This window comes from Ahaetulla prasina, chromosome 1 (assembly GCF_028640845.1).
Source record: "Ahaetulla prasina isolate Xishuangbanna chromosome 1, ASM2864084v1, whole genome shotgun sequence".
Classification (NCBI taxonomy): Eukaryota; Metazoa; Chordata; class Lepidosauria; order Squamata; family Colubridae; genus Ahaetulla; species Ahaetulla prasina.
In genome coordinates this window covers 374,749,810-374,871,705 of record NC_080539.1, presented here as the reverse complement: position 1 = coordinate 374,871,705, position 121,896 = coordinate 374,749,810, and the positions used below count along the sequence as shown (strand labels likewise).

At 42.4% G+C, this 121,896-nt stretch overlaps 2 protein-coding genes and 1 pseudogene across 2 annotated transcripts; 2 read left to right on the top strand and 1 right to left on the bottom strand.

The window, feature by feature from the left end:
• Window positions 1–1,897: 1,897 nt before the first annotated feature.
• LOC131188308 (vomeronasal type-2 receptor 26-like) lies at window positions 1,898–19,950 on the bottom strand. Its single transcript, XM_058163507.1, has 8 exons — window positions 19,892–19,950; window positions 14,583–14,874; window positions 11,061–11,350; window positions 10,517–10,862; window positions 8,613–8,831; window positions 6,496–6,625; window positions 3,530–4,399; window positions 1,898–2,055 (listed from the first exon to the last, which is right to left on the bottom strand). Exons 1-8 carry the CDS (start codon window positions 19,948–19,950, stop codon window positions 1,898–1,900), a joined length of 2,364 nt encoding a protein of 787 aa, XP_058019490.1.
• A 3,561-nt stretch (window positions 19,951–23,511) lies between these two features.
• LOC131188302 (vomeronasal type-2 receptor 26-like) lies at window positions 23,512–52,710 on the top strand. The gene is made up of 7 exons (XM_058163494.1): window positions 23,512–23,543; window positions 30,184–30,401; window positions 32,860–32,890; window positions 41,907–42,188; window positions 49,378–49,435; window positions 49,961–50,090; window positions 51,806–52,710. Exons 1-7 carry the CDS (start codon window positions 23,512–23,514, stop codon window positions 52,708–52,710), a joined length of 1,656 nt encoding a protein of 551 aa, XP_058019477.1.
• Window positions 52,711–60,404: 7,694 nt separating this feature from the next.
• LOC131188297 (vomeronasal type-2 receptor 116-like) lies at window positions 60,405–86,419 on the top strand (annotated as a pseudogene).
• Window positions 86,420–121,896: the final 35,477 nt, after the last annotated feature.

Genomic DNA, 121,896 nt, shown 5'->3' with positions numbered 1-121,896 from the left:
TATCTTTTAACCAAGCTTAACCTAAACTCAAGTCAGAAGAAGAATTGGAAGGAGAATGTGTTTGTTACAGACTCACAGATTTACAATCAGAGGTGGGTTTTCACATCACTTTACCACTGGTTCGCCGCACACCGAAAATGTGAACATGCACAACCTTCCATACATGCACTTAACTTTCTGCACTTGCACTTTGAGCGTGCACGTGGCTTGCACACCTGCACATAGCTTAGGAAATGTGGCTAAATAGGACGGCATAGTGCCGGGATGCAGGTCGCCACTACCAGTTTGCCCAAACCGGTCCAAACCAGCTGAATACCACCAATGTAAGAAAAGATTTCATTCAGGCAAGAAAAGGTAATAGATTTGAATCCATAAAAAATGAATTTGAAACTGCTAACGATGAACGTGTTGTTGCCATGCGTTTGATGTCAATTGTTCTTCTAGTTAACTGCAGACTGCTTTGAATCACAAATGAACAAAGGAAGCAAAGCAAAAATGAGTTTCCACCAGCCCCACTCAGTTTAGCTCTCGATACCTTTCCATCTTTTAGACACTATTACTGCCATCAAATCCATGCAACTCCAATTAATTATCTTTCTTCTTTCAGGTTCTGTGGGGGGGAAAAGTCATCAACTCCCTCCAAGCATACCACAAGCTTATTGGAGGTCTGGGTCTAGAGCCTCCTTGTAGTGGTAGACAAGGAGGCACTTTGGCCAGTCCCTCAGCTTCCTGACCAGTCTGTTGTGCCTCGTCCGCCCCCCTCTCTGCAGCTGGGCCCCTCTCATTTCCTGTTATCTCAGCCAGGGACTGATAGTGCAGACGAATGGCCTGGCATGCCTCCAGCCCTCAGTCCTGGCGCCATGCCCGGACAGACCGAGCAAGACGAATGGTCTGGCATGCCTCCAGCCCCCAGTCCTGCCACCCTGCCTGGACAGACCGAGCAAATAAACCCCTCCCCCACAGCATGTGAGCCTGAGGAGCATGAAGCCAGTCACGAGTTGGAATTGCCAGCAGCTGGAGGGTGGACAGATCCCTGCTTCCGGAGAATGGAGAGGCGACGTCAGCAAAAGGAAGGGAGGGGCAGGCCTGGAAAAGTGCTGAGTCATGGAGCCACACCCCATGGCCTATATAAAGGATCTGCTTTTTGGCATTCCTTGAGTCAGGCAAAGTATAATCTGGTTGCTGAAGTCACACCTTGGATTCCTGCCAGCCCTGAGAACTCTGACAGGACTTTGGCAAAGCTGCAGAGGCTTTGTGGCCACGCTTGATACAGACTTCCCTGACCCGGCCGTCAGAGGAGGAGTGGGACACGACACAGTCTTTGAAATTCCCACACTAACTCTTTGGAAGGTCAGCCTGCTTGCTTCAATGCTTTGATCTGGGCTTCAGCTTCTACTCTGTGGGCCATATCCTCAAAACAGCCTCGGAGAAGTTGAACAAATTTGTCCGCATCATCTAGCTCGGGGGCTTCTTCATCATGTAGCTCAGCTATCTATTCTGCCGCCTCTCCTTCATGCCATCTGCAATCATTGAGATCAAGTCTCGATCCATTGTGTATTGGTCCCCATAGCTATCAATGTGGGCCCAGACTCAATTGAGAAAGTAGGATAGCTTTCCTGGGGTCCCATGAAAAGCTGCTCTGAGTTGTGGAGGGGGAGCAGCTGGACGGGCCAGTTGCAGGGCCAGTGCGGGCTGCTGGGCTGTTACTGGCAGTGGAATCATGGCTGGTGGCTGGAGCTGCACTGGTTGCTGGACCAGTACCACTGACAGGGCCATCGCTGGTGGTTGGAATTGCACTGGCTGCTGTGCCAGCGCAGGCTATAGCGCTGGAGCAGGCATCCATTGGTATTGCATCCACCCCTGGCTGGGGTAGAAAGCCCTGCCAGGGAGGATCTGGTCAGCCAGAGGCAGTCTGAGGACCGGTTTCTGGGGTGGAGTATTGGGCCTGAACTGTCCCAGTTGTGGTCCTTGTAACACTGGACTGGGCTGGTATAACGGGCTCTGATGCTGTGCTCTTTTGGTTCCAGTAAGGGCTGTCCTTGTGGTAGATCGGGCCTGATGCAGAGAGGCTGTGGAACATGTGCTTCAGGCCAAGTAGAAGGAAGTAGATATTCCACTCAGAGCTGTGGTGGCATGAATGAATTTCATTGTCTCTTTACCTGCAGAGGTATGTCTTCTACTATTCTATTAGAAATGACTTGTTTCAAATTTAGTAATTAACACAATAAGAGGGACGCGGTGGCTCAGGGGCTAGGACGTTGAGCTTGTTGATCGAAAGGTCGGCAGCTCAGTGGTTCGAATCCCTAGTGCTGCCGTGTAACGGAGTGAGCTCCCGTTACTTGTCCCAGCTTCTGCCAACCTAGCAGTTTCGAAAGCACATAAAAATGCAAGTAGAAAAAATAGGGACCACCTTTGGTGGGAAGGTAACAGCGTTCCGTGCGCCTTTGGCGTTGAGTCATGCCAGCTACATGACCACGGAGATGTCTTCGGACAGTGCTGGCTCTTCGGCTTTGAAACAGAGATGAGCACTGCCCCCTAGATTCGACAACGACTAGCACGTATGTGTGAGGGGAACCTTTACCTTTACCTTTTTTATGTCCAGGATGCGAGACCCCTCACATCCAGGACATAAACTGTTTCAACTCCTACCCTCAAAACAACGCTATAGAGCACTGCACACCAGAACAACTAGACACAAGAACAGTTTTTTCCCAAATGCCATCACTCTGCTAAACAAATAATTCCATCAACACTGTCAGACTATTTACTGAATCTGCACTACTATTTATTTATTTATTTATTTATTTATTTCGATTTTTATACCGCCCTTCTCCCAGAGGACTCAGGGCGGTGTACAGCTAAGTAAAAATTCAATATATAAACATTAAAAAGAAGTTAAAAAGAAATATTATAATGTGGCCGAAATTTTAAAACCATTTAAAATCTTAAAACATAAATACCCCAATAAAATATTATTGTTATAATTAATAATAATTAATTATAATTATAATAATAATAATAATATTATAATATTATAATAATTAATCGTCTCATAGTTCCCATCACCAATCTCTTTCCACTTATGACTGTATGACTGTAACTTGTTGCTGGCAATCCTTATGATTTATATTGATATATTGATCATCAATGGTGTTGTAAATGTTGTACCTTGATGAACGTATCTTTTCTTTTATGTACACTGAGAGCATATGCACCAAGACAAATTCCTTGTGTGTCCAATCACACTTGGCCAATAAAATTCTATTCTATTCTATTCTTTAATTAACACAATAGGAACATCCATCCATCCATCCATCTATTCAATTTCTCTATATACTGACTCAACAAAGAGAGGCTTACTGTAACCAGTTATAGGACTTGATAAGGCATTATTTAATGAACATGTTCCTCCTCTGTTTTTATGTTTTAAAAATGTCATCAGATAATAAACATGTCAACAAGATAAGTATGAATGTTTCCCATGTCTGTATTAATTAAAGATTTTTGTTTCTTATCATATTCTCTCTACAATTCAAATGGGGCCTAAATAAGATAATGTAGCATTTGGGGAAAAAGATACAAGCCAAGAGAGCAGCTCCAGAGGCCAAGATGGAAAAGATCTCCACAGCCACCATGGACTTCCCTTTGGTGCTCAAGTAGGTGGGGAGGAAAGTGATCCAAACACTGCAAAAGACCAGCATGCTGAAAGTAATGAACTTGGCTTCATTAAAACTATCAGGCAATTTCCTAGCTAGAAATGCCATTGTGAAACAGACAAGGGCCAAAAAACCTAGATAGGCGAGTACAATGTAAAACATTGAAGCTGAGCCTTCATTACATTCCAAGATGGTCTCTCCAAACAAGGAGTGGAAATCCATGTTGGGAAATGGAGGAGAAGTTGCCAGCCAGATGATACAAAGAAGTGCTTGGATCAGGGGACAGGCTATGACAATGGAGTTGGTCAGTGGTTTTCCTAAGAGTTTCCTTGACCTGTTCCCTGGCTTGGTGGCCATGAAGGCCAGAACCACCATGACAGTTTTTGCCAATACAGAAGAAACTGCAAGGGAAAAGAGAACGGCAAAGGAAGTTTGTCGGAAGAGACAGGTGAGCTTCCCGGGTTGACCAATGAAGAGGAAGGAGCAGAGGAAGCAGAGCAGGAGGGATATCAGGAGGAGGTAGGTGAGATCTCGGTTGTTGGCCTTGACGATCGGTGTGTCACGATGCTTATGGAAAATTGCTAGGACTGCCAATGTGATCAAAGAGAGAGAAAGAGTAAGAGATGCTAAAATGTATCCCAGGTTGCCTTGATAGGAAAGGAAGTGGATCTTCTTGGCAATGCAGTGGTCCTTATCCTTGTTGGGATATCGGTCTTCTGGGCAGGGGTCACAGCGAGCTACATCTGAAATCAAGAATCTTAGTCTAAATATTTCAGGGACAATCACAGTAAGTATTATATCTCAAATATTGGTCAATTCAATAAAAAAGAGATAGAAGGACCCTCTGGGTAGCTTATGGTGCCCTGTAGGAATCAAAATATCTTTGGTTCAAAATGAGCCTAGAGCCGTGAGGGCGAACCTATAGCATGTGTGTCACAGGTGGCCGTTAGAGCCCTCTCTGCAGACACGTGAGTCATTGCCCCAGCCAGCTCCACCCCACATGTGTGCATACCTCCCACCAACCAGCTGAATTTCGGGTCTCTGCCTGTGCATGTGCAAGAGCGGGGCGCATGTGGGAGATGCGTGTACATGCGTGGGGGAACACGGGGGTTGCACAGACATTGACATAAGGGTTATAAGTGCAGGGAGGCCTACTAGGCCCAAAACGGGGTACGGGGGAAGCATGGGGAGGTCATGTGACCATGCGCGGGGTGCGGAGTGCATGTGGGAGGGTTGCATGTGCATTGCATTATGGCTAAGGGCATGAGCACATGCTTTCGGCCTGTGACAACAAAAACATTAGTCATCATTGGCCTAGAGGATCAGTTGCTCAGAAATTGAAATCTCTGCCTCTGTAATCACCAGGCACCTGTATAATATTTTGCATTTTTTTTCCGAGAGGGAGAGAAGTGTTGGCATCTGGTTTTTTTTTTTAACTTTCTAATGGAAGTCTAAGAAGATTGACTGCTCTCTCAGTCGGGAATCCTTCTTTTTGCTGCTAACTTCCATCATCATTTGGAATGTTATAAAATCACAAGGTGACACACAAATGCACACAAACTCACATGTGTAATGGGAGGTGGGAGAGTGAATTTCTTTGTTTCAAATCTCCCATTTTTCAGCCAGACTTTTTTGTAGGGAGAGACTAACAGACCACGAAAAATTGATTTATTTCTCTGACAGCCTATAAATTTCAAGGGAGATTGATAATCTTGACAGAAGCAGGACACTAAGAGTAATACAAAGTTTAAACAGCCAACCCTGTTGTATCATTCATTCAGGGAAATGACCATCGTTAGTTTTCTTATTGGTGTGTGATCAGAGGAATGGAAAAAGAACAGCAAGAAATCTGCAAATGTTTGTCTTGAATGCACCTTGTGGTAAATTTGGTGAGGAGAGCAATCTTGCCAATTCTAGTTCCTCAGAAATGGGAAATTAGACTGGTGGGGGCACAACAATTTGCATCTCTATTGTGAAGCATGTCAAACCTACACAAATCACCCCAAATTTGTTTTTAACAATAACAACAACAGAGTTGGAAGAGACCTTGGAGGCCTTATGGTTCAACCCCCTGCCCAGGCAGGAAACCCTACACCATCTCAGACATTATCCAACATTTTCTTAAAAATTTCCAGTGTTGGAGCATTCACAACTTCTGCAAGCAAGTTGTTCCACTTATTAATTGTTCTAATTGTCAGGAAATTTCTCCTTAGTTCTAAGTTGCTTCTCTCCTTGATTAGTTTCTACCCATTGCTTCTTGTTCTGCCCTCAGGTGCTTTGGAGAATAGTGACTCCCTCTTCTTTGTGGCAACCCCTGAGATATTGCAAGACTGCTATCCTGTTTCCCCTAGTCCTTCTTTTCATTAAACTAGACATACCCAGTTCCTGCAAGCGTTCTTCATATGTTTTAGCCTCCAGTCCCCTAATCATCTTTGTTGCTCTCCTCTGCACTCTTTCTAGAGTCTCAGCATCTTTTTTACATCGTGGCGACCAAAACTGAATGCAGTATTCCAAGTGTGGCCTTACCAAGGCATTATAAAGTGGCACTAACACCACGTGATATTTTAATATTAATATTTTAATTTTAATATTTGAATATTTGAATATTTTGGTTGACTCAGCCTTCCATCTTTTATAAGGTAGGTAAAATGAGGACCCAGATTGTTGGGGGCATTAAGTTGACTTTGTATATAATATACAAATGGATGAAGACTATTGCTTGACATAGTGTAAGCCGCCCTGAGTCTTCGGAGAAGGGCGGGATATAAATGCAAATAAAAAAAAAAATTTTGAATGGCTTCCCTGGTAGTGGAAGATCTCCATTTGAAGGTTGCTCTACCTGTCTGATTAGAAATGGTGCCTTCTGGACAAGGGTCACATTTGTAGCAGCAAACCTGCTCACCCTCTGGGACAGTTTTCTTCTCACCTGCCTGGCACCTCTTCCTACCACACCTGGCAAAGGGCACTTTCTAAGAGAAGAAAGAGAAAAGTTTGAGATGGTCTAATCGATGATCATGCATCATTTAATTTCCACATTGAGTTCCCCATCTTCAGCAAGTCTTTAGAAGAACTGGTTCACCGTCCACATCAACCAGGAAGAGCTCCTGAGGAAATGAGACCAGTGGCATTACCAGATAACCAATTGATGTTTAGAATTGGCAGTCCTCTCATGTTAGGTAGTTAAAGATGAGCCGTGATGGCACAGTGGTTAGAACGCAATATTGGAGGCTAATTCTACCAACTGGAAACAGTTCAATTCTCCCCAACTCAAGGTTGACTGAACTTTCCATCCTTCCAGGGTTGGTGAAATGAGGACCCAGATTGTTGGGTAATAATAATAATAATAATAATAATAATAATAATAATAATAATAATAATAATAATAATAATAATAATAATATTATTTTAATTTGTATACCACCCTTCTCCCGAAGGACTCAGGGCGGTGAACAGCCAAATAAAACAACAATCAAATACACACAATACAAATAAAACAGTAGCTAAAAAACTTATTCAAATTTGGCCCAAATTTAAAATACATTTAAAATCCCAAAAAACTAATTAAGAATTAAAAACCCATAAAAACATCAAAAAATTCTATGCCAGTCCCGTGCGGAAAAATAGGCACATCTTAAGCTCGCGGCGAAAGGTCCGAAGGTCAGGAAGTTGTCGAAGTCCAGGGGGAAGTTCATTCCATTGGGTAGGAGCCCCCACAGAGAAGGCCCTTCCCCTGGGGGCTGCCAGCCGACATTGCTTGGCTGACTGCACCCTAAGGAGTCCCTCTCTGTGAGAGCCCACGGGTCGGTGGAGGCAAACGGTGGCAATAGGCGGTCCCGTAAGTAACCCGGTCCTAAGCCAATAAACTGACTCTGTTATCCATTTATTTATTTTATTTATTTATTTTGTTGAATACATATTAAATAATATATATAAGTATAAGCATGAATTGAATACATAAAATCAATACAATTAAAGGGAACATTAGGACAGGGATGGTAGGCACGCTGGTGCTCTTATGCACGCCCCTTACAGACCTCTTAGAAATGGGGTGAGGTCAATAGTAGATAGTCTTTGGTTAAAGTTTTGGGGATTTCGGGATGAGACCATGGAGTCTGGTCGTGCATTCCAGGCATTAACAAGTCTGTTACTGAAGTCATATTTTCTGCAATCGAGACTGGAGCGGTTCACTTTAAGTTTGAATCTATTGTGTGCTCGTGTATTGTTGTGGTTGAAGCTGAAGTAGTCATTGACAGGTAGGACATTGTAGCAGATGATTTTATGAGCTATGCTTAGGTCACACCGAAGGCGGCGTAGTTCTAAATTTTCTAAACCCAGGATTTCAAGTCTGGTGGCATAAGTTATTTTGTTGTGAGCAGAGGAGTGGAGGACTCTTGTAAAATATTTCTGGACACGCACAATTGTATTAATGTTCGATATGCGGTGTGGGTTTCAGACAGATGAGCTGTATTTGAGATGGCTGTAAAGTACTATAAAGTGATATATAAGTCTTAAGTGGTATTGCTGGTACTAATGTTAAAGGTAGTCCCCACTTATTGAACCTAATTGAAACACTAACCCTTGAGCCACAGTATAACAGAAAACCTTAGCTTTCAAAGCACGGTAGTATAGCATGAAGCCCCTGCTGCTCCAGCATATCCTCAAAGCATAAGTCCCCAGTCATTCTGGTCAAATGTTGGTGCAAAGACCCAATTGCAGCCACCATCATCACCCTGCAGTCTAAGTGCTTGCAATTCTGTGTTCCCTCAGATGACCTGCACCATATTTTTCCTCCCCATGAAGCCAGCCCAGCCAGGCTGTTTGGGAGAAAACTGTTGTCTACATGAGGCTTTTTCTCAAGGAGTAAACTACCATGAGTGACTTTGGGAAGAAAGCTTTATTCATGTCCAAGAGAATATGAACCTTTTTCTGAATTAAGGACATTTCCTTCCAGCCCACCTTTTTGGCCCAAGTGATTGCACTGGAGTTGATGGTAAAATCCTGGCCTTGGAGAACCCTGGGATACATCTGCCCAACTTTCATGTAGACAAAAGATTGATTGGGGAGGAAAATCCAGCTGAGAAGATCGTAACGAGCAGACATGGCTCCATTGTCTAAGAATGAGACTTCATTTCCAGCACTGTTGTTGAACCAGACATTCTCCAAATAGGCAAGAAGCTGAAAGAAAAGAGACCCTTGGAAAGTGGAGGAATTAAAACCAAAATATCATCGATTCTACCGTACTCTGCTGACCATCATTTTAGGAAATCATTACAAACCTTTAAATCTGTGTTACCTTGTGGATAACTGAATGATCGGGAGCTACATGAAATCAAAGGAATCTCGTACTGGAGAATTAGAGATAGATGCCAACACTTCATGTGTTTTTTCTGGCTTACTCAACTTCACTTTTAATAGATTAATTATCACGTATAAAGATTTTAATGCTGCACTCCAGACATTATTCTATAACTGCTGAAATTCTTATGCTTCCCTTTTTAATCAAACCATTAACTTATTTTATCATATTTTAATAATTGCTATTTAATAATTCGCAGATGACACAACAGTGATTGGTCTCATTCGAGACAATGACGAATCCGCATATAGACGAGAGGTCGAACGACTAGCCTTGTGGTGCAACCAAAACAATCTGGAACTGAACACACTCAAAACCGTAGAAATGGTGGTAGACTTTAGGAAAAACCCTTCCATACTTCCACCTCTCACAATACTTGACAACACAGTATCAACAGTAGAAACCTTCAAATTTCTGGGTTCTATCATATCGCAAGATCTCAAATGGACAGCTAACATCAAAAACATCATTAAAAAAGGACAACAAAGAATGTTCTTTCTGCGCCAACTCAGTAAGCTCAAACTGCCCAAGGAGCTGCTGATCCAATTCTACAGAGGAATTATTGAGTCTGTCATTTGCACCTCTATAACTGTCTGGTTCAGTTCTGCAACCCAACAAGAAAAACACAGACTTCAGAGGATAATTAGAACTGCAGAAAAAATAATTGCTACCAACTTGCCTTCCATTGAGGACCTGTATACTGCATGAATCAAGAACAGGGCCGTGAAAATATTTGCAGATCCCTCGCATCCTGGACATAAACTGTTTCAACTCCTACCCTCAAAACGACGCTATAGAGCACTGCACACCAGAACAACTAGACACAAGAACAGTTTTTTCCCAAAGGCCATCACTCTGCTAAACAAATAATTCCCTCAACACTGTCAGACTATTTACTGAATCTGCATTACTATTAATCGTTTCATAGTTCCCATCACCAATCTCTTTCCACTTATGACTGTATGACTATAACTTGTTGCTGGCAATCCTTATGATTTATATATATTGATCATCAATTGTGTTGTAAATGTTGTACCTTGATGAACGTATCTTTTCTTTTATGTACACTGAGAGCGTATGCACCAAGACAAATTCCTTGTGTGTCCAATCACACTTGGCCAATAAAATTCTATTCTATTCTATTCTATTCTATTTGTTTCCTGCTTGCTATTTAATAATGTCCTTTGTTTTCAGATATAGATATAGATATAGAATAGAATAGAATAGAATTGAATTGAATTGAATTGAATTGAATTTTTATTGGCTAAGTGTTATTGGACACACAAGGAATTTGTCTTGGTGCATATGCTCTCAGTGTACATAAAAGAAAAGATACATTCATCAAGGTACAACATTTACAACACAATTGATGATCAATATATCAATATAAATCATAAGGATTGCCTTATATAAGGGTGATATGGATATATTTAATAAATTAACCAAGAAATTTCCATGGGAAGTTCTAAGGATCAGTGGACTGGGTAAAATTCTGAGAAATTACCTGCCATGACTGGACATTTGTGATCCTTTTTCCAAGCCTCATCATGGCTGGTTGTGCTCCTGATCCATGCATGGCATGCAATGCGTGTGTCACAGCATAAACGGCATTGTAGATGTTGTAACTTTCACCTGACATGCTCGTTTCAAACATGTAAGATGGCACATCCTTTAAATTCTCCTGTCCCGTACATGGCTTTTCCCCCTTTGGAAGTCTCACTCCTGGCTTGTGGATCTTGCAGCCGAAAATCCTTGCCCACCATAGAGGGAGAAAGACATCTCCTTGAGGGTTCAAGGGGTCTAAAGACATAAGAACATGCCTGAATTCTGGGATATCGTGGCTATGATCCCTAAAATGCAAAGCACCATGGAAGGGCTTTAGAAATTTCAACATTTTGTGAGATGCGCTTATCTCCCAGTGGGAAGTCAGGATCCAAACAACTCTAACTGCTAAATTATTTTTGGTTTCCAAATAAGAAAGAGACATATATATAGTTTTAATACATTTGGATTCTCCAAATACAATAATCACCTCAGTTTTATCCCACGTTGGGATTAAAGAAAGACATTTGTTCGCTGAAAGGAGAGCAGATACAGATTCCAACAGGTGAGTGAAGGCCAGGCAGATCTCCTTCTCCTGGAGCATCGGTATCAGAGTAGAGACAAAAAGTTCTCCATTGTCACTTTCAGGGGCCACCAGCCCAACCCAATTCCACTGGAAATACAGGAGCAGCCGGACTAAACCCACATACTGTGGAAATTCATTGGGGCTGATCCGGAAGAAGGAAGGAAAAACAATTCTGTCTCCTTGAGTGAACTTGAGGAAGTGAAAACCGAGCTGCAGAAATAACATAACATAACATATGGAAGAGTCTTGTCATATTTTTTTTAATGGCAATATTTTACACTTATCAGTATCAGTAGCTTTTTGCCCTGCTAGTTCGATAGACTAGAATTCCAGTTAGAATTACAAATTCAGATTTCAACAGGGAGTGTGAAGATCATGCAGCTGAATTCTATTTCTTTCCCATGTATACACAAGATTGGTTTATTTTACAAGTACACAAGTATATATTTTTCTTTTTATCTATCACTTCTCTCTAACTGAGCTCAGTTCGCTGTGACCAGATGGCTGTAGCTGGTCTGCATCTTTAGATGTCACGTCTTCGGCCTGGCGCCTCACTAGCAGCCTGCCATCAAAGATTGTCGGGTAGAGCGGTAGGCATGGGGAAACAAATGGGCAATAAACTCGTGTGAGTAATTGATGAGAAATAGGGAGGGGGGAGTGACAGCTTGATGATAATAATAATAATAATAATAATAATAATAATAATAACAACAACAACAACAATAACAACAACAACAACAACAACAACAATAATAATAATAATAATAATAATAATAATAATAATAATAATAATAATATCAGAGTTGGAAGGGACCTTGGAGGTCTTCTAGTCCAACCCCCTGCCCAGGCAGGAAACCCTACACCATCTCAGACAGATGGTTATCCAACATTTTCTTAAAAATTTCCAGTGTTGGAGCATTCACAACTTCTGCAGGCAAGTCGTTCCAGTCATTGATTGTTCTAACTGTCAGGAAATTTCTCCTTAGTTCTCAGTTGTTTCTCTCCTTGGTTAGTTTCCACCCGTTGCTTCTTGTTCTACCCTCAGGTGCTTTGGAGAATAGTTTGACTCCCTCTTCTTTGTGGCAACCCCTGAGATTTGCTAGACAAATTCACATTTCCTTATTATTATTATATTAAAATTAAAATATTATTATTATTATTATTATTCCTAGACCAATTCTAGAATACAGCTCGCCTGTCTGGAACCCTCACCACATTTCTGACATCAATACAATTGAACATCAATACAATACAATACAATTGAATACAATACAATACAATACAATTGAACATCAATACAATTGAATGTCCAGAAATATTTTACAAGAAGAGTTCTCCACTCCTCTGAAAACAACAAAATACCTTATCCCACCAGACTTGAAATTCTAGGCTTAGAAAACTTGGAACTCTGTCGCCTTCAACAAGACCTAAGCTTAACTCATAGAATCATCTATTGTAATGTCCTTCCTGTTAAAGACTACTTCAGCTTTAATTGCAATAATACAAGAGCAACCAATAGATTTAAACTTAATGTTAAGCGCTTTAATCTAGATTGCAGAAAATATGACTTCTGTAACAGAATCATCAGTGCTTGGAATACTTTACCTGACTTTGTGGTCTCTTCCCATAATCTCAAAAGCTTTAACCAAAAACTTTCTAATATTGACCTCACCCCATTCCTAAGAGGACCATAAGGGGCGTGCATAAGAGCACAAACGTGCCTACTGTTCCTGTCCTATTGTTTTCTTCTTCTATATATATATATATGCTTATACCTCCTAATATTTACTCATATATATGTTTATATACTATATAATCTTCTTTTATATGATACTTATATATATTGTTGTGACAAAAATAAATAAATAAATAAATAAATAAATAAATAAATAAGATATTGGAACACTGCTATCATGCCTCCCGTGGTCCTTGTTTTCATTAAACTAGGCATACCGAGTTCCTGCAACCGTTCTTCATATGTTTTAGCCTCCAATCCCCTAATCATCTTTGTTGCTCTTCTCTGCACTCTTTCTAGAGTCTCAGCATCTTTTTTACATCGTGGTGACCAAAACTGAATGCAATATTCCAAGTGTGGCCTTACCAAGGCATTATAAAGTGGTATTAACACTTCACGTGATCTTGATTCTATCCCTCTGTTTGATGTTTGTTTGATCCCTCTGTTCTGATGAAGAACAGAGAAGCGCAGAACCAGTTTGTGCCAGTCCTCAAGGCCATTCACCCTGAGAAAGAATGTGGATTATCCCAACCAACTCAGTGCTCTCAAATCACCTAGGGGAATCTTCACTGGCTGAAGATGAACTGGTCATGGAGGGACAGCAGGGATGAGGGAAAAGATTTTGTATTTTTTTTGTGTGAGGAAACTTAGTTCTAGCCTGACTTTACTGCATCCAGTAACCTTTAATAGGAGAACCTATCACTTCAACTCAATGGAGTTGAGGGTCTTTCTTTCCTAAGGGAGCTACCTTGGGCAGTTCTGACACTGGAAATCTTGTGGGTCTGTAAGACTCTCCTACACTCTGAACTGTGGTAGCTACAGAGTCCCCTTGCTCCTTCCATCAAACTGTGCTTGAATCACGTCTAGTTTGTTCAGTTTGCCATCACAGTCTCCTTTCTCTCTTCCACCCATCCCCCTTGCTTTTCTTCCTGCAATACAGGTGTGATCCTTTGCTGTCTTAAAATGTCAAGAAACCCAATCAATAACGAAGGAAAACAAACAACAGCAGTGTTTGGTCTTTCCTAAGACAAAAATAAACCTTACAAAGAGTGTAACTAAATTACTTTGCCTGGTGTTGCCTTATGAGAAGCCAAGGGAATAAACCATCAATGTGCTTCACACAATAAACCAGATTGAAGCATTGATTTCTGTGTGTGTGTTTATGTGTCAGGCTGCCTCTGATTATATTTAGGAAAGAATACACCTTGACTTCATTTTTAAATAAAGAAAAGTACTTTTACTAAATACATCTGGACAACAGCAGTGTAAAGTTGGATCTGAGACAGAATATGGCTAACATCCCATATCCCCTCGTTAGTCCCACCTTCCCACAAAAGGTCAGGCAGGTCTGGTCCAATGCCGGCTCCTTCTCGCCCCCCGTGGTAATCTTCTTTGAAGGTCTCCGGCAGCTTCTTGTCTCAGGAATGGAGGGTACGTTGGAAAGCCGTTTATGCTGATTCAAACATTTGCTGCCCCCTCCCCTCCTTTTATGTCAGACGACACTCTTAAAGGGCCCTCTACTATTAATCTGAATAGGATAGTATACATTTTAGGTTCATGGCTATTTTACATTAACATACTGAAATGAACTCTAGCTACTGAAAACAAATTGCACACATATAAGACAGATAGAGTGAAGCTTGGAGTGGAGGCTGACATTATGTTTTGTGCATGCTCTATACTGGTACCCTACATTAAACCCTTTACCTGTGGAACCTTGAAGATGCTGAAGATGGAGGCCATCTGCCTTGAGTATTGGGAGTTGACATCTCCAACAACAGAGAGCAGAGGGTCCTGCTTGTCGCATTTGTAACCTGGAACCATTTGACCCCGTGTAGACAGAAGAGAGAGGCTGTTCCAGGAAACCCTCCTCACAGTCTCCTTATTGTCATAAATATGGAAGCCGAGGGTGATGTTGGGAAGCAGAAACAAATCCTTGTTGATTTTTGTGACTGCATGTACCAAGGCCTGAATTAGTGGATAATTCTTGAATTCAACGCTATAATGAGAGAACATTGGGAAATATTAGAGAGAAAATGTTGTGTGCTAAGGGAGGTTGTCTTTCCATAAGTGTGTTTGTATGTGTGTCTCCCGGACTTTGAGGTGATGAATATATTTGTGGACAAGAAAATGTGATTAAAAATATTATTTGGATGGACCATCCATGTGAAACCATGGTCCATGTAGAGAGGGGCTGAGACATTTACACATGTACAACCAGTGGTGGGATTCAGCCAGTTCGCACCACTTCGGGAGAACCGGTTGTTAACTTTCTGAGCAGTTTGATGAACTGGTTGTTGGAAGAAATCATTAGGGCAGAGAACCGGTTGTTAAATTTCTTGAATCCCACCACTGAGTACAACCCAAAACAGCCATGACTCGTCCATATGAGAAATATTTTTAATAGATTTGGCAGTTTGATTATCCCTTTGAAGGATATCTCAGCTCTGGGAAGCACTCTGTTCACAATACCCCGCTGAAGGCTACAAGATAGATTAGCTACCCATTGTAACTAGATTTGCCTTTCTTTGAGTTTTCCAGCATGACTTTTTTGTCCAAATAAAAAATGGAAATGACCTTTTTCACTTAGCCAGAGCTGTTTCTGACACATAAACCCTTTCTCACTTATTGTGCCATTTATCATCTTCCTGAAGAAACTGGAACATTCTAGCCTATTTTAGAAGAACGGTTCTTTATCCAGGAAAGCACCAAGGATTATGAATTACATCAGAAACCTGCAAGCATCAGTAGAATAGTAATTTATGAAAGGAGTTCCATGAATCCTCCCAAAGGCAGAAACTCTTCTAATCCATTCCCTTCCAAGTAAAACATACCTTCTTGTAATTCTTGTCCTTGATGGCTCATGGTCAAACTCTATCATTTCAAAGAGAGCAAACTTTTCCAGGAGCAAATTCCCCCCAATAATGAGATCTCCAGGCCTGTAGTAGTCCTTCGCAATTCGCAGAGGGTTCCTCGCAACACATACAGTTTGCATTATGTTATGAGTTGTTAAAGGCAGGAGGCAAAAGAGAAGCAGCAGGAGAGGCAGCCCATCCATAATTCTCACCTTCCTTCCTAGACCATAGATCAAAGTTCATTGAGAAGCTGAATTGCAGGTGGATCCCACAAAATCCAGCCAAGGCTTCAGCAGAGAAGGAGCAGGCTGTGCCACATGGGTGGCCTTGAGGCTAATTAATATCAAGTGTGCTTTCTCTTACCTAGTTGGAGTTGTCACTGAAGACAAAATTGAGCCCAGTTTAGTTTCATGGATCAGAAGAAACTGGAAATTTTTAAGAAAATGTTGGCTAACCATTTGTCTGAAATGGTGTAGGGTTTCCTGCCTGGGCAGGGGGTTGGACTAGAAGACCTCCAAGGTCCCTTCTAACTCTGTTGTTGTTGTTGTTGTTGTTGTTGTTGTTGTTGTTGTTATTATTATATTTACACAAAATGTAACGCAAACGAGATAACTATGCTGGATTTCGTATCGCAGATCACTAGTCGAACACTTCCCAAGCGTTTAGGACTGCGTGATATATCGGCGAATTATGCGAGCCGATCCCAGTAAGGTGGCCTTCTGCAGCTGACCAATGGTGATCTTGTCAGCGCCAATTGCTTTGAAGTGCTTGCCTAGGTCTTTAGGCACAGCTCCCAGTGTGCCGAGTACCACTGGAACCACCTGCACTGGTTTATGCCAGAGTCTCTGCAATTCGATTCTCAAATCTTGATATCTGGTGACTTTTTCAAGTTGTTTCTCTTCGATTCTGCTGTCACCAGGTATAGCAATGTCGACTATCCACACTTTTCTCTTTTCCACAATCGTTATATCCAGGGTATTGTGTTCCAAAACTTTATCAGTCTGTATTCGGAAATCCCACAGTAGTTTTGCATGCTCATTTTCAGTCACTTTTTCAGGCTTATGATCCCACCAGTTATTATTATTATTATTAGAAATTACTTGTTTGCAAATCAATCTATGGAGACATGTCCAGCTCCCCTTGGAAGAGCTGAGACCTAACTTCATTCAAGCAAGTTTTATCTTGGAAGACTTTTGAGGGTAAAAATCTATGTGGGATAGATACATTGAGAATTACTGTACTTCTGATAATTGCAAGGAAGAGTAACATCCTATCCACTTAGCAATAGCTTTCCTACATGCACCAGAAGAGGAAAAACATGTTTGTGTCTCTTGTTCTTCATCCAAAGGGCAGATGGAATTGAGGGTCCAGGTCCGGGTGGAATCTGGCCTACCTGAAACCCCTGAGCACCTGGATCCAAGATGGAGTCTGGCCTATGCCAGAATTTATTTTTTTCATATAGGGCTAAGCATGGTGATGAATTGTAGCCTTGTAAAAGTGATCAATAATGCAGTGTTTGTAGAAGAAGTGTTTTATTTATTCCTACATGGTTAGGAATGATATAGAAGCTCATTTCTCTTATACCTATTACACTTCAAATAGCGAGTGAGGTACTCAAGATGTAAGCCTAACTTAAACTCTGCATTGGGAGTGTCTATGGAGATTCTCAGTCATCCACGTGATGGTTGTCCCAAAGGCGCTTTCTCAGGAGGCAATCGTTCTTTCTTGTTTTTTCTTTGAAGACGTTTTGCTTCTCACCCAAGAAGCTTCTTCCAATCTGACTGGATGGTGGGTAATGGAAGGATTTATATTCCTTGCAGACAGCTGTTCATTTGCATCCTTTTAGAGAGTCATTGAGGCCACTTGGTGGTTTATCTGTGTCATCAGGATCACCTGAGTAATACAAATGGGTGTGAAGCCTTCTTGGCTGCAGGATGTTTTCTGCTCTGTGTCCCTTCCCTGCTGAAGAAAGGGGTTGGAGATGAGTCTGTGTTGACTGAAGAGCAAATGGTTCCTGTAGTCTGCTATTTTTCTGGAAACCTATTCATGCTCCCACACCACTCAAAGAACGTTCATCCCAAAGTGCATAGCTAAATATCTATGCAAATTCTCAGTCAACCAGGTCATGGTTGCCCCAAAGGTCTTTTTTCAAGAGGCAAATAGACTTTCTTGTTTTTCTTTGAAGATGTTTCGCTTCATTGGAGGAGCTTCAAGACCAGGCTGGGGATAGATGCTACGGTAGAAAATCTATCTTTGTGGCCACTAAGAATTGACACTGACTTGATAGTTTAGAATAGAATAGAACAGAATAGAATAGAATAGAACAGAATAGAAAATATGGAATAGAATGGAATGGAATGGAATGGAATGGAATAGAATAGAATAGAATAGAATAGAATAGAATAGAATAGAATAGAATAGAATAGAATAGAAAATATGGAATAGAATAGAATAGAATAGAACAGAATAGAATAAAATAGAACAGAATAGAAAATATGGAATAGAATGGAATGGAATGGAATGGAATAGAATAGAATAGAATAGAATAGAATAGAATAGAATAGAATAGAATAGAATAGAATAGAATAGAAAATATGGAATAGAATAGAATAGAACAGAATAGAATAGAATAGAACAGAATAGAACAGAACAGAATAGAAAATATGGAATAGAATGGAATGGAATGGAATGGAATGGAATAGAATAGAATAGAATAGAATAGAATAGAATAGAATAGAATAGAATAGAAAATATGGAATGGAATAGAATAGAATAGAATAGAATAGAATAGAATAGAATAGAATAGAATAGAATAGAATTCTTTATTGGCCAGGTGTATTTGGACACACAAGGAATTTGTTTTGGTGCATATGCTCTCAGTGTACATAAAAGAAAAGAAAAAGAAAAAGAAAGAAAAAAAATACCTTCATCAAAGGTATAACATTTACAACACAAATGATGGTCATACGTTGCAATTTAACCCTTAGTGATAGCAACAAAAAGTTACAGTCATACAGTCATAAGTGGAAAGAGATTGGTGATGAAAACAATGAGAAGATTAATAGTAGTGTAGACTTAGTAAATAGTTTGACATTGTTGAGGGAATTATTTGTTTAGCAGAGTGATGGCCTTCGGGAAAAAACTGTTCTTGTGTCTAGTTGTTCTGGTGTGCAGTGCTCTATAGTGTCGTTTTGAGGGTAGGAGTTGAAACAGTTTGTGTCCAGGATGCGAGGGGTCTGCAAAAATTTTCACGGCCCTCTTCTTGATTCGTGCAGTATACAGGTCCTCAATGGAAGGCAGGTTGGTAGCAATTATTTTTTCTGCAGTTCTAATTATCCTCTGAAGTCTGTGTCTTTCTTGTTGGGTAATAAACAAATAAATATACAATAAATACTGTCAGGAGATTCTTACTTATTTCCAGGTTGAATCTCCCTCTGATATGCTCCGATACAATGCTTCTTGTCCTTCCCTCAGGTACTATGGAGAATAAATTGATGCTCTCTTCCCTGTAACAGTCCTTCAAGTATTGCAGGTCTCAAGTATTGCAGCTCTCATATCACCGCTAATCCTTCTCTTCATTAGAATAGGCATACCTAATTTCTTCAATTGTTCATCATATGGTTTAGCCTTCAGCCCTTGATCTGGAAAAAAAAATCCATCTTGTGAAGAAGGATTACATAGGCACTATGAAAATAGATAGGAGGAACAATGTGTACAATTGGGCAACTTTGAAATGCCTGGACCTCAATATTATATGACAACATCACTGATATGCTTGTTTCTATTAAAATAATCATTCTTTCTTGAAGACAGTAACTATGGCATGGTCCAGGCAGGGGTGAAATGCTCCCAGTTCGGACCGGATCATGCGATCCGGTGGCAATTGTGGCTGGTGGTTCGGCAATCCGGAGCAAAGCTCCACTCACTCACCAGGATGTCATTACTTCCTGGTTTTAAGCCGCCCTGAGTCTTCGGAGAAGGGTGGGATATAAATGCAAATAAAAATAAAAAAATAAATAAAAGTAATGTGTTTTTTACCTTCTGTGGATGCGCAGAAGGTTTTGCACATGGCGCATGCACTTCCGAACCAGTAAGGAAGATAACTAGATTTCACCCCTGGTCCAGGGACCATCTCACCCCACTGGGAATGGCCTGTCTCACCTGTGCTGGTAGAGGAGGCATACCGTGGGTCCTGTCAGCCCAACTATTCCAGCTGGCATGGTTCAGGAGGAGGGCCTTCTCTGCTGTGGCTCCTGCCCTCTGGAATATCTTGCCCCCTCATGTGAGATTGGCCCCAATGCCCTTATCCTTTCATAAAGGCCTATACACCTGGCTTTGCCAGTTGGCCTGTGGCCCCAGTGGGAGAACAGCACTGTGGAGGTGGTTCATTGAGTAACACAAGACTTCACTTCCCCTCATTCCACCCCTCCATCTGCACATGTCCTTGATTTTAATCTTTGGTTTTATATTTATTCAGTTTTTAATGTATATAGCAATAGCAATAGCACTTAGATTAACATACCACTTTATAGTGCTTTTACAGCCCTCTCTAAATGGTTTACAGAGTCAACATATTGCCCCCAACAATTTGGGTCCTCATCAGTAGTGGATTGCTACCGGTTCTCCCCAGTTCGCAAGAACTGGTAGTAAACATTTTGAGTAGTTCAGAGAACCGGTAGTAAAAATTCTGCCTGGCCCCGCCCCCAATCTATTGCTACCTCCCGACTCCCAGCTGATCAGCTAGAAGGAAAAAATCAAGACTCACTTGTCGAAGAAGAGGAAAAAAACAAGACACCGTCCCTTTAAATTGAGAAGCCAAGAAGCCTCCCAACTGATTGGTTTGCTTCTCAGCCAGGAGATCGCTTGGCAAAGAAGGAGGTGGGGGGAAACGCTGTCTTTTTAAATTGACAGAGTGGCTAGAAGCTCCTCTCTGGGTCAGCTGAACAACAAATTGGATAAGAGGAGGAATTCTTATATGGTTTAATGTCTTTGAAGTTTTGGGATTTGTGCAAAATGGGCTTTGTGTTTCTAAAAAGGTTTGGGTGATTTCCATTGTGAAGTATCCTGTCTTGAATGAGTTTTTTGCCTGCTTGTAAATGGAGCTGAACTTCTGGCTTCCACTTTATATTATCTGTAAGCACCGGTAGCTGTTTTCTGCTTACAAAGTTTCCTTTATGCAGTTGGCAGGAATGTGGAATTCCAGGCAGGTACCTAGCTAGCAGCTTGATTATTCCTAAATTATCTGGGATATTTTATTTGGGAAATGAAGAGGGGGGAGTTTGATTCCTTCCCAGAACGGATTAGTGGGGTGGGGAGGAAATGGGGATTTTGAAGTAACCTTCCCCTGGAGTGGGGAGGGAATGGGGATTTTAGGCTTGCTGTCAAACATCAGCCATAATACTAATGATTGTTTTGAACAATATGCAGGTTGTATTACATGAATGGCTATTTTATATGTGAAATTATGACTGAAACCTATATAGGTTCACACCGTCAGGAAGTTTGTCCTTAGTTTTAGGTTGCTTCTCTCTTTGTTGAGTTTCCATCCGTTGCTTCTTGTTTTGCCTTCTGGTGCTTTGGAAAATACTTTCCACCCCCCCCCCGCTTCTTTCTAGCTGCCCCTTAAAAGTGTTAAAAAATAGGGCAGCGTGTGATAGGCAACACTCTTGGGCAAAGCATGTGAGCCATTTCCTCCTTTCAGTGGTCCATGAAAGTGCATCTATAGAAGAGGTCTCTAACCTTGGCCACTTTAAGACTTTTAAGACAGCAAAGCTGGCTGAGGAATTCTGGGAGTTGAAGTGGCCAAATTTGGGGACCCCTGATCTATAGTATGTAGATAATAAAGTTGAAAAAAGGTGAACAACATTTTTGCAGAACTATAGATACGTTGAGGCTGGGTGTGACAAGGAATGGCTGGGAGGGGAGGGGCCAGGCAAGGTACCCCTTGACATGAGAGACATTGGACGGGGTTTGATGGTCATGTGACAGTGGGTGTGGCTTGATGGTCATGTGACTGGGTAGGCTTGGCCAACTCAATGTAATATAGAATAGAATAGAATAGAATTATTTTTTTTTATTGGCCAAGTGTGATTGGACACACAAGGAATTTGTCTTGGTGCATATGCTCTCAAAGTACATAAAAGAAAAGATACGTTCATCAAGGTACAACATTTACCTTGACCATCTAACCGCTTGGTCTAAAAATTGGCAGCTCCAAATTTCAACCAGCAAATGCTCAGTCTTACATATAGGAAAAAAGAACTCTAAAACTAAGTACATACTAGATGGACATTACCTTACAGACGACCCCCATCCCGTTAAAGACCTTGGAGTTTTCATGTCAAATGATCTAAGTGCCAAAGCCCACTGCAACTACATAGCAAAAAAAGCTCTAAGAGTTGTAAACCTAATTTTACGTAGCTTCTTTTCCAAAAACACCACACTACTAACCAGAGCATATAAAACATTTGCTAGACCAATTCTAGAATACAGCTCACCTGTTTGGAACCCTCACCACATCTCTGACATCAATACAATTGAACGTGTCCAGAAATATTTTACAAGAAGAGTTCTCCATTCCTCTGAAAACAACAAAATACCTTATCCCACCAGACTTGAAATCCTAGGCTTAGAAAACTTGGAACTCCGTCGCCTTGACAAGACCTAAGTCTAACTCACAGAATCATCTATTGTAATGTCCTTCCTGTCAAAGACTACTTCAGCTTTAATTGCAATAATACAAGGGCAACCAATAGATTTAAACTTAATGTAAACCACTTTAATCTAGATTGCAGAAAATATGACTTCTGCAACAGAATCATCAGTGCTTGGAATACTTTACCTGACTCTGTGGTCTCTTCCCATAATCCTAATAGCTTTAACCAAAAACTTTCTACTATTGACCTCACCCCATTCCTAAGAGGACCATAAGGGGCGTGCATAAGCGCACAAACGTGCCTACCGTTCCTGTCCTATTGTTTTTCTTTTCTTCTTCCTATATATGTTTATATGTGTATATACTATATAATCTTTTTGTATGATGTTGTGACAAAATAAATAAATAAATAAATAAATTTACAACACAATTGATGGTCAATATATCAGTATAAATCATAAGGATTGCCAGCAACAAGTTATAGTCATACAGTCATAAGTGGAAAGAGATGGGTGATGGGAACTATGAAACGATTAACAGTAGTGCAGATTCAGTAAATAGTCTGACAGTGTTGAGGGAATTATTTGTTTAGCAGAGTGATGGCCTTTGGGAAAAAACTGTTCTTGTGTCTAGTTGTTCTGGTGTGCAGTGCCCTATAGCGTCGTTTTGAGGGTAGGAGTTGAAACAGTTTATGTCCAGGATGCGAGGGATCTGCAAATATTTTCACGGCCCTCTTCTTGATTCGTGCAGTATACAGGTCCTCAATGGAAGGCAAGTTGGTAGCAATTATTTTTTCTGCAGTTCTAATTATCCTCTGAAGTCTGTGTTTTTCTTGTTGGGTTGCATATTATATTATATATTATACAATATAATATAATATATTATATTATATTACATTGAGTTGGCCATGCCTACCCAGTCACATGACCATCAAGCCACACCCACTGTCACATGACCATCAAGCCCCGCCCACATAATAAGCCACGCCCACAGAACCGGTACTAAAAAAAATTAGAACCCACCCCTGCATTGTTGGGCTGCAGAGACGCCTAGTAAGGGTTTACCAATCTGCAGTCTGCTCCCCTAGAAATGAAATTGGTTACTTCATGTCGTACTCTCTAGAACGATGGAGGAGAAAAAGACAAAGCTCCACACAAGGTTAGTATCCTAGTGACAGGGGATATGTATATAAGAACAAAGTAGCAATGTATGTTAAATAGTAATTATACTTGTTGTTATGTAAAAAAAATATATGCATAGATATAAAAAGACCAGGATGGTCTCACTGTTTTTAATGTTTACTTAATAAAAAACTTTTTATTTTTAAAAAAAAGGATATGTTTTTTTGCCAAGACTGTGATCTTTAAATACGTAAGAGCTGAATTCTTCTGTACCTTTAGTTACAGAAGCTCTCAAGGTTATTTTGGACCAGTCACTCCACCCAACACAAAGCAATCGCACAAATTTAGTGTCCTAGGGCAGGGGTCTCCAACCTTGGTCCCTTTAAGACTTGTGGACTTCAACTCCCAGAATTCCCCAGCCAGCATTAGGAGAGTTGAAGTCCACTCAGCTTAAAATGGCCGAACATTGAGAAACGCTGGGTTTAGAAAACAGGAATTTTGAATCAGATCACACCATTACCAAATAAATTTTGTGAATGTGCCTATGACATAACATAACATAACATAATAACAGAGTTGGAAGGGACCTTGGAGGTCTTCTAGTCCAGGGGTCTTCAACCTTGGTCCCTTTAAGACTTGTGGACTTCAACTCCCAGAGTTCCTCAGCCAGCTTTGCTGGCTGAGGGACTCTGGGAGTTGAAGTCCACAAGTTTTAAAGGGACCAAGGTTGGAGACCCCTGCCCTAGGGCAAAGAGAAGGAGGAAAGAAACCCTATGAATGCTCCCTTTAACTCCCCTGCATAAAGGAAGAATAAGATCAAATAAAAGAATGATCAATAAATCTTAAACAGAAGGTACAGCTATAAGGCAGAGCTCAAACTTTGATAAATGCACACATACACACCCTTCCTTAAAAGTTATGGGCAGAATCTGTGAATGAGTTCATCTCAGTTTAGTGAACTTTTTTTTCTCTCCCTGAAGAGTTTTCCTAAAGCATAATTATACTGGGATTCAAAGTATTAATTGAGAGGATGCAGAGAAATTGGTTGTTGACAGCCTGGAAGAGAGTAAGGCGAGTTTGGTTCTCTACTTTAGTCTCTACGGTGCCACCTGGCCAAACTTACAGCATCAAAAACACGGTTGAGCGGTGTTTTTAATTATAGAGGTGAGAAATCCTGGCACCGTTCCAAGCTCCTCTGACATGCAACAGGAGAAAAAGTTATTTGTGCAACTGCATCTGTGGCCGACTCTCGCTTATGGACTCAGCTAATCATGTTTATTCCTACTCTAGCACAGATCCAAACTCTTTCATCTAACTAGGGCAGCCTGGGGAATTTGAAGCCACAGCTGTCAGATGTTCAACCTGATGCCTCTGTGGATCTGAGGATCTCAATGTAGAATCAACAAAAAGGCTCACTTAACAGAGACAATAACCAGAGAGAAACAAAATTATGATTTATTAATTGCAAAGGCAGCAGGTGATATAGTAAGCCACTGATTTTTTGTACCCAAGCAGGCCCAGATGATGACTCCCATGGCTCCATAGAGTTATGGCGCATTCAGGCTTAGCGTGCATCTGTTATTATGACTCTTGTCTGTTGCCAGAAGACAGTCCTGACTCCTGGCAACTGATGGTCCCTGTAGTTTCCTAGGCATGTTTTTCAGATGATTTCACTTTGCCTAGCTTGAGAGGGAGAGCCCCAAAGTCAACCAACCATGCCTGACCCAAGCTACTATTCATGGTCTTCTAGTTTCTAGCCTGGTGCTTTCACTACTACATCAAATGGACTCTTTACATATGTTAATAGGAAATCCCTTTGTGTGGGGGGGGGAAACTGTCACTCCCTGTTGTCACACTTGACAGACACAGACTTCAGAGGATCATTAGAACTGCAGAAAAAATAATCGCTACCAACCTGCCTTCCACTGAGGACCTGTATATTGCACGAATCAAGAAGAGGGCCGTGAAAATATTTGCAGATCCCTCGCATCCTGGACATAAACTATTTCAACTCCTACCCTCAAAACGACGCTATAGAGCACTGCACACCAGAACAACTAGACACAAGAACAGTTTTTTCCCGAAGGCCATCACTCTGCTAAACCAATAATTCCCTCAACACTGTCAAACTATTTACTAAATCTGCACTACTATTAATCTTCTCATAGTTCCCATCACCAATCTCCTTCCACTTATGACTGTATGACTGTAACTTTGTTGCTGGCAATCCTTGTGATTTATATTGATATATTGACCATCAATTGTGTTGTAAATGTTGTACCTTGATGAACGTATCTTTTCTTTTATGTACACTGAGAGCACATGCACCGAGACAAATTCCTTGTGTGTCCAATCACACTTGGCCAATAAAAAATTCTATTCTATTCTATTCTTATCTTTCCCTCCAATATGTTTCTCCTCCCCTGGTTGGGCTGGACATCCTGATTGGTGGAGGGATCCCTGCCAATCAGAAACAATTAGCCCCACCCCTTGTATTCTTTTTCCAGCTCATCCTCTAGTTTCCTTGCCTTGTTTGACTTCTATTTTTAAAAATATTTCTATTAAAAGTTTTGCAAAAAAAACAACAACCCATAAATGCACACACTAATTACAAAGAGAAGCAAAGAAAGAAAAATAAAAAGGGTAAAAATGTCACAAAACACCACGGTATGACAACATGATGCGGCGAATTCGACACCTGTGGTTTAGATGCTTTTAGGCCTAGACCTCTGCTTCCTGGGGTGCCATAGGCTCTTCTTTCTTTCCCATCGTTTTAGAAGTCCCTGATGACGTCATCTGTCACTTTGGGGTCCAGTATCATCAATAAGCCAACTATACATGTATGTCTCCAGCCATCCAAGTGAAGGTGTTAAGATCATTTCCTGGTATTTGGAGGTTGTGAGGATCTGGATGGGGAAGAACAAGATATATTTCTCAACCATGCTAAAAAATGAGTAGTTATGTGTTTTGAGTCCCTGGAGTTGCAGAATTGCCATCTTTGGAATAAAGTAGAGTAGAGTAGAATAGAATTTATTTATTTATTTATTTTATTTTGTCACAACAATATATGTAGGTATCATACAAAAAGATTATATAGTAAATAAACACATATATGGGTAAATATAAGGAGGTATAAGCATATATATAGGAAGAAGAAAAGAAAAACAATAGGACAGGAACGGTAGGCACGTTTGTGCGCTTATGCAGAATAGAGTAGAGTAGAGTAGAGTAGAGTAAAGTAGAATAGAGTGGAATAGAATGGAATGGAATGGAATGGAATAGAATAGAATAGAATAGAATAGAATAGAATAGAATAGAATAGAATGGAATGGAATGGAATGGAATGGAATGGAATGGAGTGGAGTGGAGTGGAGTGGAGTGGAGTGGAATGGAATGGAATGGAATGGAATGGAATGGAATGGAATGGAATGGAATAGAATAGAATAGAATAGAGGAGAGGAGAGGAGAGGAGAGGAGAGGAGAGGAGAGGAGAGGAGAGGAGAGGAGAGGAGAGGAGAGGGGAATGGAATGGAATGGAATGGAATAGAATAGAACAGAGGAGAGGAGAGGAGAGGAGAATAGAATAGAATAGAATAGAATAGAATAGAATAGAATAGAATAGAATAGAATAGAATAGAATAGAATAGAATAGAATAGGTGATGGTTAACCTTTTCCAGGACGAGTGCCCAAAACGTGTGCCTGAACCTCCAAAATGCAATGCACATGTGGGCCACCTGCACATTCCCCGCCCTTTTCACATGCGTGGCAGAGACCCGGACCAACTGGCCATCAGGATGCGGGCACGCATGCGTGGCAGAGCTGAATTGGGGTGACAGCTTGCATGCCCACAGAGAAGGTGCTGCGTGCCACCTCTGGCAGCCCTGCCCCCCCCCACATCCCTGATAGGTTCACCATCATGGGAATAGAATAATGCCATACTTTTGCCAGGATGTGAACCAGGTTTCAAGAAGGAAGTCATGGAGATTCTCAATCCTTCAGGTCATGGTTGTCCCAAAGGTGCTTTTCCAAAAGGCAACTGGGATTTTGGGAGGTTTTCCTTGAAAATGTTTCACTTCTCATCCAAGAAGTTAGAACAGAATATATTTTTTTATGGAACCTAACAAGAATGTCTTTTCTGTGATTGTCCCACCTCTCTGTAGCAAACTCCTCTTCTCTGATTTGCAACAGAGAACAACTTTCATTTTTAAATGAGTCCTTAAGGCCTGCCTCTTCCAGCTGGCATTAGGGGTCAATCAATTAATTAGGGGTAGAGCTGGAAGGAACCTTGGAGGTTCTCTAGTCTGAACCCGTGCTCAAATAGGAGACCCTATAACATTTCAGATAAGTGGCTGTCCAGTTTCTTCTTAAAAGCCTCCAGTGATTGAGCATCCAAAACTTCTGAAGCCATTCCACTGATTGTTCTCAGTGTTAGGAAATTTCTTCTAAGTTCTAGGTTGCTTCTCTTCTTGATTAGTTTCCATCCATTGTTTCTTGTCTTGCCTTCTGGTGTCTCAGACTGCTAAGACAGTCGGTTATTAACACAGCTGCTTGCAATTACTGCAGGTTCAAGCCCTACCAGGCCCAAGGTTGACTCAGCCTTCCATCCTTTATAAGGTAGGTAAAATGAGGACCCAGATTGTTGGGGGCAATAAGTTGACTTTGTATATAATATACAAATGGATGAAGACTATTGCTAACATAGTGTAAGCCGCCCTGAGTCTTCGGAGAAGGGCGGGATATAAATGCAAATAAAAAAAAAGTTGAGCCCCTCCTCTTTGTGCCAGCTCCTCAAATACTGGAATACTGCTATCATGTCATCCCTAGTCCTTCTTTTCTCTAGACTAATAATACCCAAATTATTACTCAAATCCCAAACTATTACCCAAATAGACTAATACCCAAATCCTGCAACCGTTCTTCATATGTTTTAACCTGCAGGCCTTTTTCAAAATTCTCAACATCTTTCATGTAATGTGGTGACCAAAACTGGATGCAGTATTCCAGGTGCGGCCTTACTAAGGCTTTATAAAGTGGTACTAATACTTCATGTGATTTTGATTCCATGCCTCTGTTTGTACGACCAAGGATCATATTAGTTTTTCTGGCTGCTGCCACACACTGATGGTTTATATTTAAGTGGTTGTCCACTACGACTCCAAGGTCCCTCTCTCAGTTACTGTTTTTGAGCCAGATTTAACCTAATCTGTACTTTTACCTTTGGTTTTTCCTGCCCAGAGGTATAAAATCTTGCTTTTCTCCACATTTCATTTTGAATAGGGCCCATTGTTCAAGTCTGTCAAGATCTTTTTGGATCCTGAATGTCAACTCTCAAAGCATCCCGGTCTGCTGTCGAGTTGCCAGACACAGGAGGGGGAAAAACTGAGAGAACAGCATGGCAGCCCCAACCAGAAGCACATTCCATGCATACCTTTCTCAAGGCTATATCCCAGTTACCTGCAACAGCCAGAGGGGCGTAATCTCTACAGCCTGTGAAAGTGCTCCGTTAGAGAATGTGATTTATGACATACCCTTGGAGGAAGGGGGAAACGGGGTCATAATTGGGCCGTAAATTACATGGGACAGAGCTGACTCCACTTGGGTAAGTGCCAACATGTTGCTCCTAATAAATAACTGGATTTCTTTTGAAGCTTGGCTCAAGGCTCATGGTTTAATTAGGGCATCCATTGGAACTCTGACACTGAGCTTGTCTTCTGGGGTGTTGGCTATTCCTGCTGGTCAGTTGGGTCAATTGAGTGGGAGACCCCATTGTAAGGTTTATCTTATTCTTGTTGTGCCTTGTCCACTTTCCCCGCAGCCGGGCCCATCTTATCTGCTTCCAAACGCTGAGGAATGTCCTAGCATGCCTCCTGGCCCCAGCCCTGGCTCCATGCCCAGACAGGCCGAGGAGGAAGAAGTGCCTCCAGCCCCCAGCTCTGGCTCCATGCCCAGGCAAACGGAGCAACTAGACCCCTCCCCCTCCCCCACAGCATGTGAGCCTGAGGAAAGTCAATTACCAACAGCTGCAGACTGGAGTGACCCTCGCTTCAGGAGAATTGATAGGCGGCGGCAATAGAAGGAAGGGAGGGGCAGGCCTGGATAAGTGCTGAGTCATGGAGCCACACCCCATGGCCTATATAAAGGATCTGCTTTCTGGCATTCTCTGAGTCAGGCAAAGTCTACCTTACCTTATTTTTTTTAAAGCAGGTTTTATCTTTGAAGATTTGTGAGTGCAGAAATCCACAGGGGATTCATTACGAATTACCCTGGATGAGAAAAGGAGAAGAATGTTTTAAAGGCAAAGCAGCTCCCTGCCCCCCATTTCAGCTGCAGGGTGATGGGATTAAGACATGGTCCTCAGGACATGACAGGATTAGCCCTCTACCCATCTAGCAACAGGATTCACCACATGTCACCTGGGGAGATTACATCACCCAGCAAGATTCAACCAAGCTTGGGACTCAAGACACTACAAAGTTACCCCTGCATGGTCCCGTGGAAGTCTGACAACCAATCAGAATACAGGAACAGGAATCTCCACGGAAGAGCCCAAGACAGGGACTCTCTCTCTCTCTCTCTCTCTCTCTCTCTCTCTCTCTCTCTCTCTCTCTCTCTTTTTCTGGGAAGTTCACCGGTCTCTTCCGACAATCTGCCTTTGTCATTCTCTTTTCCCTGGCAGTTTCCTGTATCTTGGCAAAAACTGCCATGTGGTTCTTGCCTTCATGGCCACCAAGCCAGGGAACAAGACAAGGAAACTCTTAGGAAAACCACTGACCAACTCCATTGTCTTAGCCTGTCCCCTGGTCCAAGCCGTTCTTTGTGCCACCTGGTTGGGAACCTCTCTCCTGTTTCCCAACCTGGATTTCCACTCCTTAATGGGAGAGATTATCTTGGAATGTAATGAAGATTCAGTTTCAATGTTTTACTGTGTCCTGTCTTACCTAGCTGTTTTGGCCCTTGTCAGTTTCACAGTGGCCTTTCTAGCTAGGAAATTGCCTGATAGTTTTAATGAAGCCAAGTTCATTACTTTTAGCATGTTGGTCTTTTGCAGTGTTTGGATCACTTTCCTCCCCACCTACCTGAGCACCAAAGGGAAGTCCATGGTGGCTGTGGAGATCTTCTCCATTTTGGCCTCTGGAGCTGCTCTCTTGGCTTGTATCTTTTTCCCCAAATGCTACATTATCCTACTGAGGCCCCATCTTAACTGTAGAGAAAATATGATAAGAAACAAAAATCTCTAACTAATGCATGCATTGGAAACATCTTTGATCCAAACTAGACTGTGTTGTTTGTGTCATATAAGTGGGTATATACATAATTTTGTATTTATTTATTTTGTCATGTTCATGTAGTATATATTGGAGGTGGTGAACTTTTGAGAGCTGTATGCAATGAAATTTCATGCCGATTAGTGTATATGTAAAGTGACAATAAAGTCACTTCACTAAGCACAGTTTCCAATGTGTTACCACTCCTCACTTTTTATGTGATTTATCATCTTCCTGTTGAAGACTTCTGAACTGTTGAAAATTGTAGCCTATTTTATGAGCTTGGCTCTTTATTTATTTGTAACCTATGACTATCATTAAGTGTTGTACCTTATGAATGTATCTTTTATGTACACTGAGAGCCTATGCAACAAAAACAAATTCCTTGTGTATCCAATCTTGGCCAATAAAGAATTCTATTCTATTCTATTCTATTCTATTCTATTCTATTCTATTCTATTCTATTCTATTCTATTCTATTATTATTTTGTAAAACATGACAGAGAAGAAGGAACACATTTATCAAATAATGCCTTATCAAGTGCAAATGAGGATCACTTGGTTGAGTTGGGTGGATATTAAAATTGAATCAATAAACATTTTTTTCCTGTTTTCAGCAACAATCATTATTATTATTATTATTAATAATAATAATAATAATAATAATTATTATTATTATTATTATTATTAAATTTTTATACCGCCCTTCTCCCGAAGGACTCAGGGTGGTGTACAGCCAAAGATAAAAACACAAAATATATACAATTAAAACAACATATTTAAAACATAGCAGATTATAAAAGGCTGATAATTAAAAATTTAGATTTTAAAATTTTAAAATATTAGCAGAACCCCAAATTTAAAATCCAACACTATTATGCCAGTCCCGTTTGAATAAATAAGTGTGTTTTGAGCTCACGACGGAAGGTCCGAAGATCAGGCACTTGACGTAGGCCAGGCAATATTTTTTCATCTCTTGTCTTCCAGTTGTCCCCCAAGGAAGCACAGAGTCCTCTGTAGAATCAAAGCTTGGCACTAAACTTGATTAACTTTGTAGAGTTCCTTAACACTATTTTTTTTTCCAACGGGAAAATTTAAATCCTCAATTAATCATCCAATGCTGCTGTGCTGCCTCATCAATCTGTTGGATTTTCAGATTGGGATGAGAAAATAACGTCAGCAGTGTACATAGGGCTTGTACATAGGCCTTGTACCATGTCACGTATGATATATGACAACAGCATCCTGATTGATTTTGCATAGGCATTTGCCACGTGTGGCATGAAGAGGTGCTATGCAGGAGAGAGAAAAAGTGTTCAAGCGGGCGAGCAGGTTTGCTGCTGTCAGTATGATGCTTGTCCAGGAGGGACCATTTCCAGTCAGACAGGTAGAGTTTTCTGCAAATGTAGATCTTTCAAGATCAAGGAAGTGGCTCACCAGGCTAATGCAGCCTGTTATTAACACACAGCTGCCTGCAATTACAATTACTGCAGGCTCGAGTCCCACCAGGCCCAAAGTTGACTCAGCCTTCCATCCTTTATAAGGAAGGTAAAATGAGGACCCAGATTGTTGGGGGGGCAATAAGTTGACTTTGTATATAAATATACAAATAGGATGAGACTATTGCCTTACACAATGTAAGTCGCCCTGAGTCTTCGGAGAAGGGCGGGATATAAATTCAAATTAAAAAAAAGGAAGCTGTTCAATAGATCAAAATATTAAGAGATTTCAGGTGATTACTGGTAGGTTTGAGATTCTTCATGATATGGATGCAAATTGTTCTGCCCACCCACTTCCCCCATCTAACTTCCCACTACTGAGTAATGAGAATTGGCAGGACTTCTCTCCTCACCCAGATTGCAAATCTGTACATTGAAGGCAACAATTTGCAGATTTCTTGTTATCCATCCAATTATGGAGGGGTCCGGAGATGCCGTAGGATTTTAGTTTGTCATGTACCACTGAGTCAAAGGCTTTACAGAAGTCTATGTAAATTGCATCTAGTGCTTTGCCCTGATCAAGATTTGTAGCCCATATGTTTTTGCAGTGTTTTTGCATCTTGTACGTAGCTGCTCTATTTTCTCTAGGCCCAACACCCAATTTCACCTTGACTCTCGAGTAAAGCTAGTCTGTGAACTGACAACAAGAGACACAAACAGAATTTCCCCCTTCTGGTGTGCAAAAAAAATATCTATGGTTGAATGGGGAGGACCATTGCTTTTCCTTGCAATTATCAGAAGAGCAATAATACTTAATGTTTCCCCTGTGGATTTCTACCCTCACAAATCTTCAAAGATAAAACCTGCTTTAAACAATATGCTCTTAGTTCTTAAGGTGGGAGCAGGACATGTAATCTTAACATGTCTTAAGTGTTTTTTTTCCAATCAGGGTAACCTGGTCTGCTCAAATATGTGAGATACCCTTTATTTCTTTGTCGGTAAATATAAATTTAACATTTAGCATGTCTTGCAGACAGCTAATTCCTGGGTTTGGCCAGGCTCAGCTGACCTAAGTTTTCTCTTTGGTCACAGCCCAAACAGAGATAAGAGGGGAAACGGTGGAGATAAATTTGTCCTGAGACCATCCAGGTGGCAGAGCCAGCTTCTATTGCGCTAAAGCTCTGGTGAGATTTTAAGTGCTTATCTTCCAATTCAGTTTCTGCACAAACCTTGATTTCTGATCTAGGAGGGAAGGTAACAAGGATGACTGAGTTTCTTCTCTTGCTCCTGGTCTTCTGGCTCCTGTCCCCACCTGCTGCTAAGAGGATCCCAACTGAATGTGTACTGGCAACTCCTTTCCAGATTCAGGAAAAATTGAACTATTACAGATCTGGGGAACTCATTATTGGTGGGAATTTTCTCCTGATAACCATGATTTCATCCAACATCCCAGACTTTCAAAAACGCCCAACTTTGCTTCATCTTAAACTTGTGTAAGTTTTTATCTGGAGGGAAAAGATATAGAAACCTGTTTGATTTGTTTTGGACTCAGGCCTTACGATCAGAAATACTTGTTTTGGTGATATTTCTAATATCCTCCATCAATATCCTTAAGAACCTCCATCACTGGAGACATTTAAGAAGAGACTGGACAGCCACTTGTCTGGAATGGTGTAGGTTCTCTTGTTTGTGCAGGGGGTTGGGCTAGAAGACCTCCAAGGCTTCCTTCCAATTCAGTTAGCAGAATAACAGAATAACAGAGTTGGAAGGAACCTTTGAGGTCTTCTAGTCCAACCCTCTGCCCAGGCAGAAGCCCTATACCATTTCAGACTAATGGTTGTCCAATCTCTTCTTTATCTTATGATTCTTGATGAAGGTATCTTTTCTTTTATGTACACTGAGAGCATATGCACCAAGACAAATTCCTTGTGTGTCCAATCACACTTTGCCAATAAAAAAATCAATTCTATTCTATTCTATTCTATTCTATTCTATTCTATTCTATTCTATTCTATTCTATTCTGTTCTGTTCTGTTCTGTTCTGTTCTGTTCTGTTCTATTCTATTCCTGCTTATTTGTACCCTATGACTATCATTAGGTCATTAAGTGTTGTACCTTATGATTCTTGACGAATGTATATTTTCTTTTATGTACACCGAGAGCGTATGCACCAAGACAAATTCCTTGTGTGTCCAATTGCACTTGGCCAATAAAGAATTCCATTCTATTCTATTCTTTAAAACTTCCAGTATTGGAGTCCCTACAACTTCTGGAGGCAAGTAGTTTCAATGTTTAATTGTTCTAACTGTCAGAAAATTCCTCCTTAGTTCTAGGTTGCTTCTCTCCTGGATTAGTTTCCATCCATTGCTTCTTCTCCTGCCTTTATTCTATCCTAGCATAGTTCAAACCTTTGTGCTTTTCTCTATAGCCTGCGAAGCTCATAAAATAGGGTATAATTCTCAATCTTTCGAGAACTCTACAATAAGACGATAAGCCACCTAAAAAGGGAGGCAGAACAATCCCTTAGAAATTTATTTTGTATTTATTTACTTATTTATTTGTCAAGTACATATTAGATAATATATATAAGCATGAATTGAATATATAAAGTGAATACAATTAAAGGGAACATTAGGACAGGGATGGTAGGCATGCTGGTGCTCTTATGCACGCCCCTTACAGACCTCTTAGGAATGGGGTGAGGTCAACAGTAGACAGTCTAAGGTTAAAGTTTTGGGGGTTTGGGGAAGAAACCACAGAGTCAGGTAGTGCATTCCAGGCATTGACCACTCTGTTGCTGAAGTCATATTTTCTGCAATCGAGTTTGGAGAGCTGATTTCCTGAAAAAGTTGACTTATAATATTGATTTAGATCGAAAATCCCCTGGAAAAGTCAAATGAAAGCTCAATTCTTGTATGGGATACTGTAAAAAAAAAAAAAGGATCAAAACTCAGTTTTGGAATCAGCTCATGAATAATGGCTTTCAGGAAATTGATGCTGCGACTCCAGTTTGTGCTCAGCATTGGTTTGGATGTTAAACAATTGGAAGGATTAATCAGAACAGAACGGGAAGGGACCTTAAAGGTCTTCTAGCCCAACCCGCTGCTCAAGCAGGAGACCCTACACCATTTCAGAGATGTGGCTGTCCAGTCCCTTCTTAAAAACCTCCAGTGATGGAGAAGGAAGGAAGGAAGGAAGGAAGGAAGGAAGGAAGGAAGGAAGGAAGGAAGGAAGGAAGGAAGGAAGGAAGGAAGGAAGGAAGGAAGGAAGGAAGGAAGGAAGGAAGGAAGGGACCTTGAAGGTCTTCTAGTCCAACCCCCTGCTCAAATAAGAGACCCTACACCATTTCAGACAAGTGGCTGTCCAGTCTCTTCTTAAAAACCTCCAGTGGCGAAGCACCCACAACTTCTGAAGGCAACTTCTGTTCCACTGATTGATTGTCCTCACTGTTAGGAAGTTTCTCCTTAATTCCAGGTTGCTTCTCTTCTGGATTAGTTTCCATCCATTGTTTCTGTTATGTATTCATGTTTGTACCTTTAAATATTTGAGCGGGAAATCAGCACGTTGCTGATTGGACGAAGCCTCCAGTAGAACTGTATAAAAGGAGAGGTTTTTCCCCCAGCCTGGCTGCTGGGTTCACCCTATATTAAAGAGCTGTTGTCACTACCCTGGTCTCCAGCCTCGTTACTTCCAGAACTTAACATTGGCGACGAAGGTGGGATCTCGAGGCTAAGGAGAACCAGAACCGAGCTGAAGCACGATAGACCCGAACCCAGCAAACTCAGGGCAGAAAAGCGGAGATGGCCAGTTACACTCCGCCCGCACCGTTTGACCCGGCTAAAGAGAAATGGGGAACGTATATGACCCGTTCAAAGCTTAGAAGCCAACGAACTGCAAGGAGTTCCAGATAACCGAAAAGGGCTTATTTCTTAAGCCACTGTGGTCCGGAGGTCATTGATATCGCGAAGCCCTGGCAGAGCCAACGCCGTGCAGTCGGTGTCGTGGCCAACTCTACAGACTTTACTAAAAACCACTTCGCACCAACACCGTCTAAATACGTGCGGCGGTTTGAATTCGGAGAGCGAAGGCAGATGGAGGGCGAATCCATCGGTGACTACATGGCCGCCCTAAGAAAAGCGTCCAAGGACTGCGGATACCGCGACCTAGACGAGGTGCTCCTCGAGCAACTCATCCGAGGGGTCAAAGACATCCGTTTGCGGCGACGGCTGCTAGCAAAGAGCAACCTAACGCTGGCCAACGCTCTGGACGAAGCCAGAGCACATGAAATGTCCACCCAAGCGGCGGAGACACTGCAGAAACCTGTCCCACCAAAGGCGAGCGCGAAGGCAACTCCGGTGCACCAGGAGGAGGTTCAGACCGAATCCGACGGTGGAGATGAGGAAGGGGTCTGCCGAACCGAGAAACGCGACAAAGGGGACCGAGACAAATGCGGAAGCTGCGGTGGTCAACACCAGCGCCAACGCTGCAAATTTAAGGACGCGACATGTCGGCGGTGCGGAAAGAAGGGGCACCTAGCTCAAGTTTGTCGAGCGGCCCAACCTTCCCGCCGAAAATTCAAATCGGCCAATCAGAGCGCGGAATCGGCAAGGCGACCCGCGATTGGCTCAAACAAAAAAGGCGCGGATTCAAACCAGACGACTGTGGTCATAGGCCGCGCCTCGACCCGAGTGGAGAAGAAGATCTTCACCAGACCAAAAATAGAGGGAGTACGGTGCCGGCTCGAAGTAGACACGGGATCAGCGATCACCATCATGTCCTGGGACACTTTGGCGAAGTCACTGCCGTCAGTCGCGAAGCGCCACCTGCAAGCACAACGGCTACGAGTCCACGACTACCAAGGGAATCGCATCCCTGTTCGAGGGACCACCTCCGTCCGAGTCGAGTACGGACCACACAAGAAGACCCTGCCCATCACGATCGTCGAAGGGACCCTGCCCAGTCTGTTGGGGCTAGACTGGTTTCGTGCCCTGGGCATGGGAGTGACCGGCATCTACAGAAGTGACTGTAACCTGAAAGACATTCTCTTTAACGAGTTCGAAGATGTCTTCAAGGACTGCCTGGGCAAGTACAAGGGGACCCCTATTTCCTTCAACTTAGACCCCCAGGTAGCTCCCATTAGGCTTAAGGCGAGGAGAGTCCCTTTTGCCCTAAAACCAAAAATCGATAAGGAGCTAGATAAGCTCATAAATCAGGGGATTTTGGTGCCAGTCGATCACGCAAAGTGGGAGACGCCAATCGTCACCCCGATAAAACCAGACGGGTCAATTAGAATTTGCGCTGACTACAAGGCGACGCTTAACAAAGCCTTACAGAAAAGCGCCACCCGGTTCCGTGGTGCAACACTTGCTGCACTTTTGGGGCGAGGCCAAGTCTTTGCGAAGTTAGACTTGCCCCAACCCAACCACCACCTGCCTGTAGACGCCCGCACAGCCGAAGCCCAAACGATTGTGACGCACAGGGGGGCCTTCAAGTGCACCCGATTGCAATTTGGGGTCAGTGTGGCACCAGGGCTGTTCCAAAACCTGATGGAACGACTACTGCAGGGGCTCCCAGGGGGAGTTCCCTACTTCGATGATGTCCTAATTTCAGGGAAAACATGGAGGAATTGGGGAGCGTTAAGAAAGGTTTTGGGCATTTTCCGGACAGCCGGATTAAAAGTCAAGGCAAACAAATGCCAGATAGGGGTCGAATCGTCGATTTCTTGGGCTACCGGATAGACAAGAAAGGAATTCACCCTACTGAGAGCAAGGTCAAGGCAATTAGGAAGGCTCCAGCGCCCAAAAACAAAGCAGAGCTGCAGGCATTCCTGGGGTTGGTGAATTTTACGCGGTCTTTTAAAGAACAAAGCAACTGCTATGGAACCGCTGCATAGGCTCTTAGGGAAAAATACTGTTTGGTCTTGGGGAAAGTCGGAAAATAGGGCTTTTGAAGCAGTAAAGAACCTGCTCTCAAGTGATAGCCTGCTCGTCCAATATCACAACTCATTACCCCTAGTGCTGGTTTATGCCTCCTTATGGGGTGGGGCTGTACTCAGCCATAGACTTCAAACGGCACAGAAGCCCCTATAGCTTTTACTCTAGAACGATGTCCTCCCAGAGAGAAACTACAGCCAGTTAGATAAAGAAGCACTAGCCATTGTGTCAGGGGTTAAAAAATTCCACGAATATGTTTTTGGGCGGGATTTTGAAACCGTGACTGACCACAGACCGCTACTAGGAATACTGGCTGGCGACCACCCAACGCCTGTGGCACTTTCGCCCCGCCTGACCCGATGGACTATATTCTTAGCCGCTTATTCGTACAAGCTGCAGCATCGACCAGGAAAAGAAGTGGGGCATGCAGGCGCGTTAAGCCGATGCCCACTACCAGGGGCGATCAAGACCCCACTCCGGGAACGCCTGTCCTACTTATTGACTCTTTGGACTCTGGCCCAGTCACATCTAAGGAAGTGGCTCGGGCATCATACCGACATTGTATTAAGGACTGTACTCGGTTGGGTACAGAGAGGGTGGCCGCTGCGCCGGGCGAACGGTTCAAAGAATTTGTTAAAAACGCGATGAGCTCTCGGCTCAAGGGGTGCCTGTTATGGGGTGATCGTGTAATAATTCCTGATAAATTAAGGGAAAGGTATTGGACCTCCACGAGGGTCACCCAGGGATCGTAAGGATGAAGGGTTAGCTAGAAGCTATGTGGTGGCCACTCATGGACGCAGAGATTGCTGAGAGGGTAGGGAAATGCCAGGCTTGCCAAGAGTCCAGACCTCTACCCCAACGGCCCCAGTCAGAGAATGGGAAAAGCCCCAAGGGCCCTGGTCAAGAATCCACATTGATTTTGCTGGCCCCTTCCACGGCCAAACGTTCCTAGTGGTTGTTGATGCATTCTCTAAATGGTTGGAGATCATACTCATGAAATCCACTACGGCCGAAGCAGTAATCGCAGCCCTGCGCCACCTAATCGCAACTCACGGGTTGCCGGGCACCCCGGGGTGCGACAATGGGCCGCACCACGGCAGCCCAGTTTGAAGAATACCTGGCAGAGGAGGCATCCGACATGCCCTCTCTGCGCCTTTCCACCCCGCGCCGAATGGCCTTGCAGAGCGCCCGTCCGGAGCGCTAAGGAGGCATTGTCCAGGCTCAAGCCAGGTGACTGGCAAACAAAGATAGATTTCTTTCTGGCCGTTCAGCACAGAACCCCAAGCACGGCTACAGGCAGAAGCCCAGCCGAATTATTGATGGGACGGAAACTACGGTGCCCACTTGACCATTTGAATCCCCATTACACACCAGAGGGTTACAAGGGGGAACTAGAAAAAACAAGGGAAATGGGCATAGGCGACCGGGTGTGGGCCCGAAACTATGGGGACGGCCCTAGTTGGCTCGCAGGACAAATCATAAAGACAACCGGCCCAAAATCGTATTTGGTAGAGCTACAAGACAACCGAGTGTGGAGGCGCCACATAGATCAGATAAGGAAACGAATAACTGATCAAACCGAACCAAATGAAACAGATCATGACCAATACCCATTTGAATTCACAGCTGACAATGACCCGGGGGAGGCGCAAGACTTAGCTGAGGTCCCAGAGTTCCAGCGACGCCATCAGGTTCCCGAGGGAAACAGCAGGGAAAATTACAAAAGTAATCCAAGGCCGGATGGCCAAGAAAGGAGTCTGCCAATAATCCGGGGCCCGTTGGCCCAGAGAAAGAGCTGGGAGGAGAAAACAGCCCCTCCGACCAGCTCAAAACACCACCCAGAACTGAACCGCGCAGGTCTGAAAGAACTAGGAGACGCCCAGGTTATTTGCGTGACTACGTCGAAAAATAACATGTAAATAAATATGTAAATAGAGGCAAAGTGTTTTCTGGGAGGGGAGGAGTGTTATGTATTCATGTTTGTACCTTTAAATATTTGAGCGGGAAATCAGCACGTTGCTGATTGGATGAAGCCTCCAGTAGAACTGTATAAAAGGAGAGGTTTTTCCCCCAGCCTGGCTGCTGGGTTCACCCTATATTAAAGAGCTGTTGTCACTACCCTGGTCTCCAGCCTCGTTACTTCCAGAACTTAACAGTTTCTTTTTCTCACCTTCTGGTGCTTTGGAAAATAAATTGACCCCGTCTTCTTTCAGGCAGCCCCTCAAATGGTGGAATACGACTTTCATGTCACCCCCTAGTCCTTCTTACCCCTTTCATGGATTACTGCCTTGTCGTGGCAAAGGGGCTTGCATGGCTCAATGAAGCTATGAGCTACGCTGTGCAGGGACACCCAAGACGGACAGGTCATAGCAGAGAGTTCTGACAAAACTTGACCCACTGGAAAAGGAAATGGCAACCCACTCCAGTATCTTTGCCATGAAAACCCCATGGACAGTATTGTACATGGGGTCACGATGGGTCAGACACTACTTCGCAACTAACAACAACAAAAGTCCTTCTTACAGACACTGGTGCAAAATAAAGAAGTGAGGAATGATAGAGGGGAATAGAATAGAATAGAATAGAATAGAATAGAATAGAATAGAATAGAATAGAATAGAATAGAATAGAATAGAATAGAATAGAATAGAATTTTATTGGCCAAGTGTGATTGGACATACAAGGAATTTGTCTTGGTGCATATGCTCTCAGTGTACATAAAAGAAAAGATACGTTCATCAAGGTACGACATTTACAACACAATTGATGGTCAATATATCAATATAAATCATAAGGATTGCCAACAACAAGTTATAGTCATACAGTCATAAGTGGAAAGAGATTGGTGATGGGAACTATGAAACGATTAATAGTAGTGCAGATTCAGTAAATAGTCTGACAGTGTTGAGGGAATTATTTGTTTAGCAGAGTGATGGCCTTCGAGGAAAAACTGTTCTTGTGTCTAGTTGTTCTGGTGTGCAGTGCTCTATAGCGTCGTTTTGAGGGTAGGAGTTGAAACAGTTTATGTCCTGGATGTGAGGGATCTGTAAATATTTTCACGGCCCCCATAAAATGGTCTGTGATACAGAAAGATTTCTGGTTTCATTTTTTGCATATGATTCTACAGAATTTGGGTGCTACTGAACCATCGTTGTATTTGAATTCAGGTCCATCTCTGGAGACTCTGGAGTTATTTCACTAGGGTCAAAGGATGTTAATTTGTAATTTGAAATGATGTTTCATATTTTATCAATATCTGGTTCATTTGTAATATCTAGACCAAATAATATATCATTTTGACCTTTTTTCCCTCTCTCTCCATTGTATCTTTTACTAGTATTGCTACGTTGTTAGGTTGATTGGTAGATGTTTGTGGTTAAGTTTGTGTACAGGGCAATGTTTGTTGAGTTGGGAGATGTTTTTGGTCAGTTGTGTTTTCATTTATTTTTGTTGTAATTTTATTTTCAAGGTTAGCTATAATTTTATTTTCAAGGTTTGTGAAACGTGAATCAAATTGTGCATCCAGGTGTGCTAGTAATTTTTTTTTCTAAGTTTGTTTGAATGTTGTTAATGACGGTTTCTCTTTTTCATTTTTCACAAAGCCATCCAAGTTTAACCAAGGAGCTTTGTATAAAAAAACCCCAAGCAAATCCAATCAATTGAAGACTTCCTGCTCCATAGTACATTAAAAAAAGGCAACCTCTCCTAGCACACACACTTTCTTGCAATGTTTTCCCATGTTGTTATTGTTTTTCACTCTAGATTTATAGCCAAGAACTACCAGCACTTCATGGCCTTAGTCTTTGCAATCACAGAGATCAACAATGATTTGCTTCTGCTACCCAACATCACCCTTGGCTTCAATATCTATAGCAATTTCCAGATTGAGATGTCAATTTCCTCAAACAGCCTCTCCCTGCTCTCCACACGAAGCCGAATGGTTCCTGGTTATAAATGTGACCGGAAGGACCCTCTGCTCTCCGTCATTGGAGGTCTCAACTCTAAATCCTCAAGGCTGATGGCCTCCATCTTAAGGTTCCAAAGGTGAGGAGCAGTGGTGGGTTTCAATTTTTTTTACTACCGGTTCTGTGGGTGTGGCTTGGTGGGCGTGGCAGGGGAAGGATACTGTAAAATCTCTGTTCCCTCCCCAATCCAGGGGAAGGTTACTGCAAAATCCCCATTTCTTCCTGATCAGCTGGGACTTGGAAGGCAGAGAATAGATGGGGGCAGGGCCAGTCAGAATTTTTACTACCAGTTCTCCGAACTATTCAAAATGTCTGCTACCGGTTCTCCAGAACTGGTCAGAACCTGCTGAAAACCACCTCTGGTAAGGAGGCTCCATTGGATGCAGAATGTCGCCAAAAGATGTTGAGACTCTAGAAAGAGTGCAGAGAAGAGCAACAAAGATAATTAGGAGACTGGAGGCTAAAAAATATGAAGAACGGTCGCAGGAACTCGGTATGCCTAGTTTAATGAAAAGAAGGACTAGGGGAGACATGATAGCAGTGTTCCAATATCTCAGGGGCTGCCACAAAGAAGAGGGGGACAATCTATTCTCCAAAGCACCTGAGGGTAGAACAAGAAGCAATGGGTGGAAACTAATCAAGGAGAGAAGCAACCTAGAACTAAGGAGGAATTTCCTGACAGTTAGAACAATTAATCATTGAAACTACTTGCCTCCAGAAGTTGTAGGGACTCCAATACTGGATGTTTTAAAGAATAGAATGGAACGGAATTCTTTATTGGCCAAGCGTGATTGGACACACAAGGAATTTGTCTTGGTGCATATGCTCTCAGTGTACATAAAAGAAAAGATACCTTCATCAAGAATCATAAGTTAAGAAGAGATTCAACAACCATTAGTCTGAAATGGTATAGGGCTTCTGCCTGGGCAGGGGGGTTGGACTAGAAGACCTCCAAGGTCCCTTCCAACTCTGTTATAATGTTAATTAGGCAAACAACAGAAACAGACACAGAAGCCAAAGATAAAAACAAAAGAGTATGTGACTCAGACAAATCTACACTATAGTGGAATTCATTTTTGTATTTTTTTGTATTTTTTTAATTTGCATTTATATCCCGCCCTTCTCCAAAGACTCAGGGCGGCTTACACTATGTCAAGCAATAGTCTTCATCCATTTGTATATTATATACAAAGTCAACTTTTATTGCCTCCAACAATCTGGGTCCTCATTTTACCTACCTTGTAAAGGATGGAAGGCTGAGTCAACCTTGGGCCTGGTGGGACTTGAACCTGCAGTAATTTCAAGCAGCTGCTGTTAATAACAGACTGCATTAGTCTGTTGAGCCACCAGAGACCCCAGATTTTATTTGTCAGGACATATTTTTTTATTTAACCCCCGAAGATAGCGATAAGTTTTTGAAGTGCTGCACTTGCCAAGAAGAATTCTTTCCTAACTTATTCTTCATAAAAGTGAAACTTTTTAATGAATTTGATTCTCTCGGCCAGATTGGTTTGAATCCGTTTGAGTGAATTTGTTCCCTTGACTTCTTTTCCAGTGATGGTATTCAACCGGTTCGGACCGGTTCAGGCGAACCGGTAGTGATGACCTGCTTGTGGCCCACCCACATGCCCACCCACCCTGGCGCTATGCCATCCTATTTAGCCACATTTTCTAAGCCACGCACATATAATATAATATAATATAACAGAAGAGTTGGAAGGGACCTTGGAGGTCTTCTAGCCCAACCCCCTGCCCAGGCAGGAAACCCTACACCATCTCAGTCAGATGGTTATCCAACATTTTCTTAAAAATTCCAGTGTTGGAGCATTCACAACTTCTGCAGGCAAGTTGTTCCACTCATTAATTGTTCTAACTGTCAGGAAATTTCTCCTTAGTTCTAAGTTGCTTCTTTCCTTGATCAGTTTCCACCCATTGCTTCTTGTTCTGCCCTCAGGTGCTTTGGAGAATAGTTTGACTCCCTCTTCTTTGTGGCAATCCCTGAGATATTGGAACACAGCTATCATGTCTCCCCTAGTCCTTCTTTTTATCAAACTAGACATACCCAGTTCCTGCAACCGTTCTTCATATGTTTTAGTCTCCAGTCCCCTAATCATCTTTGTTGCTCTTCTCTGCACTCTTTCTAGAGCCTCAACACCTTTTTTACATTGTGGCAACCAAAACTGGATGCAATATTCCAAGTGTGGCCTTACCAAGGCATTATAAAGTGGCACTAACACTTCACATGATCTTGATTCTATCCCTCTGTTTATGCAGCCCAGAACTGTGTTGGCTTTTTTAGCAGCAGCTGCACACGGATGGCTCATATCTAATGTGCAAGCAAAGCGCATGAACGGAAGGCTGTGCACATGTGCAGAAGGCACACACAAGAAAAGTGAGTGTGTGTGTACGCATGCTCATATTTTTGGTGCACGGTGAACCAGTGATAAAATTATATGATTTTAAATAAAATTATATGAAACCCACCTCTGCTTCTGTCATGTCACAACTAGGCAAAATATGTAACTGGTGGTTCTTCCTTGGAAGGGAACAACCTTAAGCTCACAAAGTCACTGAACCTGACTCATGGGGCAAGGCAGGATTTATTGATTTTCCCCTTAAATTCTCCAAAGCACCTGAGGGTAGAACAAGAAGCAATGGGTGGAAACTGATCAAGGAAAGAAGCAACTTAGAACTAAGGAGAAATTTCCTGAGAGTGAGAACAATTATCCTTCCTTCGACATGACCTGTGTTTAACTCACAGAATCATCTGTTACAACGTCCTTCCTGTTGAAGGCTACTTCAGCTTCAATCGCAACAATACACGAGCACACAATAAATTTAAGCGTAATGTGAACCGCTCCAATCTTGATTGCAGAAAATATGACTTCAGTAACAGAGTTGTTAATGCCTGGAATGCACTACCTGACTCTGTAGTCTCTTCCCAAAATCCCAAAAGCTTCAACCAAAAACTGTCTACTGTTGACCTCACCCCATTCCTAAGAGGTCTGTAAGGGGCGTGCATAAGAGCACCAGCGTGCCTACCGTTCCTGTCCTAATGTTCCCTTGATTGTAACCAATTTCGTATAGTTATTACATACTTATGCTTATATATATGTTTATATATCATATAGTTATTTCATGCTTATGCTTATATATACTGTTGTGACAAATAAATAAATGAATAAATAAATAAAATAAATCAGTGGAACAACTTGCCTGCAGAGGTTGTGAGTGTTCCAACTCTGGAAATTTTTAAGAAAATGTTGGATAACCAATTGTTTGAAGTGGTGTAAGTTTTCCTGCCTGGGCAGGGGGTTGGACTAGAAGACCTCTAAGGTCCCTTCCAACTCTGTTATTATTATTACCATTAAATCTCCATAAACCTTTATCAAGAATCTCACTTTCTCCAGCTTGGTGTTGACTTTAAGTTCTCTCATGAAGACAATACAGTTTATCCTTCCTTCTTCCGGATTAACCCTACTGAATTCCCTCAGTACGTGGGTTTAGTCCAGCTGCTCCTGCATTTCCAGTGGAACTGGATTGGGCTTCTAGCCCCAGAAGATGACGACGGAGAGCATTTCATCTCATCTCTGATGCCAATGCTCAAGGAGAAGGAGATCTGCCTGGCCTTCACAGAAAAGATGAAATCGGACATCTTTGCTATTACACAGTCCAAGTTGCTTCGTGTTTTCAAAACTTGGTCTACAGCCGAAGTCATTATTGTGTTTGGAGATTCCAGTAGCACTGCAAATGTACAGGTGGCGGTGCATGGCCATGAAGTAATGAGAAACAGACCATTTCAGAAAGTTTGGATCCTGACTTCCCATTGGAAGCTTAATGTGGCGGGATCTAAAAACATACTGCAGCTTATCAAGCCCTTCCATGGGGCTTTGCATTTTAGGCAACACACTGGACATGTGTCAGATTTCAACCATTTCCTCCTGTCCTTAAACCCTTTGAACCCACGAGGGGATCTTTTTCTTTCTCCATGGTGGGAAAGGGTCTTTGACTGCATGATTCACAAACTAGGAGAGAGTCCTAAAAAGGGGAAAAAAACATGCACGGGAAAGGAGAAATTAGAGAATGTGCCGAATTACATCTTTGAGACCAGCATGACAAGTGAAAGTTACAATATCTACAATGCCATTTATGCTGTGGCACATGCGTTGCATGCCATGCATGGATCAGTAACCCAACCAATCGTGAAGAGGCCCGGAAAAAAGTTCTCAAATGTCCAGTCATGGCAGGTAATTTTCTGTAACTTTTTTATCCAGTCTACGGATCCTTAGAGAGGAGGCTTATGATATGTAATTTTTATTTATTTATTTATTTATTTTGTCACAACGGTATATACAATCATCAACATAAAAATAACTCATCATGAGAGAAAAAGTATATATAAGTAAAAGTATAAGTAAAAGTATGCATATAATATTATAATGAAGGGAACAATAGGACAGGAACGGTAGGCACTTTTGTGCTCCTGTGCACGCCCCTTATAGTCCTCTTAGGAATGGGGTGAGGTCAATAGTAGACAGTTTTCGGTTGAAGCTTTAGGGATTTGGGGAAGAGACCACAGAGTCAGGTAGTGAGTTCCAAGCGTTAACAACTCTGTTACAGAAGTCATATTTTCTGCAATCAAGTCTGAAGCGGTTGACATTAAGTTTGAATCTATTGTTTGCTCTTATATTGTTGCGACTGAAGCTGAAGTAGTCTTTTACAGGAAGGATATTGCAATAGATGATTCTGTGTGTTAAACATAAAAATTTCTTGAATTACTGATTAAAAATCTTTATTGTGAAAAGGCAAGTTGCCCATAAAATGGCCAACAGCTCTTTAAGATCTCTCCCTAACCATCACAGCAACTGTTGGCTATAAAACTGAGCAGAGAGACAGCTAAGGGTTAGATGTTGTGGCTGGTGTGTGATTGTCTTGGGAAATGGACAAGGAGCCTGAAGCAATCTAAAGAGAAAGATTCTGTTCTTCAGCTGTAGGATTCACAAGAAGTAATACTTGGAGGAACTGTGAAGGAGGTATAGAAGAAGTGGGAAAGAATGGAGCACTGAGCAGTGAGTACTCTCCCTTGAGTGCTTTTATGGATGCCAAGGGACTTGTATGGTTGTGTTGGCTCTTTTGGGTTTTGGAGGCCACTCACTTAAGTATATGTAACAGAATCCGGCAGTCTTGGAGACCATCTTTTTCTTTATATCTTCAGGGCTGGCACACTTAAGGCTGTGGGAAATTGGGAGTGGGGATTGCATGGAGTTGTAGGGATATCTAGCCATAATAACATTCTTTTCTCTGGAAGTCAAGGACATCCTGCCCTGCACCTGGAGTGGCGTGACTGAGAGGCATCTCCAGTTGGGACGGTGCATTGATTGGACCATGTGATTAGACCATATGCAGCGGAAGGGACTTGGACTTTCTTTTGGGTGGGGAAAACCTAGAAGCTTTCAGATTCAGGTTTTTTCCCAGATACGCCAATATGACATCTCTAATAAAGTGGAACTTTGAGGAACTTTTCTTGACCGGGATGCCTCATGCACGGTCACTCATGCTCTTGTCACTTCCCGTCTGGATTATTGCAATGCTCTCTACATGGGGCTACCCCTGAAGTGCACTCGGAGGCTTCAGTTACTCCAGAATGCAGCTGCGCGGGTGATTGAGGGAGCCACACATTGCTCCCGTGTAACACCACTCCTGCGAAGGCTGCACTGGCTACCTGTGGTCTTTCGGGTGCGCTTCAAGGTGTTGGTTACCACCTTTAAAGCGCTCCATGGCTTAGGGCCCGGGTACTTATGGGACCGCCTGCTGTTACCTTATGCCTCCCACCGACCCGTACGCTCACACAGAGAGGGTCTTCTCAGGGTGCCGTCCGCCAAGCAATGTCGGCTGGCGGCCCCCAGGGGAAGGGCCTTCTCTGTTGGAGCTCCTACGCTCTGGAACGAACTTCCCCCCGGTTTGCGTCAATTACCTGACCTTCGGACCTTTCGCCGTGAATTAAAAACGCACTTGTTTATTCAAGCGGGACTGGCTTAATTTTTTAAATTTTTCAAATTTTAATAATTTTAATTGGGGTATTTTATTTATGGGTCAAATTTGACAGTTTTAAATTTTTGGCCACTAATAGAATATGTTATTTTAACTGTTGTTTTAGTTTGTATATTGTATTGTTTTAAATCTGGCTGTACACCGCCCTGATTCCTTCGGGAGAAGGGCGGTATAAAAATCTAAATAATAATAATAATAATAATAATAATAATAATAATAATAATAATAATAATAATAATAATAATAATAATAATAAAAAACTTCTAGCCTCGGGGTTTTCTTTCGTTGGAGGTGTTACTTGGACACAACCTTTGACAAAATGGTGGGAGGAAAAAAAAAGTCAGCATATCTAAAAAGTCAGAGCATTTTAAAAAGTTGGGATATACAAAAAGAGGGGAATTGGGGGGGTGGGGGGTGGGGAAGATAGGATATCTAATGTCAACTCACGAAGCTTTATTGATCTGCTCCCAAGTTGCCATAGGCAGGGGGGATGGGAAACTGCACCAAGGAATTTACATCTCTGTCAAAACAAAACACAGGCTTAGCTGGCCGAAGTGACAAACCAAGGCAGATATTTTCTTTCACGTGCCCTTCCCCTCACCCCCCCCCCCCCCGCACACCCCCTGGTCAGACCTGTTTTCTGCATTCACCTGTCTGATTGTCAGGTAGGGAAAGTCGGTAGAATTGGAACAGTTCCAATTCTATCACTGTTCTGTTAGAAAATATTTAACCATTTCCCAAGTCCTTGGTCCAAAATAAACCTTTAAAAAGGTTGGTAGCCAATTACCTCAGGAATAAAACCATACAATGAATTTTGTAATATGCGTCGCGATTTTCGTGTTTAGGTATCAGTAAAATTGGACTTGAAGGAACCATCATACAAACGCCCAGTATAGACAATTTTGTACGGTTGGGGAAAGATCTGATTATTCAGATCTCTACCAAAGCAACTGTTGCTTCTTAGACATACACACATCTCCCAATATGATGGCCATCACAGAAGAATAGAAGCCATGTTGTCCATCAGTGAATTTCCGAAGGTCTCTTTTCTTTCAGCTTCTTTACTATTTGAGAAAGGTCCAATTCAACAACAGTGCTGGAGATGAAATCTCCTTCTCAGAAAATGGATTGGGATCAGCTCGATATGATCTTCTCAACTGGATTCTCTGCCCCAATCAATCTTTTCTCCCCATAAAAGTTGGCCAAACCAATCCCAGGGCTCCCTCAGGCCAGGATTTCACCATTAACAAAGATGCAATCACCTGGACCACAAAGGTGAGCTGGAAGGAAATGTAATTTCATGGAAAGATTCATTCTCTCCTTGCAATGCAGAACATCCTACCAACTGGACAAGAGGTTTATTGAATCAGGAAACATGGCAACTATTTGGTGAATAAAAACTGCTTTGCATTTGAAGTCTGACTTGTGTCAATCCACAAAGGGTTGGGATTGGGAATAACTTCTTCTTGAAACCCAAAATGCAATCAAAGATAGAAACAGTGATTTCTAGGGACTGTTCCTGTTCAAATCGATCCTCATAATTTTTTGTCTTAGCTGTAGCTCAATATCACAAGCCTTCCTTTGCATGAGGGAGGTCCCAGTTCCAATCTCCATCATCCATTTGTGGATTAGGAGTAGGACTTGCCAGAGTCCCACATGAACTGTTCTTGGTTTCTGGTAGACCTTGGTGAACCGTCTTCTTTTGAAGATGTTCTGAAGATGGAAATAGGATTATGGAGAGCAATAAATAAAGCCCATCTGTTGCTTAGTCATCTTAAGCATTTCTGCTTTCTCTTTAAGGAAGTGCCCTTTGCCAGGTGTGGCAAGAAGAGATGCCAGGCAGGAGAGAGGAGAAGAGTTCCAGAGGGTGAGCAGGTTTGCTGCTACCTGTGTGACCCTTGTCCAGAAGGGACCATTTCTAACCAGTCAGGTAAAACAGGCTTCAAATGTAGATCTTTCAGGATCAAGCAATCCATCCAATAGATCAAAGTATTTATTGTCGTTCTTGTCATTTTTGGTAAGATTGATATGGTTCAAAGCATTCATATTTTCCAGCAGAACCTTTCAGTTTATTTATCTAAACTTTCCTCTTCCCTCCCCTAAGTCACCTTTCTCATCAATTTAATGCAGTGTAGTTTGAGTGCATAATTCATTGGGTCCCCACTAGTCCACTGTTTATTGTCAAATCGAACTGGGAAAATAAATTTCTTTTCCTGAAGAAATGAAGTTTGTGCTTTGAGCTATTTATGTCTGTTTCTTTTGTCAGCCGAGAAAATTTTTATTTCCCAGAAAATTATTAGAACTTTCTGAGAAAGAGAATGCCTGTCTGTCTAAATCTCCTAGGGTCTATGACAACTCACCATGGCCAGCTCACCATGGCCAACTCATCACAGGATAATTCACAGCGAGACAGGAAACAAAGAAACAGTGGAATAGAAACATTAAAGAAAGGATGCCAAACGGGGAATAACATGACATGTGAATGACGAAAAATAGCATATTTTTTTAAAAAAGTAAAATGATTAAATTGAATGGTTGAATTATCCTGCACTGGGTTGTCCCATGGTGAGCTATCCATGGCAAGTTATCCTTCAGAAAGTTGGCTGTGGTGAATTGACCATGATGAGCTGGCTGTGGTGAGTTGTCCCATTCCAATCTCCTAACTCTTCCCTAAAAACAAAACAAAAAAAAGTCAGAAAGAGCAGAAGTGAAGTACAAAGCAGAGAAATTGACCCAGAGATAATCAACCTATAATGTACACACAAACAAAATACAGTGCTATCCTGGTACTCATCATTAATAGAATAGAATAGAATAGAATTTTTATTGGCCAAGTGTGATTGGACACACAAGGAATTTGTCTTGGTGCATATGCTCTCAGTGTACATAAAAGAAAAGATACGTTCATCAAGGTACAACATTTACAACACAATTGATGATCAATATATCAATATAAATCATAAGGATTGCCAGCAACAAGTTATAGTCATACAGTCATAAGTGGAAAGAGATGGGTGATGGGAACGATGAGAAGATTGATAGTAGTGCAGATTAAATAGTTTGACAGTGTTGAGGGAATTATTAATTGGTTCCAGAAGGCATACGAGTACCAAAAATGATGAGGACCCCCCAAAAAATTCTCATAAGGAATAAGGTAGTGAGTCACATGACTGCTGATGCCGACAAATGTTAGCTTGTGCATTGAGTACCAAACAAACGATGAGTACCGGGACAACATTTTTGCATTAAAATGCGTTGAATATCAAATTTGATGAGTTTCAAACCAGTTGAGTACCAAGGTACCACTGTAGCAGACTTCCTGGAGGACAGATCTAAGAGTTTTTTGGGGGGTTCCACTATAAACATAATTATTAATGGTTATGGTTTACAGTCGACAATCTGTCATACTGAAAACCACAGTAATTATGAAAATTCCTAGTGACTGGAGAAGGTATTTTTTCCCCCACAGCAAACTGACCAAGCCAGCTCGGGTTGAACAGAGAGTGATATCTAGCTACACCCAAGGTCATTACGAAGGATGACTTACTTTTTGATGCACCATAAAGTGCACAGTGGGTCATTCCATCATTATATTTGTGCGTTGGCCACAGTGGAAATCCTTTAGACAATGACTCTTGATTTCAGATGCAGCCCACTGTGATCCTTGCCCAGAAGACCAATTTCCCAACAAGGATAAGGACTACTGCATTGCCAAGAAGATCCACTTCCTTGCCTATCAAGACACCCTGGGATACACTTTAGCATCTCTCGTTCTTTGTCTCTCTTTGATCACATTGGCAGTTCTGGCAATTTTCATTATGCATCGTGACACACCGATTGTCAAGGCCAACAATCGAGATCTCACCTACATCCTTCTGGTCTCCCTCCTGCTCTGCTTCCTCTGCTCCTTCCTCTTCATTGATCAACCTGGGAAGGTCACCTGTCTCATACGACAATCTGCCTTTGCCATTCTCTTTTCCCTGGCAGTTTCCTCTGTCTTGGCAAAAACTGTCATGGTGGTTCTGGCCTTCATGGCCACCAAGCCAGGGAACAAGACAAGGAAACTCTTAGGAAAACCACTGACCAACTCCATTGTCTCAGTCTGTCCCCTGATCCAAGGAATTCTTTGTGCCACCTGGCTGTTAATCTCTCCCCCATTTCCCAACTTGGATTTCCATTCCTTGGTGGGAGAGGCCATCTTGGAATGTAACGAAGGCTCAACTTCGATGTTTTACACTGTCCTCTCCTACCTAGGTTTTTTGGCCTTCATCAGTTTCACAGTGGCCTTTCTAGCTAGGAAATTGCCTGACAGCTTTAACGAAGCCAAGTTCATTACTTTTAGCATGCTGATTTTTTGCAGCGTTTGGATCACCTTCCTCCCCACCTACCTGAGCACCAAAGGGAAGTCCATGGTGGCTGTGGAGATCTTCTCCATCTTGGCCTCTGGAGCTGCTCTCTTGGCTTGTATCTTTTTCCCCAAATGCTTCATTATCCTATTTAGGCCCCATCTGAATTGCAGAGAAAATATGATAAGACACAAGAATTTCTAATTAACGCAAGGATAATTACACATTTATATTAATTGCTGAGGAATTTTTGAATTTAATAAGATTTCAATATGTGTTTTTACATGTAGTTTTACATGTAATAAGATGTGTCTTTTAAAGCCTTCTTGGACTTTGTTGCTATTATCATTAAAAAAATCTTGATGCTCTGTCATGTGAGGCAGGAAAAATCCAATTGGATTTTTAAGAGGCGCTTTAAAAACACTTGAATTTTGCAAAGTGACATGTTGTAGATGGGTCAGTGAGTAACTTGTGGTTGCTGTTGCACATAAGTAAGGAATTGCCTTCAATTGCTCAAATGTCTGGGGTTGAGCATGGCAGAATCAAAAGGACGTCGTTTCATAAATTGGGTGGAATTTTGTAGTCACCTACAGAAGCTATTTTTTTTTCAACCAAAGACCTGAGCTATCTTGAATCGGTGTAGGATCAATAGTGAGTCTATGACAATATTGTGGTTGAAAGTATTTTCCCCCCACTAGATGACAACAGAAAAATTTCTCAGGTTCTAACTAATTGTTAAAAAACACCCTTGCATGGTTTAAATTAGCTTTCCCCACCTTGCGTAACTCCTTTTCTATTATTATTATTATTATTATTATTATTATTATTATTATTATTATTATTATTATTATTATTATTATTATTATTATTATTATTAGAATTAGAATTAGAATTAGAATTAGAATTAGAATTAGAATTTATATCCCGCCCTTCTCCGAAGACTCAGGGTGGCTTACAATGTGTTAAGGGCAATGGAAGATATAAGTTTCTAAGACAGTGGTTCTCAACCTTTATAGTGCTGCGACCCCTTTAATACAATTCCCCACGATGTGGCGACCCCTTTAATACAATTCCCCACGATGTGGCGACCCCTTTAATACAATTCCCCATGATGTGGTGACCCCAACCATAAAATTATTTTCGTTTTGAATTTATCGCACCTGAAGCTGCATTGGCTAGCGATCTGAAGTGCTTGCGATTGCCTTGGGGAACGGAGGCATTAAAGCGGAGATTCCTCCCCTATTAAGTTTATCGTGCCTGAAGCCAGATTAGGCTAGCGATTGGGAGTGATTGCAGCTGGCTTGAGAGGGAGACATCAGAGCAAAGATTTCTCTCTTTTTTAATTCATCGCGCCTGAAGCCGAATTTGGCTAGCGATTTGAAGAGCAGCTCGCTTGTGGAGTCAACCATTGGAGCACGATTCTTTAACTCGCAAATATACTTCCCATATTTCCGATGGTCTTAGGCGACCCCTGGCAAATCGTCATTCGACCCCCAACGGGGTCCCAACCCACAGGTTGAGAACCGCTGTTCTAAGATCATCCCTTACTGTGCAGGAATAAATAATCCTTTCACACAAATACCTATATTATAGATCACATTTACTTGGCTATAGTTGATCACCATGCTAGCACCTTGACCCTTGGCCCTAACTCTTTCTGAACAAATTAAGGCACAGGCCAGCTTCAATCTTGGGTGCAGGTACTCAGTTTCAGGTAGGCTGAATACCACCTGTATCCTGACCCTCAAGTCCATCTGATCCTTGCATCAATAAAAGATACAAACATGTTTTTCCACTTCTGGTGTATGAAGAGACACGATTGCTAAGTAGGGTAGAATGTTAGTCTGCCTTGCAATTATCAGAAGTACAGTAACTCTTAATGCATCCCCTGTGGATTTCTACCTACAAAACTTTTCCAAGAGAAAACCTGCTTAAACAAAATAAGCTCTGGGACCTCCCAAGGGAGATCACCTTAGCCTTTCTTGCAAAGAGATAATCCAAAAGCCAACATGGGTTTGTCAAAAACAGATCATGCCAGACTAATCTTATTGCATTCTTTGACAAAATGACAAAATTAGTAGACCAGAGGAATGCTGTCGATATAATTTACTTGGACTTCAGTAAAGCATTTGATAAAGTAGACCATAACCTACTACTAGATAAAGTAGAAAAATGTGGGTTAGACAGCACCACCACCAGATGGATTCGTAACTGGCTGACCAACCGCACTCAACGTGTAGTCCTCAACGGAACTACATCCACATGGAGGGAAGTATGCAGTGGAGTACCCCAAGGCTCTGTTTTAGGCCCAGTACTCTTCAACATCTTCATCAATGACTTGGATGAGGGGATAGATGGGGAACTCATCAAATTTGCAGATGACACCAAGCTGGCAGAATAGCCAACACTCCAGAAAGATCTTGACAGACTTGAACATTGGGCGCTATCTAACAAAATGAAATTCAACAGTGAAAAAAGTAAGGTTCTACATTTAGGCAAAAAAAACCAAAATGCACAGGTACTGTATATGTGGTACCTTGCTCAATAGTAGTACCTGTGAGAGGGATCTTGGAGTCCTAGTGAATAACCATTTAGATATGAGCCAGCAGTGTGCAGCAGCTGCTAAAAAAGCCAACACAGTTCTGGGCTGCATAAACAGAGGGATAGAATCAAGATCACGTGAAGTGTTAGTGCCACTTTATAATGCCTTGGTAAGGCCAAACTTGGGATATTGCATCCAGTTTTGGTTGCCACGATGTAAAAAAGATGTTGAGACTCTAGAAAGAGTGCAGAGAAGAGCAACAAAGATGATTAGGGGACTGAAGGCTAAAACATATGAAGAACGGTTTCAGGAACTGGGTATGTCTAGTTTAATAAAAAGAAGGACTAGGGGAGACAGGATAGCAATGTTCCAATATCTCAGGGGTTGCCACAAAGAAGAGGGAGTCGGGCTGTTCTCCAAAGCACCTGAGGGTAGAACAAGAAGCAATGGGTGGAAACTGATCAAAGAAAGAAGCAACTTAGAACTAAGGAGAAATTTCTTGACAGTTAGAACAATCAATAAGTGGAACAACCTGCCTCCAGAAGTTGTGAATGCTCCAACACTGGAAAATTTTAAGAAAATGTTGGATAACCATCTGACTGAGATGGTGTAGGGTTTCCTGCCTGGGCAGGGGGTTGGACTAGAAGACCTCCAAGGTCCCTTCCAACTCTGTTATTATTATTATTCTCATTTTTACACTGAATGTACCCAGTTTCTGCAAGTGTTCTTCATTATGTTTTATGAATACCCCCCAATCATCTTTGCTGTTGTTCTCTTTCTAGATTTCTAAAGCACTCTTTCTAGATTTCAATAGTATTTCAAGTATGATGAAAGCAGCATAAAGTGGTACTAACCTTTCAAGTGACATTGAAACTATCCCTCTGTTGATGCAGCCTAGGACTGCATTGGCTTCTTTAGCAGATGCAGCACACTGCCCACTCATACTTAAGTGATTGTCCATTAGGACTCTTGGATCTCCTTCAGTTACTGCTATTGAACTGGTATTCAGCTCTCTTTGAAACGGTTCAGCTAATTTTTGCATCCTGTGGAATGAGAGCAGTCCCAAAGCTCCTTATATATCCTGTGGGGTGGGGCTCCTGCTCCATCCTTCCTTTTGATGATGCCGCCTCTCTAATCTTCTGAACCAAGCTTGATTATTATTATTATTATCTGCTGGGTCTGAAGGCGTAACCTGGGAAGGGAGAAATCAGGGGATGATGGCCTCATTACGTCCTCCGACTGGCCTGGTTCTGGCTCCTGGAGCCGGGCCAAAGGAATCGGTGCTCCTGAGGTAAGCCTTACCAGCCCTTCCCCCTCACTCTCGGAGTCACTTTCGGGCATGGGGCCAGGTTCGGGGGCTGGAGTCACAACACTAGGGCTTTATAGGTACTAATACTTCACATGATTTTGAGTCTATGATTTTATTATTATTATTATTATTGTTATTATTATTGTTTATTCAATTTTTATACCGCCCTTCTCCCGAACGACTCAGGGCGGTGTACAGCCAAGATAAAACAAAATGATACAAAAATATACAATTTAAAATACAAATTAAAAAACTTATTATATAGTTGGCCTAGAAACTTTAAAAATATATAAAACTAAAAACCCCATTAAAATTAGTAATAAATTTAAAACCAATAAAATTTAGGCCAGCCCCGCACGAATAAATAGATGTGTTTTCAATTCGCAGTGGAAGGTCTGAAGGTCAGGTATTTGGCGTAAACCTGGGGGACGTTCGTTCCAGAGGGTGGGAGCCCCCACAGAGAAGGATCTTCCCCTGGGGGCCGCCAGCCGACATTGCTTGGCGGACGGCACCCTGAGAAGTCCCTCTCTGTGAGAGCGCACGGGTCGGTGGGAGACATGAGGTAACAGCAGGCAGTCCCGTAAGTACCAGGCCCTATGCCATGGAGCGCTTTAAAGGTAATAACCAAAACCTTAAAGTGCACCCGAAAGGCCACAGGCAGCCAGTGCAGTCTGCGCAGGAGCGGTGTTACACGGGAGCTACGCGAAGCTCCCTCTATCACCCGCGCAGCTGCATTCTGGACTAACTGAAGCCTCCGGGTGCACCTCAAGGGGAGCCCCATGTAGAGAGCATTGCAATAATCCAAGCGAGAGGTAACGAGCGCATGAGTGTCTGTGCACAAGGCATCCCGATCAAGGAAGGGGCGCAACTGCCGAACCAGGCGAACCTGGTGGAAGGCCCCACTGGAGACGGCCGTCAAATGATCTTCAAACGACAGCCGTTAATCCTGGAGAACACCTAAGTTGCGCACCCTATCCTTTGGGGCCAATAACTCGCCTCCAACAGTCAGCTGCGGCTGCAGCTGACTGAATTGGGATGCCGGCATCCGCAGCCACTCCGTCTTGGAGGGATTAAGCTTGAGCCTGTTTCTCCCCATCCAGACCTGTACGGCTTCCAAACACCGGGACAGCACTTCAACAGCTTCATTGGGGTTGCCCGAGGTGGAAAAGTACAGCTGAGTATCATCAGCGTACTGCTGGTATCTCACCCCAAAGCCACTGATGATCTCACCCAACGGCTTCATATAGATGTTGAACAGAAGGGGCAAGAGAATCGACCCCTGCGGCACCTCACAAGTGAGGCACCTCGCGGCCGACCTCTGCCCCCCTGTCAACACCGTCTGCGACCGGTCGGAGAGATAGGAGGAGAACCACCGATACACGGTGCCTCCCACTCCCAATCCCCCCAACCAGCGCAGCAAGATACCATGGTCGATGGTATCAAAAGCCGCTGAAAGATCTAATAGGACCAGGGCAGAGGAATAACCCCTGTCCCTGTCCCTCCAGAGATCATCCACCAACGCAATCAAAGCTGTCTCCGTGCTGTATCCGGGTTGGAAGCCAGACTGGAACGGGTCTAGATAGACAGCTTCATCCAGGTATTGGGGTAGCTGCCACGCCACAGCACTCTCTACAACCTTCGCAACAAAGCGAAGGTTGGAGACCGGACGATAATTACCCAAAATAGCTGGGTCCAGGGAGGGCTTCTTGAGGAGGGGTCTCACCACCGCCTCTTTCAAGGCAGCAGGGAAAACCCCTTCCAACAGAGAAGCGTTGATAATCCCCTGGAGCCAGCCTCGTGTCACCTCCTGAGTGGCCAGTACCAGCCAGGAAGGACACGGGTCCAGTAAACATGTGGTGGTGTGGAGCCTCCCCAACAAGCTGTCCACGTCCTTGGGAGCCACAGGGTCAAACTCATCCCAAACAGACTCAACAAGACGTGCCTCCTCTCTCTCGCTTGGATCATCCCAGTTTCGGTCCAGACCATCCCGGAGCTGAGCGATTTTATTGTATAGATAACCACTAAACTCCTCGGCACGTCCCTGCAAAGGGTCATCCCGCACCTCCTGATGAAGGAGGGAGCGGGTCACCCGAAACAGGGTGGCCGGGCGGTTATCTGCTGACGCAATGAGGGTGGAGGCGTAGGAATGCCTCGCCTCCCTCATTGCCACTAGGTAGGTCCTAGAATAGGACCTAACTAGTGTCCGATCAGCTTTGGAACGAGTCTATGCCTCTGTTTATACAACCAAGGATTGTATTGGCTTTTTTGGCTGCTGCCGCACAAGCTGGCTCATATTCAAGTGATCATCCACTAGGACTCCAAGGTCCCTCTCACAGGTCCTGTTTTTGAGCTCAGTCTCGCCTAATCTATACTTATACCTTTGATTGTCATGTGCCATCATGCCACATTAGCATTCATAGTATCTGAAGAAACTATGGCACGGGTCAAACTCCAAGTTTTTTGTAGATGCTCAGGTTCATGCAGGTCAAAGACATGCCAGCTTTGAGTGTCACATCCATCTGCTTTGTGGATCAGCAACAAAGGATGTTGAGACTCTAGAAAGAGTGCAGAGAAGAGAAACAAAGATGATTAGGGGACTGGAGGCTAAAACATAGGAAGAATGGTTGCAGGAATTTGGTATGCCTAGTTTAATGAAAAGAAGGACTAGGGGAGACATGATAGCAGTCTTCCAATATCTCAGGGGTTGCCACAAAGAAGAGGGAGTCAAACTATTCTCTAAAGAATTTTTTTTTTTAACTGTGAACCGCCCTGAGTCCTTCGGGAGATGGGCGGTATACAAATATAATAAATAATAATAATAATAATAATAATAATAATAATAATAATAATAATAATAATAATAATAATAATAATAATAATAATAATAAAGCACATGAGGGTAGAACAAGAAGCAATGGGTGGAAACTAATCAAGGAGAGAAGCAACTTAGAACTAAGGAGAAATTTCCTGACAGTTAGAACAATTAATAAGTGGAACAACTTGCCTGCAGAAGTTGTGAATGCTCCAACACTGGAAATTTTTAAGAAAATGTTGGATAGCCATTTGTCTGAAATAGTGTAGGGTTTCCTGCCTGGACAGGGGGTTGGACTAGAAGACCTCCCAGGTCCCTTCCAACTCTGATATTATTATTATTATTAAGAAACAAGAGGCATAAACCTGTCTTTTCCCTTCTGGTGACAATGGAACCTGGTGTGTAACCAAAAGTTAGCGGTAAGTGAGTAGGAGACATGTTCTTCCTTGCAACTACCAGAAGAACAATTATTTTTAATATATCCCCTATGGATTTCTACCCACAAAGTCTTCCATTATAAAAGCTGCTGTAAAAATATGCTTTGAATTCTCCCCGTGGGAGCTGGACAAGACACCTTACCTTGTTTTGCAAAGAACAAACACCTGAGCTTATTGAGATTCAGCTGCCTTAGTTTCCTCTTTGGTCACAGCCCAAACACAGGGAAGAGGAAGCATGACTGATATAAATTTGCCCTGGATATCCCGGTGACATGGCCTATCTCTATTGTGTTAAAGCGCTGATGAGATTTTCAAGAGTTCCCTGCAATTCAGCTTCTGCACAAATTTTGATTTCTGACTTAGGAGGGATGATAACAAGAATGGCTCGGTTGCCTCTCCTGCTGCTGTTCTTCTCGCTCCTGTCTCCAACTACTGCTAAGAGAATACAAACCATATGCATTTTCAGAAATCCTTTACAAATTCAAGATCAATGGGAATATTACAGGCCTGGTGATCTGATTATTGGTGGGAATTTACCCCTGGCAACCATTTCTTCTGCCAGCATCCCAGAATTTCAAAAAGACCCGTTCCGCCTTACTTATAAAATGTTGTAAGTTTCACTTTTTTTGGGGGGGGGGGGGATAAGATGATTGGTTTATTTTGGATACTACAACTATACAGGTAGTATAGTTGAAATAAAATAAGATAACTTTTATTGTCATTTCTTTTTTTCCTGTGGGCAGACTGGCACACATGAAAAGTGAAATTCTGTTGCTTGGTCTCAAAAGTGTAAGAGTCATGCCCCTTTCGGAGTCTGAATCCGAAGGGGAAGAGGAACAGCTGACGGAGAGTGTGAGAGTGGATCCGCTGGCTGTGGAGGAAATTGGGGAAGTGCAAAGTTAGGCTGGGCAGAGCAAGGGAGAGGGGGTTCAGATGAAGACCAAGGCCCACCCCCCTCCTCATCCTAGGCAGCGCAGGGAGGAACGGAGAAGAGAGCAATGTGGGCTGTGTGGCTTACGAGGGACGAGAGGGACCCGATCCTCTTTAAAAGGCACAACTGCCGCTGGAGTTTAAAAGGAAAGGCAAATAGGAGGGGCGGTTGTCGGGAATAAACACTGAGTTTATCTGGCGTTTATCTGAATCCTGGCATCTTACCAACTAGTTTGGTTTACTGCCGTGTTACTTTACTTGTGGAATTCCTTATTTTCCTTGCCCAGCTGGATTAATTACCTTGTCTTCACAGTAAAACACATATAGATAAGCTATATACATACCTACACCCTAACATATAAATAGATATAAATATTAATTGCTGTTCATCCTGAATACATAGCGGAAAAAGGATGCTTGAGAGTTCACAAGGTTGATAGTGTACGGGAAAAAACTGTGGCTGACTCTGGATGTTCTGCTTTGGGTACCACAAAGCCCCCTCCCAGAAGGTAACATGAGAAACAGGTCATGAAGAGGATGTGTAGCGTCCCAGACAATACTGTAGACCCTGTTCAAGTATCACTTATCTGCCGTGTCCTGTATACAAGGGAGTGAACTGCCAATAATCTTTTCTGCTGTCCTCACCACTCTGTGCACCAACTTCCTGTCCAAAGCGGTAATGCTTCCAAAGCTTTTTTTATTATTATTATTATTTATTCGATTTTTATACTGCCCTTCTCCCAAAGGACTCAGGGCGGTTTGGTTTTTTGTTTTCAATAAAGAGCCAAACTCATAAAATAGGCTAGAATTCCTAGTCTTTCCAGAACTCTTCACCAGGAAAGATGATACACAACATCAAATGTAAGGAGGCACAACCCCTTGGAAACTGTGCTGGCCTGGTGAAGAAGGTCACTTGGTAACATTAATTTTGACAGAAAGTCACGGTGCAAAACTCAACCAAGCCACCCAGAATCACTTGGTTGATTTGGGTGCTGTAGAAGAAAGACTGGCAGACGTAGGAGTGGCATCAAAAGAGGAATTAGCCTAGCATTTTTACATAGTCATAAATGAACTAAGTCAAACCCCTTTTTAATTTTGTGAGCCTTATTTAGTGCCAAAATAGTGGTGTTAGTTGAGTAGATTTCTATGCATGGACACGAGTAGTAATAAATCAGTTTTATTCATGTATGGTCTTGGTCTTTCAAAGTGGCTATAGAAATTGAATAAATACAAAACTCAAAGAAAAGCTCAGTCCTTTTCCATTGTGGGATAGTGAAAAAAATAAAATAAAATTCAGTTTTAGAATCAGCTATGCTTATGAATAATGGACTTCTATGCTGTGATCTCCAATGGAGATCTTGTGTTCATCTATGGTTACCAGACCTGAAAAACTGCTCCAACCATGAATCAAATTGATTAGGGTGCTAGATGAACAACTGGGAGGGATCATAACCACTGTAGCAAAGTGAAGAAGAGAGAGAGGATGGTGGAGTATAAAATGATCCATGATATGCAGAGATAGACTTTTCCTCCTTCTCTCCAGGCCATCTAAATTTAGCTAAAGAAGAACCTTTAAAAACACCCACACACAATGAAACTTGGGAGGTTCTGCTCCAAAGAACACTTGTAAAAAAGACAAAGGAAACTCCAAAACAAGATTTCCTGTAATTTTCACCTCTGTTTTTTTTCTTCTAACTACAGATATGAATCCAAGAGTTACCAGCAGTTCCTAGCCTTGATGTTTGTAGTTGCAGAAGTCAACAAGGAACTGGTTCTCCTCCCAAATATCACACTTGGCTTCCACATTTATAGCAATTTCCAGGTTGAGAGAAAGATTTCTTTGATCAGTCTCTTCTTACTCTCCTCACGAGAACAAATGATTCCAGGTTATAAATGTGACCAGCAGTATACTCTGCTCTCTGTCATTGGAGGTCTCAACTCCAAATCCTCAAGACAGATGGCCTCCATCTTCAGCATCTTCAAGGTCCCACAAGTAAGAAAGCTCCACGGGAGAAAGTATGGGGTAGCCAAACATTAGAAACGTGCACAGAAAACATAAAACTTTAGGGGTACATCAAAAGATATGTGAGTTAGAAAATACTATAGTGCTATAGTTGAATTCTATAGGGCTCAGGGGCTAAGACAGCTGAGCTTGTCGATCGAAAGGTCGGCAGTTCGGCGGTTCGAATCCCTAGTGCTGCCGTGTAATGGGGTGAGCTCCCGTTACTAGTCCCAGCTTCTGCCAACCTAGCAGTTTCGAAAGCACGTAAAATTGCAGGTAGAAAAAATAGGGACCACCTTTGGTGGGAAGGTAACAGCGTTCCGTGCGCCTTTGGCATTGAGTCATGCCGGGTACATGACCACGGAGACGTCTTCGGACAGCGCTGGCTCTTCGGCTTTGAAACAGAGATGAGCACTGCCCCCTAGAGTTGGCAATGACTAGCACGTATGTGCGAGGGGAACCTTTACCTTTACCTTATAGTTGAATTCATTTTTATAGTTTATGTATCAAGGTGTTTTTATGTAATCCCAAATAGACAGATAAGATAATTCTGAAATGTTCTACTTGCCAAGAGGGATTCCTTCCTAATCTATTCTTCTTAAAAAGGATAACTATTCTTTCTATACAGTTCATTCTGTGTATCAGATTGATGGTTTGTTCCTTTTGCTTCTAACATGTCAAATAATATATGTAACTGGTGGCTCTTCCTAAGAAGGGAAGAAGCTTAAACCTGCCACTCAAAGGGACCCACCCTTATTGATAGGGCAAGAAACTATACAATTGTGACCCCTAAAGTCACCATAAGCCTTTACTTTGTTTTTGAAAGATGAATCTCATTTTCTTTAGCTTGGTGCTGACTTTGATTTCACTCAGGCAGACAGAAAAGTTTATCCGTCCTTCTTCCGGATTAACCCCAATGAATTTTCTCAGTATGTGGGTTTAGTCCAGCTGCTCCTGTACTTCCAGTGGAACTGGGTTGGACTTCTGGCCCCAAAAGATGAGAGAGGAGAACGTTTCGTCTCATCTCTGATGCCAATTCTGAAACGGAAAGAGATCTGCCTGTCTTTCACTGAAATGTTGAAATCAGATAATATTCACAGTACACTGACGAAATTAGTTCACATTTTCCCAACGTGGTCTAAAACTGAAGTGGTTATTCTCTTTGGTGACTCTAATAGCATTATTAGTATACAGGTGGCTCTGTATACACATGAAAAAATAAGAAAAATTCCATTTTTGAAAGTTTGGATCTTAACTTCTCATTGGAAACTTGCTACAGTGCAATCTCAAGACATACTGCAAGTTGTAAAGCCCTTCCAAGGGGCTTTGCATTTTAGGGACCATTCGGTGGATGTCTCAGAATTCAGACATTTCATCCTGTCATTAGACCCTTTGACCTCACAAGGGGATGTCTTTCTCCAGCTATGGTGGGAAACGGTCTTTAGCTGCAAGATTCACAAACCAGGCAAGATCCCTCCAAAGGGGGAAAAACAATGCACAGGAAAAGAGAATTTACACAATCTGCCAAATTACATTTTTGAAACAAGAATGACAGGTGAAAGTTACAATATCTACAATGCTATTTACTCCGTGGCATATGCATTAAACACAATTTATGGATCAGGAATCCAACCAACCATGATGAGGCTTGGAAAGAGGATCTCAAATGTCCAGTCATGGCAGGTAATTTCTAATACTTTTTATCCAGTCCACAGATCCTTAGAGAGGAAGCTCCCCATATGCATTTCCTCATTTACTATATGTTAACTATATCATTTTATCTCAAAGAAGAGGAGAGGAGAGGATAGAGGAGAAGAGAGGAGAGGATAGAGGAGAGGAGAGGAGAGGAGAGGAGAGGAGAGAGAGGAGAGGAGAGGAGAGGAGAGAATTTTTTATTGGCCAAGTGTGATTGGACACACAAGGAATTTGTCTTGGTGCATACGCTCTCAGTGAACATAAAAGAAAAGATAGATTCGTCAAAAACTCTAAGGTGCAACACTTAGGGCCGGATAGCTCGGGTAAGGCCTGTTATTAAGAACACAAAGCCTGCAATTACTGCAGGTTCAAGCCCGGCCCAAGGTTGACTCAGCCTTCCATCCTTTATAAGGTAGGTAAAATGAGGACCCAGATTGTTGGGGGGGCAATAAGTTGACTTTGTAAAAAAATATACAAATAGAATGAGACTATTGCCTTATACACTGTAAGCCGCCCTGAGTCTTCGGAGAAGGGCGGGGTATAAATGTAAAACAAACAAACAAACAAAAAACTTAATGATAGTCATAGGGTACAAATAAGCAATCAGGAACCAATCAATATCAATATAAATCGTAAGGATTACCAGCAACAAAGTTACAGTCATATAGTCATAACTGGAAGGAGATGGGTGATGGGAACAATGAGAAGATTAATAGTAGTGCAGATTTATTTTTTATTTTTATTTTTATTTATTTTATTTTGTCACAATATGATATATATGTAGGAATCATACAAAAGATTATATAGTATATAAACATATATGAGTAAATATAAGGAGGTATAAGCATATATATAGAAAGAAGAAAAGAAAAATAATAGGACAGGAACGGTAGGCACGTTTGTGCGCTTATGCACGCCCCTTATGGTCCTCTTAGGAATGGGGTGAGGTCAATAGTAGAAAGTTTTTGGATAAAGCTTTTAGGATTATGGGAAGAGACCACAGAGTCAAGTAAAGTATTCCAAGCACTGATGATTCTGTTACAGAAGTCATATTTTCTGCAATCTAGATTAAAGCGGTTGACATTAAGTTTAAATCTATTGGTTGCTCTAGTATTATTGCAATTAAAGCTGAAGTAGTCTTTAACAGGAAGGACATTACAGTAGATGATTCTGTGAGTTAAGCTTAGGTCTTGTCGAAGGCGACAGAGTTCCAAGTTTTCTAAGCCTAGGATTTCAAGTCTGGTGGGATAGGGTATTCTATTGTTTTCAGAGGAATGGAGAACTCTTCTTGTAAAATATTTCTGGACACGTTCAATTGTATTGAGGTCAGAGATGTGGTGAGGGTTCCAAACAGGCGAGCCGTATTCTAGAATTGGTCTAGCAAATGTTTTATATGCTCTGGTTAGTAGTGGTGTTTTTGGAAAAGAAGCTATGCAAGATTAGGTTTACAACTCTTAGAGCTTTTTTTGCTATGTAGTTGCAGTGGGCTTTGGCACTTAGATCATTTGACATGAAAACTCCAAGGTCTTTAACGGGATGGGGGTCGTCTGTAAGGTAATGTCATCTAGTATGTACTTAGCTTTTGGGTTCTTTTTTCCTATATGTAAGACTGAGCATTTGCTGGTTGAAATTTGGAGCTGCCAATTTTTAGACGAAGCGGATAGATGATCAAAGTCGTTTTGAATGATAGAAGTATTGTCTGTGGTGTTAAATAGTTTGACATCATCAGCAAAGAGAACACAATTACTTGAGATATGGTCACAAAGATCATTAATGTATAGTATAAAGAGTGTTGGTCCAAGAACGCTGCCTTGAGGAACGCCACTCTTGACAGGAACAGGATTTGATAGAGCATTGCCAATATTGACCACTTGTTGTCTGTTAGACAGAAAAGCAGATATCCATTTGTGGAGGGGTCCTGAGATGCCATAGAATATTAGTTTTAGGAGAAGTTTATCGTGTACTACTGAGTCAAAAGCTTTGCAGAAGTCTATGTAGATTGCATCTATTGATTTGCCTTGATCAAGATTTGTAGTCCATATGTTTTTGCAGTGGAGAAGTTGTAAGTTACATGATAATTTTTTTCTGAAACCAAATTGTTTGTTGAAGAGTAGGTTGTTTGCTTCTAAGTGTGAGGTAATGGATTGGTTGATGATAGATTCCATGACTTTGCAGATGACGCAGCAAAGGGAGATCGGTCTGTAGTTTTCGACTAAGCTAGGGTCTCCTTTTTTAACGATAGGGATGACTGTGGCTAGTGACCAAAGTTTGGGAAGAGAACTGGTAGTGAAAGCTTTATCAAAGATAATATTTAGGGGTTCTGCTATATTAATGGAAAGTTTTTTTAAGAAGTATGCACACAGTCCATTGGGTCCAATAGATAGTGATGGTTTTAAGTTGTGAAGAGCTTTTCCAACGTTGTCTTCTGTGAAATCTATATGAGTTAAATCATCGTAATTATTGCTGGTACGTTTGTGGAAAGTCGGATATGTGTTATCGGAGTTAGCAAAAACTGAGCCAAAGAAAATGTTGAAGAGGTTTGCTTTAACTGTTTCGTCATTGCATTCTTTGTTGTTAGAATCTTTTAGTGGTGGGATGGATCTAGAGTCTTTAAGTTTATTGTTAACAAAATTATAAAAGGCACGATTGGAATTTGTGCACAGAAGATTCTCTTCTTGTTTGGTGTGGTAATTTGTGCATTCAGATTTTATTTGGTTGCATATGTTTCTGTAGCGGTTTTTGAAATTTGCTACATAGCCTTTTTTGTTTCTTTTCCAGAGGGATTTTTTTTTGATTGAAGCTTTTTTATTGATATGGGTAGTTTGTTTTTCTTGATCATGGTAGTCGTTTGTGGTACGTATAGTTTAATGACTCTATTGATTTCAAGTAGGAAGACTCTATAGTGGTCTTCAGCGGTTATGCAGGTTGCAAACAAATTTTGCCAGTCCAGAAATGAAAGATCGTTGTTTATAAGGTCGTAATTGGCTTTTTTGAAGTTGTAGTTGGGAGTACTGTTGTTATGACGATTTAAGTATGGACGTATATTGAGACGAAAATCAATCATGCAGTGGTCACTGTTGGAAAAAGGTTCTTTAATCTGTAGTCCGTAAATTGAGTTTGAATTGTTGCAGAAGATGAGATCAATGCAGTTGTTGAGTCTTGTATTGTTAGTTACAAGTTGTTCAAGACCTAGGTTTGTAACAGCGTTGTATAGTGTAGTATGGATTGGGTCAGTTGAACATTCATTAGTTGTCCAGTTAATGAGAGGTAGATTTAGGTCACCCAGGAAGATGAGAGGATATGGGCAAGAGGTAGCCCATGTTAGCATTGAGGTTAGCATATTTGCATGGGTAATGTCATAGTCAGGGGCTCTGTAGCATAGTAAGAATCGAAGAGTAGTGTCAAGGGATAGGTCGCATACAATAGTTTCAGGAAGAGAGAGTTTATGTGCTACTTGGATATTTTTTAGATTCAGTGACTTTTTGTAAAAGATAGCCACTCCACCAACTCTTCGGTTTTCACGATCTGATCGATAGACTTGATATTCTTTGTTTGAGATAATGGAGTCAGGAAGGGATGAATTCAGCCATGTTTCACAAACAAAAATGATATCAAATGTGCCACTGTTTAATAAGGGGATAAGTTCAGGTAATTTGTTGACTATGCTTCTTGCATTTATCAATTTGCATTTGAGATCTGAAGTGATTGGTGTTGAAGAGGTAAGGGGCGTGCATACCTAGTTTTGGATGTTAATAGGTTGGGGATTGTGTACAACAGATGGTTGCATAGATGGTTGGATGGTAGTTTGCTTGTTTGGATGGATGGTTGTTTGGATGGCTGTTTGGGTGGATTGTTGGGTGGCTGTTTGGATGGCTGTTTGGATGGCTGCTTGGATGGCTGATTGGATTGTTGGTTGAATGGCTATTTGGATGGCTAGTAAGATGGTTGGTTGAATGGGTGGTAGGGTGATGGGTGCTTGATTGAACACTGGGATGGCTGGTTGATTGTTATGGGTGATGGGGGGTGTGGAGGTCTTATTTTTTATGCAATCGGCATGGTAGTCGATGTATAGGTTGGATTCACCATTGTCTTGTCTTCTTTTAAGTTCTGTGCGAAGTTCACGAGAACGTATCTGTTGTAGAAAGGATAGATCAGGGCGTGATCTAAGTTTACTGTAGATAGGGTTGGTTTTAGCAATTGAGTTTATAGTATAAATGAATTTACGTTTACAGTCCTCATTTATGCATGTGACCCTACAAAATCTTGGTGCTGTTGACCCATCGCTGTTTTTATATTCTGGTCCATCTCTGGAGACAGCAATTATTTCATTTATTTATTTATTTATTTATTTATTTATTTATTATTCGAATTTATATACCGCCCTATCTCCCAAAGGACTCAGGGCGGTTCACAGGCATATAAAACATCAATATACAAATTAAAATAATCATTAAAAAACTTATTATAATGCCCAATTATTAAAAATAGAAATATGAATATTAAACTCAGTTTAAAACCCCTCAAAATTTAAAATCTAAGCCAGTCCTGCACAGATGAATAAATGTGTCTTGAGCTCGCGACGGAAGGTTCGAAGGTCCGGAAGTTGACGGAGTCCTGGGGGGAGTTCGTTCCAGAGGGCGGGAGCCCCTACAGAGAAGGCCCTTCCCCTGGGCGTCGCCAGACGACACTGCCTAGCTGACAGCACCCTGAGGAGTCCCTCTCTGTGAGAGCGCACGGGTCGGTGAGAGGTATCTGGTCGCAGTAGGCGGTCCCGTAGATAACCCGGCCCTATGCCATGGAGCGCTATAAAGGTGGTCACCAAAACCTTGAAGCGCACCCGGAAGGCCACAGGTAGCCAGTGCAGCCTGCGCAGGATGGGTGTTATGCGGGAGCCACGAGGGGCTCCATCTATCACCCGCGCAGCCGCATTCTGGACTAACTGTAGTCTCCGGATGCCCTTCAAGGGAAGCCCCATGTAGAGAGCGTTGCAGTAATCCAGGCGAGATGTCACGAGGGCGTGAGTGACCGTGCATAGGACCTCCCGGTCCAGAAAGGGGCGCAACTGGCGCACCAGGCGAACCTGGTAGAACGCTCTCCTGGAGACGGCCGTCAGATGATCTTCTAGAGACAGCCGTTCATCCAGGAGGACGCCTAAGTTGCGCACCCTCTCCATCGGGGCCAATGACTCGCCACCAATGGTCAGCCGCGGATTTAGCTGACTGTACTGGGATGCCGGCATCCACAGCCACTCTGTCTTGGAGGGATTGAGCTTGAGCCTATTTCTCCCCATCCAGACCCGTACGGCCTCCAGACACCGGGACAGCACTTCGATAGCTTCGTTGGGGTGGTCCGGTGTGGAAAAGTACAGCTGGGTGTCATCCGCATACAGCTGGTACCCCACACGAACCACTGATGATCTCACCCAGCGGCTTCATGTAGATGTTGAACAGAAGGCGAGAGGATCGATCCCCGCGGCACCCCACAAGTGAGGCGCCTCGGGGCCGACCTCTGCCCCCCTGTCAACACCGACTGCGACCGGTCGGAGAGATAGGAGGAGAACCACCGATAAACGGTGCCTCCCACTCCCAATCCCTCCAACCGGCGCAGCAGGATACCATGGTCGATGGTATCGAAAGCCGCTGAGAGGTCTAATAGGACCAGGGCAGAGGAACAACCCCTATCCCTGGCCCTCCAGAGATCATCCACCAACGCGACCAAAGCCGTCTCAGTGCTGTAACCGGGTCGGAAACCGGACTGGAACGGGTCTAGATAGACAGTTTCATCCAGGTGCAGGGGAAACTGATATGCCACCATACTCTCTACAACCTTCGCCGCGAAGCGAAGGTTGGAGACCGGACGATAATTACCTAAAACAGCCGGGTCCAGGGAAGGCTTCTTGAGGAGGGGCCTCACCACCGCCTCTTTCAAGGCGGCCGGAAAGACTCCCTCCAACAAGGAAGCACTCGTAATCGCCTGGAGCCAGCCTCGTGTCACCTCCTGCGTGGCCAGCACCAACCAGGAGGGTACGGGTCCAGTAAACACGTGGTGGCATTCAGCCTCCCCAACAACCTGTCCATGTCCTCGGGAGCGACAGGGTCAAACTCATCCCATAAAATGTCACCAAGCCCACCCTCAGCCGTCTCACCCGTATCACCGCAATCTTGGTCCAAACCATCCCGAAGCTGAACGATTTTATCATATAGATAACCGTTAAACTCCTCAGCACGTCCCTGCAACGGGTCATCCCGCTCCCCCTGGTGTAGGAGGGAGCGGGTCACCCGAAACAGGGCGGCTGGGGGGGTTTCTGCCGGTGCAATGAGGGAGGCGTGGCTAATGCTTCCCTCATTGCCATTAGGTAAGCCCTAGTATAGGACTTCACTAGTGTCCGATCAGCTTCTGAATGGCTAGACCTCCAGGAACTCTCTAGGCGTCTTCTCCGGCGCTTCATCCCTCTCAGCTCCTCGGAGAACCAAGGAGCTGGTTGGGACCTGCGCCGGGTCAGAGGCCGCAAAGGCACGACCCGGTCTAAGGCCCCCGCCGCGGCCCGTTCCCAGGCCGCAACAAGTTCCTCAGCCGAGCCGTGAGCCAGACCCTCAGGAAATGGCCCAAGCTCTGTCCGGAACCCCTCCGGGTCCATCAGGCGCCTGGGACGGAACCAACGTGTCGGCTCCGTCTCCCTGCGGTGGTGAATGGCGGTCAGAAAGTCCAGGCGAAGAGAGTGATCTGACCATGACAAAGGTTCAGTGACTATTTCCTTTAAGTCCAGATCTCTCAACCACTGACCAGAGACAAAATCAGGTCCAGAGTGCCACCCCAATGTGAGTAGGGCCATCAACTACTTGGGTCAGGTCCAAGGCCGTCATGGAAGCCATGAACTCCCGAGCTGCCGTCGATGACGAGCCGGACGATGGCAGTTAAAGTCCCCATGACTAAAAGTCTGGGGTCTCAACTGCCACCCCAGCAAGCACCTCCAGGAGCTCGGGCAGGGCAGCTGTCACGTAGCAAGGAGCCAGGTACGCCACCAGCAAGCCCATCTGACATCTATGACCCCATCTCACAAAGAGGATTCGCACCCGGCAATCTGAGGTACAGTGGTCTCCTCGGCTCTAGACTCTCTCTAATCACAACCGCCACCCCACCACCCCTACCCTGGCCCTCGGCTGATGAAATGCTCGGAAACCGGTGGGCACATCTGAACAAGGCACGCCTTCTGGGCCCAACCAGGTCTCCGTAACGCCCATAAGGTCCGCGGCACCCCCCTGAATAAGATCGTGAATTAGGGGGGCCTTATTGGCCACGGACCGTGCGTTGCATAACATCAGCCGAAGGCCAGGGCCCTGAGGATCCTGACCATCCGGGGAATGGGAGAAGTTTGAGGGCTCGGGGCGTGCGATCGCCTATAAACATCGAGCGCGCACCCCCCTAACATGATATGAGCCCCCACTTCCGCCATATCTGCCCCTCCCCCTTACCGTGGAAATAGCACCACCCTCAACCAATGGAACACCGACTCCCCCCATGACCCTCGGACCCACCAACCCCCCGCCACGAGCATGCGCAGGAACTGGACTCCCCCGACGGGTTACCCCAACACCCACCCATTCCTCCCACCCCAACCCAAGCCCGTCGGTTTCCTCCCCTTAAAATCCCCTTTAAAACTCCCCTTAAAAAGTCTATTAAAACAGCCAATTAAAAAACCCCTAAGCCTCCTATTTTTCGCATGCCACCTCTCGGGACTCCAAAGCCCGTCCTCAAGGTGGGCCCTCGATAATCTGGAGGGCCAGACCCGCGAGAGAGGGGCATCTCGCAGGGCAAGTAGGTCAGCCGCGGTAAATGTTCGCATCACTGAGACGATCCGGCCAAGGCCCATCCTGGGCTGGTCAAGTTGGCAGCAAAAGTCAAAACAGATGGTAAAATGACCATGACCAGTCTGTCCTGATGGGAAACAGTTCGAGATAATCCATGTGCGGTAGATGACAAAACCGCTGACTCAGTCAGTTCACCACCCCATACAAACGACCTGGGGTGGGCTAAGGAAGAAGGGGAGAGGAACGATGGTAGAGATGTTATAAAGATGGTAAATAGTGGAGGGGTGTCCGCTGGGCCCGCGGGCCTTCCTCCGGCACTGCCAAATATCCGTGCCACTAGGGCAAGGTCACAGCCACCCTGGGCCTATCGGGCCATCCGCCACTTCAAAGCACAGGGGCAGGCCGCCACCGCCTACCGCCTCCACCAGGCCATCGCCACCGGGAACGCCCCATCGCCACCGCGAGCAGGCCACTGGAGTTCCCCCAGTTGAGAGGGGACACCAGTCGCCAAACCCGCCAGCAGACCCAGGGCTCACCATCGCCAACGCCCGACGGAGAGGGAAGGGCCAGGCCGCCGCCCTCGCCACCGCAGGTTCAAAGAGGCCGATGGAGCCCGGGCGGCCCTCCAGATCTTCATTGGGGCGCAGCCCCTCCGGGGCTCCTCCCATCACCACCGGAGACGCCCAAACTCCAAACCCATCTTCGAAACTGGCCAAATCTTCCAGGCAGGAGTCCAGGGGGTGCTGCCAACGCCCCCCTACCCCCCGCCGCCGCCGCCGCCGCCGCCGCCAGACCGCCGAAAAAGGCTGGCGGCGGCTCGGCAGGCCGCCAGGCCGCCAAGATTACCTCTGAGGGGCCGTGGGTCCGCCGTGGCTCCGGGGCTTCTCCCAACGCCCGCTGAGTCGCCTGGCGCCAGCCACCCTGTTTACGGGTGGCTGGATCTTCCTCCATCAGGGCGGGGGCCTATGATGGTATTAAGGCCCCCCCCAGACCCAAAAAGAGCCCGGAAAGGCCCGTCGCCGCGCCCCCGATCAGCAGGGCGGCGCCATCTTGGACATGCGCAGAAGCATATAAGCATTTGGGAAGATGGTTGATGCATTATAATTTCCAATGATGTTGTGAATCTTATTGATATCTGGTTCGTTAGTGTTTTCAAGTCCAAATAATATTGCATTATTTATTTTTTGTCCTCTCTCCATTGCATCTCTGATTAGTTGGTTTGTAGTTATTTGTTGCTTAGGTTGTGTTGTATTAATTTGTTGTCTGGGTAGAGTTGAAGGTTGTGCATTAGGTTGTGTATTATGTGATGATAGATGAGTTTGGAAGAGATTTAGGTCATTTGAGTTTTCATTTTTTAGTGTTGAAATTTGTTTTATCAAGTTTGTGAAACTTTGTTCAATAACTGTTAAAAAAAAATTTCTAAGTTTTGTTCAATATTTTGTATTCTTTTTTCTAGGTTTTGTTCAATAGCTTGTAATCTTTTATCTAAGTTTTGTTCAATAGTTATTAATCTTGTTTCTAAGATTTTATCAGTGTTGGATTTTCTGGCTGGCATAATGATAATATTTCTTATTCCTTTGTTTTATTTCACACTCTTTCCAATTTTAGTAATGATTAAGTATCTGTCACTTAATCAATTATCTTTAATTTTATGTCTCTCTCTTTAACTTTAAATGGTAATCAATTTGGCAATTGCTATGGTAATGGGGAGTCACTATGGTAACAGTGAGATTTGGCGGGAAATTTAAATTGGGGAGATTGGGTGGTTGAAGACGCTTCTTTAAGGGTGGCCGGAATGGCAGGGGTTTCAAAAAGTCAGTAGAGGCTGGGAGACTGGAGTCTCCTAGGAACTCACCAGGGTCCTGCAGCAGTCCTGCCGAATGGGGGATAGGTGGTTTTTAATCCTTTTAATTCTAGTTGTTTTGAGTTGATTCAAATGCTGCTGGGCTTACAAAATTAGAAGCGGTGAGGGAGGGCGATGGTGAAGGGCGGCGATGGCAGCGGTGCGACTCACGGCAGCGGCAGCGGCAGTCCCAGGTCTGGCGTGATGGTTCTGGCGGCAGCGGGCATTTGAAGCCGCTTTCAATCAGCGGCTCACAGCAGCGGCAGTCTCGGCAGTCTCGGTAGTCGCGCGATTCGCGGCAGCGGCAGTCCCGGGTCTGGTGTGGTGGTTCTGGAGGTAGCGGGCGTTTCCAGCCGCTTTCAATCAGCGGCTTGCAGCAGCGGCAGTCACAGTAGACTCATGGAAGCGGCAGCGGCAGCGGCAGTCTTGGGTCTGGCGGTGGCTCTGGAGGCAGCGGGCGTCTCCAGCTGCCTTCAATCGGCGGCCCACGGCAGCGGCAGTCCCGGCTCTGGTGGTTTCGGCCGCCCCAATTCTTCGCTTACGGCCATCTCAATCCTCAGCAGCCTGGAAAAATCCTTGGCAGCCTCAATCCACGGTAGCCTGGAAAATACTTGGCTCTGGAGGATCGTTGGTAAAGAATTTTCGGGGAAACTGTTCTCCTCAAGAGCTTAAAAGAGCTCCTTTACAGAGACCATTTCTCTGGGGCATCCTTGCTGGTGCCATCTTCTTGATACTTTAGTAAATAGTTTGTAAATTTAGTAAAATTAGTAAATTTAGTAAATAGTTTGACAGTGTTGAGGGAATTATTTGTTTACCAGAGTGATGGCTTTCAGGAAAAAACTGTTCTTGTGTCTAGTTGTTCTGGTGTGCAGTGCTCTATAGCGTCGTTTTGAGGGTAGGAGTCGAAACAGTTGATGTCCTGGATGTGAGGGATCTGCAAATATTTTCACAGCCCTCTTTTTGACTCGTGCAGTATACAGGTCCTCAATGTAAGGCAGGTTGGTAGCAATTATTTTTTCTGCAGTTCTAATTATCCTCTGAAGTCTGTGTTTGTCTTGTTGGGTTGCAGAACCAAACCAGACAGTTATAGAGGTACACATGAGAGACTCAATAATTCCTCTGTAGAGCTAGATCAGCAGCTCCTTGGGCAGGTTGAGTTTTCTGAGTTGGCACTATTAACATAGCATATTTACAGAGCAAATATTTAAAGAAGAAAAGCAATATGAGCTAATTATAATGTTTTCTTGAAAGATGGTATAAGGGTAAACCAAACCACTTGTCCATAGGATCTTGACCTTCCTATAAAGACTTTCCTATAAAGTTCTGAAAGGTCTTCAATGGATTATTCAATCTGGAATGACCATGGAGTGGTCCAGACCCAGTTGACAATCTCGGTACCTTTGTGCAACGTATTTCAGCAGGTCCTAGCAGGCATATTTGCACAGTCACCTTGGTTTATGTTTCCCTGATTTAGCATCCAACATAACACCACCCCATTTCTTCATTTTTTTTTCATTTATTGTACTGCTTTGCTTGTTGTTTGAATGTAAGCCTTTGGGTTTGTTAAAAACAGATCATGCCAAACAAACCTTATTGCCTTCTGTGATAAAGTGATTAAATTAATGGAGAAATGCTATGGATATAGTATATTGGGACTTCAGTAAGGCATTTGACAAAGTAGACCACAGCTTACTTCTTGGTCATATAGAATAATGTAGAATCCACTGCCAGATGGATTCACAATTGAATGATGACCAACCACACTGAACATGTAATCCTTAATAGAGCTACCTCTACACGAAAGGTTCTATGTGTCCTGTTAGATCACCACGTCAGTGTGAGTATCAACAGTGTGTTAAAGCTCCCAGAAAAGCTAACGCAGTTATAGGCTACATCAACCGAGGAATAGCATCAATCATCTAATAGCATTAGAAGTGATAGTACCTCTCTGTATTGCCCTAGTGAGGTCAAATTTGGAATGCTGTGTCCAGTTCTGGTCACCACAACACAAAAAGATGCTGAAACCCTTGAAAGAATGCAGAGAAGAACAACAATGATGATAAGGAGTCTGAGATTAAATCATATGATAAACAGCTAAGGAAACTAGGTAAATTTAGCCTCATGAAGAGAAAGCTTCTCTAGGAGATTTGATAGCAATCTACCAAAACCTGAAGGGCTGTCATAATGAAAGAATAGAATAGAATAGAATAGAATTTTATTGGCCAAGTGTGATTGGACACACAAGGAATTTGTCTTGGTGCATATGCTCTCAGTGTACATAAAAGAAAAGATACGTTCATCAAGGTACAACATTTACAACACAATTGATGATCAATATATCAATATAAATCATAAGGATTGCCAGCAACAAGTTACAGTCATACAGTCATAAGTGGAAAGAGATTGGTGATGGGAACTATGAAACGATTAATAGTAGTGCAGATTCAGTAAATAGTCTGACAGTGTTGAGGGAATTATTTGTTTAGCAGAGTGATGGCCTTCGGGGAAAAACTGTTCTTGTGTCTAGTTGTTCTGGTGTGCAGTGCTCTATAGCGTCGTTTTGAGGGTAGGAGTTGAAACAGTTTATGTCCAGGATGCGAGGGATCTGCAAATATTTTCACGGCCCTCTTCTTGATTCGTGCAGTATACAGGTCCTCAATGGAAGGCAAGTTGGTAGCAATTATTTTTTCTGCAGTTCTAATTATCCTCTGAAGTCTGTGTTTTTCTTGTTGGGTTGCAGAACCGAACCAGACAGTTATAGAGGTGCAAATGACAGACTCAATAATTCCTCTGTAGAATTGGATCAGCAGCTCCTTGGGCAGTTTGAGCTTACTGAGTTGGCGCAGAAAGAACATTCTTTGTTGTCCTTTTTAATGATGTTTTTGATGTTAGCTGTCCATTTGAGATCTTGCGATATGATAGAACCCAGAAATTTGAAGGTTTCTACTGTTGATACTGTGTTGTCAAGTATTGTGAGAGGTGGAAATATGGAAGGGTTTTTCCTAAAGTCTACCACCATTTCTACGGTTTTGAGTGTGTTCAGTTCCAGATTGTTTTGGTTGCACCACAAGGCTAGTCGTTCGACCTCTCGTCTATATGCGGATTCGTCATTGTCTCGAATGAGACCAATCACTGTTGTGTCATCTGCGAACTTCAGTAGCTTAACAGATGGATCATTGGAGATGCAGTCATTGGTATACAGAGAGAAGAGAAGTGGGGAGAGCACACAGCCTTGGGGGGCCCCTGTGCTAATTGTACAGGTATTTGATGTGATCTTGCTTAGCTTCACCTGCTGCTTCCTGTTTGTTAGGAAGCTTGTGATCCACTTACAAGTCTGTTCCGGTACCTGTAGCTGGTTTAGCTTAGTTAGAAGAATGTCTGGAATGATGGTATTGAATGCTGAACTAAAGTCTACAAAAAGGACCCTTGCATAGGTCTTTGGAGATTAATTTATTCTCTGTAGCAGTTGAGGCAGGAGAAGAAGCAATAGATCAGGGGTAGTCAACCTTTTTATACCTACCACCCACTTTTGTATCTCTGTTAGTAGTAAAATTTTCTAACTGCCCACCGGTTCCACAGTAATGCGCCGTGTATCGTCGTCTGCGCATGCCTCTCGTGCATCGTGGATTGGGTTTGGGGGGATGCGCCGGCTAGCAGCTCTGCTTGTCTGTTACAGCTGGGTGGTGTGGGGGGAGATGCGCGAGCTATTCTGGGACGAGGCTCTTTTGTTTGCGGTCGCACTATAGCGCCATTTAGTTTTAGTTTTGTAACACGAATTAAACTTATGCGTGGGCGATACAAATAGTATATTTTAAGAAATTTAAATTGTCACGGGGAATTTTACGAAAACCTAATGAAAATGTTTTTAAATAATGCTATGAAAATTTTTTAAAAAGTCAATTACATTTTTAAAAAAGGAAAGTTTCTTCAGTATCGGACAAAATCCCTATCGCCCACCATGAAAGCTGGAACGCCCACTAGTGGGCGGTAGGGACCAGGTTGACTACCACTGCAATAGATGGAAGCTTATCAGAGGGAGATTCAACCTGCAAATCAAGAGGAATTTCTGGACAGTGAGAACTATTAATCAATGGAACAGCTTGCCTCTAGGAGTTGTGGATGTGCCATCACTGGAGGTTTTCAAGAAAAGATTGGAAAGCGTTTTGTCTGGAATTGTGTAAGGATTCCTGTTTTGGGCAAAGGGTTGGATTATAAAAAGTGAAAAAAGTAAGGTTCTACATTTAGGCCAAAAAAACAAAATGCACAGGTACCGGATATGTGGTACCTTGCTCAATAGTAGTACCTGTGAGAGGGATCTTGGAGTCCTAGTGGACAACCATTTAGATATGAGCCAGCCGTGTGCAGCAGCTGCTAAAAAAGCCAACACAGTTCTGGGCTGCATAAACAGGGGGATAGAATCAAGATCACTCGAAGTGTTAATACCACTTGATAAGGCCTTGATAAGGCCATACTTGGAATTCTGCATCCAGTTTTGGTCGCAACGATGTAAAAAGGATGTTGAGGTTCTAGAAAGAGTGCAGAGAAGAGCAACAAAGATGATTAGGGGACTGGAGGCTAAAACATATGAAGAACGGTTGCAGGAACTGGGTATATCTAGTTTAATGAAAAGAAGGACTAGGGGAAACATGATAGCAGTGTTCCAATATCTCAGGGGTTGCCCCAAAGAAGAGGGAGTCGGGCTGTTCTCCAAAGCACCTGAGGGTAGAACAAGAAGCAATGGGTGGAAACTGATCAAAGAAAGAAGCAACTTAGAACTAAGGAGAAATTTCCTGACAGTTAGAACAATCAACAAGTAGAACGACTTGCCTTCAGAAGTTGTGAATGCTCCAACACTGGAAATTTTTAAGAAAATGTTGGATAGCCATTTGTCTGAAATGGTGTAGGGTTTCCTGCCTGGGCAGGGGTTGGACTAGAAGACCTCCAAGGTCCTTTCCAACTCTGATATTATGATGATGATGATGATGATGATGATGATGATGATGATGATGATGACCGTAGGGGCCGTAATAGCTCAGGCTGGTAAAGCCTGTTATTAGAACACAGTAGCCTGCAATTACTGCAGGTTCAAGCCCGGCCCGAGGTTGACTCAGCCTTCCATCCTTTATAAGGTAGGTAAAATGAGGACCCAGATTGTTGGGGGGGCAATAAGTTGACTTTGTAAATATACAAATAGAATGAGACTATTGCCTTATACATTGTAAGCCGCCCTGAGTCTTCGGAGAAGGGCGGGATATAAATGTAAATAAATAAAAAAAAAAAAGACCTCCAAGATATAGTGCTATGATTCTATCATTGATTTGCCAACTTGAACCCACAGCAGGATCCAAAGTTCCTTTGTCTAAAATCTGTCAGACTTTTTTCATCCACAGCTAAATGTTGGACTTCTCTGGACAGTAAAGTGATAAAGGAGGGCCGGCACTTCCTTCCACATGGCCCCACTCCATCATTCCTGCATTCTGCTCTGTTTGATTATCAGCAAGAGTAAATCAGTAGAATTGTACACTGTTGTGGCCCAAAATACAATATTTATTAGGGACGCTAATTTATTAGGGCTCAGGGACTAGGACGTTGAGCTTGTCGATTGAAAGGTCGGCAGCTCAGCGGTTCGAATCCCTAGTACTGCTGTGTAACGGGGTGAGCTCCCATTACTTGTCCCAGCTCCTGCCAACCTAGCAGTTTCGAAAGCACGTAAAAAATGCAAGTAGAAAAAATAGGGACCCCCTTTGGTGGGAAGGTAACAGCGTTCCGTGCGCCTTTGGCATTGAGTCATGCCGGCCACATGACCAGGGAGACGTCTTTGGACAGTGCTGGCTCTTCAGCTTTGAAACGGAGATGAGCACTGCCCCCTAGAGTCGGCAACGACTAGCACCAGTGGTGGGATTCAGCCAGTTCGCACCACTTCGGGAGAACCGGTTGTTAACTTTCTGAGCAGATTGGTGAAACTGGTTGTTGGAAGAAATCATTAGGGCAGAGAACCGTTTGTTAAATTATTTAAATCCCACCACTCACTAGCACGTATGTGCAAGGGGAACCTTTACCTTTACCTAAAATGCAGTTGTTATTTACAAGACCGATGGTCAAAGTAAATATTTAAAAATGCATCACAGGAGCAAAACTGTATAATGAAAATTGAACGTGGCATTAAATTCTTTGAATGTAGGTATCATTCTGGTAAAACTAGGTTTGAATAAACAATTATACAAATGCATTGAGGAAGGAGTCACATATTTGGTGTTACTTTGTTTGCTTAGATCTCCACCAAGGGACCTCTACTAGCTTCTCAGATATATACACTTCTCTTAAGATGATGGCCATCATAGAACAAAATAAGCCATGATGTCTTATGTGTGACTTTCAGCCAAGTACTCCAATTTCTGAAGGCCTCCTTTCTTTCAGATTCTTTCCAATTTGAGGAAAGTCCAGTTCAACAACAGTGCTGGAATTGAAGTTTCCTTCTCAGAAGATGGACTGGGATCTGCTCGTTATGATCTTTTCAACTGGCTTTTTCTCCCCAATAAATCTTTTGTCCCTGTGAAAGTTGGAGAGGTAGATCCCAGGGCTCCTCCAGGTCAGGATTTCCACATTAACTCTGAACAAATCATCTTTGCTACAAAGGTGAGTTGTAAAATCCAGGAAAGATGAATTCTCTCCTGGGGGTGAAGAACAACTTTCTAACTGGAGATCAGGTTACTGAATCTGAACATAGGGGGAGCCATTTTGTAAAAAAAATTGCTTTTCATGCAATACGTTAGAGATCTGATTTGCGGCAGGTCCACAAAAAGTTTGAATGGGGAAAAATCTGCTGAAAACTCAGGATGCAATTACAACAGGCAACAATAGGCAACAATGATTTCCGTGGATTATTCTCATTCAGTTGCATCCTACTGTGATGACCTGGGGCACGGCACAGAGGCAACACACTCAGCTGACAGTTCAAACCGTCCCTTTATTGCTCAAAATGTTCCCTAAATGCTCCCACTTTCCTGACAAGTCCCCGAGTAAAGTGATGAGACACACACACAAACACACACACACTGTTGTGTCTTGTCCGCTCTCACCGCAGCCGGGGTCTGCTTATCTGCTCCCGAACATGGAGGAATGTATGCCTCCCGGCCCCAGTTCTGGCTCCATGCCCAAGCAGGCTGCAGAGGAGGGAGCATCCCCTGGCCCCAGCCCTGGCTCCATGCCCAAGCAGGCTGCAGAGGAGGGAACATCCCCCGGCCCCAGCCCTGGCTCCATGCCCAGGCAAACGGAGCAGCTAGACCCCTCCCCCTCCTCCACAGCATGTGAGCCTGAGGAAAGTTTACTTTCAACAACATCTGATTGGAGTGACCCTCGCATCAGAAGATTGGATAGGTGGAGGCAACAGAAGGAAGGGAGGGGCAGGCCTTAATGAGTGCTGAGTCATGGAGCCACACCCCCATGGCCTATATAAAGGATCTGCTTTCTGGCAGTCTCTGAGTCAGGCAAAGTCGAACTTATCTTGCTGAAGTCACTTTCTGGTCTCCTGCCTCCTCTGAGGACTTTGCTAGGACTTTGGGCAGAGCTGCAGAGGCAAGCCTGATTCGGATTTCCCTGACCCGGCCGTCAGCGGAGGAGTGGGACACGACACACACACCTCCAGCAGCCTCTGGTTGCAAGTAGTCCAGCACAACACTGTGAGCACAATAGCTGCAATCAAAAAATCCAGCCGGGTGGAAGTGTCATCAGATACCTGGATCATATTACTACATGTGGTGGACATGCATTGAAGCGAAAAGATTTTGGACTGAAATACACACATGGTTGGAGAAAATGATTAAAAAACACATAGACTTTAAACCAGAAGTCTTTCTGTTGGGAATTATTCCCGAGATATATACTAGAGATGTAAAGTATCTGATTGTGAATATCATTACAACAGCCAGGATTGTGTTTGCCAAAAATTGGAAAAATGAGAAATTACCTTTGCAAGACGAAATAATTAGGAAGGTGATGGAATGTGCAGAGATGAGTAAATTGACATTTGAAATTAGAGATCAAGAAGATAAGCAATATTATAAAATATGGGATTTATTTTACCACTGGTTAGAAGGAAAGATATGTTAGAAAAGACAATATAAGATATATGTATGAAAAAGATGTTTGTTTTGAGATTGCACAAGAAGATATGCACACTCCTTCAGCACATTGTAATTGTTTGATGAGAGTGGGGGTTTTTTTTGTTTATTGTGAAAAAATAAAAACTTTTTTTTTAAAAAAAGAAAGAAATCCAGCAGGGCAAGGGAATAAGCCAATTGCCTCCCACCGACCTGTACGCTCTCACAGAGAGGGACTCCTCAGGGTGCCGTCCGCCAAGCAATGTCGGCTGGCGGCCCCCAGGGGAAGGGCCTTCTCTGTGGGGGCTCCCACCCTCTGGAATGAACTTCCCCCAGGACTCCATCAACTGCCTGACCTTCGGACCTTCCGCCGCGAGTTGAAGGCTTACCTATTTATTCGCGCAGGACTGGCATAGAAATTTTTAGTAGCTTTTAATATTTAAATGTAAATTTTATGGGGTTTTTATGGTTTTAAATGGTTTTAATGTTGGCCTTATATTCAATAAGTTTTTTTAAAATTATTGTTTTATTGTGCACATTATTATTGTTTTATTCTGGCTGTGAACCACCCTGAGTCCTTCGGGAGAAGGGCGGTATAAAAATCTAATAAACCTAAATCTAAATTAATCCAAGAAGCAAAGGAACAAAGCAAGAAGTCCAAGAAACATCCAACGTCGGCAATGGCACACAACACTCCATGAATTTAGCATTTTTTCCCGACAAATGCCCCTCCCGACAGGATCTCCTTAAGTCTCAGTCCCCAGGTATGCCTTATGGAGAGGGGTGGGGCTCTCTCCTACCTAGTAGTCAGGTCAACCTGCGCTGTTCCTGCTTCCTCTCCACTCTCCATGCTCGAGGATCAGGAGTGGGTAGTCCTTGCTCATTGTCTGAGCTCTGTCTCTCATGTTCACTGTTAAACCTCTCTTGGTTATCCTGCCCCTGTTCCTCCCTGCCTACAAGCCGTCCCAACCCTCAAACGCCCTGGCCTGACTTGGCCTGCTCCTTCCCATATTTCTCCATAGCAATGGTGGGTTTCCACCGGTTCGCTCCGGTTTGTGTGAACTGGTAGCAATGGCAGCGAGAGGCTCTGCCCACCCGCCTGGAAATCATCACAGATGGACTGCACATGTGCAACAGGTTCTGCGCATGCACAGAAGTGCTGCATGTGCGTAATCACACTTGTGAACCGGTAGCAAAGTGGAACCCACCACCGCTCCAAAGCCAATGAAGCCACCCCCTCAATCACCCCAATTCTGGTTTGTCTTCCTCCGCAGATTCAGGCTCCGATGGGAGCATGGCACCTACATGGTTCTGTACCTCAATGTCACAAGCCTTCCTTTGAGGCTGAGATCCCAGGTCCAATCTCCAGCATCCATTGTTAGGTCGGAGTGCCTCTGACCTGAATGTCCTAATTGCTGTTCCTGGTAGACTCTGGTGAATCATTTCTTTAGAAGAGATACTGAACATGGAAATAAGAATGTGGAAAAGAGTAAATCAAGCATGCTCATTGCTTGTGCCATCTCAAGCATTTCCTTTTTCTCTTTTAGAAGGTGCCCTTTGCCAGGTGTGGCGTGAAGAGGTGCCAGGCGGGAGAGAGGAGAAGAGTTCCAGAGGGAGAGCAGGTTTGCTGCTACCAATGTGATCCTTGTACAGAAGGGACCATTTCTAATCAGACAGGTAGAGCAGACGTTAATGTACATCTTCCAGGAGCTAGGAAGTTATTCAGTAGATCAAAAAAAATTTTTTGTTATTGTTATCATTTTTGGTAGACTGTTTGAAGCTCTTCAATGAGTCATATTTTTCAGCAGAAACTTTCTATATTTATTGTCATAGCTGATTGGGCCTTTTCATTCCTACTGTCACCTCCCATTGGGGAAAAAAACAACAACTATCAATCTTTCTTCAAGATGTGGTGTGTGTCATTCAAGTTTTAATTTTTATTACTTAAGATGTATTTCTTCTGTCGGCACTATTAAACTCCTGGGAAATTTATAAACCTTTTAGAGAAGGAAGATATCTTTAATATCTTAATTAATATGTTAATTAACCCTTAATATCTTAATATGTTAATTAACCCTTGCCAGCAAAAAAAAAAATCTTGAACGAGCAGATTTGAACGGTGGTGGGATTTAAAATATTTTACTACCGGTTCTGGGGGCGTGGCTTGGTGGGTGTGGCATTTTTTTTGTTTTTTTTGTTTTTGTTTTACATTTATACCCCGCTCTTCTCCGAAGACTCAGGGCGGCTTACAGTGTATAAGGCATGGCTTGGTGGGGTGTCACTTGGTGGGCAAACTGCAATTTGGCAGTTCAAATTTCACCAGGCTCAAGTTTGACTCAGCCTTCCATCCTTCCAAGGTCAGTAAAACGAGGATCCAAATTCTTGGGGGCAACAGGCTGACTCTGTAAACCAGGGGTCATCAACCTTTTGGACCTCAGGGACCACTAAATTCATAATTTTAAATCCCGTGGACCACTAATGTGATCGACCTAATGACTGTCTGGGTGGGCGTGGCAAGGTGGTCATGTGACTGGGTGGGCGTGGCCAACTCAATGTCACTCATATTGAGGGGCACCTTGCCATCTTCAACTTGCCACTCCTCGCCTGCCTGCCTGGGCTCCTTAGGGCCCCAACAGGAAGCAGTTGTAGGAGCTAAGCAGCCACCATGAGAAAGAGTTGGCAAAACAGCTCAGTTCAAATTGGATCTGACTGAGAAGGAGGCTCAGCAGAAGCACCTCACTGAGGACTAGGAGCATAGGCTTTCCAAGCAGAGGGAAGACCTGTGGGAGTGAGAGGCCAAGTACGAGCACCTGGAGGCTCAGTGGGCTGAGATGATCAGGCAGTTCCAGGCCACGATGCAGTCCCACTGGAACGAGGCCCTCCGGTTTTTCACCACCAGCAGCGCTTCCCTCCAGCCTTTGCCCAAAGCCCCACACCAGGAGGCCGAAGCAGACGCCAAGTCAGAATTTCTGCCCCACTCTGACCTACACAAAGACCCCAAAGGGGGAGACTCTGTGCAGCAACACAAATGTTCATTGAACATATCTGTCCCAGGGGCCGTAGTTTGAGGACCCCTGATTTAGTGCAATATAAAAAATGCAAATAATTTTTCTGGGGACCACCAGAATTCTCTCACGGACCACCAGTTGGTGACTGCTGCTGTAAACCACTTAGAGAGTCCTGTGAAGCACTGTAAAGCGATATATAAGTAGTGCCAGTGCTATTGCTATATTGAGATCCACAGTAGTTATAGAAGTGCAAAGTGACTGGAGGGAGAAACTGACCAGGTCAGCTGGAACTGAATAGATCCTTGTCTCTTCCTAGCCTATTCCCAGGGTCATCCTGAATTAAGGTTGAGTTGCCCTTTTTATGACACTATAAGTTGGCCAGGAGGTGCTTCCATCATTTCCTTTTTGAACTGATAATTGCAAAAAAGGAACATCCATGCCATCCAAAACAAACTTGGAAGGGAAGAGACCTTCTTAACTGCAGATCTATGTAGAATGCTTATAGAATGACTCTTGATTTTAGATGCAGCCCACTGTGATCCTTGCCCAGAAGATCAATATCCCAACAAGGACAAGGACCAGTGCAAAGCCAAGAAGGTCCACTTCCTGGCCTATCAAGAGACTTTGGGATACACTTTAGCTTCTTTTGCTCTCTGTCTCTCTGTGACCACATTTGCAGTCCTGGTGGTTTTCCTTAAACATCATGATACGCCAATTGTCAAGGCCAACAACCGAGATCTCACCTACATCCTTCTAGTCTCCCTCTTGCTGTGCTTCCTCTGCTCCTTCCTCTTCATTGGTCGACCCGGGAAGCTCACCTGTCTCTTACAACAATCTGCCTTTGCCATTCTCTTTTCCCTGGCAGTTTCCTCTGTCTTGGCAAAAACTGTCATGGTGGTTCTGGCTTTCATGGCCACCAAACCAGGGAACAAGACAAGGAAACTCTTAGGAAAACCACTGACCAACTCCATTGTCTCAGTCTGTCCTTTGATTCAAGCGATTCTTTGTGTCCTGTGGCTGACAATTTCTCCCCCATTTCTTAACTTGGATTTTCACTCCTTGTTTGGAGAGGCTATCTTAGAATGCAAGGAAGGCTCAGCTTTAATGTTTTATGCTGTTCTTGCCTACTTGTGTTTCCTGGCTCTCGTCAGTTTCACAGTGGCCTTTCTGGCTAGGAAATTGCCTGACAGCTTTAATGAAGCCAAGTTCATTACTTTTAGCATGCTGGTCTTTTGCAGTGTTTGGATCACTTTCCTCCCCACCTACCTGAGCACCAAAGGGAAGTCCATGGTGGCTGTGGAGATCTTCTCCATTTTGGCCTCTGGAGCTGCTCTCTTGGTTTGTATCTTTTTCCCCAAATGCTACATTATCCTGCTGAGACCCAATCTGAATTGTAGAGAGAATATAATGAGGCATAAGAATCGCTGATTTATGCGGGGGCTGGGAACTCTTATTTTGATTTTTGTATTTCATCCAATTTCTTAAAAAATGACAAAATAAGAAAGATGGGTTTGGAAATCAAGTGATGTGAGAGGGGAATTGAGAGTGTGATGATGCGTGGAGTGACTAGAGATTATAATTTAAGACTTATTTTGGATTATGATTGTTAGTTTTGATATCCCGCATTTTGTTCTGGAAGTCTTGGGGGGGTGGGGGGAAGGGGGAGTGGAATTAGGGGGGATGAGGGTAGAGGATGGAGTGATGGTTAATGTACAGGGATTATTGAAGATGTATAAATATAATTAAAGTAGGGTCAGGTCTGCCCAGCTACCATTTTAGAATGGTGGGGAGGGAGAAAGGAGAAGAGAGTAGAAGGTAGGAAAGAGGAGAAGAGGAAGAAAGAGGGGTAGAAGAGGGAGGAGGAAGGTGTAAGGCGGAGGGAGGAGAGGATGTAGATAAGAGAAGGGGTAGAAGTTCTGGAAAGTAGAAGAAGGTAGAAGAGGGAAGAGAGTTAAAAGGAGGGGATGGTGACTGGGCAAGCCCAACTAATTGTATATGACTGTACATTGGATGTGTTGTTGGATATGAATGTAAAAATAAAAATTTTATATAAAAAAAAAGAAATCAAGTGACGTAGCTAATCAGAAGGTATCTGTTAAACAGCAAGAAACACTTACCCTTTAATTGTAAATTAATGTGTTGCATTGGTTTCATTGTTTACATTTTTATGCATGTTTGTTTTCATAGATCCCTGAGGCTTTGTTGAGTCCCCCACCAGGATTTTAATTCTATCCACTATTAGCATTTTTGCCTATAATGTAAATAACCCAGATTTTTACTCGCTATTAAACAGATTAATATACCTTATTAATAAACAAATCATATGAAATGGATATTAATAAATACTTCCCTGGTGGTGCTTTTCTTACAATGTTTTATTCTTTCCAACTATGATGAAGAACGAAGTTGGATGGAAGAAAAAAAAAGGAAAGTTGGGTTAAAATAAGTGGAATACAATAAGAAGATTCAATGTATTAAAGTCTAGGACAGGAGATTTTAAAATGGTTCCCAGAGGCAAATTCCCACCAATAATGAGATCACCAGGCCTATAGTAGCTTTCCCCTAAATCAATATAATCCCTGATGTTCTGTCCCACTCAAACACAACCCAACACACACACATATGAACAACAACAACACCTGAACACACATATGGTTTGCGGCCTCTTTGCTGTAGTTGGAGCCAGGAGCCAGAAGAGCCTCAACATTAGCAGTAGCATGACTCCTGTCTGGTCATTCTTATCACCTTCCGTCTTAGAACAGAAATCAAGGTTTATGCAGAAGCTGATTTCAATGTTCCTGAAATCTCAATGGATCAGACACCACCTGTGCCCACCTGGATGGCCCCAGAACAAATTTATATCAACAATATTTCATCTTACTTACCTGTTTTTGGGCCATGACCATAGAGGAAACAAAGGCATGGCATGTGAGTCTCTTCCAACCCAGGAGTGAGCTCTTTGCAAGACAGGCTCAGGTGACACGTTCTGCCCCGCAGCTGGTGAACTCAGAGATATTTTTTATAGGAGGTTTATCTTATTTATTTATTTATTTTTTTATTTATTTGATTTTTATACCGCCCTTCTCCCGAAGGACTCAGGGCGGTGTACAGGCAGGTTCTGGGGCCATCCAGGTGGGCACAGGTGGTGTCTGATCCATTGAGATTTCAGGAACATTGAAATCAGCTTCTGCATAAACCTTGATTTCTGTTCTAGGACGGAAGGTGATTTTTCTATCTAAAAATCCACAGGGGATACTCTGAGAATTACTGTACTTCTGATAATTGCAAGGAAAATCAGTTGTATTACTGATGTAGCAATAGGTTTTCATACACTAGAATGGAAAACCATGTTTGTGTATCTTGTAATGCACAGAACCAAGGTAGCCATGGTGAAGTTGTGTATTTGACCTCCATGAAACTGACTCCCTGGAAACAAGATGGAGTGTGGCCTATGCCATAGTTGGTCAGCTAGTATGAGTGTTAATGGAGTTTGTTGGCACATGAGCAGTTACATCCCAGTGCCGAAGAAGCCCACCATCAAGGAACTGAATGACTACAGACCAGTTGCTTTAACATCTGTAGTCATGAAAACCTTTGAAAGGCTAGTGCTTTCCTACCTGAAAACCATCACGGATCCGCTTTTAGACCCCTTGCAATTTGCATACCAAGCAAATAGATCAACAGATGATGCTGTTAATATGGCTCTGCACTACATCCTACAACATCTTGAGTCTCCAAAGACCTATGCAAGGGTCCTTTTTGTAGACTTTAGTTCAGCATTCAATACCATCATTCCAGACATTCTCCTAACTAAGCTAAACCAGCTACAGGTACCGGAACAGGCTTGTAAGTGGATCACAAGCTTCCTAACAAACAGGAAGCAGCAGGTGAAGCTAAGCAAGATCAAATACCTGTACAATTAGCACAGGGGCCCCCCAAGGCTGTGTGCTCTCCCCACTTCTCTTCTCTCTGTATACCAATGACTGCATCTCCAATGATCCATCTGTTAAGCTACTGAAGTTCGCAGATGACACAACAGTGATTGGTCTCATTCGAGACAATGACGAATCCGCATATAGACGAGAGGTCAAACGACTAGCCTTGTGGTGCAACCAAAACAATCTGGAACTGAACACACTCAAAACCGTAGAAATGGTGGTAGACTTTAGGAAAAACCCTTCCATACTTCCACCTCTCACAATACTTGACAACACAGTATCAACAGTAGAAACCTTCAAATTTCTGGGTTCTATCATATCGCAAGATCTCAAATGGACAGCTAACATCAAAAACATCATTAAAAAAGGACAACAAAGAATGTTCTTTCTGCGCCAACTCAGTAAGCTCAAACTGCCCAAGGAGCTGCTGATCCAATTCTACAGAGGAATTATTGAGTCTGTCATTTGCACCTCTATAACTGTCTGGTTCGGTTCTGCAACCCAACAAGAAAAACACAGACTTCAGAGGATAATTAGAACTGCAGAAAAAATAATTGCTACCAACTTGCCTTCCATTGAGGACCTGTATACTGCACGAATCAAGAAGAGGGCCGTGAAAATATTTGCAGATCCCTCGCATCCTGGACATAAACTGTTTCAACTCCTACCCTCAAAACGACGCTATAGAGCACTGCACACCAGAACAACTAGACACAAGAACAGTTTTTTCCCGAAGGCCATCACTCTGCTAAACAAATAATTCCCTCAACACTGTCAGACTATTTACTGAATCTGCACTACTATTACCGTATATACTCGAATATAAGCCGATCCGAGTATAAGCCGAGGTCCCCAATTTTACCCCAAAAACTGGGGTAAACTGGGGACTCGAGTATAAGCCGAGGGTGGGAAATGAGGCACCTACCGGTTGGGGAAAGCCTCCCTCCCTCAGCTGAGAAGGCTGGCGGCTCCCCCGCCCCGCCCTCTCACTGCACCGGCAGGGCTTCCCCGCGCCGTCCGGTAAAATGTGAAAAAAAGAAAAAAAAAAAACTCGAGTATAAGCCGTATATACTCGAGTATAAGCCGAGGGGCTTAAAAAAAAAACCTCGAGTATAAGCCGTATAGACCCGAGTATAAGCCGAGGGGACGTTTTTCAGCACAAAAAACGTGCTGAAAAACTCGGCTTATACTCGAGTATATACGGTAATCGTTTCATAGTTCCCATCACCAATCTCTTTCCACTTATGACTGTATGACTATAACTTGTTGCTGGCAATCCTTATGATTTATATTGATATATTGATCATCAATTGTGTTGTAAATGTTGTACCTTGATGAACGTATCTTTTCTTTTATGTACACTGAGAGCATATGCACCAAGACAAATTCCTTGTGTGTCCAATCACACTTGGCCAATAAAAAAATTCTATTCTATTCTATTCTATTCTATTCCTTTGTTTGCTTCTAGGTGTTCGGTGATTCGTTGCTTGATTATCTTTTCCAGAATCTTCCCCGGTATTGAGGTCAGACTGATAGGTCTGTAGTTTCCTGGATCTGTTTTTTTTCCTTTTTTGAAGATGGGAACTCCATCAGCTCTTTTCCAGTCCTCTGGCAGCTCCCCTGTGCTCCAGGATCTTTGAAAGATATAGTTCAGTGGTTCTGAGATCACGTCTGCCAGTTCCTTCAGAACCTTGGGGTGTAATCCATCCGGTCCTGGTGATTTGAACTCGTCTAGGGTAGACAGGTGTTCACTTACCATTTTCTTCCCTATTTTAACTTGTGTTTCTAATCTGTTTTTTGTAGTGCTGTTTTTGATAGGTTGGATTGTTTTTTCCTTTTGTGTAAAGACAGATGCACTTAATTTTCTTACAAGTCCACGATACATGAAAATATGTAGCATCATCACAATTGCATCTCCAACATTTCGCTTGCATATCTGGATACATACATGATAATTTCTTAGGATCTAAATGCCATCTATAAAACATCTTATAAAAGTTTTCCCTTAAATTCTGCACTTGCGTAAATTTAACATTTCTAACCCAAATTCTCTCCCAAGTTTCCAACATTATTGGTTCCTGAATATTCTGTGCCCACTTTATCATACAATCCTTTATCAAGTCTCTTTCAGAATCTATTTCTACCAACATATTATACAATCTCTTTATATGCCCCTGGGTTTGATTTCTAATTTGTTTTACCAAATTTTCTTTATTTTGAATAATACCAATTTTCTGATCTTCTTTCCATCTAGCCTTTAACTGCCCATATTGAAACCACGTGTAATTCCTCCCTTCTTCTTTTAATGTATGCAAAGATTTTAATTGTAAATTTCCCCTAAAATTTTTCTTGTTCTTGATTAGGTGCATATATGCCAATCACAAGTGGCTTTTTTCCTTCTAATATCAATTCAATAGCAATATATCTTCCTTGAGTGTCCGCTTCAATTAATTTAGCTGATATATTTTTCTTCAAATATATAACCTTACCATTTTTCTTATTCGAAGCAGAAGAAACAAAATGTTTACCTAATTTCGAATTAATCAAATATTTCTGATCTGATAATTTTATATGTGTCTCTTGCAAACATATCACATCGTTTTTAAATTGTTTCAAATAATGGAATATTTTTCTTCTTTTCTGTGCTGAATTCAAACCATTGACATTCCATGTCAAAAATTTATTTGCCATCACTGGCCTCTTGAAGCTTCTGAGCAATTAGCTGAAGACTCTCACTCTTTGGCTTGGCTCCTCCCACAGCTTCAGTAGTAATTTTCTTAATTTGTTTCTTTTTGTACAATTTTTACCTTGGCTGTAAACCGCCCTGAGTCTTCAGAGAAGGGCAGTATAAAAGTATGATAAATAAAATAAAATAAATAAAATAAAATAAGAGGTAAAATTGAAATGTAAAAACGTGATGGGGATTTTGAAATAATATGTTGTAAATGATGAAATAAAGTAATTAATTGATGCAATAATAAGAAATCAGGAATTAAGGGCAGATAGTGATATTGCTTATTATGTATTTAAAAGAGATAAGATAAGAGGTGGAAGGTTAATTAAATTAAAGGGTTTCAAGGTAAAAATTGAATAAGATAAATGTATTGTCTGTAGCCAAAATGTGATGGGGATTTTGAGAGAAATATTTTATAAATGGAGAAATAAGATAATTAATTGAAGTAGTTCTGAGAAATTAGGATTTGAAGGGTGATGACCATGGAGGAAACAAAGGCATGCCAATCTCTTCATACCCAGGAGTGAGCTCTTTGCAAGACAGACTAAGGTGTCGGCTTCTGCCCCCATCTGGAGAACTCAGACGTATTTTTTATAGCAGGTTTTATCTTGGAGGTTTTTGTGTCTATAAATCCACAGGGGGTACACTAAGAATTACTGTACTTCTAATAATTGCAAGGTAAAACAATTGTTCTACCTATGTAGAGGAGATCGAGTCATGACGTAGTTGTGAATTTGACCTCCATGAAACCGACCCGCTGAACACAAGCGGGACTTTGGCCTGTGCCATAGTTGCTCAGGTAGTATGAGTGCTAATGGGTCAGGCTGGCATACAGCAATAACATTTCTGAGTTATTCGGAGAAGACGCCTAGAGAGCACTTGGAGGTCCAGTCGCTCTGAGGCTGATCGGACACTAGTTAGGTCCTATTCTAGGACCTACCTAGTGGCAATGGGGGAGGCGAGGCGTTCTTACGCCTCCACCCTCATTATCTCGTCGGCAGATAACCGCCCGGCCGCCCTGTTTCGGGTGGCCCGCTCCCTCCTTCATCAGGAGGTGCGGGACGACCCTTTGCAGGGACGAGCCGAGGAGTTTAGTGGTTATCTATATGATAAAATCGCTCAGCTCCGGGACGGTCTGGACCGAAATTGGGATGATCCAAGCGAGGGAGAGGAGACACGTCTTGTTGAGCCGGTTTGGGATGAGTTTGACCCTGTGGCTCCCGAGGACGTGGACAGGTTGTTGGGGAGGCTTCACGCCACGACATGTTTACTGGACCCGTGTCCTTCCTGGCTGGTACTGGCCACTCAGGAGGTGACACGAGGCTGGCTCCAGAGGATTATCAACGCTTCCTTGTTGGAAGGGGTTTTCCCTGCCGTCTTGAAAGAGGCGGTGGTGAGACCCCTCCTCAAGAAGCCCTCCCTGGACCCAGCTATTTTGGGTAACTATTGTCCAGTCTCCAACCTTCGCTTCGTTGCGAAGGTTGTAGAGAGTGCTGTGGCACGACAGCTACCCCAGTACCTGGATGAAGCCGTCTATCTAGACCCGTTCCAGTCCGGCTTCCGACCTGGATACAGCACGGAGACAGCTTTGGTCGCATTGGTGGATGATCTCTGGCGGGCCAGGGACAGGGGGTACTCCTCTGCCCTGGTCCTATTAGATCTCTCAGCGGCTTTTGATACCATCGACCATGGTATCCTGCTGCGCCGGTTGGGGGGATTGGGAGTGGGAGGCACCGTGCATCGGTGGTTCTCCTCCTATCTCTCCGACCGGTCGCAGACGGTGTTGACAGGGGGGCAGAGGTCGGCCGCGAGGGGCCTCACTTGTGGGGTCCCGCCGGGGGCGGTTCTCTCGCCTGCTGTTCAACATCTACATGAAGCCGTTGGGTGAGATCATCAGTGGCTTCGGGGTGAGATACCAACAGTACGCTGATGACACCCAGCTGTACTTTTCCACCCCAGGCCACCCCAATGAAGTTGTCGAAGTGCTGTCCCGGTGTTTGGAAGCCGTACGGGTCTGGATGGGGAGAAACAGGCTCAAGCTCAATCCCTCCAAGACGGAGTGGCTGTGGATGCCGGCATCCCGATTCAGTCAACTGCAGCCGCAGTTGACTGTTGGAGGCGGGGTATTGGCCCCAAAGGTTAGGGTGCGCACCTTGGTTGCCCTCCTGGTTGATCGGCTGTCGCTTGAAGATCATTTGACGGCCGTCTCCAGGAGGGCCTTCCACCAGGTCCGCCTGGTTCGGCAGTTGCACCCCTTCCTTGATCGGGATGCCTTGTGCACAGTCACTCATGCGCTCGTTACCTCTCGCTTGGATTATTGTAATGCTCTCTACATGGGGCTCCCCCTGAAGTGCACTCGGAGGCTTCAGTTAGTCCAGAATGCAGCTGCGCGGGTGATAGAGGGAGCTACGCGTAGCTCCCACGTAACACCGCTCCTGCGCAGACTGCACTGGCTACCTGTGGCCTTTTGAGTGCACTTTAAGGTGTTGGTTACGACCTTTAAAGCGCTCCATGGCTTAGGGCCTGGGTACTTACGGGACCGCCTGCTGTTACCACATGCCTCCCACCGACCCGTACGCTCTCACAGAGAGGGACTTCTCAGGGTGCTGTCCACCAAACAATGTCGGCTGGCGGCCCCCAGGGGAAGGGCCTTCTCTGTGGGGGCTCCCACACTCTGGAACGAGCTTCCCCCAGGTTTACGCCAAATACCTGACCTTCGGACTTTCCGCCGCGAACTGAAGACACATCTTTTCATTCGCGCGGGGCTGGCTTAAATTGAATTTTAAATGTTTAAATTTATATTAATTTTAAATGGGGTTTTAGCGTTTGGTAAATTTTTTAAATTTTCAGGCCAATTTGAATAAGTTTTTTAAATTCCGTTTTAATTGTATTTTGTATTGTTCATTTTATTCTGCCTGTACACCGCCCTGAGTCCTTCGAGAGAAGGGCGGTATAAAAATCAAATAAATAAATAAATAAATAAATAAAAACATTTCATTTCTTCAAGCCTTCGCAGGCACCATGTGATGATGTTATGACCTCTCTCAGGATCTTTGGACCCCAGGCTGAGAAGCTCCGCCATAGTCCAAAAATCACTGATGGTGACACCCACCTGAAACTTCACCTACCATGGGAGCTTTCTGCAATGCTGCCTAGATCGCACAAGGGAAGCAGAACGAATAACTTTGTCAAACGGCTGCATTGCGCAATTACAGAAGCGGCCACCATTTTACAAGTGGCCGCAACTGAATGAGGTCATTGGTGGCTGCTCTCAAAATCATGTTGGGAGTGTCCGCTAAGTGAAACTGTTGCAACAATTATGGAAGGACTTGAGTTTTTGTATGCTTTACACACCTGTGAATGTTGCCAACTTGAGAGGTTGCAAAGTTACTTTTTCATCATTGTTGCTTAACAAGCACTGTTTGTAATGTTTGTGTGGCTATTACAACTGCTTAATCCTTCAGGCCCCCTCCCTCCCAAAACCACGGTGGATTAAACGGCAGGACAAAAAACCAACCAGGTCTCATGGCAGTATTGATTGTTAAGAGTGCTTGTATAAATCCAGAGAATAGTGGGAGGAACACTTAAAGACAAAAATATACGTTCATGTTTATACGTTTCAGAAAGGAGAAAGTGATAAATACATAAGTAATAGATGATGTAAGCATACATATTCATAATTAGGAAACCTCTAGTTCTTCCCATACCCTTCTATGGTTACTATCTTCAACCAAGAAGATGTTTCTTCATAAATGAACACATCAATTATATTGCCATAGACATTTTCAAGTTTATTGAAAACCAGAGAATTCAAGTTTGCAATTTTAGGGGCCAATTTGCAAACATGAGAAATCTGATGAAAATAGTGATGTTATCAACAACATAGCAATTTTGCACTACCCAGGACAGGCGGTTCTGCCTTGGTCACTTCCCATTTGGACTATGGCAATATTCTTGCATTGGGCCTACCCTTGAAGACCCCTTGAAAACTGCAGCTGGTCCAAAATGAAGAGGTGCTCACAATATTGGACATTTCTAGGTTCATCCATATTAGACTTCTGTTGCATGAGCTGCAGTGGTTCCCAGGTTCCTCCCAGGCACCATTCAAGATGCTGGTTATCATCTTTAAATTACTACTTCACAGGACTGAGTAATTTGCAGGTGTCTCCTGACTTTACTTAGGAAGGTGAGATAGCTGTCATGCCCTGGATGACCTTGCTGAGAACATATACCCATTAAGGTACTTTGATTGTGATTCTGGGCATGGGTTGAATTATTCCTGTGCAGACTCTCTGTGCATACGGATCTTGTAGAGCACCATGGATTACCAAGAAAGTCAAAGAGCTGAATGTTAATGATTAATATGCTGCATAGAGTTGTGACATACTTTGCTCATCCATCTGAGGGAAATCCTGCCTGACATTGATGAGGATGTACAGCAGATCTGGATGGGTTGGGTATTTAAACTGTAATATTTCAAAAATAATTGAATAGTGGTAGGGAACTCTATAAAGCTTCAGACATCCAGAGAAACATCCATAGATGGTTAAAACACTGGTACTGAACTCAAGCCCTTTAAAACATTAGCTTAAAATAAACGAAAGAAAATAAAAATATATCCTCCTTACGGAAATAATAAACATATAATTAACAAAGTTTAATTCATACAAGGCACAGCACCTCACTGAATACATGCTGAAGACATGACAGAAAAAAAGTATGGGTGATTATTGCTGACCACAGTTAAATTGTTGCCAGTTACAGAATATAATAAGGAATTCATTAATGGAAAAATTCTTTCTTCATGTCATCATTTTATACAATTTTTATCACATACTAAACATGCCTCAATGACAAATATAAATGAAATATAAATGAGGCTGATCCTTGCATTAGTTAGAAATTCTTGTTTCTTACTATATTTTCTCTGCAATTCAGATTGGGCCTCAGCAGAATAATGTAGCATTTGGGGAAAAAGATACAAGCCAAGAGAGCAGCCCCAGAGGCCAAGATGGAGAAGATCTCCACAGCCACCATGGACTTCCCTTTGGTGCTCAGGTAGGTAGGGAGGAAAGTAATCCAAACACTGCAAAAGACCAACATGCTAAAAGTAATGAACTTGGCTTCGTTAAAGCTATCAGGCAATTTCCTAGCCAGAAAGGCCACTGTGAAACTGATGAAGGCCAAAAAACCTAGGTAGGCAAGGACAACGTAAAACATTAAATCTGAACCTTCTTTACATTCCAAGATGGTCTCTCCAAACAAGGAGTGAAAGTCCCTGCTGGGAAATGGGGGACAGGTTCCCAGCCAGGTGGCACAAAGAAGGGCTTGGACCAGGGGACAGCCTATGACAATGGAGTTGGTCAGTGGTTTTCCTAAGAGTTTCCTTGACCTGTTTCCAGGCTTGGTGGCCATGAAAGCCAGAACCACCATGACAGTTTTTGCCAAGACAGAGGAAACTGCCAGGGAAAAGAGAATGGCAAAGGCAGATTGTCGTACAAGACAGGTGACCTTCCCAGGTTGACCAATGAATAGGAAGGAGCAGAGGAAGCAGAGCAGGAGGGAGGCCAAGAGAATGTAGGTGAGATCTCGGTTGTTGGCCTTGACAATCGGTGTCTCGTGATGTTTATAGAAAATCACCAGGACTGCAGAAGTGATCCCAGAGAAAAAGAAAGCAAGAAAAACTAAAATGTATCCCAGGGTGTCCTGATAGGCAAGGAAGTGGATTTTCTTGGCAATGCATTGGTTCTTGTCCTTGTTGGGATATTGGTCTTCTGGGCAGAGTTCACAGTGGGCTGCATCTGAAATCAAGGGTTTGTTTAACAATTTCAGGGTCATCTACTAAGCACATTATCTCTACTTTAGAGAATATATGAATGTTGCCTTTCTGCTATTCTACCCATAAAGGGAGTGATGAAAGAACCCACTGTGCAATTTATTGAACATCAAAAAGAGAAACTCATCCTTCATCTAAAATGGTCCTGGGGATACATTAGCCAGAGACAAGGATCTGTTGTTGTTTTTTATTTGAATTTATATCCCGCCCTTCTCCGAAGACTCAGGGCGGCTTACACTATATTAAGCAATAGTCTTCATCCATTTGTATATTATATACAAAGTCAACTTATTGCCCCCAACAATCTGGGTCCTCATTTTACCTACCTTATAAAGGATGGAAGGCTGAGTCAACCTTGGGCCTGGTGGGACTTGGACTTGCAGTAATTGCAAGCAGCTGTGTTAATAACAGACAGACTTAATCTGCTGAGCCACCAGAGGCCCAATTGTTCAATTCCAGCTATCCATTCACTGTGCCCTTCCATGAGTAATGTGGCTTTCAGTCTGAGATTACTGCCTGTTTTTTCCTCCCATTTTATAATGGAGCCCACAGAAGACAGGCAGATCTGTTATCCAGGAATGCTGCTGTTTTGTTTTGAGTACATTATCCCTGCCTCAACCTGTCTGCTCTGTACCTCAAATCTGTTCATTCAGACATTTTTTGCTCCCTCCTTCTCTCTCAAAGAGACATAGAGAGATGAATGTCCTCTTTCCCTGACAGGTCTATTTCCTCAGAGGGTGACAGTGCTGACAGAAGGAGCATATTCTGAATAATAAAAATTAAAGCTTGGACCGGACACCCCACTTCCTCAGGAAAGATTGGAAGGCGGTTTTTGCAATTGGATATTAGAATAGCAGTGGAAATCCTAGCTGGACATTCATAAATTCTGCTCAAAAGCTATCCTGCATGGACTTGCTGAGGATCAGGGAAGGTGGCCTCTCTGGCCAAGGCAGTTTAGGTCTGTAAATGGAAAGGTTTTGCTGAAAAATATGATTTCATGTCACTCTTATCAAAAATGACAACAATAGTAAAAAAATGACTTAATAAATGTCTTCCAAGATTGTGGAAGATCTATTTCTGAAGTTTGCTTTACCTGTCTGATTAGAAATGGTCCCTTCTGGACAAGGATCACACCGGTAGCAGCAAACTGGCTTTCCCTCTGGAACTCTTCTCCTCTCTCCTGCATGGCACCTCTTCATGCCACACCTGGCAAAGGGCTTCTTCTGAAAGAGAAAAGACAAATACTTGAAACTACTTAAGCAATCAACCTGCTTAAGAAATTTCATTTTTTCCCCGTTCCTATTTCCCTTTCTTATTCCTTCTTCTATGTTCAGAATTCTCTTCTAAAGAAATAGATTGCCACTGTCTATCAGAAATCAAGAACAGCCCTGAGGGATTCAGGCCACAGGCATTTCTGACACACCAATGGATGTGGGAGTTTGGATCTGGAATCTCAGCCTGCAGAAAAAGGCTTATGATGGGACTACAGCATTTCTTTAAGAAAGAACCATGAGGATACAACTGAGTGGAAATGATCCATGATTCGACCGGAAGCTTTGCGGTGAGACAGTCGGGGATTAGTGGGCTCTGATGAGCCTTGTAATATCCCAGGCTGACAAACTGCTGTCAGGGGGTCTTCGGACCAGATCTGTCCTGTAGGGACGGAGAAGAAGAAGAGGCACCTGGGACAACCAAGAGGAACCCGCAAGTTCCACGGAGGTCAGAGGAAACTCTTTGACTTGGCGGGTGGTTGGGTGGTGGCCATAATGGCTGTCATAAAGCTGGGGCAACCAGACCAAGTTTTGAGCAGGAGCGGTGATTTGGACTGAGAACTGGTACTGGGTGAGTGATTGGCCAGCTCACAGGTAATAAAGAAATATTTTTAAATTGCTAAAAAGTGCCCCAGAGAAGAAACAGCAGCTAATGGGCGTTGGGGAAGGTAGAGAGAACAAAGCGGAAGTTTAAAGTGTTAAAGTCCAAAATGGAACTTGATTTTTGATTTAGAATTTGAGTGGAGAAAAATTATTATTAGAAGAAACCCAAAATAGTTGTGAAGAGGATTGGAAATAATTTTAAAACTTTTGAACATTGAAGGAAGAACAAGCTTAAAAAGCCCTGCAATAGAGATCTTTTAATTGGATTTGGATCTGGATTTTAAATTGGAATTTGGGGAATACAAAATTAAGAAGAAGAAGATGGAAATTGGGAAATATTGGTAATGTGGATTTAATAAATAAATTGGATATTTTTTTAACTTCTTGATTGGAAGTGTGGAGTAGGGAGAGACATCTACAGGCAGAAAGAAACATTACAATGGTTAACTTGTATTTTGGAAAAAAATCTTAAAGAAATAAGAGTGGTGGGAACTTTTGAGGAGGATTTGTTTTTTGTTCAAGCTGTTTGATCTCTACATCCAAAGAAGGTGGAATATAATAAGACTTAAAATTGAAAAAACAACAACCCAGGAACAACAAAATGGTGCAGGAACTAATTGAAATGATTAAAATGATGCGTATATCATTCAAATTGGAATTAAATGAAACAATTACAATGATGCATGGAAAACCTAAGCCAGATGAACTAGAGACTGTGTTGGAACATACCCAAGTAGATAAAGAAACCAGGAACGAGAAGCACGAAATTAGTACTAAAAGTAAAGACGTTGATTATGAAAAATTAAATGATTATGTTGGGAGTAACAATGAAAAGAAGAGAGGACATAGGAGAAAATTAACTGGAAAAAGAACACAAATAAAGGGAAGAAAAGGAAAGGGGAAAAGGTTAGAAAGGGAGGTGAACTTTAAAGACTATATTGGGATTAGCAATGATAAAAATAGAGAGGTTGGAAAGAGACAAGGAGAGAAAGAAGAGGGGAAGAGACAAAATATTAAAAAATTCAAATAATTACACTGCGATCAACAGTGGGAAAATAAGAGTGGGGAAACGGGGGAAGATAGAGAGCAGATGGAAATACAGGGCAAACTGGGAGAGTAAGGGACTTTAAAATTAGAAAAAAAGGTGGAGAAAAGAAGAAAATAAGAGAATGGGATAAAGGGAGAAAGGAATATTTAATGGAAAGTAAAAGGGAAAATAGGTTATATATTTAGAATTATAAATGAATTGTAGTAAGATCTATAATTATGAATGAATGATAGTAAGTTTAATATGGGGACGCGGTGGCTCAGGGGCTAAGACAGCTGAGCTTGTCCACCGAAAGGTCGGCAGTTCAGCGGTTCGAATCCCTAGTGCTGCCGTGTAACGGGGTGAGCTCCCGTTACTTGTCCCAGCTTCTGCCAACCTAGCAGTTTCGAAAGCATGTAAAAATGCAAGTAGAAAAAATAGGGACCACCTTTGGTGGGAAGGTAACAGCATTCCATGCGCCTTTGGCATTGAGTCATGCCGGCCACATGACCATGGAGACGTCTTCGGACAGCGCTGGCTCTTCGACTTTGAAACGGAGATGAGCACCGCCCTCTAGAGTCGGCAACGACTAGCACGTATGTGTGAGAGGAACCTTTACCTTTACCTAAGTTTAAGATATTTGATTGTAATGCTTGGAATGTTTTTAATTGTAATAAAGCATTTGAAATTATATTGTATCGAGAGGATGAAAATTGACTTTGTTTACTGTTTAATATGAAGAGATTAAGACACTGTTAGCAATAACTGAAATTAATTTTTAGAGGGATGAAATAGAAATGAATGACTTTAAAGCGAATTGCAGTAATACATTTGATTGTAGTATTTGGTTAAGCTGATTAAAAAAAGAAATGGAAAAGAGGGAAGAAAATGGGTTATATATGTAAAATTGTATGAATATTAAGATTTATAACTGGAATAATGGAATCTAGGGAAAATGTTTGAAACTATATGAAAAAGGAATGGACATTTGTGTTTTGAACACACTCAAAACCGTAGAAATGGTGATAGACTTTAGGAGAAGCCCTTCCATACTTCCACCTCTCACAATACTAGACAACACAGTATCAATAGTAGAAACTTTAAAATTTCTAGGTTCTGTCATATCGCAAGATCTAAAATAGACAGCTAACATCAAAAACATCATCAAAAAAGGACAACAAAGAATGTTCTTTCTGCGCCAACTCAGTAAGCTCAAACTGCCCAAGGAGCTGCTGATTCAGTTCTACAGAGGAATTATTGAGTCTGTCATTTGCACCTCTATAACTGTCTGGTTCGGTTCTGCAACCCAACAAGAAAGACACAGACTTCAGAGGATAATTAGAACTGCAGAAAAAATAATTGCTACCAACCTGCCTTCCATTGAGGACCTGTATACTGCACGAATCAAGAAGAGGGCCGTGAAAATATTTAAAGATCCGTCACATCCAGGACATAAACTGTTTCAACTCCTACCCTCAAAATGACGCTATAGAGCCCTGCACAACAGAACAACTAGACACAAGAACAGTTTTTTCCCGAAGGCCATCACTCTGCTAAACAAATAATTCCCTCAACACTGTCAAACTATTTACTAAATCTGCACTACTATTAATCTTCTCATCGTTCCCATCACCAGTCTCTTTCCACTTATGACTATAACTTTGTTGCTGGCAATCCTTATGATTTATATTGATATATTGACCATTATTTGTGTTGTAAATGTTGTACCTTGATGAACGTATCTTTTCTTTTATGTACACTGAGAACATATGCACCAAGACAAATTCCTTGTGTGTCCAATCACACTTGGCCAATAAAAAATTCTATTCTATTCTATTCTATTCTAAAAAAAATTAGAATTGAGAAATAGAAATGAATGATTTTAATGTTATATACTTAAGTGAATTGTAGTAATATATTTGATTGTACTGTTTAAACTGATAAAAACAGAAAAGAGGGAAGGAAATGGGTTATATATGTAAAACTGTATGAATATTAATATTTATAATTGGAATTTAGGGGAATATTTGAAATTCTATTATATTGTGAAAAGGTAGTACTGGGAGAACATTTGAATAAGATGATTTAGAGTTCAGGTTAGATTTTAGAAAAATGACTGACTTTAATTTAAAGGGTTTCAATTTGAAAAAAAGGAGGGGATGGAGAAAGAAAAATTGATTAAGATTAGAGATTAGGATGAACGGTAATATTGTTTATATACCAGAAGAAACAGAAGGAAAATAAAACAAAAAATTAGAGAGAAAGAATATTATGGTGAAAAGTGAAATATATAAAATGGTGTTGGCGAAAACGAAAAGCGGTACAAATTTTGACTCGGCCAATACTCTGTTGAGAAAAAATGTATTGTTTGTTTGTATGTGTGTTTGTTTGGAAAAAAAATAAAACCTTTTCTAAAAAATAAAAGGAAAGGGTCCATGAAAATCACTGTTGGTTGCTCTAATTGCATCCTGTGTTTCCATCAGAAGTCATTCTCAAGCCTAAACTTTTGTGGAATGACACAGATCAGAGCTTAAATGTGTTATATGCAAAGCCGATTTTTCACCAAATGACTGCCATGATTCCTCACTCAACGGATAATTTTTCAAGTTAGGAAGATGTTCTGCATCTCAGGAAATGAGCTCACCTTTCTGGCCCAGATGATCCCATCAGAGTTAATGGTGAAATCCTGGCCTGGGGGAGCCTCAGGATTTACTTGCCCAACTTTTATGGGGACAAAAGATCGATTGGGGAAGAAAACCCAGTTGAGAAGATCATAACGAGCAGATCCCAGTCCATCTTCTGAGAAGGAGACCTCATCTCCAGCAGTGTTGTTGAACTGGACATTCCTCAAATAGGGAAGAATCTGAAAGAAAGGAGACCTTCAGAAATTGGAGTATTTGGGCTGGAACTACAAATGAGACATCATGGCTTCTACCACTTTAAAATAGTTACTTTGGCCCAAGCTCTTGTTAACTGATAAATGAATGTTTGAAATGAATAAATCATTTCTATCAGAACTATGGAAAATTCCACTGATTTTCTCTGGCTCATTGTCAAAGGCAGCAGAATGCAGGAACCAGGTTTGATCTACTGGGCCATGTGGAAGGAAGCATCTGACCTGGTTTATTTAGAGAGGTCCAACATTTTAGCCTTTGATGCAGGAAATTCTGATGAATTTCAGACCAGGAACCCATTAGGACCACTTTGAATCTTGCTCTGTGCTGTGGTTGTCATAGAAACAGAATAACAGTATTGGAAGGGACATTGGAGGTCATTTAGTCCAACCCCCTGATCAAGCAACGGACCTTCTAAAGTTTTAGACAAGTGGCTATCCTGTCTCTTCTTAAATGGCTCCAGCAATGGGGCACCCTCGACTTCTAAAGGTAAACCCTTCCTTAAGAGATTTCTCCTTAGTTCTAGGTTGCTTCTCTCCTTGGTTAGTTTCTAACTGTGGACTGAGTCAAAAGCCACAGAAATTACCTGCCATGAGTGGACATCTGAGATCCTCTTTCCAAGCCTCATCATGGTGGGTCGAACTCTGGATCCATACATTGCATGTAAACTGTGTGCCAGAGCATAAACAGCATTGTAGATATTGTAACTGTCACCTGTCATTCTCGTTTCAAAAATGTAATTTTGCAGATTCCGCAGATTCTCTTTTCCTGTACATTGTTTTTCCCCCTTTGGCAGGATCTTTCCTGATTCAAGGATCTCGCAGTCAAAGATACTTTTCCACCATTGAGGGAGAAAGACGTCTCCTTGGGGGTTCAAGGGGTCTAAAGACATGAGGAAGTGGCTGAATTCAGAGACGTCCCTGGAGTGGTCCCTAAAATGCAAGAGCCCATGCAAAAGTTTTACACTATACAATGAGTGTTCAGATTCTTCCATGCCAAGTTTCCAATGGGAAGTGAAGATATAAACTTTCCTAAATGATACTTTCATGACTTTTTCAAAAGAATATGTCACCCCTATTAGAGTGGTAGTAACAGTTGAGTGTGCAAACAGAATAAACACTTTTGTTTTAGACAAAGTAGGGAAATTGACAATAAACTTCCTATGATTGATTTGAATATCATCCAATTCCATCATTAGAGTGAAGGCCAAGCAGATCTCTTTCTCCTGGAGCATTGGCGTCAGAGTTGAGATGAAATGTTCTCCCCTGTCATCTTCAGGGGCCAGAAGCCCAACCCAGTTCCACTGGAAATGCAGGAGCAGCTGGACTAAACCCACATACTGAGGAGATTCCTTGGGATTAATCCGGAAGAAGGAAGGATAAACTCTTCTCTCTCCCTGAGAGAACTCAAAGCCAACACCGAGCTGGAGAAAAAGAGATTCTTTTTTCAAAGACAAAGTAATAGTTTCATGCTTACTTTAGTAGTGACCATTGTGTGGTTGGTGGCCTTCTAGTCTGGCTGACTCACTTTGACTGGCAAACTTCATCTTCTTCCCTTATTAGCCATTTTTATTGGTTGGGGTACATTAGAAGACAAGAGAAGAAACCAACAACCTGATAAAGAGAATAAATGCCACTAAAATGATTGTTACCCTTTAATAAAAAATAAACTAAGAGTCACAAGCTCATTATATTCCCCACCCCAACAAACAAATACTTTTACTTTTTTCTTTGTCTTCTGTCTGTGCTTCTGATCTTTGTCTGCTCCATACTGTATCCAAGAGAGCTCTCTTACCTGTGGGACCTTAAAGATGCTGAAGATGGAGGCCATTTCTTTTGAGGACGTGGCACTGAGACCACCAATGACGGACAGCAGAGTGTCCTGCAGGTCACATTTGTACCCTGGAACCACTTGGCCGCATGAAGAGAGCATGGAGAGGCTGTTTAAGGAAATAATCTTCTCCCTCTGGAAGTGGCGGTAGACGTGGAAGCCAAGGGTGATGTTGGGGAGCAGAAGAAAATCCTTATTGACCTCGGAGACAGCAAATATCAATGCAAGGAACTGCTGGTAGTAACTGGTGAGGAGTCTATAGTGAGAAAAACATTGGGGAACGTTACAGGAAAGCTTGTGCAGAGCTGTAGAATTTGCTTCACTTTTTGGGGGGGACTTATGGTGGCAGAAACTCCCAAATTGGAGTTGGGTTTCTTTCAAAGGATTCCCCTTGACTAAAATTGGATGACTTTGTGAGAAAGGAGACATGACTTTCCCTAGATATTATGGACTGTTTTATGCTCTCTATCATCCCTGCCATATTCACTTTGCTTCAGTGGCTGTAATTCTTTCCAACTGCTCCTCTTTCAATGTTATCATTTAAGGTCTCTCTTGGAGCAGCTTCTTCAGGTGGGGTGAAGATTGCTGAGCACAGGACTAGAGTGGGGGTCACCTCATAGATTTACTGAAGGCCATTATAGATGAGCAATGCTGATTCTGAGAGGGATTTTTGTAAGTCCTGAACACTTGAAGAGTTTTGGACTTTTATTTGAATTTTCTACCAGAAGTTAATATTCAGATTAATTTTATAATTTGACTTCTTCACTAGGCCAGCACAGCTGCCCTCTTCATTTTGTTGTTTATCATCTTCCTGATGAAGAGATTGAGAATTCCAGCCTATTTTAAGAGCTTCCTAATTTATGGAGAGAAGCACAAAATGTGCACTACACCAGGACAGTACAAACACTAGAAGAAGTAATTCTGAAAAAAGTCCCTGAATTCAAAACAAAGGGAACATTTATCTGCATGTTTCTCCTCCAGCTGAAACTTACACATGCTCGAAGATAAGATTCACTGTATTAAAGTCTGGGATAGGAGACTTGATAAAGGTTCTCAAGGGCAAATTCCCACCAATAATGAGATCACCAGGCCTGTAGTTACTTTCCTCTAACTGGATATAATCCCTGAGCTCACACATGCTGTGCAGGTTCTTTGCTATAGTTGGAGCCAGGAGCCAGAAGAGCATCAGCATCAGCAGTAGCATAACTCCTTCCGGGTCATTCTTATTGCCTTCCCTCCTAGAACAGAAATCAAGGTTTATGCAGAAACTAAGCTGAAGGTTGCTCCTCAAAATTCACTGCAACTTTAGCAGATCAGTCACCACCTGTGCCACCTGGAGGGCACCGAGACAAATTTATATCAACCAGGCTTCCTCTTACCTGTGTTTGGGCCGTGACCATGGAGGAAACAAAGGCATGTGAGTCTCTTCCAACCCAGGAATGAGCTCTTTGCAAGACAGGCTAAGGTGACACGTTCTGCCCCCCCAGCTGGTGAACTCAGAGATATTTTTTAAAGCAGGTTTTATCCTGGAAGATCTTTGTGTCTAGAAATCCACAGGGAATACACTAAGAATGACTGTTCTTCTGATAATTGCAGCCATTGTCCTTTCCCCTTAGCAACAGCTTCTCTTCATGCAGCAGAATAGAAAACATGTTTGTGTCTCTTCTTGTAATTCACAGAGCAGATGGAGTCATGGGGAAGCTGTATAGGTGACCTATGTAAAAGTGACCCCTGCACAGAAGATGGATTTTGGCTTATGCCCCAATTTGGTCAGATAATAGGAGTGCTACTTACTAATAGTGGCACAAAGCAGAAATGTAATTTGAGGAAGAAACTCAGGATATTAACTGCAATTTTTTGGCAAGACTTGCAAATTTCTGTTGCTGTAGCCTAAGGGTAGCAATTGTCATCTGGGTGTCTCTTTTGGTTTTTTGGGGGGCTGCTCCTCAAATTGCCAGTTCTGAAATCCTTTTCTTGAAGATTCATTCATAGGACCAGTTGGGATCGTTACTACTGTACCAAACTTTCTGCTGCACAGCAACCTCCGTGTCTGAGCCTCTGGAGGGCATTTCACAGTTGACTGTGGGATTCCCCAGATTTATGGTCTTGAGAGATGTCCATTTGCCATCACTGGGACTGCCCTTAGAGGCATCTCACCATGGCCACCATCATTCTTGGTTCAACATCCAAACAGCCATCCAACCAACCATCCAAACAACCATCCAAACAACCATCTCAACAAACAGTCAAGTACCCAACATCCAAACACTCACCTCCCAAAACATCCACCCACCCATCCAACCACCTATACAACCACCTGTTGTACATAACCCTCAACCAACTAACATCCAAAACTAGGTATGCACACCCCTTACTTTCTCTGATAAAGCTTTCACAACCAGTTCCCTTCCCAAATTTTGGTCACTAGCCACAGTTATCCCAATCTTCAAAAAAGGAGACCCCAGCTTAGTTTATAATTACAGACCAATCTCTCTATGCTGTGTCACCTGCAAAGTCATGGAATCAATCATCAACCAATCCATTACCCTCCACTTAAAAACAAACAACCTACTCTCTAATAAACAATTTGGTTTCAGAAAAAAATTATCATGTAACTTACAACTTCTCCACTGTAAAAACATATGGACTACAAATCTTGATCAAGGCAAAGCAATGGATGCAATCTACATAGACTTCTGCAAAGCTGTTGACTCAGTAGTACATGATAAACTTCTCCTAAAACTAAAATCCTATGGCATTTCAGGACCCCTTCACAATTGGATATCTGCTTTTCTCTCTAACAGACAACAAGTGGTCAAAATTGGCAATGCTCTATCCAATCCGGTTCCTGTCAAGAGTGGCGTTCCTCAAGGCAGTGTTCTTGGACCAACACTCTTCATACTATACATAAATGATCTTTGTAACCATATCTCAAGTAATTATGTTCTCTTTGCTGATGATGTCAAACTATTTAACACCACCAACAATACATCTACCATTCAAAATTTAGACCAAAATTTAGACCATCGAACCGCTTGGTCTAAAACTTGGCAACTCCAAATCTCAACCAGCAAATGCTCAGTCTTACATATTGGAAAAAAGAACCCAAACACTAAGTACATGCTTGATGGACATTACCTTACAGATGACCACCACCCTGTTAAAGACCTTGGAGTTTTCATATCAAATGATCTAAGTGCCAAATCCCACTGCAACTACATAGCAAAAAAGGCTCTAAGAGTTGTAAACCTAATCTTGCGTAGCTTCTTTTCCAAAAACACTACACTACTAACCAGAGCATATAAAACATTTGCTAGACCAATTCTAGAATACAGCTCGCCTGTCTGGAACCCTCACCACATTTCTGACATCAATACAATTGAACGTGTCCAGAAATATTTTACAAGAAGAGTTCTCCACTCCTCTGAAAACAACAAAATACCGTATCCCACCAGACTTGAAATCCTAGGCTTAGAAAACTTAGAACTCCGTCGCCTTCGACAAGACCTAAATTTAACTCATAGAATCATCTATTGTAATGTCCTTCCTGTTAAAGACTACTTCAGCTTTAATTGCAATAATACTAGAGCAACCAATAGATTTAAACTTAATGTTAACCGCTTTAATCTAGATTGCAGAAAATATGACTTCTGTAACAGAATCATCAGTGCTTGGAACACATTACCTGACTCTGTGGTCTCTTCCCATAATCCCAAAAGCTTTAACCAAAAACTTTCTACTATTGACCTCACCCCATTCCTAAGAGGACCATAAGGGGTGTGCATAAGCGCACAAAAGTGCCTACCGTTCCTGTCCTATTGTTTTTCTTTTTCTTCTTATATATATATGCTTATACTTTTATACTTCCTTATATTTCCTCATATATATGTTTATATACTGTATAATCTTTTTGTGTGATGCCTATATATATTGTTGTGACAAACAAACAAACAAACAAACAAACAAACAAACAAACAAACAAACTCAAAGCAGGCCACTTCCAATGGGATCTGAGGAGGAGCTATCCTTGTCCCCTTTGTCCTGGCCAGATCATGGCCTGATGACTTTGAGATTCTTTTACTCTGCCCCTCTCTGCAGGATTGCCGGATTTATTTGAAAACATTTAGCAATGAGATTGGCCTATAATTCTGAATCTTCTGTTGTTCATTATTGTTTTTGGGGATGAGTGTTATTAATGCTTCCATCCAGGATTCTGGTATCTTGGCTTTTTCTAATACTCCATTATATGTTTCTAATAACAATTTTTCTAACGGTTCTTGGAGTTCTTTATAAAATTCGGCAGGGATTCCATCCAGACCTGGAATCTTGTTATTTTTTTTTTGCTTTTGAATTGCCCTTTGTAGCTCCCGTTTCGTTATCTTCTCATTTAATACTTTCTTTTTTGGAGATATCTTTGGATATCTCTCTCTTCAATTTTTTCTTGGCTATATAAGCTTTGGAAATAGTTTACTGCTATACTTTTTTTTCCCCTTTCTGGAAGTGTATCATCACATTCTCATCCTCTAATTGTTCTATTTATCTCTTTCCCATTTCTTTTTTTAATTTATGTGCCAATCATCTTCCTGGATTGTTGGCATTTTCAAAATAATTTTGTTTAACTGCTCTAATTTTTTGTGCTACTTCTTCTTGAGTTATTAGTTGTAATTTGTGTTTAATTAATTCCTTTTCTATTTTGGTTTGTTGATTTTGGGGTTCTTTCTGTAACTTAGATTCTAGTTTTACCAATTTTCTTTGGAGTTCCATAATATGTTTCTTTTTAATTCTGTTTTTCCTTATTGTATCTGCCATCGATAGACCTCTTACATAGGCTTTCGTTGTATCCCATAAATTTTAGATGATGGTTTGCTCATTCCAACCCTCAAAACGACGCTATAGAGCACTGCACACCAGAACAACTAGACACAAGAACAGTTTTTTCCCGAAGGCCATCACTCTGCTAAACAAATAATTCCCTCAACACTGTCAGACTATTTACTGAATCTGCACTACTATTAATCGTTTCATAGTTCCCATCACCAATCTCTTTCCACTTATGACTGTATGACTATAACTTGTTGCTGGCAATCCTTATGATTTATATTGATATATTGATCATCAATTGTGTTGTAAATGTTGTACCTTGATGAACGTATCTTTTCTTTTATGTACACTGAGAGCATATGCACCAAGACAAATTCCTTGTGTGTCCAATCACACTTGGCCAATAAAAATTCTATTCTATTCTATTCTATTCTTTTAGAAAATGGCTCAGTTCTTTTTCTCTATGTTGAATATAATTCTTTTCTTTCGCTATCCTTTAGTTCATAGTCCATCTTCCTTTTTTCCTAACTTCTCCTTTCCATCTAATTTAATGGAGATTTTTAATCTCCAATGGTTCCCAAGGGCAAATTCCCAGCAATAATGAGATCACCAGGCCTATAGTAGCTTTCCTCTAACTTGATATAATCCCTGAGCACACAAATGGTTTGCAGCATCAGTAGTGGGATTCAAGTAATTTAACAACCGGTTCTCTGCCCTAATGATTTCTTCCAACAACCAGTTTGCCAAACTGCTCAGAAAGTTAACAAGTGGTTGTCCTGAACTGGTGCGAACTGGCTGCATCCCACCACTGCACTGCATACAAGAGGGAGTTTTTGCCTGGGCCATAGTTGGACAGCTAGTATTAGTGCTAATCGAGGTAGGTGGCACAGGAGATTCATTTTACCCTTGTAACTATGAGCAGTCATGCGAATGCTTGGATGGAATAACCAGTTTTAAAACCACTTGGCACGGCAATGAAATTAAAAACTGATAATCAAATCTCATGGCAGTTTTTATTGTTAAGGGTGCAACCAGGATAAATTCTGTCCAGAAATTTGGCATGCATTCCTGTGGGATGAGAAGTATAAAACTCATAAATATTTTCAAACATGAAAGCTAAACCCTGCTTACATTCCAAGACAGTCTCTCCAAACACAGAATGAAAGTCCAAGTTTGGAATTGGGGGAGAGGTTACCAACCAGCTGGCACAAAGAAGGGCTTGGACCAGAGGACAGGCTATGACAATGGAGTTGGTCAGTGGACAAGAAGTATAAAACTCATAAATATTTTCAAGCATACTGGATCAAGAATGCACTGCTACAGATTTGGAAAAAGATAAAACAGAAACATTATACAAGAATCCCAATTTGGTTATCGCTAACAGAAGCATTGATATATCCAAATTTACTGGAGAAAAGTAAGATAATTAGATATAAGAAATTGATAAATGATCAGGGAGAATTGAAAAAGAAACAGGAATTAGAACAAGATATGGGTAGGGTGATAGATTGGTGGACATTCACACACATTCAATTTAAAGTGGTGAGAGATAAAAAATGGTATGAGGTATGAAAAGAACTGTAAGAATTGGATAAAATCATTCATGGAACAGAAATAAAATTAATTAGCAATATATACAAATATCTACTTAGATATAAAATGGAAGAAGAAGTAGTTAAGGGTACCATGATTAGATGGGCAAAAATTTTTGGCTACAACATAGAACTGGAGAAATGGGAAAACTTATGGGAAATAAATATTAAATTGACATTATCAATGGCTTACAAGGAAAACCAGCTAAAAATGTTTTACAGATGGCATTTTACACCAGTACAGCTAGCTAAAATGTTTCCTAATAATTCGCCAAACTGCTGGAAATGTAAAAAAACTCCTGGAACATACTATCACCTATGGTGGACATGTCCTAAGGTGAAAAAAGTTTGGTCCAGAATCAGAAACTGGACAGAATAGATAAGTGGACATAAGGTGGACTTGAAACCAGAGATGTTTTTACTTGGGATACTAACCAGAATTTATGGTAAAGATATTCAGTATTTGACATTACATATAATTACAGCGGCAAGGATCGCCCACACACAGCTCTGGAAAAAGGAAAAGATACCAACAGAAGAAGAAACAACCAAGAAAATTCTGGACTGTTCAGAGATGGATAAATTAACGAAAGAAATAAAGGAAAAGGAAGAGACAGAATATTATCTAATATGGACCAAATGGTATGAGTGGTTGGAGAATAGGAAAACTGAATAGAAAAAAAGGATGGAGAAGAGAAGACAAAAAAATGTGCAAAAAAGATACAAGCCAAGAGAGCAGCTCCAGAGGCCAAAATAGAGAAGATCTCCACAGCCACCATGGACTTCCCTTTGGTGCTCAGGTAGGTGGGGAGGAAGGTGATCCAAACACTGCAGAAGACCAGCATGCTAAAAGTAATGAACTTGGCTTCATTAAAGCTGTCAGGCAATTTCCTAGCTAGAAATGCCACTGTGAAACTGACAAGGGCCAAAATAGCTAGATAGGCAAGGACAGTGTAAAACATTAAAGCTGAGCCTTCCTTACATTCCAAGATGATCTCTCCAAACAAGGAGTGGAAGTCCATGTTGGGATATGGGGGAGAGGTTCCCAGCCAGGAAGCACAAAGAAGTGCTTGGACCAGGGGACAGGCTAAGACAATGGAGTTGGTCAGTGGTTTTCCTAAGAGTTTCCTTGACCTGTTTCCAGGCTTGGTGGCCATGAAAGCCAGAACCACCATGACGGTTTTTGCCAAAACAGAGGAAACTGCAAGGGAAAAGAGAATGGCAAAGGCAGATTGTTGGAAGAGACAGGTGATCTTCCCTGGTTGACCAATGAAGAGGAAGGAGCAGAGGAAGCAGAGAAGGAGGGAGACCAGGAGAATGTAAGTGAGATCTCTGTTGTTGGTTTTGACAATTGGTGTGTCGTGATGTTTATAGAAAATCACCAGGACTGCAGATGTTGTCACAGAGAGAAAGAGAGTGAGAGAAACTAAAGTGTATCCCAGGGTGTCTTGATAGGCAAGGAAGTCAAACTTCTTAGCAATGCATTGGTCCTTGTCCTGGTTGGGATATTGGTCTTCTGGGCAGGGTTCACAGTGAGCTGCATCTGAAATCAAAAGTCTTTGTCTAAGGATTTCTTGAGCAACTGCCATGCACAATATCCCTCGTGCTTAATTGATATGAATGCTCCCTTTTTGCTGTTGTCCTACGAATAAAGGGGGTAATGAAATAATTCCCTCTGCTATTTATGTGGTGTCAAAAAAAGCAAATCACCCTTTATTTATGATGATCCTGGGGATAGATTAGCCAGAGACCAGGATTTGTTCAGTTCCAGCTATCCATTCACTGTGCACTTCCATGAGTATTGTGGCTTTCAGTCTGAGATTCCAGCCTGTTTTTTCTGCCATTTTAAAATGGAAGACAAAGAAGACTGATAGATCTGTTATCCAGGAATGTTGCTGCTTTGTTTGTGTGTATATTATCCCTGCCTTCACCTCTCTGCGTTGTATCTGAAATCTGTTCATTCAGACGTTTTTTGCTCCCTCCTTTTCTATCAAAGAGACATAGAGAGATGAATGTCCTCTTTCCCTGGCAGGTCTATTTCTTCAGAGGTGGATAGCACTGACAGAAGGAGCATATTCTGAATAATAAAAATTAAGGCTTGGACCAGACACCCCACTTCCTCAGGGAAGATTGAAAGGCATTTTTTTCAATTAGAGGTTAGGGTAGCAGTGGAAATCTTAGTTGGACATTCATTCTGCCCTAGAACTATCCTGCATGGAACGGCTGAGGATCGGGAAAGCTGGCCTCTGTGGCCAAGGCAGTTTATATCTGTAAACGGAAAGATTTTGCTGTTTTGTAAAATTGTATTATGGCAACAGGGGAAGGGCTGATGGGGAGGAGCTGCCAGAGAAGGGTGATTGTGGTTGGGGGATGGGATGGGGGAGGCAAGGTAAGATTACTAGGGCGAGATGTCTGCGGTAAATTGATCCATTCCCATCAATGTGATGTATTGCAAAGTTACTGTTTCATTCTTGTTGATAAAAAAGGACTGTCTGTAATGTTTATATGGCTGTTAGAACTGTTTAATCCTTAATCCTCCCAAAACCACAGTGGATTCAAATAGAGGCCCAGAAACCAGTAATCAAGTCTCACAGTAGAATTATTTGTTAAGAGTGCACCCTGGATAAATTATCTCCAGAGAATAGTGGGGAGAACTCTTAAAGACCAAAGGAGGCACTCATATTTGTACGTTTGAGAAATGAGAAATGAGAAAAAATGGCTTATGCATAAGAAATAGATGATTTAATCATACATATTCATAATTAACAGCCTATCAGTTATTTTCCCACTAATCTACTTTTACTAACGTCAACAAAGAAGCATTTTTTAAATAAAAAAATATCATTTACATTACCTTACATTGCCATACACATATTGCTTATTGAAAACCAGAGAATTTGAGTTCAGTATTTTTGGTTTAATTAGCACATACTCCTTCTATATTTCTTTTTTATTCTCTTAATAAAAAAAAAGTATGTCAATTACATTGCCATATAAATTTTGATAAAGCTCATTGAAAACCAGAGAATTCAAGTTTTCCATCCACACCAGGCTCTTGGCAACATGAGGGTACTTCAAAGACTTGATAAACAAAAGGATGGCTGACTGTTGCTGAGTCAGGTGAATTGGGAGCAATTGTAGGACTTGATAAGGAATTATTTAATGGACAAACTCTATGTCATAATTTTTTTTAGAAATCAACACATTCTAAACACGCCTCAAAGTCATGTATAAAAGAGGCCAGCTGTTGCATCAGTTAGAAATTCTTGTTTCTTACTATATTTTCTCTACAATTCAGATCTGGCCTCAGCAAAATAATGTAGCATTTGGGGAAAAAGATACAAGCCAAGAGAGCAGCTCCAGAGGCCAAAATGGAGAAGATCTCCACAGCCACCATGGACTTCCCTTTGGTGCTCAGGTAGGTGGGGAGGAAGGTGATCCAAACACTGCAAAAGACCAGCATGCTAAAAGTAATGAACTTGGCTTCATTAAAACTATCAGGCAATTTCCTCGCTAGAAAGGCAACTGTGAAACTGATAAGGGCCAAAAGACCTAGGTAGGAGAGGACAATGTAAAACATTAAAGTTGAGCCATCTTTACATTCCAAGATGGTCTCTCCAAACAAGGAGTGGAAGTCCATGTTGGGAAACGGGGGAGATGTTCCCAGCCAAATGGCACAAAAAAGGGCTTGGACCAGGGGACAGGCTATGACAATGGAGTTGGTCAGTGGTTTTCCTAAGAGTTTCCTTGTCCTGTTTCCAGGTTTGGTGGCCATGAAGGCCAGAACCACCATGACAGTTTTTGCCAAAATACAGGAAACTGCCAGGGAAAAGAGAATGGCAAAGGCAGATGGTCGTAAGAGACAGGTGATCTTTCCTGGTTGACCAATGAAGAGGAAGGAGCAGAGGAAGCAGAGAAGGAGGGAGACCAGCAAAATGTAGGTGAGTTCTCTGTTGTTGGCCTTGACAATCGGTGTGTCATGATGTTTATAGAAAATTATCAGGACTGCAGATGTTGTCACAGAGAAAAAAAGAGTGAGAGAAACTAAAGTGTATCCCAGGGTGTCTTGATAGGCAAGGAAGTGGATCTTCTTGGCCATGCATTGGTCCTTTTCCTTGTTGGGAAATTGGTCTTCTGGGCAGGGTTCACAGTGAGCAGCATCTGAAATCAAGAATCTTTGTTTAAGGATTTATTGAGCAACAACCATGGCTTTCACTTTGAGACTGCTGCCTGTTTTATAACAGAAAACGCAGAAGATTGATACATCTATTATCTAGGAATGCTGCTCTTTTGTTTGTGTGTATATTATTCCTGCCTTAATCTCTCTGCTTTCTACTTCAAATCTGTCCATTCAGACTTTTTTTGCTCCCTCCTGCTCCCTCAAAGAGACATAGATAGACGAATTTCCTCTTTCTCTGGCAGGTCTATTTCCTCAGAGGTTGATAGTGCTGATGGAAGGGGCAGATTCTGACTAATACAAATTAAAGCTTGGTCCACACACACCATTTCCTCAGGAAAGAAGGAAGTTGGTTTTTCCAATTGGATGTGAGAGTAGTTTTGGAAATCCAAGTTGGACAACCATAAATTCTGCCCTAAAGCTACCCTGCATGGAACTGCTGAGGATTAGGAAAGGTAGCCTCTGTGGCCAAGGTAGTTTATATCTGTAAATGTAAAGTTTTTGCTGAAAAATATGATTTCATGTCACTCTTATCAAAAATGACAACAATAGTAAAAAATGACTTAATAAATTTCTTCCTAGATTGTGGAAGATCTATTTTTTGAAGTCTGCCCTACCTGTCTGATTAGAAAAAGTCCCTTCTGGACAAGGGTCACACTTGTAGCAGCAAACTGGCTTGCCCTCTGGAACTCTTCTTCTCTTTCCTGCATGGCACCTCTTCTTGCCACACCTGGCAAAGGGCTTCTTCAGAAAGAGAAAAGACAAATACTTGAAATTACTTAAGCAATCAACCTGCTTCAGTAATTTCATTCTTTTCCCTGTTCCTATTTCCCCTTTCTTATTCATTCTTTTATGTTCAGAATTCTCTTCTAAAGAAATAGATTGCCACTTTCTATCAGAAATCGAGAACAGCCCCGAGGTAATCAGGCCAGAGGCATTTCTGAGACATCCATGGATGTGGGAGATTGGATCTGGAATCTCAGCCTGCAGAAAAAGGCTTATGATGGGACTACAGCATTTCTCTAAGAAAGAACCATCAGAATACAACTGAGTGGAAGTGGTCTGTGATTCGACCAGAAGCTTTGCGGTGAGACAGTCAAGGATTAGTGGGCTCTGATGAGACTTGTGAAATCCCAGGCTGACAAACTGTTGTCAGGAGGTCTTCAAACCAGATCTGTCCTATAGGGATGGAGAAGAAGGAGAGGCACCTTGGATGACCAAGAGGAACAGGGAAGTTCCTCGGAAATCGGAGGAAACTCTTTGACTTGGCAGGTGGTTGGGTGGTGGCCGTAATGGCTGTCATAATGCTGGGGCAAGCAAACCAAGTTTTGAGCAGGAGCGGTGATTTGGACTGAGAACTGATACTGGGTGAGTGATTGGCCAGCTCACAGGTAATAAAGAAATATTTTTAAATTGCTAAAAAGTGCCCCAGCGAAGAAACAGCAGCTAATGGGTGTTGGGGAAGGTAGAGAGAACAAAGTGGAAGTTTAAAGTGTTAAAGCTCAAAATGGAACTTGATTTTTGGTTTAGAATTTGAGTGGAGACAATTAAATTATTATTAGAAGAAAACCAAAATAGCTGTGAAGAGGATTGGAAATAATTTTAAAACTTCTGAACATTGAAGGAAGAACAAAGAAAAGCTTAAAAGCCTGGCAATAGAGATCTTTTAATTGGATTTGGATCTGGATTTTAAATTGGAATTTGGGTTATAAAAAATTAAGAAGAAGAAGAAGATGGAAATTGGGAAATATTAGTAATGTAGATTTAATAAATAAATTGGCTATTTTTTTAGCTTCTTGATTGGAAGTGTGGAGTAGGGAGAGACATGTACAGGCAGAAAGAAACATTACAATGGTTAAATTGTATTTTTGAAAAATTTAATCTTAAAGCGATAAGAGCGATGGGAACTTTTGAGGAGGATTTGTTTTTTGTTCAAGCTGTTTGATCTCAATATCCAAAGAAGGTGGAACATAATAAGACTTAAAACTGGAACAAAAACAACCCAGGAAAACAAAATGGCACAGGAACGAATTGAAATGATTAAAATGATGCATATATTACTCAAATTGGAATTAAATGAAACAATTACAATGATGCATGGAAAACCTAAGCCAGATGAACTAGAAACTGTGTTAGAACATACCCAAGTAGAATCAGAAACCAAAAACGAGAAAGAAGAAATTAGCACTAAAAATAAAGACATTGATTATGAAAAATTAAATGATTATGTTGGGAGTAACAATGAAAAGAAGAGAGGACTTAGGAGAAAATTAACTGGAAAAAGAAAACAAATAAAGGGAAGAAAAGGAAAGGGGAAAAGGTTAGAAAGGAAGGTGAACTTTAAAGATTACATTGGGATTAACAATGATAAAAATAGAGAGGTTGAAAAGAGACAAGGAGAGAAAGAAGAGGGGAAGAGACAAAATATAAAAAAATTCAAATAATTACACTGAGATCAACAGTGGGGAAAAAAGAGTGGGGAAACGGGGGAAGATAGACAGCAGATGGAAATACAGGGCAAACTGGGAGAGTAAGGGGCTTTAAAATTAGAAAAAAAGGTGGAGAAAAGAAGAAAATAAGAGAATGGGATAAGGGGAGAAAGGAATATTTAATGGAAAGTAAAAGGGAAAATAGGTTATATATTTAGAATTATAAATGAATTGTAGTAAGATCTATAATTATGAATGAATGATAGTAAATTTAATAAATGTGATTGTAATACTTGGAATGTTTTTAATTGTAAGAAAGCATTTGAAATTATATTGTACTGAGAGGATGAAAATTGACTTTGTTTACTGTTTAATATGAAGTGATGAAGACACTATTAGCAATAATTGAAATTAATTTTTAGAGGGATGGAATAGAAATGAATGACTTTAAAGCGAATTGCAGTAATACATTTGATTGTGGTATTTGGTTAAGCCGATTTTCAAAAAAATGGAAAAGAGGGAAGGAAATGGGTTATATATGTGAAATTGTATGAATATTAAGATTTATAATTGAAATAATGGAATCCAGGGAAAACGTTTGAAACTATACGAAAGAGGAATGGAAATTTGGGTTTATTTAAAAAATAATTAGAACTGAGAAATCGAATCTTTCCCTGAACTTACAACATTTCCTTGCAGCTCACCTTTCTGGCCCAGATGATTCCATCAGAGTTAATGGGAAATCCTGGCCTGGGGGAGCCTCTGGATTTACTTGCCCAAATTTCATGGAGACAAAAGATTGATTGGGGAGGAGAACCCAGTTGAGAGGACAATGTAAAACATTAAAGTTGAGCCATCTTTACATTCCAAGATGGTCTCTCCAAACAAGGAGTGGAAGTCCAAGTTAAGAAATGGGGGAGAGGTTCCCAGCCAGGTGGCACAAAGAAGGGCTTGGATCAGAGGACAGCCTACAACAATGGAGTTGGTCAGTGGTTTCCCTAAGAGTTTCCTTGTCTTGTTCCCTGGCTTGGTGGCCATGAAGGCCAGAACTACCATGACAGTCTTTGCCAAGACAGAGGAAACTGCCAGGGAAAAGAAAAGGGCAAAGGCAGATTGTCAGAAGAGACAGGTGAGTTTCCCAGGTTGACCAATGAAGAGGAAGGAGCAGAGGAAGCAGAGCAGGAGGGAGGCCAAGAGGATGTAGGTGAGATCGCGGTTGTTGGCCTTGACAATCGGTGTGTTGTGATGTTTATAGAAAATCACCAGGACTGCAGATGTCGTCACAGAGAGAAAAAGAGTGAGAGAAACTAAAGTGTATCCCAGAGTGTCTTCATAGGCCAGGAAGTGGATCTTCTTGGCCATGCATAGGTCCTTGTCCTTGTTGGGATATTGGTCTTCTGGGCAGGGTTCACAGTGAGCTGCATCTGAAATCAAAAGTCTTTGTCTAAGAATTTCTTGAACAACTTCCATGCACATTATTCCTCCCGCAAAGATGATAGGTGTGTTTCTGCTGTTGACCTACCTACAAAAGGAGTAATGAGATAATTCCCTAATGTATTTGTGGGGCATCAAAAGAAGCAAATCATCCTTCATTTATGAAGATCCTGAGGATAGATTAGCCAGAGACAAGGATTTATTCTGTTCCAGGTATCCATTCACTGTGCCCTTCCATGAGTAATGTGGCTTTCAGTCTGAGATTCCTGCCTGTTTTTTCCTCCCATTTTATAATGGAGCCCACAGAAGACAGGCAGATCTGTTATCCAGGAATGCTGCTGTTTTGTTTTGAGTACATTATCCCTGCCTCAACCTGTCTGCTCTGTACCTCAAATCTGTTCATTCAGACATTTTTTGCTCCCTCCTTCTCTCTCAAAGAGACATAGAGAGATGGATCGCCTCCTTCTCTGGCAGGTCTGTTTCCTCAGAGTTCGATACTGCTGACAGAAGAAGCACATTCCGATTTTTTTGTGTGAGTGTGTCTTTTAATGACCCTGTAATCCCTTGTATCATGCAGTCAGTAGAGTCTGGGCAATGAAGGGAGTTGAGTGTTTACTGGCTGGATGACTTTCCTGTCACTAATGCATAGTTTGCAGCAGATATTTACTCATTGTGCCCAGTGAGAAATATCTGCCACTACCTAGGATTGAACTCACAAGCTCCTGATTGTGAGGCGAGAGCTCCACCTCTAGGCCACTGCACCACTCAAGAAGCACACTCTAAATGATAAAAATTAAAGCTTGGACTTCCTCAGAAAAGTTCAGGAGTTGGTTTTCCCAATACAGTAGGAGTGGAAATACAAGATAGAGATTCATAAAGTCTTCCCTAAAGATATCCTGCATGAAATTGTTGAGGATCTCTGTGACCTCTATGGCCAGGGAGGTTTAGATCTGTAAACTGAAGGGTTCCACTGAAAAGTATAAGCGCATGTCAATCTTATTCAAAACGAGAACAATAACAAAAAAATTAATTAATTAATGTCTTCCTTGATACTGGAAGATTAACATTAGATTAACAGGAGGGCAGAGGTCGACCGCGAGGCACCTTACTTGTGGGGTGCCACAGGGGTCGATTCTCTCGCCTCTCCTGTTCAACATCTATATGAAGCCGTTGGGCGAGATCATCAGTGGCTTCGGGGTGAGATATCAGCTGTATGCTGATGATAGTCAGCTGTACTTTTCCACCCCGGGCCACCCCAACGAAGCTGTCGAAGCGCTGTCCCGGTGTTTGGAGGCCGTACGGGTCTGGATGGGGAGAAACAGGCTCAAGCTCAATCCCTCCAAGACGGAGTGGCTGTGGATGCCGGCACCCCAATACAGTCAGCTGCAGCCGCAGCTGACTGTTGGGGGCGAGTTATTGGCCCCAAAGGAGGGAGTGCGCAACTTGGGTGTTCTCCTGGATGCACGGCTGTCGTTTGAAGATCATTTAGCGGCCGTCTCCAGGAGAGCCTTTCACCAGGTTCACCTGGTTCGCCAGTTGCGCCCATTCCTTGATCGGGATGCCCTATGCACAGTCACTCATGCTCTCGTTACCTCTCACGTGGATTATTGCAATGCTCTCTACATGGGGCTCCCCTTGAGATGCACTCGGAGGCTTCAGTTGGTCCAGAATGCAGCTGCGCGGGTGATAGAGGGAGCTCCACGTAGCTCCCACGTAACACCCCTCCTGCGCAGACTGCACTGGCTACCTGTTGCCTTTCGGGTGCATTTCAAGGTTCTGGTTACCACCTTTAAAGCGCTCTATGACTTGGGGCCTGGGTACTTACGGGACCGCCTGCTGCTACCTCATGCCTCCCACCGACCCGTACGCTCACACAGAGAGGGACTTCTCAGGGTGCCGTCCATCAAACAATGTCGGCTGGCGGCCCCCAGGGGAAGATCCTTCTCTGTGGGGGCTCCTACTCTTTGGAATGAACTTCCCCCTGGTTTATGCCAAAAATCGGACCTTCGGACCTTTCGCCGCGAACTGAAAACATATTTGTTTGTTCGCACGGGGCTCTCTTAAATCGTCTAGACTTTAAATTTAAATTTTTAAAGTTTTAAATTGGTTTTTTTTAGATTTTATATATTTTAAATTTCTCGGCCAAACCGTATAATAAGTTTTTTAATTTATATTTAATTGTACATTGTTTATTTTTATCATGGCTGTACACCGCCCTGAGTCCTTCGGGAGAAGGGCGGTCTAGAAATCTAATAAAATAAATAAATAAATAAATAAATAAACATTTGAAGTCTTGTCTACCTGTCTGATTAGAAAAGG

What these genes read in the sequence shown, in the direction of transcription:
- LOC131188308 (XM_058163507.1), bottom strand. Translation starts at nt 19,950, where the DNA reads ATGCCAGCTGGAATAGTTGGGCTGACAGGACCCACGGTATGCCTCCTC. An exon ending in GCATCTTCAAGGTTCCACAG is followed by an intron (nt 11,351 to 14,582) that starts GTAAAGGGTTTA and finishes TTATTTCTGCAG; the next exon opens with CTCGGTTTTCACTTCCTCAA. An exon ending in TGTCTTTCTTTAATCCCAAC is followed by an intron (nt 10,863 to 11,060) that starts GTGGGATAAAAC and finishes TTTGCATTTTAG; the next exon opens with GGATCATAGCCACGATATCC.
- LOC131188302 (XM_058163494.1), top strand. Translation starts at nt 23,512, where the DNA reads ATGGAGGAGAAAAAGACAAAGCTCCACACAAG. An exon ending in AATTTCACCTTGACTCTCGA is followed by an intron (nt 32,891 to 41,906) that starts GTAAAGCTAGTC and finishes TTTTCACTCTAG; the next exon opens with ATTTATAGCCAAGAACTACC. An exon ending in TCCATCTTAAGGTTCCAAAG is followed by an intron (nt 42,189 to 49,377) that starts GTGAGGAGCAGT and finishes AACCAATCCCAG; the next exon opens with GGCTCCCTCAGGCCAGGATT.